Source organism: Schistocerca nitens, chromosome 6, assembly GCF_023898315.1.
Source record: "Schistocerca nitens isolate TAMUIC-IGC-003100 chromosome 6, iqSchNite1.1, whole genome shotgun sequence".
Classification (NCBI taxonomy): Eukaryota; Metazoa; Arthropoda; class Insecta; order Orthoptera; family Acrididae; genus Schistocerca; species Schistocerca nitens.
Window position 1 is genome coordinate 277,132,552 of NC_064619.1, and position 144,179 is coordinate 277,276,730.

Genomic DNA, 144,179 nt, shown 5'->3' on the forward strand with positions numbered 1-144,179 from the left:
CTTAGCGGTAAAGTCAGTAAAGTGTTCATCCTTAAAGCAGAAGAATGCGTTAGTTTTCGGTTATACTATGAAGGAGCCACTAACAGTCAGACCGACAATAAGTAGAGAAAACCGATGACCGTAGCAGTCTGGTCCCTTTCATCCCCCAATAAGTAGAGAAATCCTTTGACAAATTCTCCCCCATAAGTTTTGACGCTACCTTGGGTCTATATCCTGTAGATCTAAAGCTGAAAAATTTGCTGAACTACACATTTATTAGTGCCTGCTTTTTCTGCCTCTGTCAATCTTATTGTCATAATTGTGGTTCTGAATGGTTTGTTAAGTGGTTTTTCTTCTGTATCCAACCCTGCTTCTATGTTCACATACTTTCGTGGTAGTCCTGTAATGATGCTTCAGTATGATTGTGGATTGCACACAGTGACAGACTACTTCTAAACCGACAGTGCGTATTATCCTTCTAATTCGTGACAGTGTGGGGTACTTTGTTTCATTAAAAGTCTCCACATTATCCAAAACAGTGTGACAGTGTTCGAATAGTTTCTAGACTTCACGTCTGTAGACAATACGTTGATATCACTTCGCCTCCTTGCATGCTGATTTAACAGGCAGTAGAGCTGTGCAGTTTTGCGTAACAATGAGTAGAGGTGTCTCGCTAAATCCGTCACTGACTGTACATTGCATTAACAAGTACTTACTTCTCGTTTTTCTAGTTAAAACTTCTCGAAACCTCCTCTTTCAGTTCTGAAGACGATTTTGGTGATAAAGAATCACCTTGGTAGTAGAATGAAATTTTCACTCTACAGCTGTGAGGACGGAGCGTGAGTCGTGCTTGGGTATCTCAGTTGGTAGAGCACTTGCCCGCGGAAGACAAGTCCCGAGTTCGAGTCTCGGTCCGGCACACAGTTTTAATCTGCGAGGAAGTTTCAAGAATCATCTTGTCTCACACCTCTTTCAATTTCCTATTCCTCACTAACCTCATGAAGTCTACTGAAGGTATCATATTGGCAAGTACGAGTGTTAGACGCAAACAGGTAAACGCCGTGAGAACTGCATGTTTGAACATGAAAGCAGATGCTAGCCAAGTCTGCAGACGGTGCTTTTGCAGTTGACCATGAACGGCACCTTCCGCAGCGACCTCAAATCCGCTGCAAGTGCCAGATGCAGTCAGAACAGAGTTCTGCATAGTTGCGAGTGCATTATATCGGAGCTAAGTGAATTCGAAAGTGGGTGCAAATTGTTGGTGCTTTCATAATTAAGGTAGCCACAGTGTTTCGTGTTACCTGAGGCATTGTACTGAAGGTCTATACCACATATAAGGAAAAAAGGAAATACATCTTTCACTAAGACACAACACAGAAGAAAGCGGGCAGTGAGTTAGGATGACAGATGGTCATTGAAGAGGATAGTGATGAAAAATAAGAGGACGACAGCTTCAAAAGTCACTGCAGAACTGAATGCCGCATTTGAAAACCTTGTCAGCACTATAGAAATGCAAATCGATTTCCATACATAGGGAATTGTCCGGCGAGCTGGAATTCCAAAACCACTCACCAGTGATGCAAGTGCTATAAAAGGAAAACGTGGTGCGGAAGCAACAAAACCAGGACTATGGAATAATGTACCGACTTGTAAGGCAAGCTGTTGTAACACGACCTTGTTATCCTGGACGCTGGCACTGGGACGGAGTTAACATCCGAACTGGTTCCACACACGTTCTGTCGGAGAGTTCTGGGGATCTTGCTGGCCATGGAAATATCTCAACATCCTGCAGACAGATCACAGGCACTCGTGCCACGTGTAGAGAAGCACTGACCTGCTGAAAAATGACGCCTAGATACTGTCGCACGAGAGGAAACACTTAAGATTGCAGGATGTCCAAGATATGCCGTTAGAATTTACTCAATCATTGCTAACCGAGATATGACCTCATATCCAATGGCTCCCATACCGCGATGTTAGGAGGAACACCGCTGTGCTCCCCCAACACATAAGAACAGTAGGACTTGCAAAGAATGGTTACATGAAGTAGTGCAGAACTGCAATTCATCACTGAACACAATGCAGCTCCATTCATCAGCAACCCTCTCTTCCCAGTCAAGTGGTCACTCCAAAAACTGCCATTTGTGTTGTGGTGTTAATAGCAGACTGCACATGGACTGGTAATTCTCTAGTCAGGCTACTGATAGTCTACAACCAATGGTGAGGTAATGTTGCAGGGAGTCCGTTGCTTGTTTCGGGATGGCATGTGCAGACGTAAAGGGGTTATGAAGTGGTTAGTTCAAAATATGGTGATCCTACCTTTTGGTAGTCAGATATGGTCAACTGGAACCTTGATGACGAATTCCTATTCAGTGAAATGTCTGGGTAGTCACAGCCAAATGCCTCCCGAATCTGCATACTGCACAATTTGAGCACCTAGCCAAATGAGGAACTACAATAGGGTCCATTTCAAACTCTTTGCGGTGCTCATAATACTGTATCATACGAGTACACGGCATGTGCGTCGTTCACAATAACTACTCAAAATCTAATTGTTTTCACGCCCCTTACATGTCATACCAGCCTAGTAACAACACTAACGCACGCTAGAAGCCGTCACAGAGACCAAAAATTTACATACCCACCACTGGTGTGTAGGTGTACAGAGTGGCACTGATTTTCAACCATGTCTTCTGGGTGCTGTTTTCAACAGGTAATGTAGTCGTTTGATAACATTTACTTTTCTGTGATTTATCATGTAAGCAACATTTATGTTTCTAGAGTTCATGTGGAGGATCCCAGACACTGTTGTTCAGGGTCAATTGCCAGTTTACACCCCGCATCAGAATCTTGTTTGTGTAATTGTATAATTTGTTTTTATTGACTGATGAGTTCACCACACCGATGAACGACATCATTATCTGCATGTGTGCTGCTCAGAGCGTCTCCTAAATCGTTTATATAGATTAACAATAGCAGACAGATTATAACACCTCCCTAGGTAATCACAGTGTCACAGACATTCAGTATGCAATTCTGAAGTTCAGTTTTTCACTTTACTCCAGCTTTAATTGTATCTAATGAAACCTATCATCCAAAAGTACCTTTTCTTTCTTTGTACGTCTAATATTTTACGCAACCCTGTCTTTACTTACATTCATGACTTTATAAGGGATTAGTTATCTCTCGAGATTTCGTATATTTACATTTTACTTTAAATTTGTGGTAGCATGTCCTTCTTGTCATCAGGTAATGTATCCCATCTGGTCATAATTGACATTATTAATATTTCTGATTCATCTCTTGATATGCACAAACATTTACGACATCTAGAATACGGTGTGTATCGATCATGTTTTTGTCTTCTTCATACTATTCTCACGATATTTTTGTGCTTAATTCTTATATCCTCTTGGAAAAAAATATCTAAACAGTAGTTTTTTCAGTTTAGGATATTGTCACATTGCTAACATAAACTGTTTGAAACTCTAGTCTATTTTTTAGATACCTCCCACCATTTTCTATTTTTCAGCTCTTTTTGCTCTTGCAACATCTTCTGCAGTTTGTGGAAGCACTTCACTTCTTTCATTGGTATGTCTATACGACCTTCATTTTCTAATATATTTAACTTGTTCATTAATTTTTTATGCTACACTTCATTATTCTAAAATAAATTCTCATAAAGTGTACTTTATACTTACTGCTTGATAACTTTTGTTTCCTTCCTAGCTTTCTATCCATTTTTATTTGTACTGTACATAGTACATATTTTCTTATAGTTCTCACCAGAGTTCAACATTTTAACACTTGAAACATAGCAGACTAAAAATTTCACAAAAACCACCCAGAAATACAATTGGATGACTAAACTAATTTGCTTTCTTCATCAGTTCTGAATGAAGTCAAAATTGCTGAAGTAAAAATTACTTGAGCTCTTCCCATCTGCAGTTGTCATGTGGTGTTCAGTTAAATACTGTTATACACCACAAACTCTATTTAGTGGGCACTTGCTGAGAAACCCAGCATTGCCCAGGTATTTATTTATTCCAGTCTTATATTAGTCCATCTCCACCCCCTTCCTCTCTCTGTCCATTTCCACTTGACCATTCTCTCTGACCATCTCGTCCTTTCCCCTCACTCTATCCACCTCCTTCTCCCCCTCACCCTATCCAGCTCCACCCCTCTCTCTCTTTATCTACTTCTCCTCCATCCTCTACCCATTCCACTGCCCTGTCCATTAGCTCCACCCCTCCCTCTCTCTGTGCATCTCCACCACTCCACCAGCCCCCACTCTGCTGCATCCATCTTCTCCTACCCCTCTCTGTCAATCTGCTCCTTCCCTCCATCTGTCTCCTCCTCCCACTCTAGTTCCAACTCTTCCTCCCTCTCTTTATCAATCTCCTCTCTCCATTCACCTCCTTCTCTTCCCTCTCTCAATCCATCTCCTCATACCTGTGTGTCTCCTCCTTCACCTCACTGTCTCTCCATCTCCTCAGAAAATAAACCTGTTTTTGTAAATAAATTATACACAACTGCAACCAGTCACTTTTTTCATTAATAATGCTTTATTACATTAACCGGTTTTCGAACCCTTTCAGGTTCATCTTCAGATGATTTTGGGAGAATCCGGGAAGCTACATCATTATTGGTAGTAGCATAATGCTGGGTGCTGGTTAAAAAAAAAAAAATTAAAAAAAAAATCACTGCCTGTAACATACAAATAGAAATAACATAACAGATCACCGAAATTTATTCTTGTAGTAATTTATTATTATTTTCTCTAGTGCTCTCATGTTATCACCATTCTGATGAAAAAACTTGCCCTTATATCGACTTTAACACATGTAAAGAACAACAAATGTCATCTCTGTACAAATAGGCTTATGCCATATCTCTCTGTCAAGATCTTTGTTATAAGCAACAGTTGTAAAGCGCATGCTGGATGCTGGTGAAGTGTCACTGTTAAAGTGTGAACTAATATAGCTCGTGTGAAAGTGTTCTGGACTTCAAAATGGATGCAGACAAATACGAAAAAAGCCGCCTATACTGTCGCAGTAAGTAAAAAACTAAATTCACATCCACATCGACAGATAATCTATAGTCATGGCGATACATTAAAGTGTGACCCATATTTCTGCCATAGAACCAGCACCCAGCATTATGCTACTACCAATAATGATGTAGCTTCCCGGATTCTCCCAAAATCATCTGAAGATGAACCTGAAAGGGTTCGAAAACCGGTTAATGTAATAAAGCATTATTAATGAAAAAAGTGACTGGTTGCAGTTGTGTATAATTTATTTACATTAATATACAGTCACGGTTCTAAAATATCCGTAATGGATAAGCATAAACCTGTTTTTATTAAATATGATGTGCTCCCACTATTATTTAGCGACCTTTTTTACAAGATGATGATTTTACATGTGGCACTTCGTGGGAAGCGATTTTTTTAAATTTATTTATGGCTAGTTTTGAGTTTAATTTCCTGTAATATATGTTAACGACATACACTCAATCACTTGAAAATAGCATAAACGGCCGAAACCTGGGTCGTAATTTAATGAACAACAACACAGTCAAAAGGCTGTGTGTTCATTTAAAAATTATTGTATGACTGTTGCTCAACAACGTCAACAACTGTTACCTCCCTCTCCTTTCTCTCCCCACGTTATCCCTCTCACCCCAACAAGAGGATGGTTGTTCTTACCCCTAATGTATCTCTATCCAGACTTTAACTAATATGTATACCAAATTAGACTAAAATTATTTCAGAGGTTTCGGACAATCTTTGCACCCTTGGCTTTGCTTGGATAAGAACATTTCAGATATACGAGGTGTGATCAAAAAGTAACTAGAATTAATTTCGCGGTCTTGATACATCTAATTATCAATTTTTTGGTCTTGTTGTTATACATATTCCTGATATATGTTTGGACTTCAGGCGTTTTGAGCATGCAGGCTACTGTTGACAGTCGAAAAAGTTACACATTTTTTCGAGCGGTCGGTTAATTTTAACTTTCGAGAAAGATGGATCAAAGAATTAGCATTAAACATTGCTTGAAAAATGGAATAAAGTGCAGCACCGCAATCGTAATGTTGTCTGCCTCTTCTGGCCAATATACTACGAGTAAGACAAGAGCTTAAGAGTAGTATAAACGTTTCAAACAGGGTCGAGATGATGTTGAAGGCGACGATCGCCCTAGCACATCATTTAATGACGACAGTGTGGAAGAAATAATCAAAATGGTGCTGGAAATTCGCCGAATCACCATCAGAGATGTTGCTGATCATGTCGAAATATCCTTTGGCTCATGCCAAGCAATTTTTTCACATGTTTTTAGCATGAAACGTATGGCAGCGACGTTTGTTCAGAAATTGTTGGATTTCGACCGAAAACGACGTCGGTTAGACGTTGCTCAGGAATTACTGAATGAAGTCAACAACGATCCACAGCTTTTAAAAATAGCCCCCTGCCAACGGTTTCTATTCCCGAAGCTGGAGAGAACCATCAAACGACGTCGTTTTGCCAGAGATACAAACAGGATCGCTAGAAGGAGATCGATTCCTTAACGAAAATTGACTTCCAGTATGCATGCAAGATCGGAAAAAGTGCAGACATAGGTGTATTATATCTTAAGGGAATGACTATTAAGGCGACAAAACAGATGTTTATGAATAAAAATTCTTTAACAAAAACAACAATTCCCGTTATTTTTTATCACACCTCGTATTTCACACATATTTAAAATATTTCACGAGTATTTGTACACATACTTCACCTATGTGTCTAGCGAATTTCGCCCTGCAGTTTAAATTTCACGCAGCTTCATGTTGTGCATTCAGCGGCAAATCTATAGATATATACCGTCTGCAAAATGGTTGCTAGTAATGAAACAATAAATTAAAACGTCAAACATGATGCGGCAGTTACGCACGCATTCAGTGTTTATGTCATCACACCTCTTGAACTGTGTGTCATAAAATGATACACTACTGGCCATTAAAATTGCTGCACCACGAAGATGACGTGCTACAGACGCGAAATTTAACCGACAGGAAGGAGATGCAGTGATGTGCAAATGATTAGCTTTTCAGAGCATTCACACAAGGCTGGCGCCAGGGGCGACACCTACAACGTGCTGACATGAGGAAAGTTTCCAACGGATTTCTCATACCCAAACAGCAGTTGACCGGCGTTGCCTGGTGAAACGTTGCTGTGATGCCCCTGTAAGGAGGAGAAATGCGTACCATCACGTTTCCACCTTTGATAAAGGTCGGATTGTAGCCTATCGCGATTGCGGTTTTTCGTATCGGGACATTGCTGCTCGCGTTGGCCCAGATCCAATAATTGTTGGCAGAATATGGAATCAAATAGGGGTAATGCAGGAGTAGGTTTAATAATGAATAAAAGAATAGGACTGCGGGTTAGCTACTACAAACAGCAGAGTGAACGCATTATTGTGGCCAAGATAGACACAAAGCCCATGCCTACTACAGTAGTACAAGTTTATATGCCAACTAGCTCTGCAGATGATGAAGAAATAGATGAAATGTATAACGAGATAAAAGAAATTATTCAGGTAGTGAAGGGAGACGAAAATTTAATAGTCATGGGTGACTGGAATTCGTCAGTAGGAAAAGGGAGAGAAAGAAACATAGTAGGTGAATATGGATTGGGGGGAAGGAATGAAAGAGGAAGCCGCCTTGTAGAATTTTGCACAGAGCATAACTTAATCATAGCTAACACTTGGTTCAAGAATCATGAAAGGAGGCTGTATACATGGAAGAAGCCTGGAGATACTGACAGGTTTCAGATAGATTATATAATGGTAAGACAGAGATTTAGGAACCAGGTTTTAAATTGTAAGACATTTCCAGGGGCAGATGTGGATTCTGACCACAATCTATTGGTTATGAACTGCAGATTGAAACTGAAGAAACTGCAAAAAGGTGGGAATTTAAGGAGATGGGATCTGGATACACTGAAAGAACCAGAGGTTGTAGAGAGTTTCAGGGAGAGCATAAGGGAACAATTAACAGGAATGGGGGAAAGAAATACAGTAGAAGAAGAATGGGTAGCTCTGAGGGATGAAGTGGTGAAGGCAGCAGACGATCAAGTAGGTAAAAAGACGAGGGCTAATAGAAATCCTTGGGTAACAGAAGAAATATTGAATTTAATTGATGAAAGGAGAAAATATAAAAATGCAGTAAATGAAGCAGGCAAAAAGGAATACAAACGTCTCAAAAATGAAATCGACAGGAAGTGCAAAATGGCTAAGCAGGGATGGCTAGAGGACAAATGTAAGGATGTAGAGGCTTGTCTCACTAGGGGTCAGATAGATACTGCCTACAGGAAAATTAAAGAGACCTTTGGAGAGAAGAGAACCACTTGTATGAATATCAAGAGCTCAGATGGAAACCCAGTTCTAAGCAAAGAAGGGAAGGCAGAAAGGTGGAAGGAGTATATAGAGGGTTTATACAAGGGAGATGTACTTGAGGAAAATATTATGGAAATGGAAGAGGATGTAGATGAAGATGAAATGGGAGATAAGATACTGCGTGAAGAGTTCGACAGAGCACTGAAAGACCTGAGTCGAAACAAGGCCCCGGGAGTAGACAACATTCCATTAGAACTACTGATGGCCTCGGGAGAGCCAGTCCTGACAAAACTCTACCATCTGGTGAGCAAGATGTATGAGACAGGCGAAATACCCTCAGACTTCAAGAAGAATATAATAATTCCAATCCCAAAGAAAGCAGGTGTTGACAGATGTGAAAATTACCGAACTATCAGTTTAATAAGTCACAGCTGCAAAATACTAACGCGAATTCTTTACAGACGAATGGAAAAACTGGTAGAAGCCGACCTCGGGGATGATCAGTTTGGATTCCGTAGAAATGTTGGAACACGCGAGGCAATACTGACCTTACGACTTATCTTGGAAGAAAGATTAAGAAAAGGCAAACCTACGTTTCTAGCATTTGTAGACTTAGAGAAAGCTTTTGACAATGTTGACTGGAATACTCTCTTTCAAATTCTGAAGGTGGCAGGGGTAAAATACAGGGAGCGAAAGGCTATTTACAATTTGTACAGAAACCAGATGGCAGTTATAAGAGTCGAGGGGCATGAAAGGGAAGCAGTGGTTGGGAAGGGAGTGAGACAGGGTTGTAGCCTCTCCCCGATGTTATTCAATCTGTATATTGAGCAAGCAGTAAAGGAAACAAAAGAAAAATTCGGAGTAGGTATTAAAATTCATGGAGAAGAAGTAAAAACTTTGAGGTTCGCCGATGACATTGTAATTCTGTCAGAGACAGCAAAGGACTTGGAAGAGCAGTTGAACGGAATGGACAGTGTCTTGAAAGGAGGATATAAGATGAACATCAACAAAAGCAAACCGAGGATAATGGAATGTAGTCAAATTAAGTCGGGTGATGCTGAGGGAATTAGATTAGGAAATGAGACACTTAAAGTAGTAAAGGAGTTTTGCTATTTAGGGAGTAAAATAACCGATGATGGTCGAAGTAGAGAGGATATAAAATGTAGACTGGCAATGGCAAGGAAAGCGTTTCTCAAGAAGAGAAATTTGTTAACATCGAGTATAGATTTAAGTGTCAGGAAGTCGTTTCTGAAAGTATTTGTATGGAGTGTAGCCATGTATGGAAGTGAAACATGGACGATAACCAGTTTGGACAAGAATCGAATAGAAGCTTTCGAAATGTGGTGCTACAGAAGAATGCTGAAGATAAGGTGGGTAGATCACGTAACTAATGAGGAGGTATTGAATAGGATTGGGGAGAAGAGAAGTTTGTGGCACAACTTGACTAGAAGAAGGGATCGGTTGGTAGGACATGTTTTGAGGCATCAAGGGATCACAGATTTAGCATTGGAGGGCAGCGTGGAGGGTAAAAATCGTAGAGGGAGACCAAGAGATCAATACACTAAGCAGATTCAGAAGGATGTAGGTTGCAGTAGGTACTGGGAGATGAAGAGGCTTGCACAGGATAGAGTAGCGTGGAGAGCTGCATCAGGCCGGTCTCAGGACTGAAGACCACAACAACAACATGGAATCGGTGGGTTCAGGAGGGTAATACGGAACGCCGTACTGGATCCCCACGGCCTCGTATCACTAGCAGTCGAGATGACAGGCATCTTATCTGCATGGCTGTAACGGATCGTGCAGCCACGTCTCGATCCCTGAGTCAACTGATGGGGACGTTTGCAAGACAACAACCATCTGCACGAACAGTTCGACGATGTTTGCAGCAGCATGGACTATCAGCTCAGAGACCATGGCTGCGGTTACCCTTGACGCTGCATCACAGACAGGACCGCCTGCGATGGTGTATTCAACGACGAACCTGGGTGTACGAATGGCAAAACGTCATTTTTTCGGATGAATCCAGGTTCTGTTTACAGCATCCGTGTTTGGCGACATCACGGTGAACGCACATTGTAAGCGTGTATTCGTCATCGCCATACTGGCGTATCACCCGGCATGATGGTATGGTGTGCCGTTGGTTATACGTCTCTGTCACCTCTTGTCCGCTTGACGGCACTTTGAACAGTGGACTTGTTACGACCTATGGCTCTAACTTTCATTCGATCCCTGCGAAACCCTTTATTTCAGCAGGATAATGCACGAACGCATGTTACAGGTCCTGTACGGGCCTTTCTGGATACAGAAAATGTTCGACTGCTGCCCTGGCCAGCACATTCTCCAGATATCTCACCAATTGAAAACGTCTGGTCAATGGCGGCCGAGAAACTGTATCGTCACAATACGCCAGTCACTACTCTTGATGAACTATGGTATCGTGTTGAAGCTGGATGGGCAGCTGTACCTGTACACGCCATCCAAGCTCTGTTTGACACAATGCCCAGGCGTATCAAGGCCGTTATTACGGCCAGAAGTGGTTGTTCTGGGTACTGATTTCTCAGGATCTATGCACCCAAATTGCGTGAAAATGTAATCACATGTCAGTTCTACTATAATATATTTGTCCAATGAATACCCATTTATCATCATCATTTCTTCTTGGTGTAGCAATTTTAATGGCCAGTAGTGTTTATTTTTCTTGGTACATTCAGCAGCATATGTAGACGCTGTTCGCGCAGTGTACTAGGAATAGTTAGTAGCAAAGAGCTAAAAATTAAAATGTCATGTATGATGTGGTAGTTCTTCACGCATTCAGTATTTATGGCGTCATATTTCCTGAACTGAGTGGTGTCGACTTTGTAACTTTTCTGGTATATTTCATTATACATATGAATATTCCACACGTTGGTAACTTGTTTTATGTGAATACCGTCTACAAAATACGTCACGAATACATTTAGTATCAAAGAAGAAATAAATTAAAACGTAATGCTTCGTGTAGCAGTTTTACCGAGTGAAAAGCGAAAATGTAGTAAGTAATAAAATTTTTCATCATTTTTTTGGAGGTCGTCAGCGAGAAGAAGTTTCGTAGGGGTTTGAAGTTATGTGTGAAGTTTGTTTAAAAGTCTCTCAATTACTGAATAAGTATGGGTGCCCGCGCATCATGGGCTACACTGCTTTTTCATCCCCACACCTTTGACACATGGGTGAGTTGTTACCCCACAGAGATTCTTTGCAGACAGGAAGTGACGTGCGTACCAAATTTAGTTGAAGTCGGTCCAGTGGCTTAGGCCTAACCTATCGATTATAAAAATATCAGATATAAGTGAAAGTGTGTTAGATTGTGTAACAATTACAATGTTAAAATAAGATCCCACGTTCAAATCAGTTAAATTAATCTCTTCTGTGATGATCTTGGTGTGATTCCTAAAACCAGACAAATTCATTTAATTAACACTTGTTTCCCTTGGATGCATCTGAAAATCTCGATCTGATAGAAAATGTAATTCTGGTCGTGAATGCATGCTTACGGCCACCTTAGTTGTTCTGGAAAATATTTATGGGACATCTATGCTGAAAGGCCAGCGCAAATTCCATGCACCATGTATCCTGCTGTTTTGGTCAAGAACAACAATACTTCCAGAATGAGATTTTCACTCTGCAGCGGAGTGTGCGCTGATATGAAACTTCCTGGCAGATTAAAACTGTGTGCCGCACCGAGACTAGAACTCGGGACCTTTGCCTTTCGCGGGCTAGTGGGCAAGTGCAGTGCAGTTTTAATCTGCCAGGAAGTTTCATATCACCGCACACTCCGCTACAGAGTGAAAAATCTCATTCTGGAAACATCCCCCCAGGCTGTGGCTAAGCCATGTCTCCGCAATATCCTTTCTTTCAGGAGTGCTAGTTCTGCAGGGTTCGCAGGAGAGCTTCTGTAAAGTTTGGAAGGTAGGAGACGAGGTACTGGCAGAAGTAAAGTTGTGAGGACGTGGCGTGAGTCGTGCTTGGGTAGCTCAGTTGGTAGAGCACTTGCCCGCGAAAGGCAAAGGTCCCGAGTTCTAGTCTCAGTCTGGCACACAGTTTTAATCTGCCAGGAAGTTTCAACAACAATTCTTGCATTTCATTGTAACATCAATTAAAAAGACTGAAAACAATACTGGAAACAATAATGATTCCCTTATTCTAGTACCCTTACATTAACTGTTTGAGTGTAAAATTTTCAAACTTCAATAAATCTTTTACATAAACAGCCTTTTTTATTAGTAATAATTTCTTCAATTGTTAGTTTACGTTAACCTTTTGTTTCTTAGACAAGTCAGAATGTAATATCAATGCACATCAGCTTACAAATTGTTTATGCTTCAAGATCCATCTGTGTTAATACGAAAGTGAAAATATTATGCAGTATATGGGATTATTGGTGTGTTATCTCCAACAGACTACATATCTTACACTAAGAATGCTCTTACCGTCTACTCAGCTGTTTTGTATCAGCGATTTTCTGATGCCTTTTTTTGCCTTCATGAAGTAGTACTTCAGGATACTAGCAATATTTACATCAAATTTGCGTTATTTTGTATAATTTCGGAAGTGAATTTAATAACAGAAACAGATAGTACCTTGCTGAGACGACTACTACTACAATATTTCCCAGCAGTCAGTAATTGTCCATTAAATGCAAGGATTGACTGAAAAGAATGCCTCCACCTTCGTAAGTCTTCAACAGTTGGCAGCATTGGTAGGTGGCAGGTACTGGCTTGTTCCGTAGCCTCTGCTTTACAGCTCCAGTTGGCGGGAAGCCTTAGCATTGAATGGTTGTGCTGTTACAGTGTAAAGCAGTGAACCCTGCGCAGACGGTCGGTCAATGCGATTTAAGCAACGTGCTGTTATTGAATTCTTGACAGCAGAAGGCATCAGCTCAAAGGAGATTCATCAGAGAATGAAAGCAGTTTAAGGTGATTGTGTTGATGTGACTCGCCCAGAAAAAGAAATCCAAGACGCAGCCCTCAGCTGGAAAAATCATGGCCACAGTGTTCTGGGACGCAGATGGTGTTATCCATGTTGATTTTCATGATCATGGAACAACAATAATTCAGAGTTATAACAATGTAAGCTTCCGCGGCCGGTGCCATAGTGATTAAAATTCTTCTGGGTATTATGCCGCGTCATAGCTAAAAACTAACAACAATAATAAACTAAAACCGACGTTTCAGCCGAATTGCAACGGCCTTCCTCAATAATTCTGTGTTAATTCACAACGCTGCTAACTCTGAAACGACGGCTAACAAGTGTCTGAAAGGAAAAGGGAAATGTTTTCCTGCAGTATGACAATGCCAAACCACACACTTCACTTGCCATCACAGCAGAACTTCAGAGACATACGGCATCCTCCATACAGTCCAGATTTAGCACCGACTGACTTCCATCTGTTCCCGATAATGAGAGGCGATCTGCAGGGACATCATTATGCTTCTGATGAAAACGTTAAGAGAGCTGTGAGACTGTGGTTGCGGAAACAATGTCGACTTCTCCCGTGACGGCTTCATAAAACTTGTTCATCGTCGACAGAAATTTATCCAATTGGCTGGTGATTATGTGGAAAAGTGAATATTGGTAATTAAAGATCACATTCTAAGCATTATTTCTGCGTTTGATTTATTAAAATATTCCCATCCAGACCCAATTAACGAAGGTGGAGGCATTACTTTTCATTCAACCCTCGTATACTACTTTCTTTGTAGCGTCAATATTTACCTGGGATGTCTTCTGCATCTACTGTCACTTTCCTGTTTGTATCAATATATGCACAGAGTCTCCCAACACATTACTGTCAAAGATGATACACGGAGTATAGGATGTGTTTAACTGTCCTTGTGATAAGGAACCAGTGGTTGGAAATAAATAGTTCAGGTCGCACATATAGATTGAGCAATATACCTGAGGCATATGTTTATAAACTTTAATATTTTGTAACTGCCTACAGAACTGAGACTGTTGATGCTACCTAGGAAAATATGTACTTGTCTGAAATATGCCCAGAGTGAAGGTTTTCACTGTTGATGACTTACCAGAGGTGAAGCATTCCTCCTCATAAGAAGCCATAGACATACATTTAATGTGTAGTGCAGGCAGGTATATAGGTAAATACTTTACTACAGGCATCATCCTATATGGATTTATCACCACGGATAGAAACATACAAGTCAATCACGACACAAAGAACTGGCAAAGTTCTAAACAATGCATTTATTTTCCTGAGATAGAATGAATGGTGTTGGATCATTTGGGAATGTAATAGATACTCATTAACTTGCCCATGAAAGAGAAAGTGGCGCAGATACACATTTGTCATTAACAAGGCAAGACATGGGACAAATAACTTGAAACCAAAGTGCAAGTCTTTCATTAGATTTTCCAGTGCCATAGTGTAGCACCGAGACTTCTACCAACTGTACTGATAAAATGTGAGACCACTTAACTGTGGTAGTGTTTCAAATTTCTTTAATGGCTATGGTAGTAATGAAGCAAAATCCATATGCAATATTCTAAGATCAACAGCAATGACTATTACCTTGCCAGCTAAGTTCTACTGTATCAATTAATAGGACTTTATTTGAAGCCACTTCATTACCATGTTACACCACTACACTTTCGATATTAATGTCCATGGCATATATACTTCTGAATACAGAATTAAAAGTGGAGATTATTCAAACTTGGCGAGCGAAGTCACTGGATCTCACTCATGCCATGTATATATGGCTTTAGGAAGTAGTGTGTGTTTGAAATCCCAATAGAAACCAAAGAGGAACTGGTTGACAACAGATAGGCTGCCTCTTGCTGCCCAACAGGTGTACATATTTGATGAGCACAGAAAATAAACTGTGTTGTATTGTAATGCATATACTGTGACTAGGAATGATGACTGAACCTAGCTCGTCTCAAAGTGTAAATTGCTAATTTTGACTGAGCTAAATTTCCATATCCAACAACTAGACTGAAATCCCAACATAGTTTACACTCGTCTCTGATGAGTACAATTTTGGCCTTAAAAGAGACTGCATTTAATGGAAATTTTATGTATCACAGAAATGCTACACAATGCCATATAAGTGTGGAATCCAAGTCTGATAAGTAACATACATTTAGCCTCACCAAGAGCACTGAATTTTACTCACTCTACAGTACCTCCGTACAACTCAAAATCTTATCAAAAAGCAGTGATAACTAAGGAGAGCATCAGTCACTGAAGACAAGTAATTGTGTTATTGAATGTTGTATTACCTTGCCTTTCTCCACGCTGTTACACATCTTGTTCATGTTATATTATAATGGTCATAAAAATATCAGTCGCAGAACAGAAATTTAGGAAACTGTTCGCAGACACTCTGGCTTAGCCAAACATTTTATTCTACTTATTGATGCACCTCTTGTTTTAATTTTGTGTTCTTTTTTCCCTGATAATAAGAAACAAGTATAACTGCTTAAAACTGGTTCAGAATTCATCAGTCAATTACTATCGCACCACATCCTTTTTTTCCCATCATGTGGATTCTGCATGTGATATGCAACATTTTGATAGTATTGTCTATGCCATTTTTCTCATGAGAATATTAGTGACTTGTTATTTTAATATCATCCCACTTGTGTGAAAACATATGAAAAGAGCAGCATAAAGCATCCTTGTTTTTCCATTTCTACAAGTAATTACGAAATTAACACAACTTCAAGCTGCATATACCTGAAGCACTCATTGATGATGATACAACCAACAGTACATATTTCTATAAACTATTTTGCCCATTGTGTTCATTTTTTTCTATAACTGATGTTTGGTTGGCATAGCTAGTAGCTCATTTGGCTATTTAATACAGCCTGTCCTACACTTCCTTTCATAACTGGGAAGTGAAAATATTTGTTTGAAATTGTGTACCTACACAGTTACAGTTACTTTAATTTCTCTCTCTTGACATCTGGTGCTACCTTCATTGACCCCAGAACGTGGTCTGTGCAGACCAACTCAACTATTTCAAGTAATATATGCTACTTGGGGTTTTGGTTGGTAATAAAAAGAAGATTTTATAAATGGGATGGTGTGTGTACCATATATTTTTATAAACAATCTACCATACAAAATGTACATGTTATTTCAACTAATATGTATATATGAAGTATGATACATGGGCTGTTTTACAAAAATGCTGAAAGGTAAACTTTTTACACTATTTTATTATATATATGCAAAAATATTGCTAATTTTCTTTTCATAAATTATCTTTCTATGCATAATATATTTCAGTGAGGTTGTACAAAATATTCACATAACAAAAAGCACAGAAGGATCATTTAACAAAGCACTCAAATCATATAAATCAAAATAAACAAACAAACTTGTAATAAATATTTTAATTGTACAAAAAATGACAAAAGCTGTCTTAAATTGTATACAGAACATATATAACTGACTTAGAGTTACGAATTGAGGTTCAAGAACCTAAGTTTTACAGCTCGAAAGCCTTAACAGAAAAAGAGTCAATGGGAAAGCAACAGTGCAAGACTGGCATACATCAGGTCAGCAGTAAAATAACTTAACGGTACTTTTGTGCATATCCGCAACTTCTGCCTTTAGTAGATGACCTCACCAAAAACATAAATGGTTTATATATATATATATTTATAAATCACATAACAATAATATAAAAACATAGGATTATAATGTACAAAAGGTGAGCAAAATACTGGGTATGACCCACTTTACAAAGGCTGCGAACTCAAACACAGAAACGTCATCTCATATTACTAATAACGCATTTTCTTCTCTTTCCCTTAAACAATTGTGACAACGTTTGCAGGTCAATGCCTAATCGCTCTGCTATCACAAGTAACTTAGCTCATGTTAAGAAACAATTTTCTCCTCTCTTCTTTTGGCAAACTCAACATGACAATGAAGCTTTCACTTTTCTACTGACAAGCCAGTTCACTGGACTTGTTTTCTATATGCACACATTTAAAAATGTGTTGAGAGGAACACGCGGTAATATGCAGGCTATATACTCCATCAAGAATTTTTTCATATACAACTAGAGAATTGGAAAGATGTTCCATTTAAAAAGAAATAGCACACATATTAAGATAACAGGTCAACAGGTATATACACCACATATCGTGTGTCATCATTATTAAAATACTTGTTCCACACAAAGATGAGAAAGTTCCATCAATTAAACTTTGTGCTTTTATATCTGCCTAGCTGTCTATCATACAAGTGACTATAGTTATATGTTAAAAACATGATACATAAGCATATAAGAGATTTCCCACATATGTATACCTATGATGGGGAGTTACAAAAATCATATTTGAAAACACAGGAACATTTTTACAACTTCAAAAAAATCAAGTACACAGATAACCGAAAGTCCCACCTATTTATTATTCAGATACATAACCGTACTACATACATTCTTCTCTAATTATAGGTTGTTATTTGAAAGAAGAAAATATCAAAACAATGTTAACTTAAACAGTAAATCAAATATATATATTTATATATATATATAGAGTCAAGGTGGCTAGTGTATCAGGAACTATCCACCACAAAGCTCTTATATACTATGCAATCTTCCAATATTGAATACACACATTCATACAAGAAAAACTCCTGACTGTGCTTTCTCAATTTTGTACACCCTCTTTTTACCTAGTTAAGTACCAATATTTTCATTTACTGTTCTGCCAATTTCAAATGCAACATGAACACAAACAGTCCATGTATGATAACGATGCTAGACTGATGAACTTATTAACGATAATGACTTATAATGACGTATCATGATATGTGAGTATAGTTCCTGTGAACACTGAAGGTGTTCATCTGTACGGTGCACTTCCAGTTAGGCCTTATTCTTATCATACAAGAGGACAAATTTCCACAAATCACCTTTTCTTTCTAGCATCTGCTTAACCTCTTTCAATTTTCACCAGTCTGAACAACAAGAAGAAGAAAACAGATTGGTCACCCGAGACAGGTTATCACAGCCAGATAGTAGTTTTCCTCAGAGCACGTGTATTTGAGTATGGCCTTAATATTGCCTGTGGAGCAGGTCTGCAGGCTCTAACAAGGAGTAAAGACAGCAGCCAGTACCGGAACTAGACTCGATCGACATGATACACGCTTTCATAGAGATCAATGTGGACTAAGTGAAACGTACACCGAAGGGTGCAGCCGAACACATACATCAAGGTTTAAGCTTTTGTAGACGTACGTACATTACAGACAGACGCCGACACGGCGGCTACGAGGAACTCTCGACACTCGAATGCGACATACGAAGCTTTACCCTTGAGCAATGTGTTACCGTTTACAGTCATAGTGCATAAAGACATTAAATTTACAACAAATGGGCTAGTTTAGTTCTTCCATTAAAACAGTGGAAATAACAAACAAATCCCACCATCCAGGGTATCCATACGTACGGAGTTCGCGCAGCAAGCTCACGGAGTTCAGCGTACTGTAAGCTCAAGCACAAATGTCGTAAACAGAAAAAAACTGATCTATTAGATTACACTTTGTACATTAAGAATGAATACACTCTGTCGTCCAATATTAGAATTCGTATATAAAAGTAATGTTCCTAAACTAAAAAATTAGAGATGTGCCGTAATATATGCATAACATATGCACAAAGCAGTCTACTAAGAGAAAATAATATCGGTATAAAAGCTTAAAACCTGACGTACGTGCAGAGGTTCGCGTTACACGAATACCGTACACGTACGGTACGTAATAAACTGGCGCACAAAATGTAGGCTCGACCTCGACCGGAGAAGGAAACAAACGACAAATGCGGGCCGGCAAAAGGACGTCCCGCGCCCGCGCAACAGGGAGGGTCGGTCGCGCCTACATTTTACGCATTACAGAAAGGTCGAGTGAAAGTGAGGACGAGCGTCGGTGGCGTGCCTCTGCATCGTCTAAGTAGTGGCCCACACTCCGGGAGGGCAGTGGCGACGACGGCGGCAGCGAAGGCCGACAGCTCAGCAGTAGCTGTTGTCGACCCACTCGGTGACGCCGAAGTCGGACAGCATGTCCGTCATGTCGGGCGTGCACGAGAACTCGAGGTGCGAGCCCGAGCTGGAGCTGGTCGTGTCGAAGGAATCCAGGTCGTTGGTGAAAACGTTACTAAAAGTGTCCAGGTCGACCCTGAAGTCGGGCGAGATCTGTAAGAGGTCCGTGAGCGAGTCCAGATCGGCGAGGCTCGGGTTCTCGACGGCGCCGTGCTGCTGCAGTTGCTGCTGCTGCTGGTGAAAGTGGTGGTGATTGTGAGACGAAGGCGCGACGTCGGCCACGTCGGGCACGGCCGGGTCACAGGACACGTCAATGGGCTCCTCCTTGATGGTTATCTCCTCGTACTCCATGGGCTCCATTTTGACGGGAGCCAGCAGGGACTTCATATCTGGTACGACGGCCGGGGACGGCGCCGCGAGGACCAGAGAGGGCAGGCGTGCCACCGCCACGGGCGTCACAAACTTCGTGTCCAGGACGGCGACGGATGTCGTCGACGACGCCTCGTCGTACAGCGACGCGCTCTCTGGCGAGTCGGGGGTGTCGCAGGAGGGACTGGACGGCACTTTGGCGGCAGCGTTGGGCGGCTGCGGGGCGTACTGCAGCAGTGGTGGTGACGGCGGCTGCTGCTGCTGCTGCTGCTGTTGCCGGGCGGCGCGCACCTCTTTGGCCTTGCGGTCGATGGCCAGCTTTACCTTGAGTGCGCTACTGCCGCTGCTGCGGCTCAGAGGCGGCAAGATCCTCACTCCGCCCCTGGATGCCGCTCCCGTCAGGCCTTCCAGACCGTTGTTGTTGGAATCGTTCCTCTGGGTGGGCACCGACGTCGCAGTCGACGTGACCCCCGCGGCAGCGGCGGCTGCTCCCGTCACCGCCACAGACGTCGCGGCGCACACTGCGGCAGCGCTCTTCTTGCTTTTCTTGGAGGGCGACGCGCTCTTGGGAGGCGGCTTCACGGCCTTCTTGCGCGGCCGGTACTTGTAGTCCGGGTATTCCTTCATGTGCAGCTGGCGCAGCCGTTCTGCCTCGTCGATGAAGGGCTGCCGCTCCTCCTCTGACAGCATCTTCCAGCGGCGGCCCAGCCGCTTCGAAATCTCCGCGTTGTGCATGTCTGGCTGCTGCTCGCAGATCTTGCGCCGCTCGATCTGTGACCACACCATGAAGGCATTCATGGGTCGCTTGATGTGGTTCGGGTTGTTCTTTTTGGTCTGCAACAATAAAAATAAGGAACACATAAATAAATGCTCCCAACAAGAGGGGCTTGTTTTATTATTTAAATAGATTTCTGCTATTAACACCATGACTATATATATATATATATATATATATATACACCGGGTGATCAAAAAGTCGGTATAAATTTGAAATATGAATAAACCACGGAATAACGTAGATAGAGATGTACAAATTGACACACATGCTTGGAATGACATTGGGTTTTATTAGAACCAAAACAATTACAGAAGTTCAAAAAATGTCCGACAGATGGCGCTTCATCTGATCAGAAGAGCAATAATTAGCGTAACAAAGTAAGACAAAGCAAAGATGATGTTCTTTACAGGAAATGCTCAATATGTCCACCATCATTCCTCGACAATAGCTGCAGTCGAGGAATAAAGTTGTGAACAGCACTGTAAAGCATGTCCGGAGTTATAGTGAGGCATTGGCGTCGGATGTTGTCTTTCAACATCCCTAGAGATGTCGGTCGATCACGATACACTTGCGACTTCAGGTGACCCCAAAGCCAATAATCGCAGGGAATGAGGTCTGGGGACCTGGGAGGCCAAGCATGACGAAAGTGGCCGCTGAGCACACGATCACCACCAAACGACGCGCGCAAGAGATCTTTCATGCGTCTAGCAATATGGGGTGGAGCGCCATCCTGAATTTTGGTTCTAATAAAACCCCATGTCATTCCAAGCATGTGTCAATTTTTACCTCTCTATCTACATTATTCCGTGGTTTACTAAGTTTTCATATTCATACCGACTTTTTCTATCACCCGGTATATATATGTAAAAATCATTCGTGAAATGTGTGCTGTGCGACATAACTTTGAAGTAATCTATATGTCCTACGATCCAACCCGACAATGATTCCATCGGATAATTGTTTTAAGCGACAGTCAACACCAGAAATGTATCATAGAAAATGTATTACACAGTGCTATACTGTAAATTCGTACTTACTATATTACAAACTCGTAATTATTCCGACCGGTTTCGGTCTTGACCATCATCCAGGATGCTATATGAACGAGGTATGAAGAAAACATATGTAAAAACCTACTAGGTCACAAAACCAATCTTTATTTGGTAATAGCGAAAGAAAAGTTTCACTGTTTATCTTTCGTAAGTACCAAATTACGTCTAGTTTATTGCATGCGCTTTTGAATTCGTACGTTGTTTACATTTTGTTTTCTTCGTTTCACGTTGGTATGGTTCCAAAAGAATGGTCGACGACTGAAAACGGTCGTAATAAAAATTAATTTACAACAGAGCACTGTATCGTGCAAGTAGTACAAACGGTACTATCACTTACGGTAGATCTTGCGCGCAAATGTTTTGTTTGTGTGTGTGTGTGTGTGTGTGTGTGTGTGTGTGTGTGTGTGTGTGTCCTGATCTACTGATTTCGATTATAAGCGAACACCCTGGGGACCGTGAACGATCTCCTAATTCCCGTGTGAGAAGAATCGTCGGTACTGGAAAATCTTGTTTTAAACTAGTTACCTATGAGGTCAATAATCTGCTTCAAAGAAACTTGATTCTCGGTATTAACATTTGTTATGAAACCAACGCAAATTATGCTTTGGATCCAATTGAAGGATATTCATTTAACTTATGTTGCTTTAGCAAATAATTCGAAACAACGGTGATTTTCGGTATCATTTTATCTATGAGGGAAGTGATCCGCTTAACAGCTGTCAAAAATATTTATAACAGCTACAGAGCACTGTTTGTTACTAAGCGATCATCGAATGAAAAATTGTTATATTTAGTAGAGTGAAATTTAATTACTTTCTGCACCTTATGCTCAATACGTGCCTGTGCATGTCTTGCGGGATTATTACGTAGTTTTCAGTTAAAGAAAATAGTGTTAAATGTTAAACGAGGCGTAGATTCAAAAGCATGCAGTCCAGTTGCTTTCCCTGTATTGTCACACGAAAAAGAAGAACAAAAATAATGCATGGACGACAATCACCTGGGAACACTAGTGCAGAAAAACACCAATCTTTGCCGGACAACCAATTTGAGGAAAAATCCTCGTATTACCAGTGGGACTGCGCAACACCCAGTTCACTTCCTTATTCATTACAGACATCCGCTTAATAGCTGCGGCTACACCAGTGCAAATGGAGCACACGCTCAATATGCATGCGGTGGCGAAACGGTGCGGCCTTCAGATGTTCCAGAGCGACTCCCTCGCCGCCTGAGTATTCAAATGTGCGTACCGCGACCTGTGCTCTTGCTTCATTAGCATCCCATTGCGTAAGACAAAACATGACCTAATTCCATGACCCAATTATTCACAGGCTTATGAAAATGTAATGAGTAGTGTATGCACGTCCTGTCCCATCCCAACAAGTAATGCGTCTCGCGTACCAGAAGTGCCGAACCCCCCACCCCCACCCCCGCCCCGGGCGCGATACGACTTACGTATCGAGGTATGGCAGAGTACAGGACAGGCGTAGTAGCAGCTTGTCACACTTCAGCAGCCGATGGTGGCTTCGCGGGATGGGCAGTAAGAAAACGGTGCCCTGCCAAGAAAACCTCGACAGGCGAAAATCATAACATTCCCATCTAGCTGACAAGTATGAGCCATGCCGTAGGAAAGATGTTGCCTTTCCTTGATTTTTTTTTTTGGTCATCAGTCAACTGACTGATATCCTTGATATCCTCGATAGACTATCAACTGGTGTCCGATTTCCAGTTCTATTCCTGGGGATTGGATTGTAGAACACAACCACGCTCGGGATACATGTATGTACTGGAAGAAAAAACTGCTCCAGGCGAAAACGCGAAATTTTGCTACCTGCGATCAACACGTACTGAAGTGTCGTAATATAACGGAGGTTAAATACGATCAACAGATCGTATGTCAACAATGAAACCACAGCCAACAAACGCATCCACACCGTGTAGTAACAACAGCCCCGTAATATATGTACTATAAACTATAAAAGTGTTATTTGAGGTCATGCTGTTTCGCTTTATTTAAAACCATCTTTAGTGGTCAGATTTTTTGCTTCCTATTGCATTCTTGACAATGTTCCACACACTCGATTTTTAGAACACTGTCAAATGCAATGTTCTAAACTGTGGAAGAATATTTCCTAAATGTGTCCTGTCTTGGAGTTAATACTGGAGAACTTCACGAGGAAAGCTCTTCTCTAGAATCCTAGTAACACGTTCTCAACTATTTTGATACAAAAACGTCTCCTTGTGGTTTGAGACCATCTACTCAAAATGTACATCTTATGCAACTCACTGGTAGCCTGAGGATGACAAATCAGAAATTACTTCTGTGACCTTGTAAAATGACCGTAACGTGTTTTCCTTCTGTTGTTCAATGTTTCAGCTTATTTACTACAATTTGAACAAGCAGCCTGTGGTCGACTTCAGGCCGTCAATACCAAGTGGCGGAGAACGTTTCGACAGCGCTCATAGCGCATTTCGCTGACCGCGAACTTGTTTTGCTCTCCCAGATTTATTGCGAGGCGTGTGTCAGTCGCTGAAACCTCGCCGCAGCGCTTAGTCAAGCGCAGGCGAAGGTTGCTCACCAAGCGAGCGCCGATCGCCGGATAGCTATCGAAATTTCGAAAGGCCCAGGCGGAGAGATAATGCGAGATACAGACACGCAAGACCGAAGTGTCAATTTTCGACAGTTTTTCCCCACGGAAAATAAACGCACCAATCACTCGCTGCCCGCGTGATCACGCAATTTCAGCTCTCGCAGCAGATTTATGTGTAAACTGATTGCAGTACGTCACGTCGGCTGACGCTCGCGTCAAACGACGAGCGCTACAAATGTTTTCTCCTCGTATGGGCGATACCCCTGTTTCGTCAGACTGCTACAGACGTGACAAAGTGACTAAAAATCAAATAACTAAATGTTAGGGTCACAGGGGCTTCCGCAACAACCTAGCCCAGTTTCAAAAAAAAACACACACACACACACACACACACACACACACACACACAACGGCTTCTTGAACGACACAGTGACTAAGTGAACACTGCTTGTGACAGTCAAGAGAAGCCCCAAGTTCATAGTCACTAAACATCTCCGAAAAGCCTTGATTATGTATACTAATGTGCTGCATCTTTTACTACTGTCTCTTCGTAGGGGAATAAAAGCATTACTGCACAACTCTGCAGTTTGTAATGACGGAATTAACTCACAGCTAAGGCTGATACAAAATCATGATTCTTGCACGCAAACCGCCAAAGGAATTAATGGCACAACTTGACCAAAAGAAGTGATCGGTTAATAGGGCTCATCCTGAGGTATCAAGTAATTATCAGTTTGGTAATGGAGGGAAGTGTGAGAGTGCGTGTGTGTGTGGGGGGAGGGGGGGGAGGTTTATTAGGATAAGAAGAGGCCTGGACAGGGTAGACCAGTGTGGGGAGCTGCATTAAATCAGTCTTCGGAATGAATACCACAACACCATCACAAAACAGGTACCGTACAGGAAATGCAGTGGGAGCGAAAGGTTTTCCCTGCAAGACTCCCGTTGAGGTATCATTTTCGATAATTATTTCTCGTAACTAATGCAACTACCTTCCAGAATGATCTTTGCACTCTAGAGAGGAGCGTGTGCTATGTTCAAACTACCTATCAGTTGGGAGTCGACTTCAGAACCTTGCATTACATAGACACTGCTCGTAATAACTCAGCTATTCAAGTACGATCGTATTTTGCCAACTTTACAGACGCCTTCGTGTACATGTTTCTGGATGGTAGGGATCATAGTTCTGAAAGTGGATAAGAGGAACTGGCAGATCTTAAGCTGCGAGGGCGAGTCGAGACTGATTAAGTCAGTCGGTAATGGCACTGCTTGGGAAAGGCCCGGTTCAAGGTTTGAGTCCCGGTCATGCACGACTGACTCACTCTGCTGCACATTTCTAAAATTACATCGCTTTTGTTTTTTTGGTAGGCCTGACAGTATGGAGGCCAACTGAATATAATCTTCACTCCAATGCTCTATTCTCAGAAGGAATGAAGGTAAGGGTTTGAACTCCGTCGACAAAGTGGCCACTGGCGACGTGGCGCAGGCTGTGATCTGGTAACGTCCAGGCATTCGCCTTAAGCGATTCTGCGAAATCATGGAAAAACCTACATTTGGATGGCTTGACGATGGCTTTGAACCGCTATCCTATGTAAGGGCACACAGTAATTTTGCATCTACTGCCAAAGCTTCGTAGAGAAGTCACTCGTTACAGACTGTGCTAGCCTGGGAAAACAACGGGCCTCTTGTAATAGATTTGAGCTCGAAGAAGCGTCAAGAACCTCGCTCGTCTGCGTCGAACACGACATACCGATGCTTCTCGCTGGGGTACACTGTCCAGGCCGATAAGACATCACCCCCAGAATTGATCGAGCAGAACCATGCTGCTACTATTTTGTCCTGTATCTGCTGTGTTGCAACGTGACGCTGAAGGGTACTCGACGCCTCTGCCTTCGGCCTCGCCGAGGCGGCAAGCTGCCAGTGGGTTCGCCGAAAAAACCTCCCGCGCGCCAGCATTTTCTAATTTACCCTCAGTCCGCCGGCCGAGCTCCATCTAAACTGCGATGTGGTGTCAGCTCACAAGGCCAAGCACATTCTGCCTGACAGCCGGCAGTGGCGCCTCGGGATAAACTCCTCCCCAGAGACCCTGCCCCAAAATGGTGGGGCGCTTTATTTTCGGCGTATTTTAAATTAACGCGATAGCGTTAACAGCTGGCGTGACGCTGCGGGCTTTCATAAATCTGCGGGGTGGTTAGGCCCTCGCGAAAAACAGGAACACTGCTCCGGGCGTGACATCATTCCGTTCTTGTATTCTCTCGCAGGTCGGTTACGTCGCAGTCGTCTATCTCAACAGCGTTGTAGTTAACCCTAATACACCAGCAGGTCACCAGAGCTAACGAACAGTCGAACGCCCGGTAGTCCAGACCGTACTCCTACTAAAATTGCTCTCTGATTTACATTTCACCGAGTCGAGTGGTAAGTGGCCGGCCGCCATCCAATCCCAATTCTCTCTCGAGCGCCATGTGCTGGCTGTGTTGCCTATTTTGAAGGTACGCTCAGCGTACTTGTGAAGCGTAGCTGGCTGCACGCTGACAACAATGCCCCGGTACTGCGATCTATCAATCAGAAAGTAATTTGAATCGGAGTGTGTAAGCTGACGTCGTCGGGACATGTTCTGCTCTCTTACCAAACATACAAAGAAATATGTGACATCAGGAAAAGAACGGCAAAAAATTGAGCGCACTGAATTACACCAGGGAGTGGCCACTGCAGACCACCTAAACAGAAAAATGTCTGTGGATCAAGGCCACATATAAAATGCCTTATAGCTATTCAGTTGAGGAAACTAGGTAGATATTCTAATGTGATAATGTGGAACCGATTTACACTGGAAAAAAAGTTAGTTCCAATCGTGGCCACCAGGTGCAAATCTGGCGCTGTGAATGCGAGGACGACATAGAAATGACTCCATATGTCGTGTATTAGGTCAAACTGTGTGAAAGGTACAACGTTGATTTCATTATTAGCCACCACGCACACTATTTGTTCAACATGTGCACCGGAGACGACGAGAATCAGTTCCTCATTAATGTAAAAGAATACCTATTAAGTTTCACTACCACACGACAGCTGCACCCACACTGGACCTCCGTAAGTAGCTGCCTTTTCGTAACAGCCACCCCGTACATGCTCCAAAAATTTTAATTGCCCGTGCTCATAGCTCTATGTTTCTTAGTATTACAACCATTCGTTCAGTTTAAAACTCATGCTCTACTGGCAAATACATAAAGTGGATGCCTCAATAACTGAGCACCTTCTGCAAGCGGCAGTGAAGACCATTTTTAGAAGAGACATCCGTCACTAAAAAATCCAGCCTCCACGGAATTAAATTATCTCCACCTTAACGATAAGGAAAATGCAACGCTTCATCCAAACGTATTAACAAAATATGGTCGTTAGCGCAACTTCTAGTTCGATAAGAAAGAAAAATTTCCACTGGGGCTGTTGAACTGGAATGTATACTCTGTCTACGCGAATCACTGACAAGCGTGCAATGTATGTGCACACGTCCTTACATAAGTACACTTCTAAAATACCATCGAAACGAACGTTCCCAATTTTGTCCACCTGCGGTTGAACCTGCCATGTTTGAACATACAATGTGATTTTAAACGTATGCTTATGACAGGGGTGTCTGTTACCACTGGACAGTTTGCTATGCAGAACAGAGCACTTATTAAAATGTCAAGAAGAAATAGTGCTAATATTCGTCGAATTTGCCGAGACTGATGAGCGCCGAGACGAAGCTACTTCGCGCATTCCTTTCCATTTTTTCTAAAATGCTGATAGATTTATGCTCGTTGTAATTCTACTACGGATGCACAACTCCTTCTCAAAACCTTGTCCTGCCTGAACGAAGCACGAACTGGGGAAGAGCTGTCATGTTTTCAGCAAGGCGGCTGTGTTGAAAAACCCGTGTCGTTACGGCGAATGTCACCAAAGAATGAAAAAGCTGTCGTGACGACGCGTTTCGTAAGAGACGAAAACTGCTAGCAGGCGACAAGCTCTCCAAAGCCACTGCAGCATCTGAGAAGGTGGGTTTTGCAGGTGAGCAAGTGTCGCGGCTGAAACGGTCGCCGAAATTTCGTAGCGAGACGAGCGTCTGCGACGACCTTGGCCGCGACTTGACCTCAATAGAGGTCCTCAGCAGCAGCAGACGGACGCCCACGTCTTCCGCTGCTCACGCAAAACGCCCGTCTGCAGAACCGGACCGTTGCCACCCGCTCCCACACGGCAGGAGTACGACCACCGCACAAGGCAAGCACTAACAACTACCCAGTTAGCAGAGTTACCTGGCGAAAATTGGTGCCTTCGCAAAAGGCTACAGCCCACTTCTTTCCCCAACATTCTCGAATCCGAGTTTGTGCTCCGCCTCTAACGACCCCGTCGTCGACGTTACGTGAAGCAGTTGCCTTCAATAGGGATGGTCTCTCTTTTGAAAGTGAAATCTTCTAGGATGTTCTCCCGCGTCATGCTTCTCTTCACCTTAGACGTTTCGACCACTCTGCAGTCATCTGCTTCGGGATTTTCTCGTGTAAACGGTTAGCTCTATTTACTCCCTTTTCTACGAGCTGTAGGCTGGCTCTGAGCACTATGGGACTTAACTTCTGAGGTCATCAGTCCCCTAGAACTTAGAACTACTTAAACCTAACTAACCTACGGACATCACACACATCCATGCCCGAGGCAGGATTCGAACCTGCGACCGCAGCGGTCGCGCGGTTCCGGACTGTAGCGCCTAGAACCGCTCGGCCACACCGGCCGGCGAGATGTAGGATATTCGAATAACAAATATGAATGTCCCTTGACTAGACGTAGTTATTCCAACAGCGACCACAAATGATCTGTTCAAGTCACTATCGAGCCGTATACGTAAATAATTTTGAGCACCAGAACCTTGTCCCTTTGACTGCCTTCCAGGTATGCAAGTTTCAAGTTGACATCATTTCGGCGGTGGCGTGTCACTGTATCCTGTGTGAAGGTAAAAATAAAGAACCACAGGTCGCGTAATAATTTATTTATTTGTCTAGTTTCGTTCGTGAGATGCGAGTATTCTCCGATACTGACTGCGTCGCAACACGCTGTAGGTTTAAAGCATAGCTTAGCATAATCGTCAACACAACCCTAGTTAACTTTCAATCACCATGGCATGTCTAATTCACCCTTATTTTCCTTGTTTCAGGCCATTTCATATCTCCGCTCCATACAGAAGTAAGTTCACCACAATGTGGAATTTTTTTTTTTTTTTTTTTTTTAATGTCGAGTGCGCTGGAACTAATATCCTTGGCTCATGTACCGGAGTTACCTATCATTGATCAAAGATATTTATATCTTTAGTAGGATTTTACTTTTCCTAACCCCTTGTCAATTTTCACTAAGTATTATCCCACACACACATACTCCGCCCTGTCTACATTTACTGCCAGACCCCATTTGCTGTTAAAGCTGTCTCAGTATGTATTCCATATGCTCATCATCTTACCTGGTTTATCTGTTAATTGCAACCGTTGCAGCGTTCTCTGCAGGCAGCACTTGCGTTTGCCAAGGTTGGATGTAACGTGTTTAGTGCAAGTGATATTAATGAGTGCGTGTAGTATATGGTGAAATGTTGTGTTTGTATGGACCTCTCAGTGTCATCTAAGGGGTCGCCGAAAGTAATACGCCCATTCGACGGATGAATCAACAAGGACCTCCTGAATGTAGTACTTTAATGAGAGAGCGGGAGAGCGAGAGAGAGAGAGAGAGAGAGAGAGAGAGAGAGAGAGAGAGAGAGAGAGAGAGATTTGGAACCGAACAAAGGGTACTGGTGGAGAATCCTGTAATCAGGAAGTTAACGACCCACGATTTCTCCTCTCTAACCACTGCCGGCCAAGTACTGGTGATGAAAACATTCATCCACCACCAGAAATGGAACAGATAAGCGAATCGGGCGCCAATGCATTTAACTGACCTCCGCTGCGAAGGAGGGCACACACGCGATAAATTAACTGGTTGCAGTTTTACTTATCGGTGCCAAAACATGCTGATATGGCGAATTTTTACCAAGACGACAGCTATCGCACAAATGTAAGCGAAACAGCGGATGCATACGCAGGCATCGTCACGTTACAGCCCATCAGGAAGAAAGAGAGACAGAGCGAGAGAGAACGCGCATGCTATAGGCACGTGAGCAGCTCCCTCGTCCTCTCTGCCGTGTTTGTGACGTCATCTGCGCGGGCGGCGCCATAAGCAGCAAGTGATTGCTGTCAGCGACGGAGCTGCATTATTATTTCGCCTGATTCGCCACTAGCATCATCTGCTTATGCACCTTCACCCCGTATATCACCCTGTTCTGCTTTCTGTTTGCTGCGGCAATTCTATAGTTCGGGGTAGCGATCGCAGTCACAATGGTACCAGGTATCACGAACGCTCAAGCTTTCATGAAAACGACACACGAATCTAGTCTGCAAGGGCATCGCAATCAAACAGGAATATACAGAAACCATGAGTTCGTGTCGCAAGGTAGTTTACACGCGGTATGAGCAGTAACATTTGTTGGGTTCAGTTGTCAACGATCACAATGGTGAAAGAACACTACAATCACAAAATTCAAAAGCCGACATCCCAAAACTAAGACAGTGGGAGAAACATCAAGTTTAACTTCAGTGTTACGCCTCACAAGGGAACCTCCCCATCGCACCCCCCTCAGGTTTAGTTGTTAAGTTGGCACAGTGGATAGGCCTTGAAAAACTGAACAAAGATCAATCGAGAAAACAGGAAGAAGTTGTGTGTAACTACGAAAAAACAAGCAAAATATACAAACTGAGTAGTCCATGTGCAACACAAGCAACATCAAGGAGCGCGTAAGCGTAGTATCGCCGTGGTCCCGTGATTAGCGTGAGCAGGTACGGAGCAAGAGGTCCTTCGTTCAAGTCGTCCCTCGAGTGAAAATTTTACTTTCTTTATTTTCGCAAAGTTCTGACCTGTCCGTTCGTTCATTGACGTCACTGTTCACTGTAATAAGTTTAGTGTCTGTGTTTTGCGACCGCACCGCAAAACCGTGCGATTAGTAGACGAAAGGACGTGCCTCTCCAATGGGAACCGAAAACATTTGATCGCAAGGTGTCATAGGTCAACCGATTCCTCCACAGAAAAACTCGTCTGATATATTCTATACGACACTGGTGACGGCATGTGCGTCACATGACAGGAATTTGTTGTCGACCCATCTAACTTGTACACTTGGCGAATGGGTAAAAAGATTCTTCTATCTTGCCCGATTTAGGTTTTCTTGTGGATGTAATTATCACTCCCAAAAAACTGATGAAAAAATAATCTGTCACATAAACTGAAAATAAAAAAATTAAACTTTTCACTCGCGGGAAGACTTGAACCAAGGACCTCTCGTTCCGCAGCTGCTCACGCTAACCACGGGACCACGACGCTCCGGTTCATATACTGTCCTTGATGTTGCTTATCTTACACACGGACTACTCAGTTTATATATTTTGCTCATTTTTTCATACAACTTCTTCCTGTTTTCTCGATTGATGTGTGTTCAGTTTTTCAAGACCTATCCACTGTGCCAACTTATAACTAAATCTGAGGGGGGTGCGATGGGGAGGTTCCCTTGTCAGTAGTATCAGCTCTGCCGAAGGCTATTGTTTTCGCCTGCAGACATTAGCTCTTCACAGTTTAAAGCTGGCAACAACAGCGCTGTGAGAAAATATATTAACTCCAGAAGAGAAATTGGTCCCCATTTAACGCGATGGGCCAATGGATGAGTTCATATTTTCTCACTGCTGCTCGACAGCTTTCTTATCATGTGAAAATTATGACATCTGCAGGGTAGTTTGGATTCGCTACTGAAGTCGTGGTCTCATTTATTAGAACCGAGAGTAGTGAAGTGCTCTGGTTTTCAAGAGCACCTTTAAGTCTGCCGAGTGCCCCAGCTGAACATATTTTCAATGGCTGGTTGTCTTAGTTGCTGGCGAATCTGCCTGGTTGTAAGGTTGTGGTTGATTAAAATTTTTCGTTTCAAATTTTTTGTACAGAGTTACGTTGGACATCACCATACGTGCGCCCGGTTCTGCCTGGTCTTCCCGACACACTTGCTGAGACTCAACGGAACAAGGAGCCCCTCTGAAGATGTCCACCACAGCTCTGGACGAAACGTTATGAACAAAATAGTGCCATACAGCATGACCATACAGCTCGAAAGAGTCATCAGCGCTTCACTTAACGTTTAGCAAGCGAATCCGTAGATCGTCAGAGACTCGTGGGGGTACTGAAAATCTAGCACTGACCTACCTACGACCTGTGATGCGCTGGAGGTGGATGTGTCCATGTGATTTTTGCCCTGCAGAAACGCACCCTATGCCACTTGATCCGTATTCTGCAGTGCCGTGGAAGCCACGAGAAGGCCAGTGCACGAGCAGAGCTGCGCCTGCCTCGCGCTGATGGTCGTATTCTGTTATCTCCCCATCTGTTTAACTGCATTACGCCGGCGCGGTTTTAGGGCCCCTGACTCAACTTTATATAGCAGGAAGTAAAAATTTACAACCGCGCCGACGGAGACGGCGTTCTGCAGGAGCCCGCATCGGCTGTTGCAGACACGGGGGCGTCTCAACAGCGTGTTCCAGAAACGCCGCGATGTCGATCTGCGGGCCGAAACGAGCGAGAAGATACACACGCGCGCGAGCTTTCGATAAACATCGCAGGCAACACCTGCGACTGTGCAAAGTAAAGCGTGACTAGGCGTTTTTCCTTTGGCTATGTCAACGTCGCACACCTGGCACTGTCTCCGGAAAACTTCCCGTGGTCAACAATAAATTTGAATCTACGCAGCACTGGGACTCAAAACAGTGAACAACATTCACCTACTTTAGACTGTTACATCTGACAGGATTGTTTGCAGTTAAGACACCCAAATACACAAATCTCTCCGTCCAAAAAGGCCGCGGAAAGGGCGAACGTTACCAACCGACCGCCTTGTCACCCCCAGCCGATGGGCATCTTTGGATGCTGATATGGGAGGGCATGTAGTCAGCACACAGCTCTTACAGGCGTTGTCAGTTTTCGTGACCGGAGCTCCTGCTTCTCACACAAGTAGCTCCTCAATTAGCCTCACAAGAGCTGAGAGCGCCCCCCTTGCCAACAACGTTCGGCAAACCCAGCCAAGAGTTAGCCAAGCCCAACAGACCTTAACTTCGATGATCTGACGGGAACCGGTCTTACCACTGTGGCACGGCCCTTGGCACCCAGATAGAGAGCAGAGCACGATCTATTGGCACGATAAATGAGGTAACTGTTTCTCAAACAACAAATTCGACGATCGTTAAGATATTCATGTCCGCTTTGCAAATTTTGGTCCCCTCAGGATTCGCTGTTCTCATCGTGTATATTCTTCGTGCGAAACAGACCACATCAATATAGGGAAACTTCTGTTATGTTGTGCCAGGACAAGTGAGGAGCTGCATTATGACAGAAGTCTTTCCCGAGAGAAGTCAAAGTCAGAGTTAAAGTGGCTAGATTATTTACCTCAAGGTGAGAGCCCGTCATCAAGTGATCTGGCGTACTGAAACGCACTATCGTTGTATATATCAGGCATATACGATGCGGACAACGCGAATGCACATGAATACAACGGAACACCTTATCATGACGACCCGGCAAGAAACTTGTACTTCTCTTTCTTTATATCTGGGCCGGGCAAGGAACGACGAGAGTTTAACATGGTCATTCGCGAAGGGCAAGCCAACTCCAACTGTCTTTCTCAACGAAACTGTACCGTCGCTCGGCAGAAACACCAAAATCACAACGACGGTAGTGTGACTAATTCCGCACCTTCCGAACGCGGATACCAACACCTTGAACACAGTGGACTTCAAGCGAAGAAGAAATGTGACGTTTTACGCTTCCCAAATTCTATCACCAAACGCCAAGCGGCTGAATCTGATTAGCACCTATGGAAACAGCTGAGGAAGTGTCTGAGACCTTGGTCGTTACTCCATCCACACTTCCACCTTAAGAGTAAGCCACATAAAAGAAAGGACTTTTTTTCTAGGACATAAAACCGGCCGTGTTCTCATAAGAGATACGACGAATGGCATCTGTCTTAAATGATTTAAGGAAACCACAGAATACTGCATGGCTGGTCAGAGATTGGAACCGCTTTTCCACCGAATGCTAATTCAGTGTCTTACAACTGCGTCATATCGCTTGTATGGCACTGGAGGATTTACTCTGGTAAAGACGAGAAAGGTTCTAAAAATAAAGTGAGGATAAAATGGCACTATTCTAGTGATCTCACAAAGCATACCTCGGGCGATTAAACTAGCCGAGCCGCGCGTGTTTAGCCGAGAGGTCTTAGGCGCTGCAGTCATGGACTGTGCGGCTGGTCCTGGCGGAGGTTCGAATCCTCCCTCGGGCATGGGTGTGTGTGTTTGTCCTTAGGATAATTTAGGTTAAGTAGTGTGTAAGCTTAGGGACTGATGACCTTAGCAGTTAAGTCCCATAAGATTTCACACACAAACTAGCCGATGTGGGGCAATAAACAACCCGTACACGGCAGAAAGGCTGTCGAAATATTTTTGAATGCAAGAAACGCGGACAACGAAAAAGCAGCTGGACAGAAACAGTTGCTTACAGCTACAAGCTATTAAATATGACTGATGGTGCGTGCTGCGGTGATGAATTTATGAGGTTTTTATCGCTTCGTTTCAACATTTGTTTCCTGGCTTTAGTTGGTGGCGTAATGGCCTGCTCACTGGCCTGAGAGAAGTCAGGTTCCAGTCTGATTTATATGACCGCCGTAACGCAGTTCCCCGTGAATTTCGGCGCCAGGCCAGAACACGTACGTCAAGTGTCCATGGTTGCCGATCCAGACGGACTGCCCCTCCCTGCGTTAGACCAACCGTGATGTGATTCTGTGGTGAGGTCCGGAATCACTCACCTGCCAAAGTGAGCGCCAATGGCGTCCCCGAACGCCAAGGCCGCTACGCTTCGTTACGTCACAAAAACGGCCAGCCGGGCTCCTTGTTATAAGATACACGAATATGGTCGGTGCCTTCTACATGTATCTATATTATGCAAGAGACTATTCACTTCTGGGTCCGCTCGATACCATCGAAGTAGTGTGGAATCAGGCTTAAGAACAGTGAACAACAGTTGCAGTTGCCCGAATGACGGAGACCGAGCTATGCGATGGGCTGGTCATGACACTGCATTGGGAATCTCCAAATCCACGCACGACAGTCCAGATGAATGTTTTCCGCAGTTCAGCAACATCAGTCCAGCAAAAATGGATCCTTCTGAGCACGTCACACCCCATTCCTGTCTCATCCTTGTTCAGACCCAGCTTGGATCCCGTCTCTCACACGGAAATCTGTCCCTTCAGACGATGGGAAGGAAAATCTGTAAAATATGTCATGTGGGTCTGTCTTCTGCACGATTGTTTAAAATGGACACAGACGGACTCTCATTACATGAATATACGGTTATTCGTCAACATCATAGCGGCTAGGTCTTCAAAACTCCCTGTCAGCTTGTGTTACTTCACGATCAGTTACACTAGTCGACAACATGTAAAATATTTCGAGAGTTTACACCATAAAAATGAATTGCAACCGCCACTGTGAACTTTATAAAGCTCAGGCATATAATTGTTAGCTTCGTATGCTCTGTCTGTGAACGCTGCACTGGATGTAGAACAGGCTCAGCCTACTCATTTCGGACACGTGAAAGTGACGTGTGTTCCGTGGAAGACGACTCAAACTATTGCCACAGAAATCTTTACTTTAACCACGCAAAAACACAGGTACAGAATGCTCTGCACTTACCTAAAAAAATTCTCTCATATAAAAATGCTACAAATCGAACATGCATCAACCTCCTGTAGCACAGAACCCAGGACGCACTGACGTATCTCTGGAAAGCTGCATATGCTTTAGCAATGAAAGAGGTACCACTTATAGAGCACTCCGTATTCAGGCCACAAGTGGCCCATCGGGACCATCTGACCGCCGTGTCATCAGTGAGGATGCGGATAGGAGAGGCCCATCCAGGTGCCGGCCACGCCCGACAGCGCTTAACTTCTGTGATCTCACGGGAACCGGTGTATCCAGTGCGGCAAGGCCGTTGCCTAACACTTATAGAGCATGGCATAAAATACTGATATGCCATTGGCTGCGGGGAGGAGAGAGAGAGAGAGAGAGAGAGAGAGAGAGAGGGATAGAGAGAGAGAGGGATAGAGAGAGAGAGGGATAGAGAGAGAGAGGGATAGAGAGAGAGAGGGATAGAGAGAGAGAGGGATAGAGAGAGGGAGGGATAGAGAGAGGGATAGAGACGAGTGCCTGGATTCGACACAAACAGCTGAGACGAGAAGAATGGGGACATGCCTGACTGTAAAACATGAGGTGTCGTTCACTTGTCAAAGAGTGATGACACGGGAACTGCTGCCAGTAATTTCCCAATTGCTGCACCGCACGTATCTCTAAGACGTCAAACAGCAATCTGGCTTAAGTGGAGTCGGTCTATCTTCCTCCTCCTCCTCCTCAACCGGCCGCCATGCGTCCTGTTTCGTAAAGCTGTCGGCATACGGAGTGTGTATTCGAACTTCGAGTTCGTAACATCATAGCGTGGAAAAAGCAACATTCTGGATGTGTGCCAGTGAGATGAAGGAATACACGTACGTCACATGCCGTCTTCTCTCTTCAGTGCAGAGTCGCGAGAAGCCATATTAACTTGCGAATCATGAAAGTATGCCGTTTCAAGGCAACGACACATTGAAGATCCATCAAAAACGCATTGTTCTTTGAACTATTGTTATAATGAAATGTTAATAGATAACATATCTACGACTGAAGTTCTCAGGACATGGCAAGAGGTAAAATTTGGTAGTAAATCGTTCACAGTCTGTGTACTCTTATGTTTGAGATGATGTGTTTTTGGTTCGCATCTCATTCAAATATTTTTTCCACTAGCCTTCGCGTTTTCTAATAGGTTCTGACACTTTCTTATTAATTTGGCAGAAGTATATTATGTAATATTCGAGATGTTATGTAAATGCAAAGTACGCCTTTCTGAGCAGCGAGCTGTTCCACTGGGTTAATAAACAAGACAGCTTGCTCTACATGCAGTAAGATAGTTTGCGCTTTTTTGTTTTATGTTTCACATCCAGGGATTCTGCTACTGAATAGTAACAATGATCAAGTAAGAACGACTTTAGGGTTTTACTAAAAAGTAAAACGATGAAATACTTTTTATCTTATGTGGATAACTATTGTAAATCTGTAACGCACTATTTGTAATGGAACTTACTGACTGCACATGATACATTCCTTTTTGCCTCATAACACGTTCATGGATACTGAAATTTTTATTTTATACACTGAACGCATAACATGCAGAGCATATTTTGGACAAAACAGGATATGAGCGTTGTAACTGAGCTAACGCAGAAATTTTTGGCCCGTCCATTTCGTAAATAATGAGATTTGCGAACCAGATACAGCCGACATCTGCCGCTAGAGTGCGCTGCGATCGCACGTATCACGGCCACGGCACAGGAAGCGCATGCGTAAGTTTCATCGTTTGTGAGCGTTCAGCAACACGGTCCGTCTTGACGATGGCTTAAGCTACCGAGGCCAGTACGTTCAGGACGCTGAGTCCTTGATGAACAGTTGGAACGCCAAACTGATGACCGAGCCTGCAAGATGACGCAGCTGTACCGGCCGCAGCGGCGGTATTAGGAAAGCTGAACAGCGAACTTCCATTTCCGGCAGGCGACGCCCGCTGACTGTGCCGCCGCGGTCACTGGCCAACTTTCGCACCCGTGGCAACAGCGAGTCACCCACGCACTTCGCAAAGCGGATCCATCGCCTAAGCGCCCAGCCTCTGGCCTATTTCGGCCCTTTTTTCTTTCATTTCCTTGTGGCGGCAAAAACACAACCTACTTAAATGAGTTGTCATAAATTTCTAATGAGCTGTCATAAGTTTCTGGAGTCTAGCTCCGTTTACCAGCCGCGTCATCAGTTTGCTCGCGACGCTTTGCAAAATAATCTCGATACGTTCGCCAAGGTCAGCGCGGACGTGCAGCCGGCGCTCCGGACCGACAACACTCGACGATTTATGGACGCTTATGAAGCACGACATCATCTTGTCAAAGCATTCGCGCTGACGAAATGGGGCCACCACACTTTTAGCAAGCTACTGAAAACAGCAGTTTGGTGTAGACATTATCTACTGTTATCAACAAGTCAGAGCATAGCGTAGTCAAAGTGAACGACCGGGGCGTGTAGACACGGCTCATATTGGACGATACGGCATTCTCGACAGTGTCAATTTTTTTTTTCGTGGCTTAGGCCCTTACTAAACAGTACAGTAATTCGCAATAAATGACCTTGCACTGTGGTGCTGACCCGCGTCTTAAGCTTTTATAGTGGACTGGTCAAAGATATTTGACAGCATAATACAGCTAACACCTCATTTAACTAGAGCCCTTTCCGGTCATAGATAGGAACGGACATATCCTCTCAAAGAACCACTTCTAGTTGAGGCGCTGCAATGTTACAGCGACCCTTGGGTCGAAGGCAGTTTTACTTTTTTATCCCGCCCTCTGTCCTGGCATTCCTGTTGCAGGTTGCTCATTTTTTTCCATTTCAATCCACGTCAATGCTGGAGACTTTCTTCTACCGAAGGCCTCCTAACATCAAAGTGTGCATGATAAGAGAACATTCTCCCTCCTCTTAACACACTAACAGTAGTACTAAACTAACAAAAGAAGACAAAAATATGCAACTGAAACTGTAAAATAAATTCCGGTTACTGGTGATTATCACCGATGAGTACATCATTATAGCGATATTTGGCAAGTCAAGGTGGAGACTAGTACGATGCGTACAACCTCAATTCATCCTTCCATACCAACCGATCGTGGTAGTGCAGGGTTTAGTCCATTGGATTCTGATTCGGGAGGACGACGGTTAAAACCTGCGTCTGGCCATCCTCATTTAGGTTTTCCGTGGTTTTCCTAAATCGCTCCACGCAGATGCCGGGATGGTTCCTTTCAAAGGGCACGGCCGACTTACTTCCCCATCCTTTCCTAACCCGATGACCCTCCCCCAAATCAACCAACCAAACAACCTCCCATGTCATCACGTGGAAGTCATTTAACAACCGATTTTTGGCCTGTCTTTGCAGTCTCATGTGTGTGTCGATACTGTGTGAAGCTGAAGTTGTATTTTCATGCCCCGCCACAGGAATTACTGGTTTAAAACATCCATCTGGAATGTTTTGTCTATAGCTGAATGAATCGAACGTATGTACGATAATCGATGTCTAAGAGGCCGAAAGTCTTGGCGCTTTGGTAAACGTATGGCTATAAGAAAACCGGACTAGGTCCTTCTGATGACCGGTTTCAGACAAACATGGCCATCTTCAGTGCCATTTGGAAAACGCGTGGACCGCAGTGGCTGATTGGTATGTTTTGGTAACTACAGAAACTCCGAGTAGCGGCTCCATATGTCACCACGTGATCTGATGAAGGTCATGGTTGACTGAAACAGTTTACCAAAATAAATAAATAAATATTAGTAACGGTCTAGCCTGTTACTGTCACTGCTTAAGAAAATGGCTGTCATTCCAACATGACAATCGTCAGCTGAAGACATTTTACCGCAGTGTAACAGTCACGCTTGTTCTGTGCCAACCCAATCTCTCATGGTTTCCTAAACAAATTTGTGACGAAGTCCTATTCAGCCATATAATATTAATGGAACACAATCCGTTTATAGCACTGATTTTGATAGCGCCTAAACGCCGTAGCTATGGTCCGGAGGATTTTTCTTTTTTTTTCCTCCGAAGTTTACCTCAAGGCCTTATACAATCCTTTCTAACGGGTTGCGTATCAGATCTCTCAACTGTAAAAGTTTGTTTGTGTGTGTGTGTGTGTGTGTGTGTGTGTGTGTGTGTGTGTGTGTGTGTGTGTGTGTGAGGGTATGTGCGCGCCCGGGCGCGCGCGCTTTATGTGGTGTAGTCGTATGTTGTTTTATAATTGTAGGTTTGTGATGTTGATGACTATGACGTTGATGAAAATGATGATGGATGGGAGAGGAGGGCCTTGTTGGCGCAGAGCCAACCCTACAATGGCACTAAGGGGGAGGAGGGGGCATCGACTTAACGACTCCATCCGACGGATCGATCACCAACAGTTTCACATATCCTCACTCCACAAGAAACTGCGGAGGGTATTGTGATCTGAATCTGACCATTGGCTGAAAGTCTGATGATTTTTCCACTGCCAGAATTCGAACGGGGTACCTACGACTCGTGTGCCGATGCACTTCGGTGCCTCAGTTACCTCGGCTGGTTGCGGCATCGTCGTCTGTAGTCCACTGATGGAATTGTCTTTCAATAGAAACCATTTAATACAGCGATGAGTATCCAAGGTAGGATGAAATGGGATTCCATTCCGTGCACTATAGAAGTTAAAAAAATTTGATGGAGCAGTAGTGTAGAGTTACCTATATCGGATACAAAATGCGGCAGAATGCGAAGGAAATTACTCCACCACGCGCGGGAGGTGAGTGGGTAAACCAACTGAGAGAGTATGGCACGGTGAAGCCGCAGCGTGCATCCGCCCAGGCATTACCTCACCCGGATTTCTAGTTTCTTCTGCTGAAGCACGCTTTCACCAACATAACGAAGGCGTGTTCCGCTGCGCGATATGATGCTAACAGCCAAGTCGCGCTAACTGCTTTCGCCCACGTCCCAGGTCTAAGTCAGCAATCCGGACTTGCGATTCAATCCTACGAACTGCGAATTATATGACAGGTAAGGAACTGGCTTCCACCGATCTGTGAGCGCAGCATCGCAAACTTACAACACACAGGAAAAGCTAATGAAGACACACAGTGTTCTTCGGCACAGATTTAGATACTGTGGTGGAGGACGGAGGCTTTCTATCTAGAAAGAATGCTTCTTACACTGTACCAGAATTTCACTCAATTTTCCTTTCATTTTCATGTTCTAGAGGGTACTGATTATTATTAGATTTCGTGAAAGCTTCTGCCAACACAACGAAATTTTGAAGATAACCAGTATAAAACACTGGGGCAAGGGGTTATTTACAACTTAAACACAGACCAGAGTTCGGAAACTAACGTGAAGGAGTAGTAAAATAAGGAGTGAGGCAGGGTTGTAGCTATAAACAATGTTACAGAATCTATATACTGAGCAAATCTAAAGATCGACAAGCAGAAATTGGCAAAGGTAAAGTTCGGGGAGAAGAAATATTTTTTGAGGTTTACCGGTAACATTTTGCTACAGAGGACTCGAAACAGAGGTTGAACGCAATGTATACTGTCTGGGAAAGTGGTTATAATATGAACATAACAAGAGTAAAAGAAGAGCAATGGAATGCAGTGGAATTAAATTACGAAACGGGACTCGAGAAAGACGTACATAATTTTCACTACAGCCGACGTCTTGTGAGAATCAGCAACTGGATAATTCTCATTTATTGTTCCGTCTCAGCTGCACATTTTTAATTAAATTAGGTGTTTCGATCACTCAGAATGATCTTCAGATCTAAGTAGTTGCGTCAGTAACCCCTCTTATCTACTCAGAACCACTTATCAGAAACGGGTTGCTGACGCAACTTCTTAGATCTGAATATAATCCTGAGTGATCTAAACACGTCATCTAATTAAAAATGTGCGGCTAAGAAGGAACAATAAAAGAGAATTATCTTAGAAGCACATCCATCACTTCTGCTGTTTTGGAAGGGAAAAAACTGGTGCCGGCCGAAGTAGTGCGGCTACAAAAAAGAAACGCAGACTGGTGTTTCTGAAAAAGAGGAAATTATTACCATTTAACAAGCAAAGCGTTTCTGAAGAAGAGAAATTTGTTAACATCGAATATAGATTTAAGTGTCAGGAAGTCTTTTCTCAAAGTATTTGTATGGAGTGTAGCCATGTATGGACATGAAACATGGACGATAAATAGTTTAGACTAAAAGAGAACAGAAGCTTTCGACATGTGGTGCTACAGAAGAATTCTAAAGATTAAATGGGTAGATCACATAACTAATGAGGAGGTACTGAATAGAATTGGAAAGAAGAGAAATCTGTGGCACAACTTGACTAGAAGAAGGGATCGTTTGGTAGGGCATACTCTGAGGCATCAAGAGACCACCAATTTAGTATTGGAGGGCAGCGTGGAGGGTAAAAATTGTAGAGGGAGACCAACAGATGAATACACTAAGCAGATTCAGAAGGATGTAGGTTGCAGTAGGTACTGGGAGATGAAGAAGCTTGCACAGGATAGAGTAGCATGGAGAGCTGCATCAAACCAGTCCCTGGACTGAAGACAACAACATCGATTTAAGTGTTAGGAAGTCTTTTGGAAGATATCTGTCGAGAGTCTAGTCCTGACGAAAGTGAAACGTGAACGGTAACCAATTACGACAAGAAGAGAATAGAGATTTTTGAATGGTAGTGCTATAGAAGAATACTGGAGATCACATGGGTAGCCAGAGTAACCATGGGCAAATGGCTGAATCGATTGGGGAAAGAATAAATTTGTGACAAGACTAAGAGAAGGGATCGGTTTGTAAGAGACAACCTGAGGTGTCAAGAAATATTATTCAATTTGGTAATGGAGGGGTGGTGCGGTTGTAAGAAATGTAAAGGGAGGCAGTAAAAAGGTTCCAATGGATGTAGGATACAGAAGTCATTCAGAGCTGAAGAGACTTGCATAGTATAGGCGTAAGACTGAAAACCACACCGATTCTCTTCACAATTAATATTTTTCTCATAATGCGGGGCTACAGTCATAATATATTTCTTTAAAGTCAGTACCGCAATTAGACTTGTTTTACTTATTTACAGTGTTACATTTACACACTCATGATTTCGGCTTCAAAGTGCCATTATCAAGTGTTATACATTGCCTAAGATGGCGCACATTGATAATGGCACTTTGAAGCCGAAATCATGAGTGTGTACGTGTAAATGTAACACTGTAAATAAACAAAAGTCTAATGGCGGTACTGACTTTAAGGAAATCTCTTCACAATGGTGGGAGCAATGTCAGTCGCAAACAGTAATAAGTTTCGAGAACAGCACAAGGGAGGCTGGTCCTCTGCAATTTGCCTGCGTAACGTCTGCGGGGTTATAATAAGGCGTGCGTCTTCACATAGAGATTTGGGAAGACATTCCTAGAGCAATTGGTCAGAAAACGAATCGGACAGCCGGGGCGAAATATGTCGGATGTCAGCGGCTCGGGCGGCAGCTGTCTGGCTCGACAGGTGTTGGCACGGACCTCTTGGCGGCCAGGTGGTCCCCTTCGTCCCCCCAGCCCCCCGACGACCTTGAGAGGTACACGCAAGGGCGCGCGTGACGTCGGATGCAACCCGTCAGCCGTGGCGAGCAGGCCGGGTAGCAACGGGTAAATGCCAGCTCTTTTTTCCATCTGCTTAACTCTTCGCATCTCTTCGCCCTCTTGCACGAACATATGCTTTCTGACATGTTTGTTAAGTCGCCATTTTCCGCAACAGAAATAAAAATACACACTTACGAAACAAACCTCATTTTCGTGTCCGAGGATCAGTATTTAATACGGCAGACTACGTTTCGCCTTTTGTATGAAATGGTTTTTGTGTGGCTGTCCTAATAGTACACAGTTGTGTCAGTACAAGTCACCAACCCTCAATTAAAACAGTTTAAGTGAACAAATGCGCTTAATGTCTTTCCACGTGATGATTACTGTTTTCTCTCATGTGGTACAGATTTAAAAGTCAGGTTTCACTTCATTTACGATAATCTGACACACATTCGCGTAGAAATTGTTCAGTTTCAGGGTTCCGCATGTAAATCGATAAAAAGGGAACCCTTATAGGATCATTTGGTTGTCTGTTAAGATCCTTTTTTGTCACGGACGGGCAGACAGTTGAAATTTATGTTAAATACTAATGTCTACGGCCCTTTGCCGGTGTAAGAAACTTAGGCTTTTATGTCAATGCAATCAAAAGGTAAGGCTGTTAATGTCATATATTTTGACATTCGCAAACTCACTCATCAAGACCTATATATATTGTGCGGAACCATCAGTGTATTAGTCCTACTAGAATTTTGTCCAGTTTTTACACTTTTCCAGACCTCGTTTAGCGAGTACTGTGTGGTGTCACAGCATGAAGGTGGCCTTGCAGTAAGTCAGTTTACGTAACTTTGCACATGTGATCACAAGAGAGAAAGAAATAGTCAGCGTCGAGAAAGTTTCCAAATATATGCAAAACGAAAGCTGTATAATATTCCAAAAAATTCACTGAAGCTGCCTTTCATGTAAAACGCAAAGCGCGTCTGAGAAACTCCATGACGAAAGAGGCGTCGTGTTTATGAACAATTCTAAGTTTAGTGCCATACTTTGTTTTTTTTTGAACGCTTGAGAACATTTTTCTTTACTCAGTACTGTATTTGCTGATTCGAGGCATGTTGCCACTGGGTGATAGGTCCGCAGGTGTTCAGTATTGAAGAAATCGGATTAATAACAAGGTGTGTGGCTTGAGAATGGGTCCTGCAGGAATGTGAGAGGGGCAAAATACGATAAAAAATCGTTTAATTCACTCAGTTTATGTTGTTGCACGTAATGCAGTCATGAACCATCATCCGTTTGACGGCGTCCGCCCCCTATAATGGAAACAAATATATTGGAGGTTGAAGGCACTAAAGGCATATTACGTTCGGCTGTATCCAAAGCGGCGACAGCAGTAAGTGAATTACTCTCAACGTGTAGCGTCCTCTTCCTTACAATGACTCCGGCTACAAATGCAATGACTCCACGTGACGCCCAAAACGTTGGAAAACATCCTGACCCGCGCCCGTTCACAACTGTCGGCAACTGGTTGCGATTGGGTCCACGGCGCGCACACTTCGATGGACGCCGCAAACGAGCTGGGGTCAGCAGAGCCAGGAGGAGGTGCCTGCCATCCATGGTGGGGTGATCCTCAAACCATTCCGGCATGCTTCTCGAGTGAAGATTTCTCTTGGTGTAGATTCATGACCTCTTCAGGTCACTCTACGCAAACAAAAGGATAGACGTGATCGAGTTTGCCTGAGACAAGACTGACCGACGTATCAAGACTCGATTTCACTCCATGTACAAAACCCTTTTGGCATGTGGGATGAATCGCCTCATACAGTTTTCGAGATGCTCGTAGTCCGCCATCGACGAACGCAGAATTGCACCGTGGCCTGTTAGTCCACGTGACTTTTTCCAACCTTCCGATGCCCAACGACGGTGTCGTTCGGTCTATGCTCTGTGACGTAGGAGCAGGTACTCGTGCAGTGGCCGCGGTTTCAATGGTATGGCCATTCACTACCGGTTTGTGTACAACATTAAACTGACGTGCATATCCTTAAACAGTCCACAAATGATGGTAAACCTTCCTCAGTATCATGCTGCCAACGGCCGACTAACTCTGCCGCTTGTGATTCCACTTGAACCGAAGTACTCGAAGTACACTCTGGACACGGCAGCATGTCAAAAGCCTACAAGATCCATCCAGCCGAAAATATTTTTGTTGTTGCTGTCGGCCTGAAAAAATAGTATGGTCAAGCTCTTCACACTACTCTCTCTCTCTCTCTCTCTCTCTCTCTCTCTCTCTCTCTCTCTCTCTGTGTGTGTGTGTGTGTGTGTGTGTGTGTGTGTGTGTGTGTGTGTGTGTGTGTGTGCGCGCGCGAACAGGCCTTGTTCAAGAAAATGTGTGTGAAATCGTATAGGACTAACTGCTACGGTTATCAGTCCCTAAGCTTACACACTACGTAACCTAAATTATCCAAAGGACAAAAACACACACACAGCCGGCCGAAGTGGCCGTGCGGTTAAAGGCGCTGCAGTCTGGAACCGCAAGACCGCTACGGTCGCAGGTTCGAATCCTGCCTCGGGCATGGATTTTTGTGATGTCCTTAGGTTAGTTAGGTTTAACTAGTTCTAAGTTCTAGGGGACTAATGACCTCAGCAGTTGAGTCCCATAGTGCTCAGAGCCATTTGAACCATTTGAGCCACACACACACACACACACACACACACACACACACACACACACACACATGCCCGAGGGAAGACTCGAACCTCCGCCGGGACCAGCCGCACAGTCCATGACTGCAGCGCCCCAGACCGCTCGGCTAATCCCGTGCGGTAACAGGCCTTGGAAGGCCCAACGGTGCCGACCGGCCGCCGTGTCATCCTCAGCCCTGCAAAGCCTCCTCTTCTCTGTATCTGCAACCTACATCCATCTGAACTAGTTAAAGTGTTCAAGCCTTCGTCTCCCTCTCTACAGTGATAAACCCCCGCCCCCCTTCCTTCCGCGCAAAAAATGGTTCAAATGGCTCTGAGCACTATGCGACCTTAACTTCTGAAGTCATCAGTCGCCTAGAACTTAGAACTAATTAAACCTAACCAACCTAAGGACATCACACACATCAGTGCCCGACGCAGGATTCGAACCTGCGACCGTAGCGGGTCGCTCGGTTAAAGACTGCAGCACCCAGGACCGCACGGCCACTCCGGCCGGCCCTCCGGCGCACTTCCTTTCAACGCCCAACTGATGAATATTAGAAGTTTCAGGAACAACTTTTGATGTTCTTTATGTATTTTCTGAATCATTTTAAGAGCTCTGAAGGGCTGCCTCCAGGAAAAAAAACCTGTCAGTGGCTTCACATTGAAACTGTGCAATAATGAAAACAAAATAAATCGCTACTGACAACCAAGCAAAGGCAGTTCGTTCAGACAAAATTTTTGCCTTTCTACCGTGTACAGTACGTGCAACCACAAACTACTCCAGGGAGATGGGGCAGCAAATGATGCAGCGCCACGTCCGACTTTAATCCTGGCGTCGACCGAGTACAGCTGTTGGTGTATGTGCGGCGTATCAGCTACGGTCGCTCTCTAGAGCGCGCGCGTATCTCTCTCTCTCTCTCTCTCTCTCTCTCTCTCTCTCTCTCGCTCGCTCCGGCAGCTCGCCAGCCTCTCCGCGGGCTGCGCGCTGAGGCGAGAACTCGCGGAACCAGACCTTGATGTCACAGTGTAATTGCAGCCGGCACAGGCTTTACGTAACGCGGGAGCAACGACTGGTGCGGCGGTTCGTTCGCTCGCCGGCTAGCTCGGTCCGTCGGTCGGTCGCGGCGCACCGTGCGGGCCCTTCTGTAATTACGGGCTCGCGCCAGCGGACCAGCCGCCCGCAGGGCTCGGAGCCCGCCCTTGACGCGCAGTGCCGTGCCCTGCCCGCCAGGCTGGGCTGCGGGTGCCACAGATAACCTGCCCTACCCGCAGTCACGTAATCCCGCACTGCCCACCACACTGCGCCGCGCCTCGCGGTGCTTGCTTTGCCGTCGGGGCCGGCAGAACACAAGCTTCTATTATTATTAGCACTCCGTCTTCAGGCCACGAGTGGCCTACCGGGACCATCCGACCGCCGCGTCATCCTCAGTGGAGGATGCGGATAGGAGGGGCGTGGGGTCAGCACATCGCTCTCCCGCTCGTTATGATGGTGTTCTTGACCGAAGCCGCTACTAATCGGTCGAGTAGCTCCTCAATTGGCATCATCACGACGCTGAGTGCACCCCGAAAAATGGCAACAGCGCATGGCGGCCTGGATGGTCACCCATCCAAGTGCCGACCACGCCCGACTGCGCTTAACTTCGGTAATCTCACGGGAACCGACGTATCCACTGCGGCAGGGCTGTTGCCAGAACACAGCTCCTGGAGTATTTTGATTTTTTCAAAGAATTTTCAAAAATGGCTCTGAGCACTATGGGACTCAACATGTTAGGTCATAAGTCCCCTAGAACTTAGAACTACTTAAACCTAACTAACCTAAGGACATCACACACAGCCATGCCCGAGGCAGGATTCGAACCTGCGACCGTAGCAGTCCCGCGGTTCCGGACTGCAGCGCCAGAACCGCACGGCCACCGTGGCCGGCAAAGAATTTTCACTTCATAACTTTATAATCTTCTTAAAAACATTGTACACAGCCAGGAAGTTATGTTTCCAAAAAGGTTTTGGGTAGAAGAAAGAATTTTACAAGCCCAGAAACTTCGCAGGAGAATATAATTGCGTAGGCTTCCGCGGCCAGAGTCAGTCGACATAAAAGTTTTCTGGGTTTGGTACCGCGTCATAACGTAAAAACTACTGCTGCTATAGAAAAACCAACGTTTCGGCCAGAAGATGGCCGCTGCAATCGTGGCCGAAACGTTGTTTTTTCTATAGTAGCAGTAGTTTTTACATTATGACGCGGTACCAAACTCAGAAAACTTTTATGTCGACATTCACAGGAGAAGTTCGGATATCAAGTATTTTTGCGTGAATGTTCTTGGTAAGATCAATAAAACGAAAATTATATAAAATAGCTTGTCAAGAGCACTGATCGCATTACGTAAAGTTTCGCGTTCGAGTCCCATTCCAGCACAGTTTTAATATCGTGGAAATTCAATTTTCTATTTTGTTTTTGATGGCGTTCGATGTCGACCTAAAACGTCTTTCTCGGTCTGATTTTAAACGAGAATAGATACAGAGCAGTCTCAAATTGCTGTCATGCAGTATTCAGATCAAGAATATTTGCTGGCAAAGATACCAAAAAGTGAGGTTCAAATGGCTCTGAGCACTATGGGACTTAACTGCTGTGGTCATCAGTCCCCTAGAACTTAGAACTACTTAAACCTAACTATCCTAAGCACATCACAGACATCCATGCCCGAAGCAGGATTCGAACCTGGGACCGCAGCGGTCGCGCGGTTCCAAACTGTAGGGCCTAGAACCGCTCGGCCACTCCGGCCGGCCGAAAACGTGAAGATTAATCTCTACAGTAGCGACAAAGTACGGCTGTTGTCCATCGATGGAAAATTTTCTATACAGCAAGGCGAATAATAAAGATCAGTTAAAACGGTAGCATAGATCAATCTAGCAGCTTTAGACTATTTAGAAACCTGAGCAAAGTTTGACATTTAACCTCTACCGATCGTATTCCTGTTTAAAAATATGGACTTCAGCTGTCGTTTTATTGGCGACATATCTTTTCGACAGCACAAATTTGAGATGGTGAGATGTTAGCACTAAATTCACAGCAGACAGCTCCTGTAAACGTTCGTACAAGGCGGGGTGAATTCGCCTGAATGAGCACGCGAAATAAAATTAAAAACACTTCGCTAAAACACGAGAACATCAAAATTTGCATGAAATGTTTACACGCTTTCTATCGAAGGGGACCGGAAAATGGCTGGAGGGTAGGGTAGCGCTGTCTCTCTCTATACAACCCCCCCCCCCCCCCCCCGTAATGCGCTTTCATTCAGAGGGCGCTCAGCAGAGCTTCATCTGGTAATAAAAGGAGACAGCGTTTTATTTTCATTAGCCGTGCTTGTTTATCAAAAGCCTCGGTGTGCGCTTCTCCCCCTCTCTCTCTCTCTGTCCTAGGCCAAATCCTGTGTGATCCGCTACAGGCCGGAGCGCGGCTTACATTAAACCCCTCTGGCTACTGTGCGCCAGACCAGCGCGGCGCGGGCCACAGAAGTCGTGGTGGGCAAATGTCCGCGTGTGGAAAGGGCGTGGTGCGGGGTGGGGCCATAAGCTCAGAGTGCCGCCACCAACATCAAATGAAGCCGAGTAATTCATCTCATCCCTGCCAGAGGGCAGCAAACGCTGTAGTATCGAATACACGCTGCATGTGTGTTTCGCAAATCAAAACGAGAGGTTTCTGCATTGCTGTATTCTGTAGCTTCAGGAAGACAGAGAAAATCTGCAGATAATACGTCCAAATCCCAGGCACGATAATGCACAGGAAAATTACGCGAACAAAATAATACGTTCTGGTGCATTTGAACGCGACTGGAAACTATCAGCAGAACTAAGATAGAAACTTCAGAGCACTAGAAGACTGAAAAATTTCCGTGCCGAACATAACCTTTTCCGCTGCCCTTCCGTTGTACCGATGCCTCTGTAAGCTCCACGAGGGAGCACCACGGGGTACTTTTTTTTGTGCCCGTGTAACTGTCCATCGCATGAGTACGTGCCATGACGTGTACAGGCCGCAAATGCGACCTCCACCACAGACATCTTTCACTGACTAGGTTACTTTAATCGAAGTACAACATTATATAAAGTGTGCACACACAGGTATTTATTAAGTCCCAATGTGCTACACGTGCTTTCGATGGTTGTGAAGCTGTGCTGGCCTTACTGGTAAACACGAGTTCAGTGGTTTATTTCATGAACGATACAGATCTGAGAGGAGTTCCACAGGGAAAATTTAACGAATGCACATGAACGACGGCTACTATGAGGAAGGAAGATTTAATTCTTTTAACATGTCAACTAATATGCAATATATAAGGTATTTGTTACTCCAAGCTTTAAACGCCGTTCGTCTCCATGGCTCAAAATCGCTCTGAACAGGTAAATATATCGTTCAGCAGAAATATGAAATAGCGCTGAAATGTACATAGCTGTACTAAAGATAGATAGTTTCTTCAGTAACTTGGTAACAATAATGCAACGAACGAAATTAAAGTAAAATAAGGACGTAATCTAATGAAGCTCGCAGGATAAAAAATTAGTCACCCGGTTTTGCGCACACATACGAATCGTTAAGGCTTCACAGACGGCGCAGCGTTCGAGTCACGTGCTCAAACGCTCAAGGCAGTAGCTATCTGTGAGGCATGTGTGTTTCAAGCGGACATTGTACGTAAACACTGGTAACTCTGAGATGTGATGGAGTGGCAAAATGCAACAATCGTATTTGGCTATGCCCACGGCCGTACGATTTGAGAAGCTGCTGGATTTTCTGTTGTTTCGCGGCAGACTGTTGAACGTGCTTACAAACGAGCGGTTTAACAGATGTGGCCACGTAACACGGCGTCAGAATTGCGGTCGGAAAAAAAAATCCTGACAAACAGGGACACGAGACGCGTTTCACTGCTTGTAAATCACAATCGCTTCCAGACCCGGCCGATATTGCTGCAGACTGTGAATGTCGGTCTATCCCAACGTGTCAGCAGGAGAAGACTGCGACAGAAATTGCTTGCCAAGTTCATCGAGCTGGAAGAATGTGTGACTATTTCTCTGAACACTTCCTCGCCCTACTAAGACTTGCAGCAAAATCACCCGTGGGACGTGTTGGATGTCACTTGCTGACACCCTATACAGGACTGTTTATGAACGAGTGTTAGCGTTGCTATTTCTCGAAGGGCTCTAGTTTTTCTTCAGCTTACGACTGCGTGTTTATTCAAGTAACACTCTATTTACTAACTGTATGTTTCTGCACACAAACTTTTTCAACTAAATTACACATGGTTTTCGGCTTCTTTTCTTTTTTCATCCCCTGAGGACAGTAAGGACACAGTAATATGTTAAATCTAGAAGGGCACGCCTCGCCAGCTGAAGCAAAACTCTAATTTACATGAAAATGCCGCTGGTAAACCTTTCAGCGTACGAGGTCGTGGTCCATGTAACTCTTCTGTTCCTAATGTTTCGTCCGGAACTGCCCTGAACATCTCCACGCGCGTTGCTCCTCCTGTGAGTTTTGTGGTATCGATAGTAACGATGCCACATAGTTTCAAAGGTTGGCACTATCAAGAGAGACAGACGACAGCGCCGTCTAGCCGGTGCTGTCGAGGTCTACGAGCTCCGAGACTGCTTCAGCCCATTTCATCACGTGTAGCCAGCGAGGACACTTCGCTTCAGCTTTGCACCTCATTCCAAGTTATGTATTCTTATTGCTTGAGTAAAGGGGATATAAATTCATACAGCAGTACCGACGTGTTTTACCTTTTCCTGATCCAACCCAAGCGCCGCCTTCCAGGCGGGATACAAAAAGTTTGCCGAAGATGTCCATCGCAGTTCTGGACGAAACGTTGGAAACACATGAGTTTCATGGAGGACGACCTTATATCCAGAAAAGTTTGCCAGTAGCAATATCACCCGTCGTGAAAGCCTTCGTTCTATCACTAGAAAATTACTTTTAATTGAGTAGGAACCAGTTGTGTACGAAAAAAAAACAACAAATTTGGCAAATGGAGCGTTTAATTTCAATAAACACCTTCACTACTGAAGATGTCGAAATATAGCACGGTGGAAACGTAGCAAGCGAGTTGGACCGAGGCAGGAGCAGCAAATGGACGCTGACAGACCTTTTAAACGAGTCTATTACAGTAAAGCGACAAGGAGGGGGGGAATACACGTGTGCTGTTAGCGGCAGGGCGTCGCCCGCGATTGGGCCGTACCTCGCGACCGCCGAGTCGTGCCACCAATAAACACGATTAGCGGCCGTGTGCCGCGGCAAGGTCAACCACCTCGCCTGTCAACAGCGTTCCCGGCTCTGGCGCAGCAAGCTAGCTGCCTGCTCGTGTCCTGCCCCAAATAAACACCGCAGCCGCTTCACACAGTGACTGAATAATCCACCATTGTTCAGAGACATAAAATACCCAAGTCGTAGCTCCCCGAAAGGCAATTTCTTTAAGTGCGAGCAATAAACTTGGAGACGTGACAAAGTTGAAGGATGTGTGTTTTTTATTGCCCCATTGACGACACAAAAGACAAAGCGGAGCAAAAATTAATTTGGCTTATCGGTCGGAGCAGTAAATGATCCTGTCCTCTTCAAAGGACTCTCCCAGGCATTAGTTTGAATGCAAGAGGAAAATCATGTGACGGATGACCAGACGGGGGATTCCAACCCCTGTGCGCCGGCCGGAGTGGCCGAGCGGTTCTAGGCGCTACAGTCCGGAGCCGCGAGACCGCTACGGTCGCAAGTTCGAATCCTGCTTCGGGCATGGATGTGTGTGATGTTCTTAGGTTAGTTAGGTTTAAATAGTTCAAAGTTCTAGGGGACTGATGACCTCAGACGTTAAGTCCCAAAGTGCTCAGAGCCATTTGAACCAACCCCTGTGCGCCCGCATGCGGGTCGCTTGTCTCGACCATTTCGTCACCTGACGTGAAAGAGGCAATCCGTGATCCCTGAGGTGATATGAAGGTAATTCAGAAATACCTGAGTTGATGTGAAAGTAATTAAGGAGTTACAGGTTCGAATCCCATGGTGATGAATATGGTTTGGCTACGTACTCACATAGGACCGTCACTGGGGGTAACTTAGTTATGGTTTTCCAAATACTAAAGCTCAATGCAAGAGCTGCTCATACAGTTCGAGGAGGACAGTGTTTAACTCCCGTCGGCAACGAGGTCACTAGAGACGGAGCACAAGCTTCGATTTGGGAAGAATGGGGAAGGAAATCGAACGTATCCTTTCAGAGGAACAACCCAGCGTTTGCGTGAAACGATTTAGGAAAATTGCGGAAAAAATAAATCAAGGCGGCCGGACGCGGGTTTGAACTGTCGTCCTCCCGGTTTCGAGGCTAATGTGTTAACCACTGCGCCACCACGCTGGGTCATGCAGCTGGGTTCACGAAGCAGTTATCAGCACATCAACTATCATAATGAAATCAGAACATCTGGTATTAGCTCGATGTGTTTCTAATATGCCAACTATGCCGTTAGACAGTCCGCCAAACTTTATTTTGTATTTTCTTACAACTGTCCAGTTATATTTATGCTTCCGATATTTTTTTAACTTTCTACGATCACTGCATATGATGGTAGCATGTACTGGGCGCTGCATTTACACGTGCAAGGTACGTATAAATGCGAAACCATTCATGCACATATTCGTATTATCGCGTACTTTACTCTCTGTACACAGTTTAAAAGCCTCCATCGATAATGTAGGTAAAAACTATTACACGATAGGCAGGCACATGGAGAGGCGCTGTCTTGTTTTTTAGGACAACCGAAGTTTTCGTGTATACGCACAGGATTGGTTGAAGCTCAACCATTTCAGCATAATCCACGCATCGAGTTTCTTTGACACCTCCCATCCGTGACAAGCATCCAACAGATTTTTCGTACGTCCTATAAAAAATAAAGCAACTATTACAATAGCCGGCCGAAGTGGCCGTGCGGTTAAAGGCGCTGCAGTCTGGAACCGCAAGACCGCTACGGTCGCAGGTTCGAATCCTGCCTCGGGCATGGATGTTTGTGATGTCCTTAGGTTAGTTAGGTTTAACTAGTTCTAAGTTCTAGGGGACTAATAACCTCAGCAGTTGAGTCCCATAGTGCTCAGAGCCATTTGAACTATTACAATTATAAGCAGGTCATAATGAATGTCAGCGTACAAGATACTAAGATATTAGGATGGGCGAAGTATTCAAAATAGCACAAATCAGGAAGAAATTTCCGATTGTTCGGTGGTTGAGCTAACCCTTCCAAATCAATCTTGGATACCTGACATTTTCAGAAGCATAAACTAACCGCCTGTTTTCAAAATTTCGCACCCGTTCAACGAGAGATGTACTAACTCTACAATGGCAGTACTAAAGGATAAACAGTGCATGATATATCGTAATTGGGGGGGGGGGGGGAGAAGAGTGTTCCCGCCGATGAAGGAAACAACCCTCTATTCCCCGCAATTTTTTTTCCTTCTTAGTTTTCAAACGCTGTCGAGAGCTCTGAAAGTGCACTGTTATGTATCTGCTTATCACCTCGTAATCTAAACGATCAACGGACAGAATTAGCTTAACACGTCCTGTATCTACCTCGATGGGCGATTTATCGTTGTCGATTCTTTATCTAATCACATCAGATCATTGCACTTAAGACTCTCTCCAGAAATTTCACTTCCAATCGCTGATAGGACTTCGTATCTTACATGAAACTGCTTCATTATGCGTGACTCTACAAACGTGTGTGCTTTTAAAACAAATTTATTATTGTATAACTTCTGCGTACATTACCTTGTACGTGGGGTGTGCTGAAAAGTAGTGCCTCCTAATTTTTACGTGAAAACCGGAAGCTTCTCAAATAAAACAAAAGTTACTGATACGCGCTATCTTTATTCTTCGTGTCTATATATTTATTTCTCAATATAGTCATTCTTGGGATGAACGCATTTCTCCCAACGAGCGACCAGTTTGTGGATAGCATCACTGCGGAATGTTTGACTTTGTTAACGAAGTCACAACCTCACCTCTGCTAAAGGCGCTTCATCACTATCAAAGTGAAGTCCTCGAAGGTGTTCTTTAAGTTTTGGAAACAGATGAAAATCGGATGAGGCCAAGTCGAGACTGTATGGCGGATGATGGACGACACTGAACCTAAGATATTTGTTGCAGATATCGCAACACTTCTGTGTGGTAGGGCATTGTCATGCTGAGGTACCGTAAGTTTTGACGAACTCTCCTAAATCTAAACTAGATGACAGCACTGTTTCTCAAGCACCAACATAGGTACTTTACAAGCTACAATTTGGAGCGTTCTAGCATCAGAGGGCTGCAAATTCGAAGACATGAAGAATAGAGATGCAGGATGTTGAAAACCTTTGTGTAATTTAGAAAGCTTTAAGACTTTTCAAATAAACAATTCGAAGGCACTACTTTTCAATAAGCCCTCGCCTAAACGTAAGTCAAAATTTGGCCGCATATCAGTAATACCTAACACAAAACTAGAAGTTTGAATTAAACACTGATGGAGAGAAATAATTAATTTCTGGTATACGGCGACACAGATGTACAATAACCAACAGTATTTTCTCAGATGGAATCGCAATAGCTCGCTTCGGTGAAGATAAAAAAAAAAAAACCTAACTTCGCTATCAGGCCCATCGCGGGCCTAGACTAACCGAGACTGATATCCCACCCGTTCTCGGCTTGGGAGTCGCTACTTCTCATTCATGTAGCTCCTTCGTTGGTCTGACTACGCAGCGAGTAGCTCCTTCCGAACCTCCCATCACAGATCCTTTGCAGTACCGGGATGTGTATGCTCCGCATGGCAGTCAAGACGAGTTAATGACTCGACTGAGGAGGCATGGCTGGTGGGAGGAACCGTTCATGGTCAGCATTATTTATAGAGGGAACTGATAAAATAGTGACGAGTACTGAGGTTTCTATGTAAGCCCTTACAAATGTTTGAAGTAGTACACCATTTTCTTCCGATGTCTAGGTCCAGATAATCTATTCTAGGTACCGGTCTGATTATATTCTAGCAACAATTGATACACATCGTCGAGGTGATATCTGAGGTTTGGCAAAGTGACTCTAGTCTTTTAAGTTTCTTTGCTTCACGACTAGTTCCATGTCTTGCTACCTTACATCATGCAGCCGTTGATGATGCAGTCAACTCGATCGTATATTCACAGGGAAAGAACGATGATTAGCTCATGAGTCACGTGTCGCGCTCGCTAACGCCATCACAGCTCGAGGCAAACATTCCAGACTTTTAGCTTGGGGAAGAGGTGTTGCCGCATCATCTGCAGTCTTTGATCTCTGCGTTCAGCCAATTACGCCACGTCGGCAGCACCATTTAGACGGAATTCCTGGTGATATATTTTCGCCCCCGTCTGCAGGTTGACACAAGTTGAAAGCTGTACATTTAGTACCACCCTGATTTCGTAACTTTCTGAGGAAAGGGTCCACAGCTTGTATAAGAAGTTTGAGCGCTGTCTTATTTGATTGTGGCTGTGTACACAGGATTATGAACCACTGCAGTTTCGGGATTATTCCTTTTTCGGTCAGTCAATCGATTTTTGTGTCTGCACGGTGTAACTGAAGTTTCTTAGTTGTGATTTTCTTCATGATCTTAGTCGTATGGCATTGCCAGCCTATAAACTGAAGTGCGCACAAGTGATTACCCACAATCTCTACCGAACTACGTCACAAGGAGCAACTACAGACTGTTCCACAAAATTTTAATTGCCCTTGCGCTGCACGCATTTTAAACTTGAGTCTCCTCAGGACTTAGATACGCCCGGGAATGCACTTATTGTGGTTAACAATATACGGAATACAGAAATTAATAACTCAAAAGACCCGCATTTACAGAACCTACGTGACATCACCTGCCAGGAAACTGATTCTGTGTCATCTCATACCGCGAGTCAGGCGTTCTTCAGGGAACGGCTACTTTCCTCCGCCACAAGCACTGCTGAACAATTCAGCTAGATCAATGTGTACGGAAATCGGCAGTTGAGAAGGATCATTCCAGCATTTTCGTAAGGAACATGGCGTCCAGTGTGTCTGTGTTTATCTCGCGCTGTGGAAACGGTGCGCCACAAATGGTTCAAATGGCTCTGAGCACTATCGGACTTAACATCTATGGTCGTCAGTCCCCTAGAATTTAGAACTACTTAAACTTAACTAACCTAAGGACATCACACAACACCCAGTCATCACGAGGCAGAGAAAATCCCTGACCCCGCCGGGAATCGAACCCGGGAACCCGGGCGTGGGAAGCGAGAACGCTACCGCCCGACCACGAGCTGCGGACGGTGCGTTACAAACATCCTCTACAAGGCTGTCAAGCTCTCTCTGTGTTCCCCCTACGTCATGTTTGAGTTGAAGCTCAAGCTTCTGTTACATTCACAATCTTGATCGTCAAGAGCGCCGTTACTACATAACAGAAGGTTAACGAAATGTACAGTAGAGTGTTACACACTACGATGGATAGTGTTCATTCGGGGCGATTGACGAGGATTTGAACCCAGGTCCTCATGAAAGTGAGTCCAATGCCGTAAACGATCCGCCCCTTTCACGCAGTATGTTGGAAGGCCGTTGTTTCCGCGTGAACGCACGAATGCTCAGAACACACACACACACACACACACACACACACACACACATACGGGCGCGCGCGCAGTGCGTGCTGGCAGCCTCCGGACCAGCGCGCTAATTAAAACTCCGCCTACCTGTGGCGACGGCAGCAGCTGTGAGCGAGAGTGAGAGTCTGCGTGGAGGAAGAGGAGGTGGGAGGAGGAAGAGGAGGCAGTGGCACGTGCAGCCACTCCACGTGTTGCCGAGGCACACGTGCTGCCGCAGGGATATGGCGCTGCCCGCGCCTGGCCGGGCTTTTCTTTTAATACCTCGGCGCGGCAGCACCTGTTGGCCGCATTTGATGGCCACGCCGCGGCCGTTCCGACTACACAGTTACGCAGTGTTTCTCACGTTACCAGGGAGTCTCCTCAGGCTGCGAGCGACAGCAACGTACGTACTCTTTAAGCAGCCAGTACGCGCTCCTTTCTATCCGTTCCTTTGTCAAACAAGCCCGAACACGTTTGTCAATGTAACTTCATTTTTGAAGCAGATGCTGTTCGGGTGCATATAAAGTGTCGGCGGCTCCTCTGCTGTATGCTGCTGCTGGAAATTCGTTTCCGTTGGCCGTAGCCAATGAGACTGGCTGAATCTAATGACTTGTTTCGGCGGAGATACGAATTGCACACCTTTGTTTTCGACATGGATAGCGCGATAATGGCAACTGAAATGGCTATTACTACAGATAGTGAACTTCGTTATTGGTTTTCATCTGTACTTGCTGTTTCTCGGCATACGACAGAATTTTTTGGGATATTTTTTCGTACTCATAGTTTGGCTGTGAGTAGGCAAAGCCAACAAATGTGAGATTAAGGTGCTTTAATAGCGGACTGATCTGTAGCGTAAACCAATGAGAAACTTTGTGGGGTATTTTCGTAATGTCCCGATTTCCGAGGTTTTGGCTACACAGGGACTTAAGGGAACAGTATAAAATTTGTAGGATATCCTGTTTTATATGACAACATTCTGCGCAACGTACTCCGTTATGCAGCCCGCATCTCATACCCCACATCATGACGACGTTCACCGAACACAGTTTTCTCACTGCATCCGCCATCTTCTTTAGTCATGTGACTCACGATTCGTCGCTTCACTTCCCCGTCATTCACCGCGCAAATAGATCGCTCCTTGTACTGCCTTGTACGCTGCATTCGGCCAGTCAGAATAGGCCTAAGGCCTAATCCATGAGGGTTGTTTATTAATTATTATCTTTATCAACCATTTGGTTCTGAGCACCCATGAAGTTATTCTGAAACAAGGAATACAGTTCGTATGACATTCCACAAATCTCGTTAACATACAAACTTTGCCTGTAGCTGTGTTTGTACTCTCAACTACAAAATTAAGCGCCAAGGTAATATAAAAATGATCACAATTATGCGCGATTAAAAACGTGAGCTGTGAAAGGAATTTTCTGATATTTCCGTGTGTATTGTGTAATATCACATAGTTCAATCAACATATGGAAGAAGCCATGACAGAAGTGAAAGGACGGATCAAGTGTGGGATTAAAATTGAAGGTGAAAATATATCACTGATAAGACCCGCTGATGGCACTGCTAATCTAAGTGAAAATGAAGAAGAATTACAGGATCTACTAAATGGAATGAACAGTCTATTGAGTACAGGATATGTTAGGACAGGGTAAGTCGAAGAAAGGTGAAAGGAGTGATAAATAGCAGAAATGGGAACAGCGAGAAACTTAACAGTAATATTGGGGATCACGAACTAGACGAAGTTACGGATTTCCGCTATCTCGGCTGCAAAAAAACCATGGTGGACGTATGACGTAGCAAGGAGGACATGGACGAAACAGCAGTGGTAGAAAGGGTATTCCTGGCCAAGAGATGTCTACTAGCGTCAAACATAGGCCTTACTCTGAGGAAGCAATTTCTGACAACTTACGTCTGACGCACAGCATTGTATTTGGTAGCGAATCACGACTCTGGGAAAACCAGAACGGAATATGGCAGAATCAGCGAGGAAAGGAATATATGGAAAACACTGACAAGAATAACGGACAGGATGATAGTACACCTGTTAAGATATCACGGATTAGCTTCCACGGTACTAGAGGGACCTACAGAGGGTAAAAACTGTAGAGGAAGACTAAGAGACAAACACATTCAGCAAATAACTGATGACGTAGCTTGCAAGTGCGACTCTGACATGAAAAGGTTGGCACAGGAGAAGAATTCATAGCAAGCCTTATCAAACCAGTCAAATAGGGTGCTACCTATGTGTTGTACAGTAATGGCACTTGTAATGATCAAGACTGTGAATTTAATAGAAGTTCGAGGTTTAACTCAAGCATGACGCAGGTTTTAATACCGTGAATATATCCTGTAGAGGATGTTTCTGGCGCGCGGTTTCCACAGCGCAAGAAAAACACAGGGACACTGGATGCCATGTTCCACACTCGCTGCCCACGTTCGTTACGGCCTACCTCCGCTCGCAAACGGCCATGGCGCGGCGCGTCAGCCACCAGATACAGATCTCGGTCCGTAATGGCGCCGCCTTCGACACTAAGGCGGCAGCAGCCTAGGCGCAATTTCCCGCTGACCTTGCCGAATTAGCACTCATTAAGCACAGGTGTGTTCCGGCAGCTGTAAATAAGAGCCGGAATTATATAACAATTTAAGGACGCGCCAGCGTCGAGAGCGGCGGCTGGTAACGACGACGTCACGTCGGTGGTTACAAATAAATAGCGGCAGCTGCCGCGCAGTACGTTTGGTGACTTGCGACTAATCGTAACTGGCACTGCTCCCCGACCGTTGCGAGCATCTAGTAGCTGGTGGCGGGGCCTCAACCGGCGGGAGAGATATTCGACACCCGGTCGCCGCTCCACCAGATAACCTTGGAAGCCTTTCCAGGCGTTGGTACTGCGGTATGGCCTTCGCGTAGCGGTACACCGATCGGGAGTGGGAAATATCAAATGTTAGCCGCACCGAGGCGCTATATCCCCAGCGAAAAACGGCCGCGCCATCCCGGGTAGACGTACCCTGAGCGTCCGGGTGGTCTGCTGGGGCCACGCAGATAGCGGCTGCTCTTATCTAGGAATAGCGCCCGCGCTTATCTAGGAATAGACCAAATGTGTTTGGCTTCTGGCGCCGGACCAAGCCGCCGTCGCCGCCCACGCCGTCTCTTCGGCTGCGGCGCACGCGCTGACGGCAGCTCCTTCGACCAGCAGGCAGGCAATAACTGCGTTCCCAAAGCCATATGTCATTCGGCCGCGCCGACGACACGTAACTGGCTGCAAGTCTTACCTGTATCAAGACACATGTCACTGATACGTTTAAGAACATAACTCACTTGTCAATTAGCTAATCATTCTACAGAGCAGGCGGAGTATTTAAGGCACTAGACTCCGCATTCCGTCCGGTCAACCAGTTTTGAATTTTCCGAGCTTCCCCAAAACTGAATAAAACGGACGCAGAGGTCGTTCTTTTAAGAGGACAAGGCCCACTTCTGCGGACAAAGCACAGTCCGTCAGAATTTTTATTTTTGTTTCGTCCGAATGACACCATCTTCTGATCTAAATATTTCAGAGAGATCAGTAGCAATGACTGACAATTAGACGGCACACGCCGCCAAAACTGACTCCCAAAACCGAAAATTCCAATACGAGGGATCTCGACTGCGCTTTGAACATAAAATTATAAAACCAAATGGTTCAAATGGCTCTGAGCACTATGGGACTTAACATCTGAGGTCGTCAGTCCCCTAGAACTACTTAAACCTAACTAATCTAAGGACATCACACACATCCATGCCCGAGGCAGGATTCGAACCTAGCATCAGCGCTGTGAGAGGTATTATTTCGCTACTGATTTTTTTGCATTGTAATTTTTAACTACTACAGAATCTCCAAACATCTAAGAAGAGTTCCGGGTGGTTGGTTCTGTCTCGTTGATTTTATTTATGGTTAAGCAGCAATAATTTTAACCTTTTCCCCTCATTATTAGATCTGTTATTGACTACTATTTTAGCTTATACGTAACTACTACTGTTTTAATTCACCAGAAAGCTTACTATTCCAAGAAAAATATTTATTCCGGGTCCACACATCGTAATCACATGTTCTGACCCCAATGCTCTCAAAGATCGTACGTCACTAAGTAGCAGGTTCCTTACATAACAATGTTCTTACACACCTATTAACAGTCTTCTTCCGAACCCGTCTGTTTGCTGCAATGATTATGCAACAAAAACGTATCTCCAACGTTCCTGCAGAGCCTTTTAGTGAGGAGGCACTATTACGCAACTTCTAAGTAATGTGAATAATATATTACGTGTGAGACAGATAAGAAAACACAACGCCTATGCCACAATTTAGATACCGCAACAGTGCTCCGATAATGCTGTTACGTATTGGCACTGCCATACAGCGCAAAAAAATGAAAAATATTTTACTGAGCGGCAGAATCTGAGACAAGGCAAAGGATACATATCACACAAAAAGAAATCCAAACATATTTCCTTTGAGTCCGTGTTACTGGGTAAAGTAAGGCAACTTGCGAGTACATGTACGGCGTGTGTGTGTGTGTGTCAAAAAGGTGACACTGTGCAAGGCACTCGAACCAAGTCTAGCACGATGTGGGTTGAGCGTTTTTGATTTATGCATGCATCTGATTTTCTGCACTGCTACAAATTTATTACTTGCAGTCATTACACACTTAAAAAAACTAGCCAAGTTTAACTCCAGCACTTTGTATCCCAGCATAGTAATGTAATTTTACAACTGTCACGAAAGAAATTTTTCTTTCTTTCGATAACATCTACGAGCTATATAAAAATGAGTTATTTATGTCTTTAGGAGAGAGAGAGCCGCAAGACATCATATTCATGCGCATGTCTTAGACAGAATAACATTGGTGACTACGTCGGTATCGCAGCTTTCTCGTTACTATTACGAATAACAAAACGAACCTGATTCCGTAACCGTCGCACAGTTACAGCGAGAAGCGTGAAAGGTTAGCCTTTCGCAAGCGCCCAGGAAACCCTTCACCGTGAACTTATGCGGTGAATCACGGGATGGAATCGCGCGTTACCATTACCAGTAGAATATTTCGTGAGGATGTCAAAAATAAAGGAAGGGAGACCTTCAGTTTAGGCCACAGGTCGCATACTGCCATGGAGGCCCCAATACCTGTAAGGTAATGGCCCTGCCACTGCCCACACAACATTCGGTATAGATGGTCCACGAACGGTTTTTTGTAATTACGCGACTGATGTCTCAAAAACCCTACGATCGAATGAGGATTGGGCTCAAGAATTCGGATTTGTGGGTTGATGCTTGCCCATTGAATCAGTTAAGCTGATGGACAATATTGTTAACAACCCACAAATAATCACAATATTCTGAGAGAGATTGCTAGAGGAATAACTCATAAGCAATAGAAAACATTTGCGTAATGGTTCAAATGGCTCTGAGCACTATGGGACTCAACGTCTGAGGTCATCAGTCCCCTAGAACTTAGAACTACTTAAACCTAACTAATCTAAGGAAATCACACACATCCATGCCCGAGGCAGGATTCGAACCTGCGGTAGAAGTACGTATTTATGCTAGAAATGCTTATGTTGAACCCCAGTAAAAAATTTGATATGGTGTGATGTAAAAATAAATAACATAAGGGGAAATAGACTGCGGGGTATTTTTTTATTTCGGATAAAAGGGTTGTCAGATTGTAGTGGCTTCAGAATTGAAATTTTACACCCTACCTTACACCATGGACTAATGCCAATACAAAACAAATCACCAATTATAAAAGGCTCGAGCACCACCCTTCGGAACAGTCGCGACATGGGTGACCCTGTGGCAGGATATCAGGATATGCTGGTGTGTGTGTGTGTGGGGGGGGGGGGGCTGATAAATGTTGCGTCCCGGCGGTAATGTTATGACAGTGGATGAGCTGGCGGGCAGAACGGCCGGTTCGCCACCGGGTGCGCTATCGGCCAGAGCCGTGTCTATTCTGGGGACCCACGGGCAGAGTGCGGCCAAGGCGCTGTGCTTAAAGAACACGCGCGCGCAACGGACCGTCAGCTTTAACTCCGGAGGCGAAGCGGCGCAGCCAACCGCGCGCCGAAAACATCGGAAACTGTTGAGCGCGCCGCGCGGGGAATAGCAAACACCCCCGCAATATCCCGCTACACGCAGATCGGCACGCAACTTATTCTTCGCCGTAAACGTCTTACTCGGAAAGGCGGCTGTGTGTCACGCGGAGGATCGGAAAAAGGAGACGGGTGAGGGCGGAAGGGGAGAGGGGGGGGGGGGGAAGGAAAAGCAAGCAAAGGGCGTGGCGACTGTGTGGGAGGAAAAAGACAGGGGGGCGTCGGAAGTTGTGAGTTTCCTTTGGCGCCTGCCTGTATGCAGTGAGGGTGGGGCGCTCATGAAATGCAATGCGGGTTCGCGAGATTGGTTGGAACGGCAGCCCTAAGGTCTGCTGGTACAACACGCTGCTTTTTCTTCGCCCTTCCAACGGCCGGCAGGTAGCACGCCAAAGGTTCTTTCGTCTGAGAAGCAGCCCTTGGAACTTCCTCAAGAGAGACGCTGGTGGAGCGTTCTTTATTTCAAACCCCCAGACACATCAAACGTCACCCACGTCGCACGAACGTGTCTCCACTAAGACAATCTCTTTGTTATGCCCTAGCACTGCTGGGGATAGGCACAGGCAAACCCCACGACGCGTGGTACTGGCAAATTACCTTGTAACACACGATGAGAAACTTTCAGAATCAAATAGATCTGCTTACATTATTCAGACTTCGAGATCATCGAATAGGTGTGGATTACGTGATTTTTATGGATTTTCGGTGTGTTGCGTCCGCATGGTTTGCCGAACATTATTCTAATAAGAGAACAGCCTGTCGAGTTACACCACAATCAACGGAAGAATGGAGGTCAGTTCAGACAGAGAACAAGCTCGCAGAAGACAAGAATCTTGAAGTAAACCATCTGGTCACTGTTATTATGCAATTTAAGGAAACCTAGATCCCCATGGTTTCAATTCCCTCTCGCACCTTCTTTTGACCAACCCATGAGAACAGGCCGGGCTCCTTAGTACAGCCATCATTTCCAGCTTATTCTAAGCGCAGTTATTTATTTCCATCCCATACCCGAAGCAAGCAGAGCTGTTCGAGATCATAAATATAGCACAGGCTGTTTCTTTTCAAATCTCAGAGCGTTGGGTGTGAGGTTAGGGGTTCTTCCTCTAAAATTCAGGTAACGAGTGTTGTCAACTTCTCTAGAACACTATCTTCCAAACAGTACTCGCCACTAGAACCAGTGAAAACATTATGAAATCGCAGAAGAAGGAAATTCACTGTCCTTTAAAAACGGAGCAGTGAATTTCCTGTAAAACGGTATGTGCGGAAGGGTGACAAAAGCAAGCAACCGGATACGTTATAAAAAGAAAGTGCATCAAACAGATTGGGCACCGAGAGAAGTACGATTCGAGTGGGTTTATTCATGGCATATGATGGTCGAGAAATGCATTTGACGATGGAATGGAAGTGATGGGATCAGGAGCGAAAAATTGCCGGATGATAAGAAGAATAGAAAGAGAAGTCTTCAATGACGATAATGATGGTTTGTGGTGCGCTCAACATCGTGGTCATCAGCGCCCGTACAAGTTCCCAATCTTTCCATGCCCAGTCTCGCCATTCCCGCTGATGATGAGAACACAAACACCCAGAAGTCTTCTAGTGAGATAGCGTATCTCGTAGTGCGGAGGAGTACCAAGCAAGTGTCAGTGACATAGTGCACGGTCCTAATGGATGTCATATGCCATCCTCTTTGGAGACCTGACGACCAATTCAGCCCAAAGGTTTTTAGCGTTTCCAATTGCAGCAGCATGCACTTATTGCACATATAGAACTGACAGAGCAATGGGTGTTTCGCTCACCTTGATTTAGACCATTCAAATGAATGCTGCAATGGTACCCTCGAAACATCCACAACCGAATCACACACAAAACTGTGCTCGATTTATCGCTCTCTACAAATCGCCATAGCCCCACTCGTAACGCGTCTCTCAACATTACGTTAAGTGCCTGAAAAGTTGGGTAGACCAGCTGCAGAGAGAACTGACAGGCGGGATCCAGTCGTGACGCGCGAACCGTCGTATCAGCCGCTGCGATGTTGCACAGGAAATTCCCACATATTTCCTGCCGCTGTCCCACTAACATTCCGCGGCACCACAGGGTCTCCAGGAAGAGAGCTTTGCTTCTCAGTCGCTGTCCAACACATTTGCGTCCAACGGTCCCTCTCGAGGCAGAGATGGGAGATTGTACCTATCACCTGTGGGCAAATCGTTACATCATATTTTTCCGGCATAGGAAGTCCACTGTCACACTTTGATTTTATTTACTTATAAATCCTCCTCTACGACTGCTTTCGGGATTGCAACCCGATTCTCATGTGCTGCTAGTATGAAAAACATAGCATACAAATTTTTGTAAATTACATAAAACGATTATACTGCCCTTAATTTATGTAGTACAGTCAAGACGATCTCTACGAGTCTTGGTTATAATAAACTACAGTGTCCCTTATCACTGAAGTATGTCACTGCACTCCATGTTGAAGTTGCTGGTTGCTGATGAGATAGTACAAAGTTCGATTTCCTTTCACCAACAAAGATTTCTCCTGTGGTGTGAAAATCTTTTGAAGCCAAATGAGAAGCTGCTTGATGGAAAAAACAGGGCCAGCGAGTTGGCATCAAATCGATGGGCATGCACGAGGCACTTAGCAGATTCTGTGAAGTACTGCAAAATTTGGATGCGTGACTTGCTGCCTACCATTTCACATTGTCCCGCCGCTGTCCATAACAATACCCCACCGCTGAAACGGCGAATGCCGCCCGAAATATCGGAATCGCCATCCAGTCCATCTGCTGCTGGCATAATGAGTGACTATTCTTACGGTGTTATTTTCTTATAGAAATGACAAACTGAAATCTCGATTGTGTGAACGCTTAGGGGGGTGAACTAGGCACTTAGAAAAGCATAAAACCTAGGAAAAAAGGATATCTTGAAAAATTGTATGTATGTTACTAATGGCAGCTTTGAGTCGACAAGGGAAGCATTATACTCTTTGTGGAATAGGATCATGGTGTCAGCGACGAAACTGTAGGAACAGAGCCAATGGCGATTTATTTTCGTACCTGAAAGAGGGCTATAGCTCCGTCGATAATAACCTAGATTTCGATGAATTCCCATTCTTGATTTGGTTCGGGGAACGATCATTAGGGTTTACCGCCCTGAAGGCAACAACGTCATTAGAATTAGAGACGGAGCAGAAGGTTTGAAGATGCAAGGAGGAGGTGAGGAGAGGGAGGGGGGGCGAAGGGATTGACGTCCCATTGACGATGAAGTCATTAGTAGTGAACAAGCTCGGTTTGGGAAAGGATGGAGACGTCATCGTCCCTAACTTGTTCAAACAAGTCATCCCTGCAGGTACCTGCGGGAAAACCCAAATCTAGTCAGTTGGACGTGGATTCGTTCAGCAGCCTGGTCGAAGATTTGGAGGCCGATCCTACAGACTGCATGTCGAAGAACCTGAACCAACGCGGCGTGTCTCCTAGAAAATATCTGATGAGCGCGACGAGCAATGTAAGAGAACTATCTTGAGGTTTTGCATCCACTGAGCACGGGTCGGAATCGAATGGAGTAGAAATTCCCTTTATTTTGTTCCACTACAGCACAGTTCCGTCAATGAATGCGTAGGTTCAAACCATTAGAATGGACGTATTTGGCTCAGTGGCCAGGAACTCCCCAATTTAAACATGTATTTGTGTAATCGTTGGAGAGCGACCAAATTATAAGACTTCTCTGTCCGACGTATGACAACTGTATCTAGTTACAACTACCGTATTAGATACGGTTGTCATTTCACTGGCTGTGAAGTCCGATAAAGCTCGAATAAAATTATTGTCAGATTACAGTGGCGCGAGGAAATACTGTCAGGAAATACAGGTAGTCCTACTTCGCCGGGAACTTTTAATTTTAAAAAAGGAAAAATGATTTAGCGTAGTAGCTGTATGTCACTTTATTAAAATTATCAATACAACAAACCATCTGCGGAGACAAAAACTGGCGGTAATTACACGTGTGTCTTAAATCATTATTTCTCAGAAACATTTAAAAGCTGTAGTTCAAAAAATGGCTCTGAGCACTATGGGACTCAACTGCTGAGGTCATTAGTCCCCTAGAACTTAGAACTAGTTAAACCTAACTAACCTAAGGACATCACAAACATCCATGCCCGAGGCAGGATTCGAACCTGCGACCGTAGCGGTCTTGCGGTTCCAGACTGCAGCGCCTTTAACCGCACGGCCACTTCGGCCGGCAAAGCTGTAGTTCATGGTATCCATGAAATAAAATGCTTTTCTAAGTTATCTGGAAAACAGGCACTATATCGAGCACTACATCCTAGTAGCATTACACTAGGCGTATTAAAAGCGTGAACTGAAGCGTTGTTAAGACCCACTTGCGGCCGTTCTGACGGGTTGTACTTACGCACTGATCAGCAAGTAGCATTACAGTCGAAACTGTCGCGTGATGGAAACCAAGTAAAGGCACGTTTTACTCTATCCACTGACAGCCAGACGTGCAATTCACACAATTTGGGGAGGGGAGCAGATGGGTGGGGGTGGGGGGGTGGGGGGAGGACATTGGTTACATGCGTTGCTGCAACAAAAATTTTGCACATACTTGATCTTCGAGAAACAGTCACTACAGTAGTTGACAAGCCAACAGCAATTAACTTTCTGCTGTCCTGGAATTTCCTCAACGAAAATGGAGCCCCGAGTGGTCGACGAACTGATGACATTCTCGGCGTTATCTGCTAACGGAGACGCCGGCCGCACGGAACAAACACGCGCGCAGGAAACTTTCCCACGGTCGCCTTCTCGGAGTCGTACACCGTAAGAGGGAGGAGTTGGCCTGCGCAGGAGGTCGTCAACAAGACACAAATCTGTCAGCGGCCTCGCAGAGAGCAGAGGCGTGGAAATGTTTACGCGTCGAAGCGTGCTCTGCACCAGCAAGGGCTGCGGCGGGCCGATGAATACTCATGAGGGGGGAGGAATCTGCAAGGCGAGCTTAGCTGCCCGCCGTAGGCCGCCGGCTGCGACCCGCGGAAATGCCTTTCCCAGCTCCCACTGCACCGCACGCCGGGTCCGGTTTCTCGGCAGAGCGCCGTTCACGGACCGGAACAGATGAACGGACCCCGCACTCTAACTGCGAATAAAGGCCGATTCACACTAGACGTCAACGGAACGGAACGTCAGACGTCAGCGTGAAAATCGTGGATGGTTCATACGACGCAGAACGTCAAACAAGATGTCGATTCGCTTTGGCCCAAATTACACAAGTTCCTTGACGAATATATTATATATATTCCTTTGTTTCGCTCCTACATAGCGAAGGACGTCAGAAGACAATCTTATTTTTCTCCTTCAATGGAGCCGACTTTTTCACTTAAACGGCATTCAACGAAAATTGCTTTAGTCTCTGTTGTGGAAGAACGTCACAGTGTAAGAAATATGTGAGTCGTCATGGAACATCTGTGATGCGACACGAAAACAAAGCAACATAATGAAATAAAACTAAGATGACGTGAAAGCACGAAATACACTACTTTATCATACGCAAGCGCGGTCAAATAGAGTGACTGCCGATGTTAACGGACGGCACCTGCAACCGGACTCCAACCTCTTTCTTAGAGAGAGACCTCCGTCTTGAGGATCTGTGTGAATGTTTTCATTTGAAATGCACTCTTGAAAGATTCGACGTTTCGTTCCGCCCTGTCAAGTATGGATCCATATTGCGCCATTTAGTAGGACGAAGATCGTCAGGAGTCTCACGCACCTTGCCGCTTATACGGTGCACGTTTTTCTTACTTCGGCGTGTTTATAAAAACAGCAGCAACCACACACAATTTAATCTTCGTTTGCTTTACGGAGAAAGCACTGTAACTGGTTTCGACTTTCATGTGTTTATCAACAGATATGGTACGTTGGTTTTAGGATAAGTATGACAATGATAGTTGCTGCAAAAACTAACGTCAGAACGTAACTTATGAAAATGACGTTTGGAATATTTCTTTTCACTGTAATCCTTGATGGATAGCTTCCACAAGATGTTTACACGAAGACTCACAGTGGTTATTATTCGCTTGTTGGGCAACAAAAAAATCTTCAAATATGTGTGATATGGGACTTAACCGCTAAGGTCATCAGTCCTTAAGCTTACACACTACTTAACCTAAATTATCCTAAGGACAAACACACACACCCATGCCCGAGGGAGGACTCGAACCTCCGCCGGGATCAGGCGCACAGTCCAGGACTCCAGCGCCTTAGATCGCTCGGCTAATACCGCGCGGCTTGGGCAACAAAACAAATTACTTAAGGGCACCACGTGTGTTGACGCACCTGAGATGAAAACTGTGACAAGAGGTGTAGGACGGAAAATGCGCTTCGATATGGACATACAAGCACAAACACTGCCTTATATGTAAGCACTATCGGATTCCATCGAAATGCACGGGGCGTTTAAATGTGGAACGAATCTTAACGAATGGAGAGGTACTGAATCGAACTGGGGAGAAAAGTGGCAGAACGTGACTAATTGTGGTGGAGAATGTGGTGCAGTTACTCCAGTCGTGGATGGCACTGAATCATGAAGTGAATGATCATCTGTGGCCGAATGGTGGGATTTTGGATGGTGGTGTGTGAGAATGTGGTGCAGCTGCTCCAGTCGTGGATGGCACTGAATCCTGAAGTGAATGGTCAACTGTGGCCGAATGGTGGGATTTTGGATGGTGGTGGGTGACTGGAGAAATAAGGCACAAGAGATCTGTATCTATACAAGATTGGTAGGGTAATTGCAGTCTGTGAACACCTCAGTCTCCCGAGGCATCAAGGAATCTTCAATATGGTAACGTAGCGAGGTGTTCAAACGTATGTACGGCGAAGTAGTTGTACAAAGATGAAGAAACTTGCTCAGGACAGACTAGAGTGCATAACTGCATCAACCAGTCTTCAGCATTCAGTCTACAGGATCGATATCCAAAACGAACACAATGAGACTTTTCAGTTCTTCGGGACAGTGCGACAATCAGTCAAGACCATCGTCGGACGCTACATACGGGCAGAGGCGATCAGAAATGCTGCGTCTGTGCCACAGACGGCTCGGATGAGAACTGGCCAACGGCCAGCGGGAGGAGTGGAGACGCATCGCAGAGCCCCCGTGACGCAGAGTTTGTGTACGGGAGAGCTGGAGTGCGCGCCCGTGTTTATGTGCTCGGCCCGTTATCTGTGGCGCCGCGGGTATCAACTGTTTGCCCGAGGCGGACGGTCCGATGTCAGCGGCAGAAGGCTCCCAGGCGACCACGACACGCAACACTGCGGCCGCGGGGCATTCTGGGAACGCCACTCGTGCTACGGAGGTGGCCGGCCGGCGACGCGAAACTCGAGAAGTTACGGCTCGGACGGCAGCAGTACGAGTTCTTGCCCTCAGTCCGAGGACGCGTGTGAAGCAGCTGTCCACGATAATGTATCACGTCCTCTCTGGACAACTACAGTAACCTACACATCCTTCCTCTACGAACTACCGGACACTGAGAAGTCATACAATTTTAGTTATTACCACGAAAAGACAATACTACGTAATTAATATTGTTTGAAGGTATACTTGTCTGCAGTCCTCGTACAAATGGCATATCCTCGCTACAGTTTTGCGACACGGCAAAACAAAACTCCGCAGCCGCGCCGGATAGCCGCGTGGTCTAGGGCGTCTTGTCACGGTCCGCGCGGCTCGCCAGTCGGAGGTTCGAGTCCTCCCTCGGGCATGGGTGGGTGTGTGTCGTCCTTAGCGTAAGTTAGTTTAAGTTGGATTAAGTAGTGTGTAAGCTTACGGACCGATGACCTCAGCAGTTTGGTCTCATAAGATCTTACCTCAAATTTTCCAAAATTCAGCAAGCACTCTTCAACTGGAGCATGGTGCGGTAATTCGTTTCGGGCAAAAGAGAGAATGCTGCAGCTGTTTCAACCAGGGACATGTCGCAGCACTAGATACGAGAATTGTGAAGTTATTCACAGACAAACAGCTTGAGATGACTGCTTCGAATCCATTGGTTGCCCTCCCCCTCCCCTACCAGCATTAGCCGAGTTAAAGACTTTTAGTCAAGTGTAGCAACCTAACAAAATCACTGTTAGTAGTTCCTGTTCCGTTAATAATCGCTATGTCCCTTTACTCATTTATACCAGGACTATTGAGCGCCAGGAATGTAGCGGACTGATACTGATTTCTGTTCTTCCATAACTTTTTTTTGCGGATTCTTTCGGTAAAGATTACAGGATGGACATTACAGCTGCTGTATATCGATGAACTGTCGGATCGCTAAGTGTATTACTTTCAAATATTGTTCTTTTTGGCAGATCTGAAGTATATTTCTTTCTGAAACAAAGTGAAAAATGGTTTTACAAACTCGTAGCCCACAGGACTGTAATTTTTTTTCCTAGAAATACAGCACGAAGGACTCGTTCGCATATTGTCCGCAATGTAAATTTGAAACTTCGGGCGGAGTTACGCAGCGTCATGCATCTGGCAGTTTGGACGGCAACGGGAATCGAACTCGCGGTCTAGCTGGTACGCCACCGATAAACGTGTGCTCTAGCTGGGCCAGCCTCAAGACATTGCAAGTGAGGCGCTGGTGCAGCCTCCGGGTCTTTACTATCGCGACTGCAGACGTCACATCGTATAACGCCGCCATGTAGCTGTTACCGGGCGCGCAGTCGAATTCTCACCGCTCAACGGTCGACGAGGCTTCGCAGGCACCTGCACGGTGCATGGCCATGCCCCATTTTACAACAGAACATTCCCCGTCGGGAGCTCGCCTCGTTACAGCAAAATGGCTCTGAGCACTATTGGACTTAGCAGCTATGGTCATCAGTCCCCTAGAACTTAGAACTACTTAAACCTAACTAACCTAAGGACATCACACAACACCCAGTCATCACGAGGCAGAGAAAATCCCTGACCCCGCCGGGAATCGAACCCGGGAACCCGGGCTTGGGAAGCGAGAACGCTACCGCCCGACCACGAGCTGCGGACTCGTTACAGCAGTTCATCATTCACTGCACTGTAAATAAAAGTGTATTTCAAAACCTTTTGGAAGAAGAAGAGTCGCCAATTTAACACCATAGCAGCAACTATAAAATACTGAAAAAACAGTTATTATAACGGATTTGACCATCAAACGTACAAGCTGTAGAGTTTTTTTGCTGGTGATGTCACAGCATACAACGATGTCCACTGTTCGCTTCTGATCAACTGCCGCCACCCGCAGCTCGTGCTGTAGTCTACTGGGAAGCGTTGCTGCCTCTGGATCACGGGATCCCGAGTTCAATTCTCTGTCAGGTCGGGGACTTTCCTCCGCTCGGGGACTGGGTGTTGTTGTCATCATTTTCATCACCATCATCGACGCGCAAATCGCCGAAGTGGCATCAAATAAGAAGACTTGCACAAGGCGGCCGAAGAACCCCGGAGTGGATCTCCGGCCAATAATGGCGTACCATCTCTCCCTTTCAATTGTCGCCATCGTTGACCAAAGTCTCAGTTCAGTAGACGCGCCGCTAAGTTCGTCACAAAACAAGCTTTCGTGTTACACAGTCTCCCCTAATTCGCAAAAGAAAATGGCGTTGGACACAACACGATGTCGAATATAGACTTTTGATGAAATCCCGTGTGTGCTAGTAACAAGGGTTCTACAGTAAATGCGCCAAGGAAATCAAAATACTCTTTTGGCAGTGGTGGAGTCTGAGAATGGCGCTAATGTGCCGCCGGAAATAGTTGCGTGATGGAATACGGACATTCTCAAAGATACTGCTGTGGTGGTACTTGTTCTAATACGAAAATATTTTGTTGCCGCCTTCCAACAGAGCGAGGAACATTATGACAAAATGAGAAATCAGAGCTCGAGAGGGAAGGTTAAAGTGTTTGTATTTCCCAAGTGTTGGTTGATAGTGGAACGGTAGAGAAATAGTCTGCTTGTGGTTCGATGAATACTCTCTCCCAGGCATTGCATACTAAGAAATGTGGAATTCACAACTAAATGGTTATTTCTGTAAGGAATAAGACACTTTAAAGCGATTTTCTGTCACCACGGACACGCAAGTGTGCAGTGGGGCTGCTGACTGCAAGACAGATGCGAACTACTTTTTATCGGTCTGTGGTGCACACGCACCTTTAACGTAGGCAGTGCCTTCAGAGTTTCGGTGATGTGAATACCAGCCACAGAACGAGGTGGTAGTGGCGGCGCTGGTGGTGAAATGTGGAGGCGGAAGACGGCAGAGTTGTGGCGGTACCGTCGCACGAGCGTTCCGCAGGATAAGGGGGGAACAATACGACGAGGCAGCGTGGAACGGAACAAGGCAACACAAGCCCGCGGCAGGGGTCTCGTGTGTCGCGGCATCTGGAGGCGTACCGGGACCTGGCTGGCACAGCGATATATGCAGCCGCACGCGTGTCCTGGTAGCGGGCGCACATCGGAGATCCCTGCGATACGCCGTGTAGTATTCTGGTGTGCCGGCCGCCGGTAGAAAGCGCCACGCGATGGCTGTAGTAGCTGCGCGGAACTAGCGACCTTGTACGGTGGCTGCATTCGCCACCAGCAACTCTGCTGTTCTTGTCTCCGTCCGAAGAATAGACCAACTGGCACTGAAGATATGGTACAAGTGTTCACGTCTCTTCTGCGCCTAATGCACACGTGCTCCGAATCTCATGATAAATCCCATGCTGTGTTTTAAGGGAAGGTGTCGTTGAGAAACTGTAGGAAGGAACAAGATAGCTTAGACAAAACTTCTAGATGGTCTTATATATGACAGCTTGCTCTAAATGTAGAAAAATGTACAAGACCATAACGTTCGAAAATAGAAGCAGTCGTGTACTGTTTCACACAGTCAAGTCGATTAAAAATGGTTCAAATGGCTCTGAGCACTATGGGACTTAACATCTGTCATCAGTTCCCTAGAACTTAGAACTACTTAAACCTAACTAACCTAAGGACATCACACACATCCATACCCGAGGCAGGATTCGAACCTGCGACAGTAGCGGTCGTGCGGTTCCAGACTGAAGCGCCTAGAACCGCTCGGCCACAAGGCCGGCAAAGCGATTAATTTCTAGGTATACGTATACAGTATATGCAAACGGAAGCAACGAATAAAAATTTGTACCAACACTGGAATTCGAACCCCGGTCTCAAGCTCATTAAGCAGATGTGCTACCCACTACACACGCTACCGTTCCGCTGTCGCTTTGCACGACTGCAACCACTTCCCTACCACACCTCCATACTGTGTCCAAATTCCCCTTCACGCGTTAGCCGAAGTGGTATTCCCTCTAAACTTGAAGAGCATAGCAAGTGCAAAGTTGAAAAGCAGTGATGATGATTAAGTCCCATACTCCGTGACGGAGCATAGGGGAACGATGCGGGAGACCCGCACCGCCGTACTAGGCAAGGTCCTAGCGGAGGTGGTTTGCCATTGCCTTCCTCCGGCCGTAATGGGGATGGATGATGATGAAGACGACACAACAACACCCAGTCATCTCGATGCAGGAAAAATCCCTGATCCTGCCGGGAATCGAACCCGGAACCCCGTGCTCGGGAAGCGAGTACGCTACCGCGAGACCACGAGCAGTATGAAATGGAATGAGCACGAACGGTCGATAGTAGCGAAGACGAATGGTGAACATCAGTTTATTGGGAGAATATTAGGAAAGTGTGGGTCATCAGCAAATAAATCGCGTATAGTACGATCGATTCTTTAGTACTGCTCAAGTGTTAGGGATGCCCACCATGTCGGATTGCAACATCGCATCAGTTGAGACGCGGGCTAGTAGATTTGTTCCGGTAGGTTCAATCAGCATGCAAGTATTACGGAGATGTTCCGTGAACTCCAGTGGGAATCCCTGGAGGGAAGACTACCAACTTTTCGAGGAGTACTTCTGAGAAAATTTAGTGCTGACCGCAGAACCATTCTATTACCACCAATGGTCATTTCGCCTGTGGATCACGAAGATAAGAAACATTCAGGCTCGTACAGTGGCATATAGACAGTCGTTTTACTCTCGTTCACCTGTGAGCAGATCCGGAAAGAAGATTTCTAGTTTAGGTGCTAGGTACCCTGCGCCACGCACCACACGGTGGCTTTCTACGTATGTACATTTAGACGCACAGCCCACTGACAGTTGTATTTAATCTCTGAAGAAACTTTCTCACTGCCATATCTGAATATTCAAACAAATTCTAAATACGTTGATGAGTAATTTCTCTGAAGACAGGAAGTAGTCTGGAACGAATAGATGTATTGTAATTCATCATTACGAAAGTAAGGTGCCAGATCGTCATTTATTCGAAGAATCAATATGTAACACTAAGTTCCTTCAAAGCTTGTTCTACAACAATGTAAAATACAGCATGCAAATAAAGAACAGTAATACGCCGTATTGTGAACGCTTGCTACACAAAGTAGATTGCAGCTTACTCAAAGGAATAATCCTGACATCTCACCTAATTAAAAAAAACTGAAAACTCTAGGGCTCTATGGCTCGACTGGAATATTATCAGAGTTATTCGCTGGGCATACTTCGCAATTACTTCTCCAACATTAGTACCTAAATTTACCAACGGAACATTAAACAGAAAATATCGCCATCCCTCTTTCAAAAATTTCCGTGGATATTCTTGGGATATCCGTTTCTCCGTTTATGACTTGCGACAGCAAACTGCAACGGTTGGTAGAACGGGATCAGCCTTTGAACCTATGGGCTCTGAATATATGTCCTGGCTAAGGCTCTCCATCGTCTCGTTCACAACCTATAGCGATCTCAGTATTGGAAGAAAGAATGAAGATCAGTGCTGTACGTCCCCAAGGTTCAGTAAATCTACTTGTGTTTTCTGCGAATAACTGACGTGCGTGGCAGTTGGGTACAATTTACTAAAAGTTTCTTTTCGTCCGTTTCAAGGATGGAGCGTGGGAAGAATAAACTATACGTAAGTCGCTGTGCGACGTGAAAAATATTAACAGTTTCTGAGCTGAAAAATTGCTATCGAAGTTTCCCGCAAAGGTTCTCGCAAGATGAAACTTTAACAATACTGTAATATCGGCCGCCTAACTGCTTGGCAAGCAATGTCATTTACAAGGAAACTTGTGAAAGATGCGGAAGGAAATTAGACGCGTGGTTTCCAGAGGAACCACCGCGGCACACATAATGAATTTACGATAATTGCGGAAAAATTTAAATTAAATGACTGGTCCGCAAATCCAAACCAGTCCCTCCCGAATGAAGTCTCAAGCGCTTTTAACCAGCACGCCGTTCCTAGCGGTCATTAAACGACTACCACACACCAGATATTTAGGAAACATGCTACATCACTACACGGTGCGAAACTAGGAAACGCAATCGCGAGGAGATTACTGGATTATCTGCGTACAAGATGCTGATCGCGAAACAGGAATATTATGTTTTAACGTTATAGTTCCCGCTATGGCTGAGTGATACAGTTCAAGGTGAAGATATAACAGGCTCCAGCGTAGGTCTGTGACTCTCACAAGTACCTTCGGCCAACTTATACGAGTTCTTGTGGGCTACTCTAGACTTTCTCCAGTAGTGCGAAACACGCGTGATAACTTGACATACTGTTGCGAATTAGAGAATATTCGTGAGGCACATTCACAAAGAAGAATTTACAGTTGTAGGAATCGGTCCTAATACACTGGAAAGACAAATGAATTATAGATATTAGATGCCAATAGGCACTGATTTATATGAGTGGGGCAAGTTGAAAATTTGTGCTGGACTGGGATTCGAACTCTAGTCTCTTGCTTGCTAGGCAGATGCGCTGACCACAACGCCATCTGGACACAGTGGTTAGCACAACCACACGGACTACCCTAGCACGCCTCCCGTCGTGCCCAAATTCTCATTAGCCTCATTACACGCGGGATCTTGCCGATTTCCGTTCAGATTTCGAGCTTTGTCGTTGGTCGTCATTGCCTTTATTATTTTATTACATACGTGGTGCCTCCGCTGTGGTGACTTGCGTGGAAATAGGATCGTTTCGTGTAAAGTGTGTGTGTGTGTGTGTGTGTGTGTGTGTGTGTGTGTGTGTGTGTGTGTGCGCGTGTGTGTGCGCGCGCGCACGAGAGAGACAGAGAGAGAGAGAGAGAGAGAGAGAGAGAGAGAGAGATAAGGATGTTTTCTGGTGGTGTTGCCTGCTTTGCTTCTTTGATGGACAGTGCAGTCCCGCAAATACATTAACAGAAAAATAACATCTGGCACGGCGGGCAGGCGCGAGCTATCACATCCTTCCTTTAAGAAAGCCGCCATTCGGAAGGAAACAGGACAGGGGCGGGTCCACCATCCGTCAAACGCGCCAGACCCTCGCCGCTATTGTCTGGCCAGCGCAGCACCTAACTGTACCGCTTACTTCTGCCTGTAAAGCAAGGAGTGGCAGGGAGCTTAGGTCAGGCATTGTCAATCCCTAAGGCCCTTTTGGCTATTCAATGGATGGCTGAGGGCTCTCCTGTCGAACTCGAGGCCGTCGGGGGATTTCCACAGAACCAGTCTGGGCATCGCTTTTCTTCGAAATTCGCTTGTTACCACTTCTTACCCGAATTCCTTTTGAACGTCAACGTCTCACTGCACCGCCCTTATGGTATTCCGCTACGAGACTGCCCTCTCTCTGTGAGCGTAGTTTATTAGTGTTGCAAAGGAAATATTGATTTGAAACTGAAGTCGCTTAGACTGACTGGGTAAATCTGTTGGTATACGGGGTATGCGAAGTCTTGGGTCTGGGAGGATAGTAGGCTTCAGGCAGAATTTTGGATGGATTTAATCTGCGAACGGGTAGGATTACGAATTTTCGGGCGATTCAGAAGTACAATAGTAGCAGTAGTAGTATTCTAATCATAAGCCGATAATGCATAAACACAATGTTGTTGCTTTCTGTTGAAACCGACTGCCAGAAATAAATCTAAAGGACGAACTGGTGTGTATGCAAATTATGTTTAAAAATTATATATAAAGAGAAATAATATACATGGAAGAAAATTTGTGTAATGGTTTAAATGCCCTGATATCGTCGTTAAAACTGACTTCGAGAAAGAAAATTAAGTAACACACTTTCACCGCATAGCTCTTTTCTTTCTAGCATTTGGATTGGGTTGATTTGGTGGAAGAGACCAAACAGCGAGGTCATCGATCTCGTCAGATTACAGAAGCATGGGGAACGAAGTCGGCCGTGCCCTATCGACGGAACCATCCCGGCAAGTCAATAGGCAAAGAACTTTGCGAAATTTTTGCTGAATGTCTTCCTTAAATCTTAAATTTACGTCATTTTCATCCTTGCTCAATTTCTGCTCTCTATTCTTGAGCCAACGAACGCGATCTAGGGAAGCATAAAAGCGATTGCAGAGGCTGAGAAATTCAGCACAGAAACCTGCTTTAATTGCGAGTAAGTGAGGAGAGATGCACCAGTTATATCGGAAATATACGATGCCATTCATCTAAGTGAGCTGTTCCAGTATATATATATATATATATATATATATATATATATATATATATATATAGCGAGGAAAAAATTAAAACGTGGTAAACGAAGAGTAGACTTCTTAGACCTCAGAAACGCTGTCTAAATAGGTAAATAATATGACTATCTCTGCTAGAAGTACCATCGTATCGTCACTTCACCTATTCACCAACTATACGGCAGAAAGAAAAAGAGAGAGAGCGAGAGAGAAACCAGATATCCCACGTAAGCTGTAGCAGTGTAGCTAAGCAGCGGACTTTTATTACGGCATCGTCAAATTTCAATATAAGTCAATGTCTCTGACGATTATTCTAAACAACCACAATTTTAGTCATGCCTTCTTCGCACTGTTGCAAAATGAAAATGAACAAAAATAGTTTCAATGTAGTTGTCCGCAATTTGAAGGTCGGCTTCAGACAAAACAGACCACCTTCTGCATCCTTGCCTTCCATTGAATCACCCGACCAATTACTGAGGGACTTACAGTTCAATGTTGAAACTGAACAATAACTTGGTTCTTCCACAGCGCACCGTCAGGGTCTGCGAGTAATGGTCCGTAGAAAACGATAGCAATAACACGTATATGACTGATAATCACTTGCGCACTGGAACGGATTAGAAGTAAATGTACGCATATCACAATAGAACTGGATGAGAGGTGTCTCAAAAATTACCCTAACCTCTTCAAAAAACACCTGATTAGGTGTGTTTTTGCACCATGTTGTCATCTTCAGGGGCGCCGAACAAAAGATGAAACTCCCTGCTTTCGAGAAGTATGTATCTCTCAGCACTTTTTCCAATATTGGCGCAATGTAACTTTACACACTGTGTGAGGTAAGCTGGACACGTACAAGTATGTAGTTCCCTCATATTCGCTTCAAGCAGCTCCTGTGCGACGTGTCAGTGTAGTAGTAACATGACGCTACGTATTCACAGAAATGTGATGACGGTGGTTTTTTTTTTCCTTAAATAATTCGTATGCTGCAGCTGAAACGCACCCTTCCGCAATTTCGTGTAATAAATGTGGCTACAGCACATACCTGGAAAAGAATATGCCAGGAACTAAGGGTGGTGCGAACACTCCAGTTTGGGATCGGGACGGTCATAAATCATTTCGTCACAAGCAATACCGAAGAAAACGCAGCATCATTTAATCCAGAAATCAACCACATCGAAGGGGAGTAAACTGTGCCACTTTATAAATTTGCCCGTGAATGGAATTTGTTGATGCTTTCGTTGGTATTTCGAGGTTTATAAAGTAACACTTCTCAGCTGCAACTACGTTTTTCTTCCGGTTATTAATTGGCACCAAACGTTTCAGCAGCAAGCTGTCATCATCAGGTGTATAGAATGATTCGCGATGACTAACTTGACACACTGCGCGGGAGATGCTGGAAGTGGAGGAGTAAGCAGAATCATTTGCGGTCGGTGATCAGCATTTCCTGTACAGTCCGTCAAGTCATAGTGAGCGTATAGCGCAGATTCCCGTGAAGTGTGAATATTTCATGGACCTGACGATGTGAGCACGATGCTGCAACGCATGGCCCCGGTAAATATTGGAGATTGGACGTGACTCCGGCTGAGGAGGTGGTGAATTACCTGACCCATTTATAAAATAAGTCCTGAAGTTTCGTATATCAATGTTGCTCGTGGCTCTACACCAAACGGGATGCGAGAAGTGAGAAGCGTTGAACGGTACAGCTGCGCTGTGTGGTGACAGATGGGCGAACATACGAACAGGCTCGACAATGCGAGCTGCGAGCGCTCAGCTGGCCGTGGCTGTGTGCGAGTGTGTGTGTATGTGTGTGTGCCAGCTGAGCTGCACTTTCTTTTTTATGCCGGCCGCGCAGACAGCCGGGCGCCGCAGTCGATTCGCCAAGGGTTTTCGCAACAGAGGCAGCGGCGGCGCCGGTGCCAGTCACGCTGCTACGGTATTACATCTACGAAGTTCCCCACCGTCAAAGTGAGTTGTGATAATGTACATGTGAGGTAATTACATTCTTCTCTCGCTGTTTCATTTTCGACGGGGTAATAATTATGAACGATGCGTTGCACTCTCAGAAGTCGTCCTGATGTGCAGCTCTTCCTAACCAGGACGCACACTTAGACGTCGTCTTCGCTAGTGATAGCACACACTGAGATCTTATTGTCTTCGTTTGCTTGTGCCTTTGTCCCACATGGCCACAGGGTCGGCACGCTTAAAAGCGAAATTGGCGTGGTTAGTTCAAACCCGGGATCCCATGATCCACAGGCAGCACTAGACCCAAGAGCTGCGGACATACGGAATGATATTTATTTCGCTTCGACCGTAATACATGGCCAGTGCGTCGCGTTCAGTGGTTAACGTCCGCGTCGTTTCAGGCACCAGATATAACATTTGTTACACATATACTTCCACATTTCTGATTATAACGATCCTTACGAATAAAATTAGGCCTAATTACAATAGCTCAAGGGTAATGAAATGACGAACGACGTTAGGTATGTTATTACACTGTTAAAAAAACTTCGCTGATCTTTTAGGGAAGCCTGTGTCCAATGTGACTCCGGAGAAAGTCTTTCATTATTATTATTATTATTATTATTATTATTTTGCAATCTTTGACGGGGCGTCAGGCCTTAAGAAAATGTATTTGCGATGTCCTCGCTTTTGTAAGAGATCTGTCTAAGAAATATCTTCGACAAATCTTTACATGGTTGTATTTCGTCCCGTCGACGGCGGAGTTGCTGCCCTAAAGCTGCAGTCCTAGCTTCACGACGTCACTGACAAAACGTTTTCCACTGGATATACTGTAGTTTACTGTTAGCACGAGCGGTTGTACAATTGTTTGTTCCAGTAACATACTTACAAACAACTAGTGAAAGGCAGTTTTTCGCATACAGCTACACCCTACAAACTGCTCTGCGCAAAGCGATCAAGATGGTCAAGAGAGACTAAATACACCACAGAACCTCGCAAATATAATTGGGCACAGCAGATAATACGAAATTAATAGCAAGAATTTTTCCCGAAGCCGAGCTCACCAGATACTGAACACTTCGCGCGAAGGTTGGGATGAATATTCGTTGAGCACAATTTGTTTCAAGTAATCAAAGTAAGTAACTGACAAGTCCTGATTGTCGGACGCGGATTTGAACCACTTCCCTTCCGAATAATAGCCGGCCGGAGTGGTCGAGCGGTTCTAAGCGCTTCAGTCTGGAACCGCGCGAGCGCTACGGTCGCAGGTTCGAATCCTGCCTCGGGCATGGATGTGTGTGATGTTCTTAGGTTAGTTAGGTTTAAGTAGTTCTAAGTTCTAGGTGACTGGTGACGTCGGATGTTAAGCCCCATAGTGCTCGGAGCCTTCCGAATAATAAGTCCAGTGTTTTTACCTGTCAGCTACCTCGATCGCTGACACTGTGTGTGTGTGTGTGTGTGTGTGTAGACTGAAAACCTGTTCGACCTGTCTTCTTTGAACCGTAATGTGCTTCACCCAAGTTCCTTTTCTTAAGGAGCCGATCAGCAGAAACGCTCCACAGTGAGATACGTCAGGAATTTTTCAATTTTTGCTTTGTACATTTCATACCAAGACTCGCTTGGACAAGACTGTCCGGACAATCAGTGCGCGGCACAGGTACGGACCGCAAATGAGTCATTTTCAGTTGCCAACGGTCGCGCGAAACCGGAAGAAAGTCGTTAACGCAGGCTGCTGCGGGGTACACAAAGCAGCTCACAGGTCGAATCGTTGGGAAGTCTGTAGAAGCAGATAACGTTCGCGACGTAACACACTGTCACGTTCAGGGTGTGCGGGCTTTTCACTGCAGCACTTCAACGTTCTTCATGGACGAAAACTTACTTGGCAGCACGCGCAGTACCTCCTAACATAACGTCAAAACGTCATTAGCGCACACACAAACTAACGTAAGAGACAATGCAGTAACATACTCGACACACACTCGTCATGCAAGAAATAATTTTTAGAGTTTATGGTGGACGAGGTACTTACGGAGGACCCTATTTACATGTAATAATATTACTCCATACTCTACCACTTTGGATCACCTAACGTTGTGTATAAATGAGAAAGGAAAGTACGTCAGTACCTGAAGGTATGAACTCAGTCTTCCAATCGCGTCGTTACTTAAATTTCGGCAACTTTTTACACAGTGCATTTTGATAGTTTGAACAGTGTGTTTTAGCAACTTAGTGGCCTTGATATCACCTACAGCTGCTACAAACGGTTTCGATTCGTTCTTCCGCGGCACGAGTGTTCTAGCGACAGCATACAGCACAACGTGAAGAAGTCATTAAACTGCAGACCTCGCTGGGCGTAAGACAAGTACCATGACTGTAACTGTAGACTGTTGCCCTCTCGTGATTGTTCCGTAAGCTTTATCATTACAATTATATATAAATAGTTCACACAACGCTAACACGTAAAATGTCTTAAACACCTAAGATTCGCAATTATCGCTTCAGAGAGAGATTATATATCCAAGTACGAGGAATGCAATCTGTTCAGCTTTACTTTAAATTCATCGCTGTTTTTCTGGCAGCAGGTACTACACAGCTGAAATGTGACAAAAGGATGTATTTTTTCACTAACCGTCTAAAATAGAAAATGAATTATCAAATTATAAGATAACGCGTAGGTTACTGTATACGTAGTTCTTCGACAGAATAATTACGACTCCGCCAGCTAACTAAACTTGTATGGAAGACGAATATGATATCAGACTTAGAATTAACTTTCAAATTGTTTGCCTTGGATTTGTGCTTTCGCTGTGAGAGGCAAACGCTTTTGCAGTCTTCTATAAACGCTTCTTTTTCACTGTCGTCGGTTTCGACCGAACAACCGCTTGGGAAGCGCTTTATGAAACAATTCCGAACATATGCAGTGTCACTATTTTATATGAATTTCTTATCTACTTTTAGTTGAAGAATGACACACAATGTCACAATTTACAGTTAAGACGCCTAATGGTTCCTAAAACGTCACGGAAATGATCTGATTTCACAATCAGCATAAGCGATACTACAACTTCACTCAAGAATCTGAGAACCTAAACTACGGAGAACGCGACATTAAACCTACGGAGAACGCGACATTAAATGGTAGGCCAATTGCTAAAACGGCTGATTTCTGCGCCATAGGAGGCCGGTGTGACCGAGCGGTATTAGGCGCTTCAGTCTGGAACCGCGCGACCGCTACGGTCACAGGTTCGAATCCTGCCTCAGGCATGGATGTGTGTGATGTCTTAGATTAGTTAGATTTAAGTAGTTCTAAGTTTTACAGGGCTGATGACCTCAGAAGTTAAGTTCCATAGTGCTCAGAGCCATCTGAACAATTTTTTCTGCGCCTTGAAGTTTAGGTCATTTACCAGTGAAGTACGCAGTATGTTACAAGGATGTGGCTACGAACAATCTATTCCTACATCACAAACGAGTGTTTATAAAATTTCTTTTACTTAACTGAAAACGTCACGATACACCGACAGTGCATTGAACATTTTAGCAACGTGCACTATACCAAACGCGTCGAATTTCAGATTTGTCTGTAACACACCGACGCATCGAGACCGTATTTTCGTTGCAGTCATATTTAATCAAGATTACCAACAATGCAACCTTATTGGCACGGATTGTAGCGCGAAAATGATCAAGAACGCGAGATGGGCGAATGGCAACGGCGACATTTAGTACGTAGTCGGCAACGATGTGACTTGCATCGTAATCTTGTGTACCGCTTTTTGTAACTTTCTCGATTCACGACAGAAACGTGTCGGAAGTAGTTAGCGGGCTGCAGCGTTACGTTTACCATCGATACTTTTCGGTGTGGTTCAAGAGAGCGAGTATTCTGCGTCTCTTACGACTCTCTACAAGGCCATAGTTAAGTTTCTCACGAGCCTACCGATCCTGAGGATGGACAGCGAAGAGGGCTCACGAAATAACGAGACAGTAAATGGAGAAATGCGCTCATGAGGTTTCAACCTGGCGCGAGTTCGCCGCTAAGATTGACCGCCAGAGCTGCGCAAAGCCGCTGGACGAACTATACGCGGCCGTTCGCCAGTAGCTCGCCGCGTCCTCCGCCTCTTTAGGCGCCCTCGTCGGATTATATACGAGACGTGCAAGGTGAGGTCCGGCGCGACTTGGCGCCGAGTCTTTCGGCCTTCAGCGCGGCCCTTCCTCATCAGCGCTCTCTAAATTCGGCGCCCGCGAAGACACACACACACACACACACACACACACACACACACAGAGCCCGCTTCTGTAATCTTAACTCTGTCCACGCCTGGCGGATGTGTGCGCGCACTGGGACGCGGAAGTCTTAAGACCCTAAAGTCCTTGGCCGACGTCCGCCAAGGCCCGAGCGAACGCGCGCGCAACCACACAAGCGCGGGACTTTGGCGTGCACTTTCACTGCAGCGCGCGAACCGACATTGAAGCAAACGGAGTGGATCAAAATATTATAGGACACACAAGATTCTTGTGGCACGGTCGCCAGAGGCTGAAGTGTCAAGAGTGTGCCTCCCTCCTCACCTTCCATCACGGTCTTTTATAAAAGTTTTGGTGTAAAGTATTCCCAGTACATCGTCTTTATTTTATGAAACCATTCATAAGAAAAACTAACTTGCGTTTTTATACAGTATACATCGGGTAAACGCGAAAGTAACGTCATGTTCGCGCTAGTTATACGTACCAGAACTGCAAAATGAATTCGGATAATCAATGTTGGTAACAAGTCCCAAATGAGTGTTGTACATGTAAACACAGACCCGAAAAACGCGTGGGAGCAACACTACGTAACTTCTTCCGTCGCCACATCTCTCACGAACAAAGTTCGAACGCTAAACTTAAGAAAAACTTCCTCACCAGGTGAACGGCATGACAATTGGTCTGCGGAATCTGAGAAAAAAATTGCTCGCCTAATTAACTGGCGAGTTATCAAATAAACCTAACGCAGACGACGAACGTATAACGTCTTCGTACGAACTAACGACGAAAAATCTACACTACGCTAAACCTGGAGTTCGGATGATAAAAAGTCACAAGAGATGATAGATGTTTTCGCAGATCTAAGCCATTTTGCAAGCATTTCTTGTTGTATACGACTAGTACTAGGTATCTCACGAACCACTCATAATATCAAACGGGAAACGGATGAAAGTTCGTCAGCAGACGAGCGATACACCCACTCGCCTTTGACAACATCAGTGAAAACAGTTCACGAAAGTATTATAGATCAATCAAATAAGATTCGCAACATGTGCTAAACAAATCCGAAGTCCGCACTTTGAAACGAAGATATAGTTCGCGATGTATCACATGAACGAAATGACGCTAAACATGAAAAAATTATAGCTAGATGCACAAGATATTTAATAATTTATGGGGTTTTGCACTGTTAAGCAAGACTTGTCAGCACGATGGAAATGTACAGTGCACACAGCGTAACTTTTCAACACGGACTGAACGAGGTATTCAATCACTGTTCTACCTAGACCAGTTTAGAAGGATGACGTCGGATGCCCTCCGTTGACATGTCCAGACCTACTATGATTGCCGAACTACAGACGTTTTTGGTGATAGAAGTGTTTACAGAATCCTATTTCACTCATTTCATGAGACTGACAAAACACCAAGCTTAAATGAACAAAATATTTCTCTCGTTACTTCTTGAAATCTACGACGTCGGAGCTGCCAGACGACTCACATTTGAACGTTACGTCGCGTCAGCGCTGCGTCAGTTTTTCGCGCGCTGTCTTCGCGGTTCGGCGATGATTCAATGAGTCTGCAACGTCCACGGCAAAAAAGTACGAAGGCGGGGAGAAACTGGCTACATCAGGGACTACAGCAGCTTTCCGAACTTCCTGACAACTCTAGGAAACACCAGTGACAGAGAGTTCCTCGCTTCCCAACAAAGCACCAGTGAACTACTTTAGATTGTAAATAAGGTTCCACAAAGTTAACGAAGTACCACAGTACCTTCAGTGTGACTACGTGTCGACGCGTTATTCAGCGTTCCTATTTTCATTGGACGGGAACAACGAATTTCACGCCATAGCAGAGAAGTTTCGCGAAGAGCAAATGCTTTTGCTGTATTCGTAACTAAATCCTATGTAACAGAAATTATGTTCCTTGTTGTCGACGCCAATTTGATCCATCAGACATGTAACCTACCGTCTCACCTCTCGACTTTGACAATTTGAACCACATTCTAAGTCAAAGTACTGTCGAATCGTAAAGATAGCTAGCGTGACGAACAACAGGCTAAACAGGGTTTTTCTCCGAACGAATACACATTTCCAAAACTTAATCCAATCTTTTTTCTCCTTCGCGACGTAGTTGTTTAGTCTACTATACGCAGATCGGTGCAATACCAGTTCCCAAGAGAAAGCAAGAACGTAATAAGTGACGAAAATGGTGTCGAATACCGCGAAAATTAAATGCTTCAACTCAACAATGATCCATAATCTTTCAGAAGACCAACAGAGGGAGGTTATTACAAGCACTAAGCTGCCAAGACAAAAATCGCCTACGATTAGCGAACCTTCATTGTTGACCACTACTGCAATCGTCTTTGGAAATGTAAGTCTAAACCCACAAAACGCGTTGTATTCCATTGGCTCGTTTCTATTGTAAACACACCACTACGAACACTGCCGTTTCGAGAAGCAATCACCTTCGCCTCAACAATACGCACCCGCAACAATCAAAAATCTGCCTTAGCAACTAAAATGATGGTGGATCCTGCGGTACATAAAATGTTAAACTTTTGGTGCCATTGACTTAACTCACCTGGGTGGCATCTGTGTACGGTGTGGAAGAGTCCTTGTTGACAAGCTGGGACCCGAACATAGGTAATCCACTCGACGTGGGACTGTTGGAGCGACTGGTATCGCTCTGCTGCTGGGGCACCATGGTGCTCGCAACAGGCAGCCGAAGTGGGCGCCTCTCAACACAAAACACTAGGGGCCAGAAAATGAGGCCTTCTCCTCGCCAGTTCCGAGGAGTCTGAATAATTTCCCCGATGATGGGTTACCTACGTGCTGGCAGTATTCAAACTCAAATTATTATAAAAAAAAAACAACAACTCCGGAGCTCTCGACTTCACGCGACACTTGGACTATGGAGCAATCACGCTAGCGGGGTTCGCCCGTCAAACTCCTGGCCACACGCACTCATCTATACCACCTTCCAACCTCTCCGTAGTCAGTATGCACTGTGACTGGCGCTCCCGCCGCGTGCAATTGTTGATATCTGGCTTGTAGCTTCGAAGCAGCCTGTGACGTAGGCAGCGAGCGCCCACCAATGGGAGCGCGGGAGGTGGAGTCTATCTGGCGCCGCGACGACGCGAGGCAGTATGAATAAAGCTCCGCAATTCGCTTCCCTTGTGGATTCTCCAAGTTTAACCATTAATAGGAGAAAGATATATGCGTCCAATTAACACTAAATTTGATCATTTGTAACTCTTTTGGATCTAGTGTAACCTGACACTCCGTAATTGTATTTTATATGAATCAAAAGAATTTTAAAACTTGCATTTCCGGCGAAAAACGCGTTACTTCGCTTTATAAAGGCGACTAATATCTTAAAATAATCTTGCACGATAAAAAAAATCCACTCTAAGATGGCATTAGTCACATCAGTACAAGTTCAGCGCGCTGCGGACAGATCCTCACTCGGCGACGGCCACAGCTGAACTGCGGCTTTATTCCACACGGCGGCGATACCCGTAGCGGCGCCGAGTCTCCGCTGCTCACTAGCTAGGTGGCAGCACCATACAAGCGTTTGAAGTTCCACTAGAGGCTATGAGCGTGAAAGAGAAGAACTGCAGTACGGGGCGAGCCGCCAGCGAGTGAGGAGTGGCTGCGCTTGCTCAGGGGAAATTTGCTTTCTTCTAGTTTCGCGGGAATCTTTCTGCGGTACACAATATTTTTGCTTTACTCATAAACATTTCTGGGACACTGTAAACGCCTGTTTGCGAGATAGAATGTTTTCAAAGTGTGTTTGTAATGAGTATTGAGTAAATTAGCTTATTAGTCGGTGTTAATTTCTTCGTGAGAGACTGAAGCAGATAATAATGTTATTAACGCGATCTTATATGAAGAAAAATAAACTGCAGTAGCTCCGCCCTTTTTGTCCAGGAAAATATGCCAGCGTTCTAGTAAACACTCACAAAATAACCCGGTGCCTTAGTAAGAGCGTCTGACACGCGATTTAAGATTTTGATCACGCAAGCGACATTACTTCTTGGAGGTAAGAAAATCATTTCTACAGGTTCGCCCCGTTAATAGCATGGGGAGAGTGGCAAATATTAAGTTCAGGCAGCGTGTGAAGATATGCTCTTTGCTTAGATTTATACGTAAACGCTTATTCGTTTTTGCCCTCGTTCTCTCAAAATGTTCCACAATGACATTTCACGTGAACTTCCGTTTCGGCGACGCTAGGAGTATACAATTTGCTGTAATCCGAACTGTTCACAGGCGCTCTGCTGGTCTGTGATGGCAGCTGACAGTAATATATGTCACTACAGGAGTCCAGTAGTAAAAATTATTACTTCAGTGTGAGAGTACAGACGTTCTCTCTTGAGCTGTCCAACAGAATAAATACTTATTTCGAAGGCAAAGGCACATTGGCCCCGATAAATAACGCCTTATAAAGAAGTGTACTTTTTTTGTCAGTTGCGTTGATTACGTAACCAGAATAAACGATCAGCTACCTTCACTACTCAATTTTACGTCTTGCCCCATGCGTGAAATTTAGGTGGTTCACTCTCGCCAGGAATTTCTTACATAGACTTGGAATACACGAGAAAACTCACAATTACACACTTCCTTTTTAGCCAAGTTAGATTTTGCTTCAGTTGAAATAAAGTTCATATATTTTTCATAACAGAAAGTTCAGTCAAACTGTCTCCCCAGAAAAGGTTTACAAGTAAATTTTGCTCCAGAAGGATTTGGAAAAAAATTGACGATAGAGTACTTGGCGCAGGAAACTACGATAAGCATTGTGAGAGCTTTTGGAACCATAGCAAAACAGACAATTTCATACCTTTTTACTAACAGCGGATGAACACATTTCATTTTATTAACAACATACAGCTTTACTTGCACAGTGGGTTGATAAAAATCACACGCTGTGGATCAAAACGCCCTGTCTGCGTAAATCCCCTTTAAAAAAAAATAAAATAAAATAAACTACAGTAGTGAAACATTTTGTACGACCAGTATAAAGTTATTCACGTGTAACAATATTATGATGTGTTCAAGATCTTGTAACAAAGCTGTTATCATTCAGTTGGATGCACTTCCGCCACCAAGACGTTGATAAATTGTTATTGGTGCCGAGCTTCAAGATAATTTACGTCTGATATTGTACAACGTATGTTTCATACCGAACAGCAATCCAGGAAACAAAAAAATCACCCACATTTCTCGGTAGTACATACGAATAGTGAATTACAGAAACTCATCCGGAAGATTAAAAATAAAGTCTTGAAAACACGTGAAGGGAAAAAAATTATAAAACCTATATGTAGCAGTTTTAGCGTAATATAAAACTATGTTTTCATTCACAGTTAGATATTCGGAACATGTTCAAAATTTGGTTCATGATCTGAGGTTATTAAGGCGTTCTGTATACTTTCTTCATCATCTCCAACACTTATTCACGCCAATACGTTTTCTTTTAAGTCACTTCAAAACGTCGTTGTAGGGTAACCCATGCATTTCGGACAGATTTACTGTATTGCGCATACCACAACCACTGCTAGTCACTAAGCTACCTCATGTGTTACCCTATAACGTGGTTTTCAAGTGACTTAAAAGAAAACGTATTGGCGCACATGCACTCAGTCTCCTTTCTCAAAATGAGTCTGTATTCATAGTTATCCCAAACCACCTGATTGTGTTAATTATCTTTCATTAGGATGATCATTATTAGTAATTCCATTACAAGTGCCTGAAAAAGCTGCTAACAACGTGAATAACGAATTTGTCTTCCCACTGCAAGGCTGCAAATTCGTCTACGATCAACAACTATCTTATTCCAATCCGTGTATCAAAAGGCCTACATCGTTCTCAGCGAAGTTGTGTAAGTTTTCACAACCGAAGTTTTTGCGTAACTTCATCCATGATAGCAAACGTCCACAACAGAACACAATTATATTGCTCCAGCTACGTCAAGCTTATTATGAAAATAAATAAATAATTCCAAGTGAAAACCGTTGCCACTTGTAGCTGCTACAGGATACATCGTTCGTCCACTTTTACGTATCATGCATAAGACTGGTAGGATGCAGATGTCTGGAAGTGTCCTCCGTGCACTTGGTTCAAACCTAGACGCAGAAATATTCACAGGAATCAGTTTAGTTTCTTATGTAGTTCTTGACTGTTATCTATCAAATGACGTAAGCGTCTTCAAGAGCGGGGGAGGGGGGGGGTGGCTTGGTGGGAGGGGGGGGGGGCAGATGCCACTACCCCACCTGGAATATGGTGTACAGAGTATTTTGTTTATCACAGAATTCTCACACGCTTCTACAAGTGATTTCCCGTGATTGCTCTAAGCCTCTTGTTCAGACAGCTGGAAATAATACGTATTTATATTAAAAAAAGGCAATATTAGAGGTTTTGCCTTCCCCGTCCTGCTCCACTTTTGGATAAATTTCTGTGGACGTCCGTGCCGAAGGTGATTTAGTTTTAATTTTATGCAATGTGTAAAGAAAATCGGATCCCTGATTCTATGCAACTTCCGACTCTTAACTCATACATCCCCTCTTTGAATTTTTTGACTTTTACGTTTACAGTACGAAGAAGCTATGACCATGTATCTGTAATTCTAACGTTGAACATTCTGCGTTTGTGCGGCAGATTATTCCGCTGCTGAGAAACCTTGCACAGTAGACTGCATAAGGTAGTGGCAAGCGCAACAGATAATATGTGTGTGTCATACTGAAGGTGTTGGTTTTGCGCTTGTTTCTGTGATACTTCTTTTCATTACATGTTTCTCGTGGGTTGCAAATCATTCCTCAGTAACTGCTTGTAATTAGTTCTATACTCGTACAGGGAAACGGCGGGAGACCGCCTTGAGTTTAGTCTCTGGATACATGCTATAGTGTACTCATTAAGTTTGTGCCTATCTAGAAACACGGAGGACAACCGGTGATACTCGAAATACGTCAGCCGAATGACATTATTTCCATATACAGAGTTGGGGGTGAAGCTGACTCCTGCACGTGGTGCCCCTGCATAGGTACTGGACTAGATTCTCCAGTACTGAACTGAACGTCAGCATTCCAAAAGCATTGCATTATAGGTTTCACTATGAATGGAAACCAAAGGTCTTTATCAAGACCTCACCTTGTGATTGTATCAATTAACATAGAAGGATTGTCTGTTGCCAAAGAAGAACTCCTGCAACATATTGCCAAGGAACCTAGGTGTGATATTTTATGTATACAAGAAACCCATCGAGATGACACCATGAGAAGACCAAAAATCCTTGGGATGAAACTGGCAGTTGAGCGACCCCATAGACAATATGGCAGTGCTATCTTTGTGAGGAACGATATAGCTGTTCTCTCTACCTCACTTACAGAATTCAACAATATTGAAATACTGTCTGTAGAACTGAATGGTTGTATTGTGTCGTCAATTTACAAACCCCCAGGAACAGATTTCCAATTTTCACCTACAGACAACTACTCCAATCAACAAGCTCACTTTATTGTTGGAGATTTCAATAGTCATAGCAGTGTTTGGGGTTATGTTGAGGACGACAGTAATGGTGAAGCAGTTTTGACTTGGGCTGAAACCAACCATCTTAATCTTGTCCATGATAATAAACTCCCACCATCTTTTAACAGTGGGCGTTGGAAACGTGGGTATAACCCCGACTTAATTTTTGTTAGCGAGAACATAGCTCACCAATGCAGAAAAACTGTTCTAAATCCGATACCAAATACTCAACACCGCCCCATAGGCTGCCAAGTGTTTGCAGCCATTACTCCTAGAATCACATCATTCCGAAGGCGATACAATTTCAAGAAAGCAGACTGGCAGAAGTTTGCTGATCTCCTTGACTCAGAAGTTTCACGCATAGAACCCTCAGTTTCCAACTATGATGAGTTTGTAGAAGCCGTGAAAAGATGCTCAAGACTCTCAACTCCCAGAGGCTGTCGAGTTAACTACATACCTGGCTTGACAGAAGAATCCGTGAAGCATCTACATAACTATATCCAACTTTTCAATGATAATCCTTACAGCATTGAAACTCTAACTGCTGGCCAAAATTTATCCTCAGCCTTAGCCAAATCCAAAAAAGAACGATGGATAGAGTTACTCGAGAACCTTGATATGTCTAAAAGCAGTCAGAAAGCCTGGCAGTTGCTGCGACGCCTGAACAACGACCCTGTCCACAACCATGGCCATGCAAACATTGCACCAGATCAAATTGCTCATCATCTAATTCAGAATGGCAGGGTCAATTGCTCTAAAGATAGAACAAAACTCAAAAGAGAACCTGAACGTGAAAACAACCACCTATCCAATGACTTCACCTTACAAGAACTTAGAACCGCAATTCAGAAATGCAAAAATGGTAAAGCGCCTGGTCTAGACGACCTAATGATTGAGCAAATTAAACATTTTGGTCCCATCACGGAAAGATGGCTTCTACAATTCTATAATGGTTGCCTGAAGCGGAAACAGATCCCTGCCATCTGGAGGAAAACTAAAGTTATTCCCTTACTAAAACCTGGAAAGGGTGCAGCTGATCCCAAGAACTACCGACCGATTTCGCTCCTTTGCCATTTGTATAAAATCTATGAAAGAATGTTACTAAATAGACTCACTCCCATTGTTGAAAAACAACTCATACCTCAACAAGCAGGTTTCCGACCTGGAAAGAATTGTACAGCACAAGTCCTTAATCTGACTGAACATATTGAAGAGGGATATGAAAAAGGATACATTTCCGGGGCTGTCTTCGTGGATCTCACAGCAGCATATGACACCATTCAACATCGACAATTATTGCACAAAGTCTACTACATCACTAGAGACATTAATTTCACCAGAACTGTGCAGACACTTTTGGAAAACCGGCGATTCTATGTGGAGTTCCAAGGAAGAAGGAGTAGATGGAGAAGTCAAAGGAATGGCTTGCCTCAGGGTAGTGTCCTTTCCCCCATATTGTTCAACATATTTACAAATGACCAGCCTCAACCCTCTCTTACAAAGAGTTTCATCTATGCAGATGATCTTGCCTTAGTCACACAAGCCAGAGATTTTGACACAGTAGAAAACCAGCTTACTGTTGCTCTCAAGGACCTATCTGAGTACTACAGAGTCAATAACTTAAGACCGAACCCTACTAAAACTCAAGTTTGTGCTTTCCACCTACGCAATCGAGAGGCCTACAGAAAACTTACAGTGTGTTGGGAAGATCAAGAGCTTGAACATTGTTTCTACCCCAAATATCTGGGTGTCACCTTAGATCGAACGTTGACCTACAGAAAACACTGCACTAACACTAAGCAGAAAGTTGCTGCTCGTAACAACATCCTGCGGAAGCTCACTGGCAGCGTTTGGGGTGCAGATCCCAAACTACTAAGAACATCAGCCTTGGCCTTGTGCTATTCCGCAGCTGAATACGCATGTCCTGTATGGTACAAGTCATCTCATGCAAAGCAGGTTGATGTGGCACTGAACGAAACCTGCAGGACAGTAACGGGATGCCTCAAAGCCACACCTATTGATAAACTCCATAAACTAGCAGGTATTGCTCCTCCAGACATAAGGCGTGAAGTCGCAGCCAAACTTGAGAGACATAAAGCAGATCATAACACCGATCACCTGCTACATGGATACCAGCCACCAATTAGTAGACTCAAATCTAGGAGGAGCTTTATGAGAACTACTACACCCCTCACCGGTCGGACTGGAGCAGCCAGACTATCTCAGTGGACAGCAAAATCTGACAGCAATGATTGGATGACTCCTTCTGAGACCCTTCCTCCTGGTGGAAATCAAGTCTGGACAGTGTGGAAGTCTCTAAATCGGCTCAGGAGTGGCGTCGGACGAACTAAGGACAACCTGTTTAAATGGGGCTTCATGAAGGAATCTTCCACCTTGTGTGACTGCGGAGAAGAACAGACAACCAAACATTTAATTAACTGTCCTAGATGTCCTGTATCATGTTCCACACAAGAGCTTGTTGATGTTTCAGACAATGCTGCTGCCGTTGCACAATTTTGGGCTAATACCGTTTAGTTTGTTCTTTTATGATTTGACCTGATTTGTTATATTGTATATATTGTAAATATTGTTGTAATGTTTTTGACTCGAAATAAAAATATACAGAGTTGCCCGCGCTACAGCTGGATTGAGCAATGACTTAAAAGTAATGTAGTTACTTTCGTTCAGACTTAGAAAAGGAGGCCTGCTGAGTAATATGTTCTGTGTTGGAGTTATCCGCGCAGTACTGGGCGACACGTTGATGAAGCTGACTGTGCATTATCACCTTAAGTCACGCTCCACTGGAACATGTCGTGTCCTTGTATTGCTTCATTTATTTATATAGTCGCACTTGCATATATAACCACAAGCACGAAAAAAGTTCCATTAGTCTCCACGAAAATTGGTTATCGCCGTGCACGAACCGTAATTTTGTTTACAAAAGGCAATTGAAGGAAGCAGAAAGTGGGTAACTAGACACAGAAATACGAATACGTTTCTTCATTTCTTATATTTGCTGTCGTACCTAAACAATAATAATACATAGTTTCTGCCCGTACGTTGTGTTTCAGAAACATATTCTCTTCTGCAGCTTATCAACATAAATATCAAGGTACTCTGTCAACACGCGGCTATCGTAATTCCTAAGAAATAAAACTTATGACGTGTTTCACGTACTTTACTATCTTCTCACTGTGGAATTACGGAACTATATATCAGTCTGAAATAATCCACATTTGCATTATATACTTTGCCAGCATTGCGATTAGGATTCCTGTTTATACACCCTCGACACTAAGATTTGACTGTGGAAAAAACAGGAGCAGAAAATAAGCAAATATATTTGTTTAATTACCTCGAAGATTGATGTCTTTTTCCACTAACACCAGAGCTTGCCGAGTTAGTGATTAATTCCTTTGTATTTAAGAAGGTAATTACCACTGCAGCAGCTCACTTGACAGATAACAGTAAAATACGTAATTTCGTCACATCGCCTGCCAGCCTAAAGATGGGAACAGGTATTTTGTTAAGTGTGATCTGCCACAGCTGCCGTTATTGGCGAGATATGGACGTAAGAACGGCAACGACCACTACATGGAATGACGCAAACAAGTAAAGCGGTCTTCAACCCGAAACATGGTGTGAATACCGCCATGCCGTATTAGTTATGGTACAAGTGGAAGTGCTATGTCCACATCTTGCCCTAGCGTTCCTTGAACTGACCAACAAAATACGAGTGTGCCAAGTACCAGACCAGCTGGTCTGGATTGAAGAGTTCGTAGGAAACAAAAAACAGGATATCGTTCTTACTGCGGACAAATTTTCGCACATAAAAGTTACGTTGGGTGTGATTCGAAGGGAAGGGAGACTTATAGGAGTATAACTGTATATATGACCAAGTGGGTGAGGCTGTTCGCTGATGTTACTGTTGCATGTAGAGACTTTGCAGCGCTAGAAATAGTATCAAAATTCAAAAAGAGAGAGAGGGGATTTGCAGTCGACCATCAACAACGCAACTGCGAACGATTGCGCATATACAGGCGTAAATATCCATTGTTGTGTGATTACACGATTACAGAACAATCCGTGGAAGCAGCCAAATTCCTTAAGTATTTGCATGTGGACAGAACGATGCAAATCGGAAGACCCCCATAAAACGAATTGTAGGAAAGGCGGATGTCAGATTAAGTGGAAGAAGCCTCAAGAAGTGTAATCCATGAAGGAGGTAGCTTAGACCGATGCATATTTCTCAACAGACTGGCAGTTTCTTTTTTTTTTTTTCCTGCGTCATCTGTCTTCTGACTGGTTTGATGCAGCAGGCCGCTGATACCTCTCTTGTACCAATCTCGTCTACGTTCTCAGTAATTTGTTGAATGAACGAATTTCCGTATTCCGTTACAGTTGTTATCCTCTGTAGCTCCCTTTAGATCCACGGAAGTTCTTCCCTGATAGCTTAACACATACCGTATCATCCTGCCTCTTCCTCTTATCAGTGTTCGCCATACGCCCGTTTCTTCGCCAATTCTGGGCAGAACCTCTTTATTTCACATCTCATCAGTCCAACTGATTTTTCAGCACCCTTCTCAAACGCTTCGATTCTCTTCTTTTCTGATTTATCCACACTCCATGACTCACTACCATACAATGCTGTGCTCAATGTACTTTCTCAGTTTTCCTCAAATTACGGCCTATATTTGATATTGGTAGACTTCTTTTGGCAAAGAATTCCCTCTTTGCGTGTACTGGTTTACTTATGTGCCCTTCTTGCCTAGTACGTCACGGATTTTGCTTCCAAGACAGTAGAATTCTTTAACTTTGTATACTTCGTGGTCACCATTTAAAGACAGGTTTATCGTTAGTTTCCTTTCTACTACTGCAAATTAGTCTTACGTCGGCGTACTCTCTGCCCTTACTTGCATCGTCACCACGGAGGATTACTGAAGGAAGTAGGGAAGACCCTAAGAAGAGCAACGCGTTTCAACTCAGGTCAGATTTATTAGCGCTAAGGCGTCACGGACACGCTCATTCATCTCGAGTGGCAGACTCCACAGAAGAGGCTGTATGCATCACGGCTGGTACTGTTAAAACTCTGAGAGCGTACATTCATAGAAGGGTCACCCAGTATATTCCTTCCACGCATATCTAACGGAAGGGTCTTGAAGGTAAAATGAAAGACAACTGAACTCTTATGGATACTTGCCAATAGTTATTCATTCGTCACCACTGGAACAGGAGAAAGGGGAGGGGGGAGGGGGGGGGGAGAGCGGGACACAAAACATCCTCCACCGCAAACCACAAGTTATTCACATACACCATTATTCACGTGCACAAATCATTGCCAGAGATGAATAAAGCAATGACTGACAGGAAAGGCCAAATATTTACCGAACCACGGACCTCTGACACGAGGCCACCGAGCCGGCCGGAGTGGCCGTGCGGTTCTAGGGGCTACAATCTAGAACCGAGCGACCGCTACGGTCGCAGGTTCGAATCTTGCCTCGGGCATGTATGTGTGTGATGTCCTTAGGTTAGTTAGGTTTAATTAGTTCTAAGTCCTAGGCGGATCATGACCTCAGAAGTTAAGTCGCATAGTGCTCAGAGCCATTTGAACCCACCGAACATTCGGATCAAGACCAGGGCAGTGAATTCCGTAGAGGTCTTCATTCCATGATGTACGCTGAATAACGAATACTACGGACTCTACTAGCTAGCATTAAAAGCCCCATCTTGGGGAATGGGGAGGACAGGCAGTTATTGGCGTCACAAATGCCACAGAACTGAGCACAACTACTAGAAGCGATTACAAAATTTTCCATGCAGCGCTCTGGTTTCATAAGACAGCCACTGCCACTGGCAAAGTGTGTTGCGTTGTTCGCTGTGTGACCACTAGGCGGGTCCGAGGCGGTGTTCTGGGAAGCGTGCTGTGTACGTACACGCCATCTGATAGCGACACGTGCTCTGGTAACTTCCAGTACGCAACGCTGCCGTTACAGCTTCAGGACATACGTAAAGGCAATTCTCGTCTTGGATGTATGTTCGATCGCGCGGACCACTGCCGAAGCCGAAAATATTGCCCTAACTGCTGGAACAAACACGACGTGGCAGAATCCGCGTCTACGTGTTACTCCGCAAGCCATTGTATAATGCGCGGTAGAGGGTACCTCGCACCAGCATTTTCTGTGTTATTCCGTATACTATTTGGCCAGTTAGAAACACCTCTGTGCGCGCTCTATAGTTTCTGTTCTCTTATTCACGTGATCCCACCGCGAGATACAGTACGGAACCAAGAAAGTTCTCTCAATCTAGCGAACAGGATTCATCCGAGACTTCAAAAACGCTCTTGCTTTATTCGCAGAGACAGCAGACGCAGATGAATCCGTAAATTCCGTCTTCTTCTTTGAAATTATGATGGTAAACAAATAAGTAAAGAAGTCATCAACATTGTTTTTAAGAACCAAGTGGTTTACTAGGTATGGTCCTGTTGGATATGGTATGCTACTGCCTTCCCCCGGCCTTTGAACTGACGTATCCAAACAGTTATAGGAGGATCTATAGTGCTCCATGGATACCGAATCACTGTGCAGCTCTGCAGTTTTGTCATCAACCAGAGATGAAAGATGTGATTAGTGACAGTGACACCTTTGCATTCGGTATCTAGCACTGTGCCACCGAGTAGCAGCGATGAAAAAGAGCGAAAGATCATCTATAACGTACACAAAAAAACAGACTGCAGAGATTTTTATTCAAATTCTCTGAGGATATATGGCACACTTCCGTGTGGACTGAAATTTTACTGGTCGTGCGGTAGCGTTCTCGCTTCCCACACCCGGGTTCCCGGGTTCGATTCCCGGCGGGGTCAGGGATTTTCTCTGCCTCGTGATGGCTGGGTGTTGTGTGCTGTCCTTAGGTTAGTTAGGTTTAAGCAGTTCTAAGTTCTAGGGGACTGATGACCATAGATGTTAAGTCCCATAGTGCTCAGAACCTGAAATTTTACTGTTGTATTAGGGCGTGTCTGTTAGCCAAACTCTGGTGTAATATTTATGCGCTCTTCCAGCAAGTCTGCCTCCATTCGCCTTATCTCTCAAGTGTTGTAAGTACTTCACATAGCCTGTTAGTATTATCGCTCAGTACTTTCATTATGTGACATTCTCCTAACGTTCGGTAATAGAGGCATACCATAGGAATCTGTTATAAGCATTACACTGAGGTGGCTGAAGTCAAGGGACAGCGATATGAACGTATACAGGTGGTGGTAGTACCATTACCTATACAAGGATAAAAGGGCAGTGCATTGGCGGAGGAGTCATTTGTGCTCAGGTGATTCAAGTGAAAAGGTTTCGGTCGTGATTATAGCTGCACGACGGCAATTAAAGACTTTGAACACGGAATGGTGGTTGGAGCAAGGCGTTTGGGACATTCCAGGTTGGAAATCGTCAGGGAATATTCCGAGATCCACAGTGTGTCTAAAATACCTAATTCCAGGCATTATCTCTCACCACGGTCAATGCAGTGGCCGACAATCTTCACTTTACGACCGAAAGCAGCAGGGTTTCAGCAGAGTTGTCAGTGCTAACAGACAAGCAACAAGCGTGAAGCAACCACAGAAGGAAATCTGGGGTGACACCAGACTACAGACGCGAGTGCCTTCGCTAACATCACAACATTGCTTGCAACGTCCCTTCTGGGCTCTTTAGCATATCGGTTGTAGCCTAGAAGACTGGAAAACCGTGGACTGGTCAGATGAATCCCTATTTCGGTGGATAAGAGTTGATGGTAGTGTTCGAATTTGGCGCAGACCCAGTGAAGCCATGGACCGAAGTGGTTAACAAGACACTGTGCAAGTTGGTGGTGGCTCCATAATGGCGTGGGGTGTGTTTGTATGGAATGGACCGGGTCCTCTGGATGTTCGGCTGTTTAGTGACCATTTGCAGCCATTCATCGACTTCATGTTCTGTAACAATGATGTTTTTATTCTTCTGGACCGAAGTGGTTAACAAGGCACTGTGCAAGTTGGTGGTGGCTCCATAATGGCGTGGGCTGTGTTTGTATGGAATGGACCGGGTCCTCTGGATGTTCGGCTGTTTAGTGACCATTTGCAGCCATTCATCGACTTCATGTTCTGTAACAATGATGTTTTTATTCTTTTCTTTTTTTTTACGACATTGCGGCGTGTCAGTGGGTCAAAGTTATTCGCGATTGGTTTCAAGAACGTTCTGGACAGTTCGAGGGAATAGTTTGCTTACCCAGATGGCCCAACATGAATCCCATCGAACATTTGAGACACATAATCGAGAGATCAGTTCGCGGACAAAACCCTGTACCGGTAACATTTTCGCAGTTATGGACGCGTATAGAGACATCTTGGCTCAATATTTTTACAGGGAATTTCCAATAACTTGTTGCCGGCCAAAAGGGGGTTCGAGACGATATTAGGAGGAGTCCCATGAATTTTGTCACCTCTGTGTATATTGCCTTCTACGGAAATTTCGTCCAAATCTTTTGCAGACCCCTAGTAACATCTCACTACGAAACTTTCTTGTAGACAACACCGAGGTCAGTGAATTAGCGGATAGATACGATGGGTCTATCTAATAAATCGTTTATGCATTTTCGTTTCCATCGAACAATCGCCGTTCAGTATAGCGTAATGGTTTTATTCTGTTACTCGAAAATTCATTTAGCCATTGGCATATGTATGAAGATACTGTGTATGATACTTATTTAGTTACTAAGTGACTATGTTCAAAAATGTTCAAATGTGTGTGAAATCTTATGGGACTTAACTGCTAAGGTTATCAGTCCCTAAGCTTGCACACTACTTAACCTAAATTATCCTTAGGACAAACACACACACCCATGCCCGAGGGAGGACTCGAACCTCCGCCGGGACCAGCCGCACAGTCCATGACTGCAGTGCCTTCAAACCGCTCGGCTAACCCCGCGCGGCTAAGTGACTATGTGGTGCTGTGTAGGACGCCTTTTGGAATTCTAAAATTGTCTGTTCTCCTCCATTTACTTCTTGTATGAATAAAGCAGGATTGTTTTTGCGTGTGTCCGTGTTAGCAGTGAACAGAACGGAACGCTGTATTTCCGTTATCATCTAATAGTTTTTTCCGATATCCGCGCGGTAGATTGCAGTAAGATTGTGACTTGCGAAGGAGCTGCAAAAACCTACCATGTGTCGCTCTGCATTTTTCTTTCGTTGTCAGACTCAACCTACATATTCCAATTTCCATATTACATCTCGTGTAACAACTACACTGACGACTACACGTGTCACGCGTTCCTGTTTTTTTTTTTTTTTTTTATCTTCCACTAGAAACGGATTAAGTTCATAACAGGTATGTACAAGTTTTCCTGCGCTCGGAGATGCAGTGAGGCGGCACAGAATAGGAAAACAACACAAGGGGACTCGATAAATGTTTTCCAAGTAGGCGGATTATACCGCTGACGCTTAACAGCTTAGTGGCACTGAACATTGAGGGTGACTAATGTAATTATTTTAATCCAGCAAACTACATTGAGTGTCGCGAACACTTAGATCAAATTAGGCACATTGTAGACGATCTTTAACCGATTACTTTGAGTTAACAAACGTATGGTCGGAAATGAAGATTTATTTTTAATCCATAACTGCCCGAGAACAACGCAGATACTTTCGGAAATATCATAGGAAGAAAACTGACAACAATGACACTAGCTTTTATCGACTCATTTGTTTCACCGAATGTAGTTTCGGCACTAGAGGAAAAGAGTCAGACTTGTACGAGAAATCCTCGCTGTCGCCTGATGACGATCTTAGGCACTAAATTCGTTTGTTAATTACAGTTTCCTTTAAAAAATAGTGAGGCTGGCTGTAGTTTTATTCCTCGTCAGTAATAGGTTCTTACGAACATAAAATACCTAACCTGTACAGCAAAATGAAAGTTGCCTTGCATTTTGCTACACCACTAAATATCCCTGTTGTCCGTTTTACATTGAGAAAACCCGTCTAAAATCCTACGTAACGGTTCACCTTGCGGTTCTGCAAGAGCTGCATGCTCCAACGGCTATTTTTGTATAACTTCATGGACACGTCACAATTTTTTTGTGAATAAGTCTTACGACTGGTTTGATGTGGCCCGCCCAGAATTCCTTTCCTGTGCCGACCTGCTCATCTCAGAGTAGCACTTGGACCTACGTCCTCCATTATCTGCTGGATGTATTCCAGTCTCTGTCTTTACAGTTTTTACCCTCTACAGCTCCCTTTAGACCGTGGAAGTTATTCCCTGAAGCCTTAAAGGATGTCTTACCATCTTGTCCCTCCTCGTCGGTGTTTTCCACATATTCCTTTCCTCGTCGATTCTGCACAGAACCTCCTGATTCACTACTTTATCAGTCCATCTAATTTTCAGTGTTGTTCTGTAGCACCACATCTCAAATGCTTCGATTCTCTTCTGGTTTTCCCACAGTCCATGTTCCACTTTGTTCCAAAACGTAGCCGGCCGCGGTGGTCTAGCGGTTCTAGGCGCGCAGTCCGGAACCGCGCGACTGCTACGGTCGCAGGTTCGAATCCTGCCTCGGGCATGGATGTGTGTGATGTCCTTAGGTTAGTTAGGTTTAAGTAGCTCTAAGTTCTAGGGGACTGATGACCACAGATGTTAAGTCCCATAGTGCTCAGAGCCATTTTTCCAAAACGTACAGTCTTAGAAATTTCTTCCTCAAATTAAGACCTATGTTTGATACTAGGCCAAGAATGCTCTTTTTACCAGTGCTAGTATGCTTTTATGTCCTCCTTGTTCCGTCCGTCATAGGCTGTTTAGTTGCCTAGGTAGCAGAATTTCTTAACTTCATCTAATTCTTGACCCTAAATCATGATAAGTTTCTCGCTGTTCTCATTCCTGCTATTTCTCACAGCTTTCGTCTCCCTTCGTTTCACTCTTAATCTATATTCTGCTCTATTAGATATCCTGTAATTCTTCTTCACTTTCACTGAGGATAGCAATGATTATGCAATATTAATGTGCCATCAGCAGCTTCTTACGAAGATATCTATCTCCTGAAGTGCTTCTGCGAAGTTTGTAATGTGGGAGACAAATACTGCCGGCATTTGTGGCCGAGCGGTTGTAGGCGCTACAGTCTGGAACCGCGCGACCGCTACGGTCGCAGGTTCGAATCCTGCCTCGGGCATGGATGTGTGTGATGTCCTTAGGTTAGTTAGGTTTAAGTAGTTCTAAGTTCTAGGGGACTGATGACCTCAGATGTTGTCCCATAGTGCTCAGAGCCATTTGAACCATTTGAAGACAAATACTGCTACAAGCAAAGCTGTGAGGGCGCTTCGTGGGTCTTAACTGGAGCTCATTTGGTAAGAACAACATTGTCCACGAAAGTTCTGGGTTCGTCTCATGACTGACACACAGTTTTAAGGCGATTCACATTTGAAGGAACGTTGCGTAACGTCAAAAAGTTCCACACTGCATTTCAAATGGTGGCATTCACACAGGCCGTCAAAGGTAAGGAGATTCGTGTCATGTCACGTCACGTCACCATCAAGGCTTGTCGGAGAGACAGTTTCGACATGACGGTGGTGGTGGTGGTGGTGGTGGTGGTGGTGGTAGGAGGGGGAGGGGGAGGAGGCGGAGGAGGTGCGGAGTGTGCCGTCGGCTGCTAACATCGGAAGTTAACCTATTTTAGCCGTGCTCACTCAATGTGGATCCTTTTGTTTCCCCACTGAATGTTCTTCCATGCGAGGCCGGACGTCTGAATGTGAAAAATGATTTAGGTTTTACAACAACAGAATGGAGCTGACACGTAAACTGTTTACGAATTGGAGCATAAATTGATGAAGCAATTTATTAAGTGAAAAAGTCGGCTCTATTGAAGCAGAAAAATGCAGTTGTTTGTGATGTTATTTGCTACGTTGGAAAAAAGAACATAATGGGTAACATGTTCCCTTATAAATACTGTTTGCTGTATTTGTGCTTATAGCTTTCCGCTAGCAAATAAATTTCGATGTTTGGAATGTTTCACCTCTCAGTAATTTACCATACAAAATTCATCACGAATATCAGTTATAAAGTGTGCTTTGGCTAATAATATACTTCATCATTGTTAGTACCTCAAGTTCGATACCACGGATGGTATCTCGTAACCTCAGATTTACCGCTCGGTGCAGGGCTGACAGAACTGACGTTACGTCCGGTGTGAATACACGTCGATGTTGAAGTGACGTGGCGACCCATTCCGTTGACGTCTAGTGTGAATCGGCCTTTAATCTGCCATGAAACAGCATACACACTGCTGCAGAAAGAAAGATTAATTCTGGCTACCTTTCGGAGTATAAATTTTTATCCGGGGCCCTGAAAAATTTAGCGAGAATAATGAAAGGAATTCTATGTAAAACCGTTTTCTTTCGGTGTTTTAAGTCAGCGTGTTCTCGATGTATTCCACGAAATTAGTTTTCGCCAAGCTCTAGTGGTTTCAGTCATGCCTCGAGATTTTATTTGAGTCGAGAGAGTTGTTATACAGATCTCGAAAGGGACTTTTTGTCAGTATGATGTTCTCGAAGCATTCCACGAAATTAGTTTTCGCCAAGCTCTAGTGGTTTCAGTCACGCCTCGAGATTTTATTTTAGTTGAAAGAGTTGTTATGCATTTCTCAAAAGGGACTTTTTCTCGAACGTAATTTCCAATGCGGCTTGTGTACGCTCACAAACGAGCTTGCACATTACACGGAATGTGCTCCTCAACTTTATTTGCGACCGTAGCTCTTCCAGCGCAGCTATCGACTGTAACAGCGTTAAACCAGTTAAACATTACGCGGAAAAGCGCTTCGGCTCGGCAATATATAGCGTGGTAACTCTTACTTTTTAGGATTGTACCGACACTGCAAGTATTTCACTGCGTCTATTAAAACTAATATTTGTACCCTTCTTCATATATTAGCCATCTGGTCTCTCTGTAATATACATTACATTGAATTGCGAGGAAATCAGCCAGTGGCGCAGATCTTGCAATTCATTGCTTCGCATTGCTTGGCACGTCCACAAAATCGCACAAACCAAATTCATTCCTGAATGAAGAGTGGCCTTATTTATACATAATTTGAAATATTTCAGAATCTTTAAGAAAACACGAAGGCGAATATATAGAAGTGACATACGTTGATTTAGTCTGTGTCTCCGAACTTATGATGTCCATCTTACGACTGTCAGAAGGCTTTTACCACCAATGTCTTTTACCAACATTTTATTACAACAAATTGTGCTATAAAAAGTCCGACGCTGTCAATTTTCTTGTTTACAGCAAAAACTACGCGGTTTTGAAAAATCTTCAATGCATCGATGTCTTGAAATATCATGCTTTCATACCAAGTAAGTTAAAATGCGAAAAGCCTTATCCGCTGATGTTTCCCGCCATTTCAATCTGACAAATCATTCCAAAAACGAAGCGTTTTAGAGAGATCGTCAAAGTGCAGGTGCTTTGGAACATCATATATTCGTAGCACGTAAAGCCTATCTCACACGAGATGTAAGGTTGGTTGGTTTTGGGGAAGGAGACCAGACAGCGTGGTCATCGGTCTCATCGGATTAGGGAAGGATGGGGAAGGAAGTCGGCCGTGCCCTTTCAGAGGAACCATCCCGGCATTTGCCTGGAGTGATTTTAGGGAAATCACGGAAAACCGAAATCAGGATGGCCGGACGCGGGATTGAACCGTCGTCCTCCCGAATGCGAGTCCAGTGTCTAACCACTGCGCCACCTCGCTCGGTCACGAGATGTAAAAGCAGACGTAAATGTGGAGCTGTACGAGATTTGTGACGTCAGGTCCTGTTATTTCATGATGAAGCACTACGGCTGGTGAAACAAGAAATAAACTCTCCGGTATTTCGGCAACGTGTAACGAAACTTTGGACGAATAAAAAGCAGGGACACACACTATGTCGCAAGCAGAGCTTGGGAGACAATATTGTATTTCGTAGTTTTCAGTTGAAATCCATATTTGGTATTTTTTACGTCCTATGAGTATATGGCGTTTCAAGGCACTAGCGCATTGAGAATGTCGAAAACGCATCGTTTCAGGTATCATTAGTTGTAATAGTGCAATGGAACACGTCATACTGGTGGTTAAAGGACGTTCATATTTGTTTATTTTCGTATTACAAATTGAGAATTTAGAACGTTTGCACTTCAAGACAACAGTACATTAAATGTACATCAAAAACAATGTTGTTAACACTTTTGTAATTGTCATTTAATAATATATCAGGAGATCGTAAAATACATGGTCTTATACCCTTATGTTATACACGTTCCGTGTACTGCAGTGGATAGAGGCTCTGAGTTACAAAGTAATGTGTAGCTGGCTGGTCTCATGTTCTACCAAAAATAAATGAATAAAAATAAAAGACAAATTATTCAACTACGCTTTTTCTAAGACTTTCTGGCACTTACTTATTAATTCAATAGAAGCATATTCTGTAATACTCAGTTTCGTGTAAATATAAGAGAGCCCTTTCATAGGAGTGGGTTTGTTCGATTTTGTGAGTATGCCAAGAAATATGGACAATGAATTGGGAATTGATTTCTACATCACTGCCCAATCAGATCGCAATTTATTTATTTAGCTTATTTATTTATTCAAGCACAAAACGTTCCAGGATGTGGAATACAGTATTCCTTTAGAAATATTGTTTAAGATTGTGTGCATGCACACAGACGCAAACACACTTACATGAAGTACAGAAAATGTAACAGTAACATTGCAGCAAATAATTTGTTTGACTTTATCTAAAAGAGTGTTGCACTACTTCCTGTAGGATATTTTGTACTTCGTTCTTTCAGCTCAAAAATATGTTCTAGGAATTCTGCTACTGAACAGAAACAGTCATCAAGTAAGAATTAGCTTACAGGCTTACTAAAAAGTGAGAATGATTAATTATTTTTTATCTTTTGTGGGAGAATATTGCAAATTTGTATTACACTATTTGTAATGAAATTTTCATAAGCTTGTGTTGTTACTGATTGGACATGAAATTTTCCTCTTTGCCTTATAACATACGAGGTGTGGCTAGAAAAAAACCGGACTAGTACTGGTGAAACAATAAAACGAATGCAATAAGGCTGAAAGTCGCGTGGCCTGTCACGTGACTCTCGCTCCGCCTACTGCTCGAGTTTCATCTGCCTCCTGCACTCAGTCTGACCGTGGCGTCTGTTTTAAGTAGTTGACGTTTTGTCTGTGCGTCGGAAAATGTTGAGTGTACAGAAAGAACAGCGTGTTAACATCAAATTTTGTTTCAAACTAGGAAAATCTGCAAGTGAAACGTTTGTAATGTTACAACAAGTGTACGGCGATGATTGTTTATCGCGAACACAAGTGTTTGAGTGGTTTAAACGATTTAAAGATGGCCGCGAAGACACCAGTGATGACACTCGCACTGGCAGACCATTGTCAGCAAAAACTGATGCAAACATTGAAAAAATCGGTAAACTTGTTCGACAAGATCGCCGTTTAACAATCAGAGCAATGTCTGAGTTAACAGAAGTTGACAAGGAAAGTGTCGAACAAGTTTACCGATTTTTTCAATGTTTGCATCAGTTTTTGCTGACAATGGTCTGCCAGTGCGAGTGTCATCACTGGTGTCTTCGCGGCCATCTTTAAATCGTTTAAACCACTCAAACACTTGTGTTCGCGATAAACAATCATCGCCGTACACTTGTTGTAACATTACAAACGTTTCACTTGCAGATTTTCCTAGTTTGAAACAAAATTTGATGTTAACACGCTGTTCTTTCTGTACACTCAACATTTTCCGACGCACAGACAAAACGTCAACTACTTAAAACAGACGCCACGGGCAGACTGAGTGCAGGAGGCAGATGAAACTCGAGCAGTAGGCGGAGCGAGAGTCACGTGACAGGCCACGCGACTTTCAGCCTTATTGCATTCGTTTTATTGTTTCACCAGTACTAGTCCGGTTTTTTTCTAGCCACACCTCGTATTCATGGATATTGAAGTTTTTGTTTATGTAGGAGGTATATAGAAAAAGTAATGAGTGACAACACTGCGAGCGATCTGGCAACACTGTGTTGTTCTGCTTGTGTAGACCGGTGTGTTCACCTCTTCCAGATGCTTAGTGCAAGTTTTATCTCCATACAGCCAGCATGTGATTTTTGTGAGCACCATCGGTGAAGTTGTGTTTCTATTGTGTGTTACGAAAATGGAACAGCGGGATTTAGAGCAACGTTATGCAATCAAGTTGTGTGTTAAATGTGGGGAATACGCGATTGTGATCTTTGAAAAAATTGAAGCAGGCCTATGGGGAACATTTCGTATCAACAGCGCAAGTTTTTCGCGGCACAATTTTTGGAAGGTCGAGAACACACTTAAGATGAACCTCGTTCAGGGAGACCAACTTCAGAAACTGACGGAAACGTCGAACCTGTACGTGCTCTTGTGAGATCAGACCGGCGTTTAATAATAGTGATGATGGATGGCCTGTTAAACACTTTTACCGTACATCAAAGTTTGAATGAATTTGTGCACATGCGAAAGGTTTGTGGCAAAATGGCGTCGTAAAACCTCACAACTGAGCAGAAGGTCAATCGAAGAAACGTGTACATTGATCTCCTCGTGAGGGATGACCATGAATGGTTCAGTCGTGTGCTCACAGGTTACAAATCCGGATTTCTCAGCACGATCCTGAGACAATGCGGCAAAGTGAGGAGTAGCAAACAGACATCTCCTCGACCGAAAAAAGGTCGTATGAGGAATTCAAAGATTGCTGATTTGCTGTTTTGACACTAGGGGTACCGCGTATACAGATTATGTTCCTCTGGGACAAACTGTCGAACAAGTGTTTCACAAAGATTTTCTTGAAAGACACAGGAAAAGTGTGAATAGAGTGAGACCGGACACTGCAGCTTGACGAAGACCCATATCACACGGCCACTTCCACCGCGAATTTTTTACCTCAAAAGGTATTCTTGTTGTTCCACTAGTTGAAGCCTTTCAGCGCTCCTACCAAGAATGGAAACAACTCTGCCATTTATAGAAGCCGAAGGGAACTGCTTTGAAGGGGGCAATATTGTTGTTTGAAGAAAAATAAAATAAAAACTTTGGTAACAAATCAGTCTCATTACTTTTCTCACACGCCTCGTATGCTGCAAACCGAACAACTTCACTAGCCTATAAATAAGTGAGCAAATGTTTGCTTTAATACAGCCAACGAGGGAATTTTAGGGCCGCTCGTTTTCGTAAAGAAACTGTGTGAATTGCGAGCCAGATAGATCCGGAACTGCCGCTGGAGAGCGCTGCAGTCGCAGATCATGATGAGCACGTTCCAAGTGATGAACCAGTTTGAATTACATCATCATCATTTAAGATTGATTATGCCTTTCAGCGTTCAGTCTGGAGCATAGCCCCCCTTATAACATTCCTCCATGATCCCCTATTCAGTGCTAACATTGGTGCCTCTTCTGATGTTAAACCTATTACTTCAAAATAATTCTTAACCGAATCCAGGTACCTTCTCCTTGGTCTGCCCCGACTCCTCCTACCCTCTACTGCTGAACCCATGAGTCTCTTGGGTAACCTTGCTTCTCCCATGCGTGTAACATGACCCCACCATCTAAGCCTGTTCGCCCTGACTGCTACATCTATAGAGTTCATTCCCAGCTTTTCTTTGATTTCCTCATTGTGGACACCCTCCTACCATTGTTCCCATCTACTAGTACCTGCAATCATCCTAGCTACTTTCATATCCGTAACCTCAACCTTGTTGATAAGGTAACCTGAATCCACCCAGCTTTCGCTCCCATACAACAAAGTTGGTCGAAAGATTGAATGGTGCACAGATAACTTAGTCTTGGTAATGACTTCCTTCTTGCAGAAGAGAGTAGATCGTAGCTGAGCGCTCACTGCATTAGCTTTGCTACACCTCGTTTCCAGTTCTTTCACTATGTTGCCATCCTGTGAGAATATGCATCCTAAGTACTTGAAACCGTCCACCTGTTCTAACTTTGTTCCTCCTATTTGGCACTCAATCCGTTTATATCTCTTTCCCACTGACATTACTTTCGTTTTGGAGACCCTAATCTTCATACCATAGTCCTTACATTTCTGATCTAGCTCTGAAATATTACTTTGCAAACTTTCAATCGAATCTGCCATCACAATTAAGTCATCCGCATATGCAAGACTGCTTATTTTGTGTTCACATATCTTAATCTGACCCAGCCAGTCTATTGTTTTCAACATATGATCCATAAATAATATGAACAACAGTGGAGGCAGGTTGCAGCCTTGTCTTACCCCTGAAACTACTCTGAACCATGAACTCAATTTACCGTCAACTCTAACTGCTGCCTGACTATCCATGTAAAGACCTTTAATTGCTTGCAAAAGTTTGCCTCCTATTCCATAATCTCGTAGAACAGACAACAACTTCCTCCTACGAACCCGGTCATATGCCTTTTCTAGATCTATAAAGCATAGATACAATTCCCTGTTCCACTCATAACACTTCTCCATTATTTGCCGTAAGCTAAAGATCTGGTCCTGACAACCTCTAAGAGACCTAAACCCACACCGATTTTCATCCAATTGGTCCTCAACTAATACTCGCACTTTCCTTTCAACAATACCTGAGAAGATTTTACCCACAACGCTGATTAAAGAGATACCTCTGTAGTTGTTACAATCTTTTCTGTTTCCATGTTTAAAGAATGGTGTGATTACTGCTTTTGTCCAGTCTGATGGAACCTGTCCCGACTCCCACGCCATTTCAATTATCCTGTGTAGCCATTTAAGACCTGACATTCCACTGTATTTGATGAGTTCCGACTTAATTTCATTCACCCCAGCTGCTTTATTGCACTGCAATCTATTGACCATTTTCTCCACTTCCTCAAATGTGATCCTATTTCCATCATCATTCCTATGCCATTCTACCTCGAAATCTGAAACATTACTGATCGCATTTTCACCTACATTGAGCAACTCTTCAAAATATTCCCTCCATCTGCCCAAGGCATCCACAGGATTCACCAGCAGTTTTCCTGACCTGTCCAAAATACTTGTCATTTCCTTCTTACCTCCCTTTCGAAGACTGCTAATTACACTCCAGAATGGTTTTCCAGCAGCTTGACCCATAGTCTCCAACCTGTTTCTAAAGTTTTCCCAAGATTTCTTCTTGGATGCTGCAATTATCTGTTTGGCTTTGTTTCTTTCTTCAACATAACTTTCTCTGTCTACCTGAGTTCTAGTATGTAGCCATTTTTGATACGCCTTCTTATTCCTTTTACAGGCTGCCTTCACTGTGTCATTCCACCAAGCTGTTTGCTTCATTCTACTTTTACACACTACTGTTCCAAGACATTCTTTAGCCACTTCTAGTACTGTGTCCCTGTACCTTGTCCATTCCTTTTCCAATGACTGTAATTGACTACATTCAACTAACTGGTACCTTTCTGAGATCGCTGTTATGTACTTGTGCCTAATTTCCTTATCCTGAAGTTTCTCCACTCTTATCCTCCTACATATGGACCTGACCTCCTGCACTTTCGGCCTCACAATCCCAATTTCACTGCAGATTAAATAATGATCAGTGTCATCAAAGAATCCCCTGAATACACGTGTGTCCCTCACAGCCTTCCTGAATTCCTGATCTGTTATTATATAGTCAATGACAGATCTGGTTCCCCTGCCTTGAATTACAAAAATCCACCAAATGCAACCTTCAACCGCAAAGGATGCAGTTAAATATGGCGTCTCCTAAATTCTGCTTGTGTCGTAGAAAGCGATCTCCTTCATCACTCACCGTAGAAAGCAATCTCTTACCTCACTCTCCACGCTCCTTTCTACAGTGTGGAAACCTTACGTGTCTATAGGCTGACAGTTATGGAACTATATGAAAAAAACGTAAATTAGATACAAATTATATCGTGCACACACTTTATGCAACATGTAAACGTCACTACAGATATTCGGATTTAGGTTACGATGTGTTCGATATGCCTGCCATCATTGGCGATGATGTGGCGCAGAAGAATAGCGTAATTCTGCATGACGCGCTGAAGTGTCGCAAGTCGATGCTGTCGATGACCTGAATGGCTGTTTTCAGCTTAGCAATGGTTTTGGGGTTATTGCTGTACTTGTCTTTAATAGAGCCCAATAAAAATAGAGTCGCATGTGTTCAGAGCCGGAGAATATGGCGGCCAGTCGGTGCCCATGCCAGCGGCCCCTGGGTACCCCGGAGCTAGAATGCCGTCCCCGAAGTGTTTATCCAGGACATGAAACGCACTCCCGCTCGATGGGGTCGAGCTCCGTCTTGCATGATATCTTGTCGAAATCAGAGTTACTTTGTATGAACCTTCACGTACCGTTCGATAGTCGCCGTGCCATAAAGGAACATCGCACCGATTATTCGGTGACTGAAAATTGCGCACCACACATTCACTCGTTGAGGGTGAACAGACTTCCCGATCACGAAATGCGGATTCTCAGTCCCCCAAATGCATCAGTTTTGCTTACTGACGAACCCATCCAAATGAAAGTTGTCTTCGTGGCTAAACCAAACCATACATACCATGCTAATTCCCGTCATGCCCCGCGGTCTAAGATGCATTTTGTATGTCCCAACGCAAACCGTTCAGAAGTTACGACGACTTTATTTCATATTTATTTAAAGTCAGTACCGCCATTAGATTGTTGTTTATTTACAGTGATACATTTACACTTACACCATCATGATTTCGGCTTCAAAGTGCCATTAGCAAGTGTTTTAAGTGTTATACAGTGCCTAAGATGACATACTGAAATCATGATTGTGTAAGTGTAAATGTAACACTGTAAATGATTTGATTCATTGTAAATGGTTCTGAAAGCCTGCGACTGTGAAAACAATAGATTTGTTTATAAATAAATTCATCTGCTACCAGTCACGATTTTCTTTATTTTATTTTCCGCATGACGCGTTTCGAGAAATGATTCCCATTTTCAAGTGCGTTTTTTGTGTTTGTTATGTCATTCCTATGTGATGATGTCGATGTGAGAGATTCTGCTTAATTTTTGTTGACTAAGTTTCCTTATGGTCCATTTGTGCAGAGTCTCTCTCTCTCTCTCTCTCTCTCTCTCTCTCTCTCTCTCTCTCACACACACACACACACACACACACACACACACACACACACACACACACACACGCGCGCGCGCGCGCGCGCGCGCGCGCGCGCTGAACAACACACACAACTTGTTGTGTGAGACTCTGCACAAATGGACCATAAGGAAACAAAGTCAACAAAATGAAGCAGAATCTCTCACATCGACATCATCACATAGGAATGACATAACAAACACAAAAAACGCACTTGAAAATGGGAATCATTTCCAGAAACGCGTCGTGCGGAAAATAAAGAAAACCGTGACTGGTAGCAGATGAGTTATTTATAAACAAACCTAACAATGTAATAAAGCAACAGTCTAATGGCGGTACTGACTAAAGAAATATATTATGACTGTGGCCCCGCATTATGAAAAAAGTTATTTATTTCATATAGTTCAATAATTTGTCACCCTGTACTTTTGTCTTTACGTGTGGGAATGCTCCGCGACGTTAAATTCCAAGTTGTGACGTCGGGAAAATTTGTCCACGTTCGCTTTCACGTGTCGTGTGGTAACGGCTTCACAGCCGCGCGGCACAGATCGGTTACACAGCATTGGGCATCGCCTAAAGCGGCTCCCGCGATCGCGTTATCTGGAGGCTGCGGTGGCGGGCGAGCCACTCCCTGCCTCCCAGCCGTACCCCCGTCGACCGTTGAGTCGTAATGAGCGCTGGCTGCGTTTTCCCTCTGCTTCGCCTCCCTTCCCGCCCCATCCCCCGGCTGATCCTCGTGATAAATAACGCGCGCGTCCCTAGCTCGCCTGCTTGCTCCCTCCCCCTTCCTCCCACCCTCCGGGTCACAACCCCGCTCCGGGTTCTCACGCTGTCGCCTCGCAGCTGACATCTGCCGCTCCCGCTATTACTAGTTCTAATAATACCACTAGTCCATCACGTCAAGTCACAACTGAAACAGTTGCGCAATCAACACAGCACACTACTGTCACGACGTTGTTACGAACTCTAACGACTGTTTCCACGCTTTGTTATGTCCGTTATACTCCAGAGCGAACGAATAGAGGTGAGCGAGCATAAACCAACGAGCATTCGTTCTTGTGTAAACGGCGTTCGTTCGCGCTCGGTTCGCACACGCAGGTGCGCGTTCCTGTTCCTCTGGTTGTCGGTCTTCCAGAAAACCATCAAACGTAGGTGATGTACTCTCCGATTCTGCGATCACTGCATTTAACTGCTGTTTAGATAGCGAACATCTTTTGTTATCGTCTTTAGTTGCGCAAACGATGGAGAGGCCAGAAGAGAATGGAACATTGCTAACAGGAGAATATAAACGTCATAAGATCAAGCGAACCCGACAGGTTCAGAGGAAGAAAAATAAATGCGCTTTGAAAACGACATTCCGGTCGGTGAAAAAAGAAAGTTTCCGATATTATAGATCAGCTTCTAAAATAAGTATGTGATACAACCGTGATGTAATTTCAGCAAACGGGAAAGAAAGGCCCGAGAATGAGCCTTTTTATATATTTTTTTAATTAAGAAAGACGATAACAAAAGATGTTCGCTTGCTAAACAGCAGTTAAATGCAGTGATCGCAGAATCGGAGAGTACGCCACCTTCCTTTGATGGTTTGCTGGAAGACCGACAACTAGCGGAACACGAACGAGCACCTCCGTGTGCGAATCGAACGCGACTGGAGACGTCACTGAAACGTTCAAAAGCTTGTGCCGAAAATAGTTTTCTGCCACATCACACTCATTGTAGTTCACTCCAGCCGTTGAGATGAAACATGTCAATCTGGTCCTATAAATAATTAAGATAAACTACTGCGTCCGTTTTCCCAATTGAAGAGGTTCGTGACGGCCGAAACCTACAATTTCTTTTAGAAATTTTGCGCGAATGTGCAATAAAATGAACGATTTTCCAAACAAAAAATTACGCCTTGTAGAAGATCGTCGAAGCTCTTTAAGGTCCTACAAGGGACGTGACGAAGACGATAAATTCGTTATTTGCTTTCAAGACAGGCGAACGATTTGAAGCGGCTCAAGCTTTTCTATTTATTAAAAATGTACAGCCTCTCCTTGAAAGTAACATACGAATTCGCATTATCATGTAAACTAACGTAAAATTAAAAAAATATATACAAAATGGCTCATTCTCGCGCCTTTCTTTCTCGGTAGCTGAAATTACATCACGGTTGTATCACATACTTATTTTAGAAGCTGTTATGTAGCATCCGAAATAAAAATTGTTTTTTTCACCGATCGCACTGTTCCCTCTTCACTTGTACAGCAGATTTTATTAGATACCCTACGTGACAGGTAGTATATCTATTTTAAATTCCATTAATCGACCTTTAATGGCGTTATCTTACTTAATGTATTTAAAAAGATCACTGCAGACATCAGGAACTGCCTGACTACAGCAGCTATTGAAATGCAGAACAAACGTAATTGTCTCCAGTTAATAGGAACCAGGCTGTAAATGCGTTCCTCAGGCTATGTTGCTCGTCAGTAACGTCCTTGCTTTCCTATTTTCTCCTCATCTGCAACGAAAAGCTAGCGAAAAGAATCCTATACGCGCAGGATTTTAGAATACTGCCAACGGAGGCAGCAGCTGCAATTCAGTGATAAGTTCACTACCTCCAACAGACGCTGTTTTTTTTCGTATAATTCTCCGGAAGCAACAGTATACAGCTCTGAAATTCTTGAAATAACGCGTTGCAAACCAACAGTTGTACCAACAAAACTTAATTCCTCTACCGGTTTCAGTTCACGAAAACATCACTGGATCATATTTCAAGTTTGTGGAAGAAGAATAGGCCAAATGTGGATATAACTTGTGGAGGGGAAAAACTACAAGTGGTAGAGAACTTCAAGTACCTGGGAAGCATGATTGAAAGTAAGGGGGGAAACGCAATGGAAATAAATGAAAGGTGCAGAAAAGCAGGGCAGTTCTACAAATGCATTAGGGGGCTTATTTGGAGCAAGGAGGTGCCACAGAAATCCAAGGGAATTATATACCAAACCTACTTTGTCCCCATATTGGCATACGGAGGTGAGACATGGGTAATACACAAAAGCGACAAAAGTAGAATACAGGCTAGTGAAATGAAGTTCCAGAGGAGCAGGTTGAGTGTAACAAGACGAGACAGATTGCGAAATGTGTATGTGAGGGAAAGACTAAAGGAGGAACCAGTACAGGACAGGATAGAAAAATCAAGACTGCAGTGGTATGGACACATGAAGAGAATGGATGAGGGAAGAATTCCAAAGAGGATGTTTGATCTGCAACTGGAGGGGAAGAGGTCCAGAGGAAGAGATAGATGGGTGAAGGGAGTGAAGGAATGTGTGACGAGAAGAGGAGAGAACTGGACGAAGGTGGAAGAGGGGGACTGGTGGAAAAGACAGAACACGATGGAGAGGCTTGTGTTCCCGACAGATCCAGCCAGTGGCTGGAAACTGTCCAAGATGATGATGATGATGATGATGATGATGATGATGATCGTGATGTTCTGACGTAGGTTGCTGCAATGATTATCAAATATTGTGCGAGCCAAGACAGGGGCAAGTTTACAGAGAAGTATCATTGTATTGATATGTATGAGTTGGTTGGTTTGGGGAAGGAGACCAGACAGCGTGGTCATCGGTCTCATCGGATTAGGGAAGGATGGGGAAGGAAGTCGGCCGTGCCCTTTCAGAGGAACCATCCCGGCATTTGCCTGGAGTGATTTAGGGAAATCACGGAAAACCTAAATCAGGATGGCCGGACGCGGGATTGAACCGTCGTCCTCCCGAATGCGAGTCCAGTGTCTAACCACTGCGCCACCTCGCTCGGTTGATATGTATGAGTAAGTCGCCTATGTCCAGTTTTCTCTCCAGTGATGATAGTTTTGTTAACCGGAATCGGTAGATCAATAAAGTTGTGGTGGGACAGCTGGTAGTTTGCAATGTATTATTCAAAAAAAAAAAAAAAAATTTCTTCTACGGCGTTTTGCTGCTTGTTTCCGCGGCTGCTGATAACCATTTATAAAGCCCGCAGAACCAGACAGCTGTGGAAATGTTGCAGTTGTGTCAGGCCAATTCAGATGACCTCTGTAACTGTCTCATCACCACTGACGGGTCCTGGGTATTTTACTGTGATCCTGAGACGAAACATCAAAGCAAACAGTGGAGGCGTGTGGTTTCACTAAAGTCCGAACAGCACGCTCACCATTCAAAATAATCTGAATATTACAGCTTTGCATCGTAGCTGTAACTTGAGTTGCTTCGGGTGAAATAGGCGCGCCGATTATTAGAGGGGAGGGAAAAAGAAACTACGAGTTCGTAGGGTGGGCAGGTGCTACTCGTTCTCTCTCACCCAAACCTCAGATCGGTACCAGACATTGTATGTCGATAGAGTATCAACCAAAACACCGATTTAGTTCGGGTTGTGTGCTGTAGTCCAGTAGAAGATGCGTAAACGGTAATTAGAAGTAACAGCTGAATTACAGAGTATAGGCAAACCGTGAGATTCCAACGTGACCATCTCTGATAGGCGAGTTGGTGGAGCGTCATATACTCGTAGTTGTACTAAAGGTCACGAGTTCAAAACCCACTGATGGCGATGTTTCTTAACAGATTAAGCGTGAAATTGTTGTATGGGAGAACATTTTTCTGCCATGAAAAAGGACGTTTCAGAGTTTGTAGCAATGTTCTTTTGGCACTCTTCTTTCGCTTCGTTAGCTGAAAGTAGCAGATCTATAGCGTACATTTGTATACAGGGTGGTCCATTGATCGTGACCGGGCCAAATATCTCACGAAATAAATATCAAACGAAAAAACTACAAAGAACGAAACTTGTCTAGCTTGAAGGGGGAAACCAGATGGCGCTATGGTTGGCCTGCTAGATGGCGCTGCCATAGGTCAAACGGATATCAACTGCGTTTTTTTTAAAGTAGGAACCCCCATTTTTTATTACATATTCGTGTAGTACGTAAAGAAACTTGAATGCTTTAGTTGGACCACTTTTTTCACTTTCTGACTATTACAGCGCCATTTATCACATACATATGGCTCACAATTTTAGACGAACAGTTGGTAACATGTAGGTCTTTTAAATTAAAATACAGAACGTAGGTACGTTTGAACATTTTATTTCATTTGTTCCAATGTGATGCACGTACCTTTGTGAACTTAGCATTTCAGAGAACGCATGCTGTTACAGCGTTATTACCTGTAAATACCACATTTATGCAATAAATGCTCAAAATGATGTCCGTCAACCTCAATGCATTTGGCAATACGACATTCCTCTCAACAGCGAGTAGTTCGCCTTCCGTAATGTTCGTACATGCATTGACAATAGGCTGACGCATGTTGTCAGGTGTTGTCGGTGGATCACGATAGCAAATATCCTTCAACTTTCCCCACGGAAAGAAATCCGGGGACGTCAGATCCGGTGAACGTGCGGGCCATGGTATGGTGCTTCGACAACCAATTCACCTGTCATGAAATATGTTATTCAATACCACTTCAACAGCACGCGAGCTATCTGCCAGACATCCATCATGTTGGAAGTACATCTCCATTCTGTCATGCACTGAAACATCTTGTAGTAACATCGGTAGAACATTACGTAGGAAACCAGCATACACTGACCCCCCTCAGTAACTGAGTGGTCGCCGGCACGGTAGCTCAGCGTGGTCGGTCAGAGGGTTAGCTGCCCTCTGCAATAAAAAAAACTGAGTTAATCGATCAACAACGAGCTTAAAAGGATGTCTTACGACGTCCGCCCCGAGCAGATGCAACAAACGAAAGCGAACAAAATGAATGAAAAAAAAAGTGGTCAGCGCTACAGACTGTCAATCCTAAGGGCCTGGTTTCGATTCCCGGCTGGGTCGGCGATTTTCTCCGCTCGGGGACTGGGTGTTGTGTTGTCCTAATCATCATCATTTCATCCCCATCGACGCGCAAGTCGCCGAAGTGGCGTCAAATCGAAAGACTTGCACCAGGCGAACGGTCTACCCGACGGGAGGCCCTAGCCACACGACATTATTATTATTATCATCATCATACACTACACCATTTAGATTGCCATCGATAAAATGGGGGACAATTATCCTTCCTCCCATAATGCCGCACCATACATTAACCAGCCAAGGTCGCTGATGTTCCACTTGTCGCAGCCATCGTAGATTTTCTGTTGCCCAATAGCGCATATTAAGCCGGTTTACGTTACCGCTGTTGGTGATTGACGCTTCGCCGCTAAATCGAACGCGCGCAAAACATCTGTCATCGTCCCGCAATTTCTCTTGTGCCCAGTGGCATAATTGGACAGGACGTTCAAAGTCGTCGCCATGCAATTCCTGGTGCATAGAAATATGGTACGGGTGCAATCGATGTTGATGTAGCATTCTCAACACCGACGTTTTTGAGATTCCCTATTCTCGCGCAATTTACCTGCTAATGATGTGCGGATTAGCCGCGACAGCAGCTAAAACACCTGCTTGGGCATCATCATTTGTTGCAGGTCGTGGTTGACGTTCCACATGTGGCTGAACACTTCCTGTTTCTTTAAATAACGCAACTATCCGGTGAACGGTCCGGACACTTGGATGATGTCGTCCAGGATACCGAGCAGCATACATAGCACACGCCCGTTGGGCATTTTGATCACAATAGCCATATATCAACACGATATCGACTTTTTCCGCAAATGGTAAACGGTCCGTTTTAACACGGGTAAAGTACCACGAAGCAAATACCGTCCGCACTGGCGGAATGTTACGTGATACCACGTACTTATGCGCTTGTGACAATTACCTCGCCATCTGTCACAAAGCAAAAAATGTGGTCCAACTAAAACATTCATATTTCTTTACGTACTACACGAATATGTAATAAAAATGGGGGTTCCTTCTTAAAAAAACCCCCCAAAAAAACGCAGTTGATATCCGTTTGATCTGTGGCAGCGCCGTCTAGCGGGCCAACCATAGCGCCATCTGGTTTCCCCTTCAAGCTTGACGAGTTTCGTTCTTTGTAGTTTTTTCGTTTGGTGCTTCATTCGTGAGATATTTGACCCGGTCACTATCAATGGAGCATCCTGTAGATAGGTGTGGTGTTATCTATACAGATGTACGCTGTAGGTTTGCTACTTTCAACTAACGAAGCGAAAGCAGACTGTCAAAAGAACATTGCTACGAACTCCGAAACGTCCTTTTACATGGCGGAAAAAAGTTCCCACATAACAATTTCAAGCGTAAAAAAAAGCACCTTAGCACGACAATCTGATGCTCTGCCAACTCACCCACCAGAGAACTTCACATTCAGAGTTCACAGAAATGGTTTGCCTGTACTCCGTAGTTCTGGCGTTACTTTTAATTACCGTTTAAGCATCTCCTACTGGACGACAGCACAAACTAAATCGGTGACGACACACGACATTTGCTACCGATGTGAGTGTCTGACGTCTGAGGATTTGGGTGTCAGACGCGACTGTCTATAGGTACAAGGTGGTGGTGGTGGTGGTTAGTGTTTAACGTCCCGTCGACAACGAGGTCATTAGAGACGGAGCGCAAGTTCGGGTTAGGGAAGGATTGGGAAGGAAATCGGCCGTGCCCTTTCAAAGGAACCATCCCAGCATTTGCCTGAAACGATTTAGGAAAATCACGGAAAACCTAAATCAGGATGGCTGGAGACGGGATTGAACCGTCGTCCTCCCGAATGCGAGTCCAGTGTGCTAACCACTGCGCCACCTCGCTCGGTTAGGTACAAGGGAATGATAGTGAACACCGGTCAATTGTTTGTGAATGCTCATTCGACTGCGTTCGCTTCCATTCGCTACTATGTAAACGAGATGTAGGGGATCGGACTGTTTACAGCCGTACTTTCCCGAGCTGGGAGGAAGGAGCAATCGTCGCATCGCTTGACTTGGGAGAACTGTAATCAGCACTGCTGTGATACACAGAGGCTACGAAAGTCATGTGACAGCGATGTGCACACATACAGACGGCCGCAGTACCGCGTACGCAAGGTATAGGAGGGCAGTGCATTAGCAGAGTTGTCATTTGTGCTCGGGTAATGGAAATGTCTTGTGGCTAGGGCCTCCCGTCGGGTAGACCGTTCGCCTGGTGCAGGTCTTTCGATTTGACGCCACTTCGGCGAGCTGCGTGTCGATGGGGATGAAATGATGATGATTAGGACAACACAACACCCAGTCCCTGAGCGGAGAAAATTTCCGACCCAGCCGGGAATCGAACCCGGGCCCTTAGGATTGACAGTCTGTCACGCTGACCACTCAGCTACCGGGGCGGACTTTTGCTCGGGTGATACATACGAAGAGATTTCCGAAGATGGCCGCACGGCGGGAATTAAAAGACTTTGAACGCGGAATGGTAGTTGGAGCTAGATACTTGGGACATTCCATTCCGGAAATCGTTGGGGAATTCACCATTCCGAAGTACACAGTGTGAAGAATATCCCGAGAATACCAAATTTCAGGTATTACCTTTGCGACCGAAAGCAACGGCGTCTGTGTAGAGTTGTCAGTGCTAACAGACAAGCAACACTGCGTGAAATTACCGCAGAAATCATAGTGGGACGTACGACGAACGCGTCCGTTGGGCCGTGGCGGCAGACGATCGACGCAAGTGCCTGCAGCGCCTCACCTTGGCTCGTCACCCTATCGGTTGGACCCTAGACTCGTGGAAAACCTTGGCCTGGTCAGATGAATCCCGATTTCAGTTGGTAAGAGCTGATGGTAGGGTTCAAGTGTGGTGCAGACCCGACGAAGCCATGGACCCAAGTTGTGAACAATGCGTGGTGCCAGCCGGTGATGGCTCCATAATGGTGTGCGCTGCGTTTACATGGAGTGGACTGGGTATTCAGGTCGAACCGAACCGATCACTGACTGGAAATTTTTAAATTCGGCCATTGGGAGACCATTTGCAGCCATCCGGGATTTCACATTCCCAAACAACTACGGAATTTTTATGGATGACACTGCACTGTGTCATTGGGCCACAATTGTTCGCTATTGGGTTGAAGAACATCCTGTTCTATTAGAGCAAATGATTTGACCACCATATAGTCCCAGATAAACCCCATCGAGCATTCATGGTGCACAATCGAGATGTCAGTTCATGCACAAAATCCTGCTTCAGCAACATTTTCGCAATTATGGATACTTATAGAGGCAGCATGACTCAGTACTTCGGCAAGGGACATCCATCGATTTGTGGAGTTCATGTGACGTCGAGTTGCTGCAATACGCCGGACAACAGGTCGTCCCTCAAAATATCTGGAGGACTTTTGTCACCTTATTTACTACAACAGGCTAAATTTAAGGAAGGTATAAGACAGAGTTTTTCAGTGTAACCTTTGATATCGAAATTAGTATGACGAAGAAGCAGTGTGCAAAATTAAGGACTGTCTCCGTATAGAAATAGTTTGTCGAGGATAGAAAATGAGTATGATATGATTCACTGATGACATAGAGGTTGCCGTCGAAAGTGAACAAGAATCGAGTCGGGTGAATAATAAAGTGCAACATGTGCTACCAGGCAACTATGACAAGCCACAAACAAAATGAAAACACTTTAAGAGGTAATAGTGTGCACAGGGTGGTGGGGAAGCTAGAGAGCTAAAGGTTAATCTAGAACAAGAATTCTTAAAGAGGACGAATTTTGCTGTTTTGGAAGTAAAATAGATAAAAATGAAGATGCAAGCAAGACACAGCAGCAAGTATTGCACAGGCAAAATTTAACTTGCTATAAAGTGCTGAAATATGAAACTTAGGACCTGAAATGTATAATTAAAAACTGCGTTTGAAGCACAGTTCTGTATGAATGTGGAACATGGACAACGGGGAAGACAGAAATCAAACGACTGGAAACCTATTCATAAGACAAATTAATGGAGTTATAAATGAATACACTCGCCAACGAGGAAAAAAAGAGACTGCAATGAATCGAAGAAAAAGAATGTTTGGGCACTTATGAAGACATGAGTAGTTGTTGAATATTAAAGGCTGATGTGTTCATGGAAGGACAGAATTTCCGTGTAAGATTTCTAGCTTTTTTTTGGCATTCGGTGAGAGTTCAAAATGGTTCAAATGGCTCTGAGGACTATGCGACTTAACTTCTGAGGTCATCAGTCGCCTAGAACTTAGAACTAATTAAAGCTAACTAACCTAAGGACATCACACACATCCATGCCCGAGTCAGGATTCGAACCTGCGACCGTAGGGGTCGCTCGGCTCCAGACTGTAGCGCCTAGACCCGCAAGGCCACTCCGGCCGGCTTCGGTGAGAGTGACGAATTCTCTTTTTATGCGTTGAGTCGCGCTTCATACTAGTACACTGGGTATTTTTAAGAGAGAGTTCTTTAGTAGTCTAATAAATACTCGGTACATTACGCCACAAAGGTTCTAACAATTGTGCTCTTTGGTTTTGCGATCTTTGGTTTTCAGTAGTATTATCATTGCCCGTGTTGCTAGCATCCGCGAGTATTAAATACGAGTGTATGGCGTCGGTCACGCTGCTGCGCGGTCTGAGAATAACTAGCAGAACACAGGAGATGCAAACGCAGAGAATGCTGTTTTTTTTTGGAAATCCGCTTTTTTTAAAGGTGGATTTTAAAAGTGTGAAGATATTCAGGTAACGTTCCCGCTGCATTGCTTGCTCACGCGTAATTTATAGTGAGTTTGCGAAAGGCAAATTTTTAGTGCTACTTTTCTTTGTTGATTGGAGTCTATTAGTTTCATTGTAGAAAGGAGATTAAGCAAAATTATCTGCTCATCTGGCTTGGACTCAGAGTTACAGATTCTCCACTCCTTTACCATTTCAGTAATGAATGACTTGGCACAGTACTATTTCTTTTAAAGTTAAATGTTGTAAGGATCCTTGTGACGGATAAAAGTCAGTTTCATATTACAGATTCGAAAGGCTAGTCTCTGCTGTATCATTCAGTAAGTTCAGTTTTTTGTACCGTCCCCTTACTAAAGTTTTATTTTATAATTGTGTTAGCGGAGCACAGTTGCTCAAAAATTCATGTATGATGTGTTTAGCATAGCTGCCTTTCCTTGCTTTTCACTTTGACAAAGGTTTCTTTAGCTGCTTTGCTGCTGCGCTGCTACAGGGTAAATTACGAAAGTGTGTTAGGGCTAGTTTAACATCACTGTTAGGGAACAGTAAGATTAGTTACAGTCGAGCATTGTATTACAAACTGTTATCGGGGTCAGTTCCGATCGCATTTCTTTGTCAGGCATCCTCATTCTTACAGTGCAGTGTTATATGTCCGCGTGTGTGTCATTCAGTGTTCAGTTTCACTTGGTCAGTTTTGGTACGTAAATTTGAAGCGCATTTTAACAGAAACATTTGGGGTATTTATTCTTTCGGAGTTCAGTTTGTGATTTCATGCAGAATTTTTACTCTGTTAGTTCTGTGTGAGTATTGCAAGACATGCAAAGTGACGTCGCGGATTGTAGCATTGTTCACTGCACGGCGCAATATGGAATTTCATGGGATAGCTTCTATAGTATACAGTCTGAAGGTTTCTAATTATTTTTAGCAACAGTTACACAAATTTCAGGTTGAGTCTTGCAGAGCAGATAACAGCAACCAGCCACTTTTTATAATACTATTTATTTATTTATATGAACAGCGGCGTTACCGGTTTCGAACCGACAGAGTTCATCATCAGACGACTTGTTTACGTTAAGATACGTTGGTGTCACTTCACACTTGAATCGCTTATACAGAATTCCACTTGAACCACTTCAAAAAGGAAAAAGAAATCAATATAATCAAAACGATAGCTAAAAATCCAAAAACCATCATGCAATAAAGCTTCACACCAGACAACTATGCAGATACAGTAGAGTAGAGAACAGCAGGGAATATGTTGCACCATCTTTCTTAGGGAGCATATCCTCCAAAATAAGCAATCTATTTAAAAACACAAATGTTAAGATAAGCTTCCACATAAACAACAAACTTCAGCAGATAGCAATTAGCAACTTAAACAGTAATAAGCTCCCCACATACAAAAAAAAAATCAGGTACATAAAAACTCAACTACCAAAGCTGCACCTCCTACTATGTAGGACAAACTGGGAGAAGCTTTGAGACTAGCTCAAAAGAGCATATATTCAGGCATTGCATCATGTTCAGAAAGGTAGTATTCTGAATTTGCTTAAAGAGACTGAAATGTATGCACATAAAAGCAAATCACCACGAATCTCCTCAATGAACAAGCCGAGTTAGCGAATGCAGCCTTTCTCGAAAATTTCATTCACTTGCTTCCCAGTTTCAAATAAACACTACTCCCTTTGACGACAACAACATGTAGACACTAACCCAACATAGAATAGAGCATGTAGTATAATAGCTTGTGGGGCGGCGGGTGGAAATTTGTTGTATAAATACTCTGTAGAATGTAGAAACACTGCATTTCCCTGCCGTTTAACCATATGTGGGGCGGCAGGTGAGGAAATTTACTGTTGTATAAATGTTTGAATGTAGAAACACTGCATTTCCCGGCCGATGCACCATATGTGGGGCGGCGGGTGGAAATGATTGATGTTAAATGTTCCTATTATTTATGCTGTCTTTTGCCGTTCTCAACACTGGCTCTCTAACTACAATATTGGCAACCAGAAAGTGATTAGCAAAACGTGAAGCCTGTAATTAGAATTCCTAGTGCCCACTTCATCTGAGAATACACTTATAGTTACAGCTTATAGCTCTGGGGAATAGGAGATTGTCTGGGATTCATAATCAAAAACGATTTTCTAAAATAGTTGAGTATATTCTGAAAGTCACAGATGAAAAAAAAAAAAAAGAATCCACACAATCTAACTAACAGAGCAGTTCAGAGTCTAATGCGCTGATACCACTATAACTGTCCAAATTAAATATTTAAATGAATGCTCGCCATAATTTGATGATAAGGTTCATCAAACGCCACGCTAAATAATGGTAGAATGTTTGTCCCGCGGCGGCACGTGAAAATACGACAATACGCAAACTGAAGCTAGATAATGAAAATCATCCCAGAATTAACACTTCACTCGAAAATGATTTCATGGTTACGCGTATCTCGAGTAACTTAATACGGCATCCGAGGCTGTTTGTAGCAATGATACCGACGCGACGCGACTCCCGACACAGATAGCGTGTTATTCAGCGTCTGGAGAGAACTGGGGCCTTTCTTCCTTTTTTTTTTTTTTTTTTTAGCACATTTCATTCCCTTCCTTCCTCGCGCAGCGTTCTTATATATAAAGCCGCGGTGCGGACGACAAAGGGAACGCCTGATCAAATCGGCTCTCCCGACTAGCCGCTGGGCTAGTAATGCACCACTTTAAGTTACCTAATAAATCATAGCTTCTCTTGCTGATGGCCGATGAAGCTCTTAATTTAAATGTGCATTCAGCACGCAGGTAAGTATTGATAATAAAATTTTGACGTGGCTAAGTTAAATATTTTGGGCGAGAGAATTAATTTAATTACACTGCACGCAGTAGACGAGCTCTGAACTGGCCCTTTGGAGATACGCTATCGCTATAGATTTTTAGGTATTCAAATGAAACTTCTCACATCTTCATAGTTATAGCGGATCTCCAACCTACTTAAATATAAACATCCTAGCCTTATTTGTTAGCCTACTTAATCTATCTTGCTTCCTTAAGTTTTAAGACAAAAACCAGAGAATTATGAATTTCAACTAAAATCTTAATTAGTGAGATCCAAAGTACTGTTTCTATTAAATTATTATTGAAAAGGAATCTAAGTATAAATTTTTAAATCTCTAGCTCTTTTCTGTTGCGCCAATGATTTTTACAGAAAAACGTCCAAATTTCGAAAATGGTTAAAGTTATTGAACTGATATTCAACACACATTAATTTAGTATTACTCCTGACATACTAGAAACATTTTAGGTTATTTACTTGATTTTTAAAGTATTGCGCAACATTTATGACGTCAGAGCTAGTTACACGGACTGGCTGGCACACAATGGAAAGACTGCTGTGAATTTACTACAGCGTGAGTAGGCTGCTTCCCTACAAGCTTACTTAGTCATACAGTGCCTTCAACTAGTTATCAGAAAATTTTAATATAATGTCCAGTGTTATAATATTTATTTATGTACATCTGTGCCCTATCATTTACTTTGCTGCCAAAATGTACCATAATTATTCATGATGATATTGCAGTAACATTATAAAAAACTTGATGATTTATTTGTTTACCTTAATTTTAATCAGTTCTCATTTAATATAAGTTGTAAGTAATAGTATGTTTGCAGTATGGAAATTTTTACTGTTACAGCAAATATATATGAGTGAGAAAGTCGTTGGCATTTTAAGTGTTGTGGCATCGCCATCTTTGTATGCGAGGTGCCGGGGCTAGTAGTGTATTTATCACTAAATTCTACTAGAATCCACATGTGTAAATCATGCTCTAAGCCCCCCCCTATTCTAACTCCGACTTTTGCTGTTGCACAAGGATAAAACAAATACGCGAACTGACTCTAATCAACCCTGCTAGTGGAATAGAAGAGAGTTTGGCACCTGCAATAATTTAATTTGATAAATAAGTTAAATAAACAAAGGTTTCATTAGCATAGTGAGGAATGATAGGGTTGCTCTATTGATTAACAGAAAGAAAGTTCTGTCCAAAATAACAATATGATTTATTAAGATTAAACGCAGAATAGTAAAAGAGACACAGGAAATGTAAAACATCAAATTGGCTAAAATTGGAGATTCATACAAACACAGTAAAGGTGAAGTTGTCCCTAACTTAGATCGTGAGGTTTAAGACGAAGTGGTATGTGGAGCCAATTTCTTTCCACTCAAATCTCAAGAGAGACACACAGCTAACCCAATAGTAATTGCTGCTACTCGAAACTGAACAAAGTTAGAAAAGGATGAACAGGCGCGCTCTGCTGAGCTCTGATTATCACCTAGGAAAATCCCTATCTGCCGGTGCTGCGGACGTACATTACCAACAGTCTTCTTATCTCCCAGAACACGATCTGGCGTACCGCAGGCGAGGGCTGGTTGCTCCCACGTCCTCGACCGAAAGGCGACTGCCGACTACCCAGAGCACCCGCACAGGCCGAACACCGAACATTCCCGCCCCCACGACAGTGGCCGTGGTTACGTTCCAATCAGCAACTCGAAAACCGGCGGAAATTCCACTCCATTGCCGGAGCACTACCATTCCACCAATGGAGATTCTTGGCGCCAATTTCTGTGCTGATTTTGCAGAAAGTGCGGGAATTTTCCCGCCACAACTGCGTGGGTACACAAGTCATTCCCACGCCTCGCTGGTAGCCCGCCAGAAAGTGTTTTCGCAAGGTTTCTCTGAAGTAACGGAACCTCTAGCCCAGCCGCTACTTCACACCCCAGCGGGCGTGTCTCTTGACAATGTCGGCGTCTGAAAAGCATTCACTCGACTGCCTCACACACGTCGGCTTAACTCTCTCCTGTTCCACAGAGCCCGCCTGTCACCGGCCCACCCGGGTGACGAGAGACGCTGCGTGGGAAGTACGCGTGTTAAGGAAAAGCAACCCTCCACCGCATGCAACTAGAGAGGAGAATCGTAAGATAGAAATATGAGAGGGGGCTCATGCCACCTCTCATGTATACATTGTTTCATGTGGTGCAACTTCTTGGTGTGTGAGTGGCTTCATATAGTCTTCGCTGCTGCATGAAGACAAGCAGTCAGCACTGGAAAGTAATGACGCGAAATTTTTGACATAAGTAACCAAAACATTTTCACTTTAATATTTTGTTTACATTGTTTAAAACCGTTGTTGAGGCATAATTACAGTTAAATAGACATTTTCTCTCATAATGTTTTGGTTGTAGGGTACTACCACCCCAAGCAAATTTCATCGTATGGGGGAATAAAAAGTGGAAACTAATGTCAAACAACAAAAATGTGTCTTAACATGAACAAGCTGTGTGATGAGGAACCTGTCAGTTCGAAATCGGTAGCCGGTCTAACTGTGTAAACAAACAGCATTATAAAAAGTGGCAGCTTACTGTTATATCCTCGGCAGGAATCAAACCACATTTTGTACACGGCCACGGGCTCAAACGGCAGTTCTCGAGGAAAAAAAAATTAAAAAAAAATAAAAAACAGCATTACACAGTTTCAGATGGATTTAGCGACTCTTTTCATCAGCTAGCGTATACGTAAGCACATCACTTGCATTGTTGAGTAACAGAACTTTTACATTACAATACATACACAATCGAAAGTTAAGAATAGGAGATCAGTATACAAAACGAAACAAAACATTTACAACCGACATAGACGTGAGTGTATAGAACGGAAGGGCGGTGATGGATGCAGCAGCTGTGCTGAACTCAAGTGGGTAGCTAACTAGTGACAGGGGCGGGTAACCACATGAAACCAACCTCAGTGTTTGTGGCATCTACTTACCTGAACGTGGCTGTATGCTCTTCCTTTGACCACTGTCTACGACAGTATCGGCTCCTGGGGGAAAGAAGCTTCCTTCAGTCTGGAGATGATGGACTGGTCTTTCCCTAAGCATGATGATGAGTTGTGGCGGGAGCCTATATGGCTGGCATACGGGGTGAAAAATTTCCCTATGACGGCTGGTGTTACCGATATCCGTTGTAGAAATAGTACCTGACTTTCTGCGAGGAGGCAGAACCTTATAGAAGCGTTGTGAGCAGAAGCAGAAAGTGACTAACGAAATCGTCTACATTTTGCTCCTGATTCTGAATGGCTGATAGGTCTCAAGGTTAAATAATTTCGTCGGGTGGTTCGGAGATTGCGAAATTGAGGACTCGATCGGCAGCTCTCGTGAAGTTACATGTAAAAAATGGCTCAAATGGCTCTGAGCACTATGGGACTTAACATCAGAGGTTATCAGTCCCCTAGAACTTAGAACTACTTAAACCTAACTAACCTAAAGATATCACACACACCCATGCCCCAGGCAGGATTCGAACCTGCGACCGTAGCGGTCACGCGGTTCCAGACTGAAGCGCCTAGAACCGCACGGCCACACCGGTCGGCAGTTACATGTAAATGTACATATATTCCTCAACGGACAGTATGGTGTATGGTGGACGGTACCGTTCACCAATATTAGCCATTTCCCTCCCGATTCCACTCGCAAATGGAGTGAGGGAAAAACAACTTTCAATGTGCCTTTGCACGAGTTCTAATCTCTCTTATCTTCGTGCTCCTTAAGTGAAATGTATGTTGGTGGCAGTAGTATCTTTCTACCCTCAGTTGACAATGACTATTCTCTAAGTTTTCTTTTTAGTATTTCGCGGAAAGAAAGTCGTCTTATCTCCAGGATTCTCATCTGAGTTCACGAAGCACCTCCGTAAGATTCATGTGTTGATTGAACGCCTCTGAATTGATTCGGTGTTATGTCAACCTATCTGGTGGGGACACCAAACACTTAAGCAGTATTCGAGAATGGGTCGCACAAATGTTCTATACGTGGTCTGCTTTGCAGATGAGCTACATTTTCCTAAAACTCTCCCTATAAACCGAAGTCTGCCATTCACCATACGTGCTCGTTCTACTTCATATCGTTTTTGAACGCTACGCCTAGATATTTAATTTACGTGACTGCGTCAAGCAGCTCACTATGAATACTTTTCTCGAAAAGGCAACTCGTGGGGCATCTGGGGTAGAGTTTGTGTTTTAAAAGTGGTTATCAGTTTCGGGAGTCTGGAGTTAGCGATACTTCGTGATCAACGGGGTTGCCTTTCCGGTACGGAAAAACTGTAAAGCATTCGGAAGTGCGCTCCCGTGCTCGGGCGTCGAATTCTGCTTCGGTATTTTCCTGTTCATCTCTAGAGTGTTGCTGACTAGAGCGTGGGCGTTGTCGGTAAAAAGAAGCCTCCAAGCAGAGCTTGCAGCCGTTGAGGTGGATGGAGCTGGTTTGGATGAATGTGACAGATTCGACTACGATTAATAGAAGCCAATAAATTTTATTTGGTCCTGTGAAAATTTGAGTCATGGTTGTTTTTGTGTGACTATTTTCCTATTGAAAATCAGCTGTATTCCTTTTTTGTTATTGCGTGCTTCCCTGTGAGAGTTGCTATTGGACGGTGGAACCGTGGTCAAGTGTTAGCTGTGTACAGGCCTATTCCATTCTAGTGGTCCGGTGTCGAAATCTTTTCTGGAAGTAGATAGCTACAGTGGTTTTAATTATCGAGTTAGGAGTTGGGAGATGCGTAAACTAGACTCACGGGTTAAGGTGAGGCTGGCCATCTTTATTTAGACCAAATTTTTATGTGTAGCAGCGCAAAAAATTTATCCGGATCTGCCAGTAAACGTTTCCAACAAAATCCGCGGAACAGTACGTCACGTCACTGGTGTAGCGCTCCGCGCATCGCCACGAATGCGCGGATTCAGGCCTCCAGCGCGGATGTGACTTGGCTCGAGGCAGCGGAAGCTCTGAGGCACGGACCAAAGAACGTTTCACGTTGATGACTGAAGAACAGAAAAAGAACAATCGGCCGCGTTCTTTTCAATCGATAATTTCCGTAAGAGATTTAAGGACAACCAGTCAGCCTAAACCTGGGTCTCCAAGCGGAAAACTGAACTTGTGCTCTCTGGAATGCGAGTCCATTGTTATCCCCGGAAGGAGGCTTGTAACCTTGGTGATGCCAAGTGAGGAGGTACTTACTCAACATAGGAAACCGAGGTATCAATCGTAGTCTGAACTAACATCCACATCTGCACTACTGTTAGTAAGAAGTGGAACACACAGAAGCAACGGTCTACAACACGCCACGATAAGAGGACATGTAGAACAGTGGGACTATATAACTGATTTGAATGGCAGATTGGTTGTGTGTACTTAGGCCAACTGTGCCCTATTTTGTGTGACTGGACAGGTCAGTGTTACGCAACGATCTGTAGGTGCGGAGCCGTCATACGAAGTGGAAACGTTCAACCAAGTGCCACTGTATCTCCCCGACATCACAGTGAGGAATATCGGCATGTGAGTGCGTTCGAATGGGGCAGAATCATTCATCTCCGGGAGGCGGTTTTGTACATGCTGAGTGGTTCACCGCACAGCACACCCAAGCCCGCGTGCTGATCCTGCACGGTCCGCCGCATTCGACGTGGGCCTGACAGCCCGCGGCTCTGCGCTGTCAAACCCCGCTGCAGCCCACGGCACTGGCCATGTTGCGTCACAGCGCGGTCAACGATAACCAGTCGAGACACCCCACTACAGAGGAGACCCATGCGATTCGCGACAAGCCGAACGTTACTGTGCGGCACGCACTTCCCACTGGGACGTCGCCTGCCCTCACTGAAAGATTTTTTTGTTCACGGACGTCTTGCTTGCGTTTGTTACATATATTATAAACGATCACTGAGTGTTTGGTGATGACTTTAGGTGTTACTTTCGTAACAAGATATTGGATTTTCAATCCCGATGATTACTCGTTCCAGTCGAAACTGGCAAACAGTGATATATTATAAAAAATTGCGATCAAGACACTTGTGAATAAGGTCATATATGTGATTCTTCAGTTTCGACTGGCGTATTTCTTGCTCGAACAGTCCACGGGTGTACTGTTCGAGCAAGATAATATATTTTTCTAAATACTAAATTTAAACTTAAGTTGAGGCTGAAATTAAGTTTCCAGTTTTAACCCTGCGGCTCAATAATAATTTGGAAATAAACTGAGTTTCATTTCATTTCAAAAATTCAAAACTAGGCTGTAGAACGGTGTAAGTAAACCAAACATACACAATATAATGGGCAATATACAACGAAAACGAAACTTAATGTCCGAGAAGAGTTTGAGCATACTTTTTCTCTTATTTGTCTTGGATAGAGTTTCTGTGAATAAAAAGAAGAGCATCAACACTGTCCGGGTGTAAAAGTGGCCGTCTCACGTTGAAAAGAAAACCGGCAGATCTAAAATTTCTTTCAGATGCTTATACACACAGCATTTTTCTCAAGGGTCGGAAAATTTTCCGTCTTGTTTTCCAATACCAATCCACATTTTCTTCCATTCTCCATTTGATCATGCCTCTTCCATATTTTCTGATTGGAAAAATACAAAAACTCCAACACACCGCTTAGCAAATCCGCCCCAATGTAACCCCTACTCCGTATATGGAAGTCTGTTGAAAATAAAAGCAAATGCTCTGTTGTTGAAGGCGTTTTAACTATTTCATTCAATTTCAGGGCTCCGTCAAGGTCGCTCACAAATTCCATCGAGCGAACTGATAACGTATCCTCATATTTTGGGCTATCCTTCGGGCGAGGGAACATCGACTCTGAAGCTATGAGGCCTATAGTCGATTATGTGACCGACCTACGTTTCGACTGAGAGTCGTTAGTCCCGTTTGGGATTAGCTACTGATAAGTTGCTAACATAGCAATAAATTGTACTTCTGACGACTGCAGGTCATCAATGGTGTGTGTTCTTTCGGATATGTCTCTCTCTTTAACATATCTTTCGGATATCTTAAATATCTATATCTGTATCTTTAACATATCTTTCGGATATGTCCGAAAGAACAGACACCATATCCATATAACTATATGAAGGGGGAAGGGTCCTGTGGAGTCTGACCAGCCCACAGGACAGGGCAAAGACGAAGAAAAAGAAGAAAACAAGTCTGAACAAAATTCAAAAGACCTTCATCTCCTATAGCCCGTACAACCTTATGTCTAGCGTACGCATAGCCATGCATCTATCGACAGTTATCTCCGGAGCAGCTTTAGGAAGGCTTTTCTCGTTCACACAAGACCTTTATTAGACACGCATGTACGGCGAGAAGTGTGCGAAGGACAACTTGACCCTTCAGCAAGAGCGTAAATTTCTTTGCACTGCGAACAGCAAACAAAACCAACGTTTTTCCCATCGCCGTACGCTATAGGCTTAAATACCGTCCAAACTGAACTTTTAGGATTCGTTTCTGACTGTGTGGTTTTATACTCACCAACGATTAGTTTTTCTTTTACTTCCCTTTCACTTGACATGCTCTCCCTCCTCGGCAAACCACGTTTAGTTTCCGAGCTCATTTCGTGTGTTAGAAAAATTTGAAAAATCGCTCTTCTCCACTAAGCACTTCTCTCCTCGCCGCTAGTAGACTTTAGCTCGCAACGGCGGTCAGTGCTACCACGAGTTCGTAGGCCGCAGTACACAAGTTACTTGCGCGCGGTACTGGCCCGCCCGTGCAGTGACGTCACGGGCTCGCTTCGTCCGTCACTGTTTTAGTCCAGTGCGGCCGCAGCCTGCAGACAGGACTTCCATGCACGACTATGGTTCAGTCATTCCATGACACTGTGGCTTCTACAAGGAACGCTGCAACTGTGAGGCGTATGTGGAACCAGTAGAGAGAAGAGGGGCCGCACGCAGCGCCGACAAGGTACTGGACGACACAATGTCGCCACAGCGCGAGATCACCGCCATCTTGTCCGCTTGGTTGTAACTGACAGCAAAGTTTCGTCTACAGTCTTGGCGCGGCGTTGGGTCACGCAGTCGTGCATACTGTACTGCTGAGCGGCATAGCGGACAAACGCCAAGTGTGATGGTTCGGCGTACGATTGCCTGTAACACGCGAGCTCGCCACCTACGTCTTAAGGGCAACGTGAACAACTATCGAGACATCATGGAGGTTTTACAGTCCGAGGCACTGCCCCTCCTGCAGGCTGTTCCACATGCCATATTTCATCAGATCAACGCCCGCCCGCATGTGGCGAGGAATGTGCAAGTCTTCTGCTTCTATGGCCTGCAGCTTTGACGCCTTGTGGATGCACCCGCAAACCGCGTGGAAGAGTATTCTCCAGCAGGATATTCAGGTGCTCTTCGATTCCAAGGTGGGACGTCTAGCGGCTCTGCTTCCAGCACGTGGTGGCGCTACTGGAGTCACAATGTATGTAAATCTAATCTTTTGTGTAGAATCACGTCCCAAATTGGTGGAATATATTTCATTGTGACCATGTCTCTTGGTCTTAGCGTTTCACATTCTCCAAGCAGTTGTGTACATCTATACTCTGCAAAGCAGAGTGAAGTATATAGTGGAGGATACGTTCCGCTGTACCAATTATTAGGCCATTTTCCCATTCCATTCACGTATGGAACGCGGGAAGAATGACTGTTTAAATGCGTCTGTGCATGCTGTAATTAATTAAATCTTGTCCTCAAGGGTGTTGTAGTATAGCCCTAGAGTCATCAATTAAAGTCAATTCTTAAAACTTTGTAAGCAGGCTTCCTCGGGACAGTTTACGTCTATCTTCAAGGGTCTGCCAGTTCACTTTCTTCAACATCTCTGTATCAGCTTCTCACGTGTTAAACAAACCTGTGACCATTGATGTGCTGCCCGTCTCTGTATATGTTTAATATCGCCTATAAGTCCTCTTTGGTATGGGTCCCACATACCTGAGCAGTATTTTAGAATGGCTCTTATGAGTGATTTGTAAAGTAATCTTCTTTGTGGACTGATTACATTTCTCTAGTATTCTGTCAATAAACCGAAGTCTACCACCTGATTCACCCACGACTGAGCCTATGTGATTATTCCATTCCATATCCCTACTAGCAAGAGGAACTCCCCATCGTACCTCCCTCCCCCATTACATTTAGTGGTAAGAGGACCCAGTGGACAGCTCGTGAAAAAAATGAATACAGATCAAGCATGAAAACAAATGGTTCAAATGGCTCTGAGCACTATGTGACTTAACATTTGAGGTCATCAGTCCGCTAGAACTTAGAACTACTTAAACCTAACTAACCTAAGGATACCACACACATCCATGCCCGAGGCAGGATTCGAACCTGCGACCGTAGCAGTCGCGCGGTTCCGGACTGAAGCATGAAAACAGGAAGAAGGTGTACTGAACTGTGCAAAAAAATCAAAATAGAAACAGTGAACGGCGCAAAGATAAGAAGTGTAATATAGCGCTGGGCGCAATAGCAACTGCGTCGTGGCCACGACGTTGAATGCCAAGCGGACGAGCCGTGTACAAACTCTCCACGTGCCGTTTTTTTTTTTTGTTTTCTTTGTTTGTTGTGTTCAAATTTGTGTCTGTGTTGTGGTGTAACGTCCTTTTGCAACACGGGATGTAAGGAAGGGACCTATAATGACAGTTGATTCTGCACAAGTATATTAGCAGCCGAAAGGGAGTGGGAACCGCAAACGTTTGATGACAAGGCGACAAATCAACCGAATCCTTCACCGGAAAACACGTCTGGTGTGTCATAAATGGCTTTACTAATAGTATGTGTATCATGTGATAGGAATCTCTTACCGATGGACCTAATTTGTTCGCCTGGTAAATGAATGAGGTATGCCTCCTTGCCCGATTTAGGAGTTCGTGTGAATGTGATCACTCCCAAGGAAATTATGGAAACATAATAGTTTGTCACATACGCTGCAACAACTGAACTTAACAGTTCCACGTTCACTAAGTTGCTACTTGCTCAGCTCGTGCTCTTGTGGTAGGGTTCTCGCTTCCCGTGCACGGGGTCCCGGGTTCGATTCCCTGCAGGGTCAGGGATTTTCCTGCCTCGAGATGACTGGGTGTTGTTGTGTCGTCTTCATCATCATCATCATCATCATCATCATCATCATCATCAATCCCCATTATGGTCAGAGGAAAGCAATGACAAACCACCTCCACTAGGACATTCCCTAGTACAGCGGTGCGGGTCTCCCGCATCGTCCCCTACGCTTCCTGGAGTATGGGACATCATCATCTCCTTGCTCTGTCAAAATATACGTTTTTAACGTTTATGAGATTGCGTTCCGTTTTGGAAGTTTTGACTCTTGAATTCCTTTGTTGTAACGTAGTTCACACGCGGTTATTTGTTGTTTTCATTTCTGTGAGATGTCTATGTGGTCTGTGAGATGTCTATGTGGTGTCTCGCCCTCTCTCACTGCTCATCACATTTACTTATAACGGTAACGTATTCTTACCATATGACTCATATTCTATAACCAATACGTAGTGTGATAACTGCCAAAACTACAGAAAGAGAACAAACATTTCACTGATCGGATGGACACTTCATGACGTTGTGAAAAAGAGTAGGGGGTGGGGGGCGGCAGAGTGTTTTGAACACGGCTCGTACGCTTATTAGACCAATAGCGTGACAGCAAAACCACGACACCTCGACTTGTAAGTGTCATACCCAGGTATTTGTGTGAGTTAACCGATTACAGCTGTGACTCATTAGTACTGAAACGTCCCCTTTGAACAATTATACACGACTGTGCTTAAACTGACACACAATATTTTTTAGCACAACGCAATCTGACTTTCAAAAATCCCTACAAAAGAATGGCCCTGACTAACATTAACCTATACCTTTCACAAATCACTTACCTCACCAAAAATCTTCGTTACTCAAACTACTGCAATACAGCGAGCGCCACTACTGTCAGCTAAATAAAAGATTCAAACTACTGAAGGCACTAACTACTGATAGGCATAGTTAGCAAATGAAAGATTTTAATAGAGAACAAACAATGTATTTACCTTAATAGTCATAATATATATAGCAGTTCATGACATCCAGTCTTACAAATTTCAGAACTCCGCCATTTCTCTCCCCACATCCACCACCGCTGGCGGCTCACCTCCAACTGCGCAACGCTACGCGCTGTTAACATCCAGCTGCCCAACACTACAATGGCAGACAACAATGCAAACCAGCCACAGACTGCACACAGCACAGCCAGTGATTTTCATACAGAGCGCTACGTGGCGTTACCAATAAGAAAACCTAAACAGCCTACTTACAGTACTATAGTCAAGGATATTGTGTTTTTTCATTCTGTTATGTCCATAATGTTCCATTTCTGAACATTTAAAGCAAGCATACAGTCTTTTGTATCATTTTGAAATCTTACAGAGCTCTGACTGAATATTTATGCAGCTTCTTGCGGACACTATCTGAAAAAAGTCTGAGGTTACTTTTAACATTGTCCACAAGTTCATTAACATACCAAATGAACACTTCCCTGTGGCATACTCGAAGTTACTGCTACATCTCCATCCAAAAAACATGCTGCGACCTCCCTACCAAAAATTTCTCGATCGATTCAAACATTTCGCATGATGCACCATATGATCGTACTTTTGACAATAAGCTTAGATGTGGTACTGAGTCAAATCAAGAAACACAGCGTCTACTTGAATGCCTCGATCCAAAGTTTTCATTATGTAATGTGAGGAAAGTCCGACTTGTGATTTGCGTGATCGACGTCTTCGGAACCTATGTCGGTTGGTCTCGTGACTAATCAGTAATCCAGAGTAAATTATCCGTGTTCAGAATTCTAATTATCCTTCAACCATCACTTTCAGCTAAAAGTATTTCATGAGGAAAGTAAGGAGTAAAGGTCACAATTTAAATACTGTGAATAAAAGTGATTTTTATAAGGTATGACAGCGCTGAGGGAAAGTTATAGTTTATATTGGTACCAGTCACTTCTGTGTTATTGACAGGATTTAATCTAATTTCGAAATACCCTTTATTAATTTGCAAACATTTCAGTTTAAGTGAAAAGTAAATCTGGTGAAAATCGAAGAGAGAAAAAAAAAAGGCTCTAAGCACTATGGGACTTAATATCTGAGGTCATCAGTCCCCTAGACTTAGAACTACTTAAACATAACTAACCTAAGGACATCACATACAAACACGCCCGAGGCAGGATTCGAACCTTCGACCGTAGCAGCAGCGCGGTTCCCGACTGAAGCGCCTAGAATCGCTCGGGCACAGCGGCCGGCTCAAAATTGCACTGTTGCGCATTTTTGGAAAGTGAACAAAATTTTTAACTTAAGAAACCGGCCTAGAGTAAGATAAGGCAGTTGCCGTACAGTTGTTTATTCCGGATTGTGTTTCAGCACTTCACGTTCTTGTGGTATGCCATCAGAGTGGCAAGCTATAAAAGTTTAAGTTTATGTTCACGAAATTAGCTATCCGTTGCTGCCTCCGGATGTGTGCTATAAACAAAATCATTTAATCCAAGTTTGAAGAAGAAGAGAGAATAAAAATGTGCTTCACAGCCCAAACCATACAGTCATGGCAACTAAATACGCTGTCAGTGACAGCAATTGTAAAGATTTATTAATCATGCAACGTGCTCAAAATACGTAACCGTGTATGGCTGACAGTTTGCATTTATGTGTGAGATTATCACGCGGTCTCTATTGGCTGGCCTATTGAAAATATGCATTCAAGGAAAATTGTTGAGCCAAGTGTTGTTCTACTTAATTGTTGTTTTTGGTGCAGTGCGCCACGAACACCCAATCGTATAGGTGCCCACACACGTTGCTGAAAGCTTGACAAGTATGAATGTTGAAGCATTTTGTGCAAGTATGCACAAAATCGTTCTCTCTTCCTCCCCCCCCCCCCCCCCCCCCCCCGACCCCTCTCCATTAACCACTTCAACAAGCTACACAGTTTGTGTGTATAATACGTCGACCTCAGGTGAGGACGCAATAACGCTAAGGGTGACTGCATTTGTGAGTTAAGGGGAAAACAGGAAACCTGTAATGTGCTCCAAGTTCATTCCTCATTAACTTACTGTATAAATTGAAGACACATCCACGAGACTTACAATTATCCAAAGATAAATGAAGAGACGTGTTTATGTCAATATCATCTTCCTTGACTGAAAGCCGAGATACAGCTATGTGAGGACCAGAGAGAGAGAGAGAGAGAGAGAGAGAGAGAGAGAGAGAACACCCACTGAGAGGCCGTGGCACATTATTCAGCGCTCCCTGCGGTGCCACGCCGTAGTATTACGTGTCATGTTTCGGGAAGTTATTCTGCGGTTGTTTCGAAAGTGAGACAGTCCGCCTATGGTTTTGTAAGCCACACAGTTGCTGGGTTTCTTTCCGGAATCATGTCTGCCGTGTCCTCAGAGTACAAATGCACGCACATGTCTAAAAAAGATTGGTGTAATTATTTTTACGTATGTTCTGTAACTATATTGTGATTTGTTTACAGTAACGCATTGGTTTAATTGTTTAATACAGCTTGTTTCATCCAAGAGCTCTGTGGCAAATACCTTTAGTCATATGATATTCGGAGAATTTTGTGAGGATGGAGAAGCCTAACAAGATTTTGCATCATACTGTGTAATATTTCCGAAACGTCAGGAGTGTAAGATCTTAAGTATTTTCTTTTTCATTGAAAACTTAGTTGCTGGTTGGAAGCTATGGTGGAGAACACATTTTTTTATGATTCAATTTTCAACAGTTGCAGTAGGCATTACTCCAATAGTAGTTTTTGTTGCTTTCTGGAAACGTTAAACGAAGTATCCTTTTCATTAAATTGATACTGGAAATAGACGACAGGAGAAAGAGAAGGAAAGAGAGAATTCATAATGTCAGCTGCATCTGGACTTTACGCGAAGTCAGCGGCGACGCGTGAACGTGTGTGCTGGACCGGAATTCGAACCCAGGGTTTCCTGCTTAGTAGGCGACTGCGTTAACCATTGCACCACACGGACGCAGTGTTTATCGCAATTGCGCAGACAATCTCGGTATGCCACTCGGCCGATCCACATTCCCACCTAAAGCCACCTATTCGCAGTCCCCATACATGTCCTCCTTGCTCGCTACTTTGAAATGCCTGCAGGATGTTGAAAGTGATTGTGCATGCGCACTGAATGTGGTGGGTTCATTAAGTAACCAGGAGATCCCGGGTTCGAGTCCCCTCCACCTTCAGTTTACAAAGTATGTATCACAGCTGCAGAATCGGCGCGGTTTCTGTTCTTTCGGACATGTCTGAAAGAACAGACACTACACAGTCGTATGAAAGAAGTATTCTTTCACGATGGGAAGTATGGGTTACAGACAAAAAGGTTTGTAATTTCTCGTGAACTTGTTTTCAATTATAACTTCATATTATAATATTAGTCCTATGTATGCAAAGTATTAAGAGCAAATTACTCTGTGAAACAGTCTTGGTATGCTTTTAAACACGAAGCGTAGTTTTGCAAAGTTTGTATATAAAACAGGTTGTTACATATTTTAAATTCAAGTATCGTGTAAATATAGTACAAAGTGCAAAGCTTAAGTTAATCTGATACTGAATCTTTGAAATTGAATTTTAGATGTGGGGCTAAAGCGTGCCATTCGAACCCCTACCCCACCTCCTCTCGAAAATATCTCAAAAACATACGTAAGACTGACAGTATCTTCAAAACGGTTGGGAAACTGTCCTTGTAATTCTTTCAAGGCCACAATGAATTCTTCAAACATTGCGTGTTCTTTAACGGCAGTAAGCTTACGCAACTGGACCACGTTTGTCAAAATGTGTCCCCTCTACAACGCAATTTTCTGTTCGAAGTGCATCCTCGACAAATCAGAAAGACCTTGCAATGTCTTAGTGTTGGCAGTGTGCACTGAAGTCCCCTTAAAATGCGAGGACTGCAGTCCACTTCGGATGTTCTAATTTCAGTTCCCGCATTCCTTTCGGCTTCATAAATCCAACAATAGTTTTAAATCGAAAAATTGTTCCAGGCATGCGCTTCGAGTTAACCAACGTGTTTTGCAGTCTCCATATTCTTCGTTCAGTACCACCGAAAACTGTTGCAACTCGCAGCGGAATGATGCGGGCGGGAAGAGAAATTTTACTGTTTATACCGCCAATTTCACCACGTGTTGCTTGGTTGCCAGTTTAAGATGAACTGAATCAATGAATCTCATTTATCTATCGTTATATATTGTCTCATTGTCAATTAAATCTGTACATTATTACTGCATGATGTTGTAAAATCTTATCATAGCAAGTTTGTAGTAAGTCACTTGTGCGACTGCACAAAACATTGGGAATCCTAATCCCTCCTCTCTGTCATTCCCATTCGCTTTTAAAGGCTCGTGAAGATAGCCAGCTCGACTGCCTCTGTTTATGCGAACTTCCACTGGACCTCTGATCGTCGTTCATGCCACGAACAGTTAGCAAACTGAGGAGAGGTGCGCCGATCGAAAAATGCCCCACCGCGCTACTAAATGAAATATCTACGCTGTACCGAGTACTTCCGGAAACGAACGAGCATAGCCGAGACAGGGCCATGGCCCGCACACCTGACCCACATCAAGTTTGACACCCCGTGGCCGGCCCTGCTTTACATATACCCGAATAAATCCTAGAGCAGATTACGACTGACTTGTTTGTTTTCGTAACGAATGGCTCTGAGCACTATGCGACTTAACTTCTGAGGTCATCAGTCGCCTAGAACTTAGAACTAATTAAACCTAATTAACCTAAGGACATCACACACATCCATGCCCGAGGCAGGATTCGAACCTGCGACCGTAGCGGTCGCTCGGCTCCAGACTGTAGCGCCTAGAACCGCACGGCCACTCCGGCCGGCTTTCGTAACGACAATGCGTCAAGCGTTTTTAAATTCGGAACTGATCTTTGCATGCACAAGCTTAGAACACACTCTCTAGCAAAGATACTTGCATAATCCAAAATCGTTCAAGCTCGAAGCCGCTTCGAAGGTTAAGCTGCTTGCGCAAGCTTTCCCCAACAGACGTTCAAGTCGTCTTGCGCGAAATGCATGGACGTGCATATTTGTTAAGGCTGCAGTAACGCTTGTTACCACCGTAAGAAAGCGGCAGCCTAGGTCGCCCCCGCCGCCGGCGCTGTCTTCCTGGGTTGTAATACGACAGCGCACCGACACGCTAGCCGTGACCTCACCTGGCATCGACGGTAACACTTGCGACGCTGTTGGCACGCAAGTTGCCGGTGCTGGCTTCCGAGAAGTTGTCACGCCACCGTGAATCATCTGAACTCCAGCTGTCTGCTACGCTGTCCCTAGCCGAACAGGTAAGGTAAAGCTCCGTGAAAGGAACCTGGACGAACTGCAGCTAACCGCCGACCTCAGAGTACAGGAAGAAGCCGAACTAAACAATTACACCGATAACGACGTCA

General features: G+C 44.2%; 1 protein-coding gene across 1 annotated transcript; it reads right to left on the reverse strand.

The window, feature by feature from the left end:
* Positions 1-16,474: 16,474 nt before the first annotated feature.
* LOC126262321 (transcription factor Sox-11-A-like) lies at positions 16,475-88,829 on the reverse strand. The gene is made up of 2 exons (XM_049958874.1): positions 88,248-88,829; positions 16,475-20,624 (listed from the first exon to the last, which is right to left on the reverse strand). Exons 1-2 carry the CDS (start codon positions 88,368-88,370, stop codon positions 19,392-19,394), a joined length of 1,356 nt encoding a protein of 451 aa, XP_049814831.1. The 5' UTR covers positions 88,371-88,829; the 3' UTR covers positions 16,475-19,391.
* Between the last annotated feature and the right edge of the window lie 55,350 nt (positions 88,830-144,179).

What these genes read in the sequence shown, in the direction of transcription:
- LOC126262321 (XM_049958874.1), bottom strand. Translation starts at nt 88,370, where the DNA reads ATGGTGCCCCAGCAGCAGAGCGATACCAGTCGCTCCAACAGTCCCACG. An exon ending in CGTACACAGATGCCACCCAG is followed by an intron (nt 20,625 to 88,247) that starts GTGAGTTAAGTC and finishes TTATTGTTGCAG; the next exon opens with ACCAAAAAGAACAACCCGAA.